The sequence below is a fragment of the Capra hircus genome, chromosome 18 (genome assembly GCF_001704415.2).
Source record: "Capra hircus breed San Clemente chromosome 18, ASM170441v1, whole genome shotgun sequence".
NCBI classification, from domain to species: domain Eukaryota; kingdom Metazoa; phylum Chordata; class Mammalia; order Artiodactyla; family Bovidae; genus Capra; species Capra hircus.
Window position 1 is genome coordinate 56,238,951 of NC_030825.1, and position 134,064 is coordinate 56,373,014.

Genomic DNA, 134,064 nt, shown 5'->3' on the forward strand with positions numbered 1-134,064 from the left:
CCATCTCTGAGCCTCCGTGTTTCTCGCTCCCCCTCGGCTTCTCCCTGTCTCTGCCTCTCTCCCTCGGTCTCTCCGTGTCTCTTCTTGCCTCTGACCCTGTCTCGGTGGCCTCTCTCTCTCTCCCTTTGGCCCTGGTTGCATCTCAGCCTGTTTCTATGCGTGCCCCTTACAAATGTCAGCCCGCGAGGGCAGTTTCTGTCTGTCTGGTTCCCAGTGATATCCCAACCCTTCCAACAGCGCCTGGCAGACAGGAGGCGCTCAATAAATATTTCTTGAATGAATAAAGGCATGAAGGAATGAATGAACTCTCTGAGATGGGGCTAGCGCCTTGATCAGATGAGCAGACTGAGGTTCCGTAGGGTCACAGGCGTGCCCTGAGCCACCAGCACAGAGGGTTCCGTGTGGCATTGTCTGTGACCCCCTGGACTCTGTCCCCAGCCACTGGCGTGGTGCCCAGGAGGTGCCCGTCACCCCTCCTCTCCACCCTCAGAGAAGGGTGGCTCCCTCCTGGCCTCTCCCCGCTGTTGGAGGCGTGGGTAGCAGCTGGGAGAACCGGCTGGATGCGGCCCCTCCCCTTGGGCGTGGAGGTAGGCACCTGGCGGTTCCCCCGGTGGCAGACGCCACCGCTGCACACACCTGGTCCCCGAGCCGTCTGCTCCCAGCGCGTCCTCCTCTCCCCAGCCTCGCCCGCCTGCCATGGGTGAGCCTGCCGAGCCCAGGAACCAGGCCAAATGGGACCCCTATGAGAAAAACATCTCGGCAATCAGGTGAGGCCCAGACCCGCAGGCAGCAGGCAGGGAGCCCCCTGGAGGAGGTGGCCTGCGGGGAAGCGCCAGGAGCCTCTGCAGAGGAGGCCCAGACCTCCCGCAGCCTCTGAACTGGCCGACTGTGGCTGGCGCAGCCGCCCTGGGGTGCAGGTCCCTCCTGCGAGGGGATTCGAGGACCCAGGTGGTGCTGAGCCACCTGTTGAGATGCTTGGGGGGTCCTGTCCCTCTCGAGGCCTCAGGTTCCCTGTGTGTCAAATGTAGGACCGGAGGAGAGCAGGGGCTTGGTGCGCCGTCGTTGCCAGGGAAACAGGAAGGCTGTTGTCCTCGCTTTCCTCACAGACACCCCCCCTCAGAAGCCCTTCTCGTGGGGGTGCTTTCCCTCCAGGGGTTTCTGTTCTGTTTGGGGGAGGATGGGACAGCAGAGGTGAGCGGGCTTGGATACAGATACAGCTGAGTCCCCGAGTCCGAGGCTGTGTCGTGAGGGACTTGGGGGCCCAGAGGAGGGGCCTCTGACTCCTCCTGAGGGTGCTTAGGTCAGAGCTCTCAGCGCTTTGGAAGCCTGACTCCCATGTTCCCAGGCATGACTCAGACACTTTTTATAGTCCCCCACTTTCCAGATGGGGAGACTGAGGCTGAGAGGGAAAGTAATGAGACCATATTATTACGCAGCCAGAAGCGAACTGAATCCCGTCCATCTAACCCTGTCCTCAAGGGCCTCGGTGATACCCCCACAGCTCCATTTCTCAGAGGAGAAAGCGGAGTCTCAGAGAGGGCAGGCAGGGAGCTGCTTAGATGATCCCAACCCTCGCTGCCTTGCACTCTGCCAGGCAGTCTCCCCTGGCCGCCCGAGCCCCTCCAGCCACCCCTGGCTGTACTGTTTCAGGTTCTTCTCCTCCCCTCCCTCACCCTTGTGCCCCCATTTCCCCCAAACTCCAGAGACTGGAGTAGTTGAGGTCCGAGCGCTGTGTGACATAGACAAGCCTCACGACATCTCGGACTGAGAGTGGCCACGGGGCGGCTTCCAGCTCTGTCTGAGGAAACCTCCAGCATCCATTTCTCCGGGTCCCCTGGGTTCTGCAATTTCTCCCTCCCGAGATAAATAGGTTCCCCTTCTGGGTTCTCATACCTGGGAGACTCTCCTCCCACCAGGCCCTGGCAGCCCCCCTCCGCTTTGCTCCCACACAGCCAGCTGATCATACGATCCCCAGCCCTTTCTTAGTGAGTGAACTTGACCCAATCACCTGTCCTCTCCCAGCCTCAGTTTCCTCATCTGTGAAATGGGGGTACATAACCCTCGTCTATGACACACTCACAGACCTGAATTCTGCAACTCCTTGGGAAGTGGCCTTAGGATTGAAAATCTTCTTTTCCACGAGCTTCTGGAATCCCCTGGACCAGAAGAATGCTTCTCACGAGGGCCCTCACCATCCTTTCTGGACCTCCTGCTGCAGACCCCCTCAGACACACGGCATCCCCAGCGTTGGATGGGAACTCAGTGGCTCCCCCACAGCTTCCCCCATCCAAGGCTGTCAGCTCAGGGTTGGCCCCCATCAGTCCCTGGGCCCGACACCACGCCCCACCATCATCCTTCTCCTTTCCTTCCTCTCCCTCCCACAGCCCGTCACTCCCCAGCCCTGCTCTCCTGTTCCCCGACCCTCTCCATTTGCATGGTCCCAGCTCTGACCTCATCTGCCCCTCGAGCCTCACCCTGGCCTCCCTGCCTCTAGTCTTTCCCAGAGCTGCCGCTCCACTCCTCCCAGTCTCAAGGCCCTCCAGAGCCCGGCACCCTGGCCTCTCCAGGTCAGTCCCCACCCTCGCTTGTACTCCGTCTACCCCAGCATTTCAGATTCCCTGCTTACACCTCACTCTTCCCTGCCCCGGTGCCTTTGCATATACGGTTTCCTCTGCAGAGATTCTCAGAGGTCTCTACACCTACCCGCTGACCATCGCCCCGGCTCAAGTGCCTTTCTTGAATCCCTAGCACCCACAGCAATGGTTTCCCTGAAGCTTTATAAGACACAGATTCCTTTGTCCAGGAGAAATCTTATGTCCAAGCCTAAATACGTGATAGAGATCAAAACCGATCTGCTACGGCTTAAAATGGGGGAGTGAGGCTGGGGTCCCGCCGCTGCCCATGCTCCCTCTGTGAGAGTGCCTCTCTGCACACACCTTTCCCTCAGCTCCATCCTCCACCTGCCTGGCTGCCTGGGCCTCACCTGACAGCTTCCACATCCTGTCTGACCCAGATCTCACACCTTCAGGCCTTTGCTCCTGAAATGACCTCGCTTCTTCACCTGGCAAAATCCTCACCCAATTTAAGACTCTTGGCCCCCATAGGTAGGTTTCCTGATCGCACTTCTGGTTTCAAACATATGCCATGGTTCTCAAAGGTGGACTCGTCCAGAGACAGGGACAGAGCTGGGACCACCTCTGCCATCCTCTGCTGAGGGCGGGTGGGGGAGGCGCCCTGGGAAGGCTCTGAGAATGATGTCAAGGAATGAATGGAGGAGAGACGAGGCAGGCTTGGAGCTGGTGCTGGCAAGATGACTCAGGGCTGGAAGACAGGTGAGGAGGGGCGGGGCACGCAGGGGAAGAGACTGGAGAAAAAGGACCGTGGCTGTTGGAAGTGACGTGAATGACTTTCAATGTTAAGGGCTAGAATGGACTCCCAGGAACTGACTACAGCCCACTCCCATTTTTAAGCTTCCCCCTCTCCCAAGCCAGGAAAGCTGTGCCATGTATCATTTTTTGAATACAAGCATAACAATGGACTGGGACTTCCCTGGTGGTTCCCTGGTTAAGGTTCCTCGCTTCTAAGTCAAGGGATGTGGGTTCGATCCCTGATTGGGGAACTAAGACTCACATGCTGCACAGTGTGACCGAAAACCCAAGCAAATGAAAACACACAGTTTTCTTTTAAAGTCCAGTTAAAAAAAAAAAATGACTGGTAAGGATTTAATTCAGGATGGCTGAAGGGGGAGGCCAATGGTACGAGGAGGAGCCCAGAGCCTTACTGTTTGGAATGTTCCAGTGGTTCAGGTGATAAAGAATCCGCCTGTAATGCAGGAGACCCAAGTTCGATCCCTGGGTCAGGAAGATCCCCCAGAGCAGGAAATGGCAACCCACTCCAGGGTTCTTGCCTGGAGAATCCCATGGACAGAGGAGCCTGGCGGGCTACAGTCCGTGGGGTCGAAAAGAGTCAGACACGACTGAGTAGCCAACACATATGCATACATACACGCGCATCACAAATCATGGTTTAGAAATGTTATACGTGTTCCATGGAGACGTGTAGGTATCCAGCGGACTAGGGAGGGCTCATTAAGTGCAAAATTAAAATTTTAAGAGGAAGAAGTTAGAAGCAAGAGGTAAGCAAAACCCAGGCAATTATGCTAAGTTTCAGGAGGCAGAGATGATGCAGGGACAAGCCCAGAGGAGGGTAATCCCTAGAGAATCTTTTTAATATCACTTTGCTGAGTATCTTCCACCAATTATCTCATTTAATCCACAACAACCAGTTGAGATTAAGCCATGTGAATGATTAACTATGATCATTCTATTTATGATGAAGGCCACTGAGGCCCAGAGAAGTTGAGTGACTTGTCCAGGGTCACAGAGTTGTCAAGCAAGGTGTAGTCAGGACGTGAACCGGGACAGGCTGACTCTATCACGCCCTGGAAGGGGTGGGCAGTTACGAAAGGAATTTGGGAATGAGCAAGGTGAGGAAGCAGGTGGATCTGTGAGGCAGCCCTGCCCAGACGGGAGGCTTAGTAGATAATATTGCTGCATTTCCTGGAAAATGCTGTGCGCTGGGCTGCACCTTGACCAGCCCTTTCCCAAGAAGGTCAAGGCCAGAAGCCTCGTGGGCATTTGGATCTGTGCTTGCTGCACCCCTCTCCTCCCCTCCTCTCTCTGATCTTGGAGAACCCCAAGCAAGGTCCTTTCAGATCTCACCCTCTGAGGGCACCAACCCAGGTTTCACAGCCCCGGCTCCTCCTTCCTTGAGGAGGGCCAAGCTACCAGGACGATTTTAGGACTTTGGGACTTTAGGACTTTGAGACTCTGTGCTTCCACTGCAGGGGGGAAGGGTTCGATCTCTGGTCTCAGGAAATAAGATCCCTCATGCTGAGCAGCACAGTTCAGTTCAGTTCAGTTCAGTTCAGTCGCTCAGTCGTGTCCGACTCTCTGTGACCTCATGGACTGCAGCACGCCAGGCCTCCCTGTCCATCACCAACTCCCGGAGTTCACTCAGACTCGCGTCCATCGAGTCAGTGATGCCATCCAGCCATCGCATCCTCGGTCGTCCCCTTCTCCTCCTGCTCCCAATCCCTCCCAGCATCAAAGTCTTTTCCAGTGAGTCAACTCTTTGCATGAGGCACAGCCCCCCGCCAAAAAAAAATTTTAAAGGCAGTAAACATGTAATCAAACCTTGAGCTTGTTGTCTGGGTGGAATTGGGGCAGGCAGAGAGGAGGTGGGGTTCTGGGCCTCCATGAATAAATCAGATACCCTGTGGAGAACTAGAGAGAGTTGCTCACAGCCCCTAGCTCCTACCTTCCCTTCTACCCACTACCCACCCCAAGCAGGCTGGGAGAGGCAAGGGAAGGAAGTCTTTCGGTCTCCACTTGCTCTCTAGAGGCCAGGGAGGGGGTGGTGGGAGGCGGGCCTGCGTCCCACCTGTGGCTGCGGTCCTTCGCAGGGATCAAGAAATGGGAGCATCCAGGCCCCCCTTGGAAAGAATGAGAGAAGCCCAGTTTGCCAAAGGTAGGCTCTAGGGGAGGCAGAGTGGGCCCTGGTGGACCATCAGTGGCATCAAATGCCAAGGCAAGAAGGGAGACCCTGAGGACTTCCCTGGTGGTCCAGTGACTGAGACTCCAGACTCCCAATACAGGGGGCCTGGGTTTGATCCCTGGTCAAGGAACTCGATCCCACATGCCGCAACTGAGTGCATGCTGCAGCTAAAGCTTCTGCGTGCCACAACTAACACCCAGCGCAGCCAAAAAAACACAGGCCCTTAGTCTCCCTGGGAGGTCTGAATCAGAGGGCCTAGCAGAGGGCCAGCTACTCGTGGGGTTACCTGGACCAGTGCCCCTGAGGACTCTGCCCTTGCAGACAGGAATGCTTGTGTCAGGAGTCACGCAGCCCGCAGGAAGGCAGGCCTGAGTTCCAATCCGGCCCCGAACACCCGCCAGATGGAGCCCACTGGGTACACAGGATCCTCCTGGGAGTTCCACATCCTTGAAACGGATGATGCCCCGGGACAGGCTAGACTCGCCGTACTCTGCTGAGTCAGGGATCACGGGGTTTTCCTTCCTCCTTCTTGGATTCCTGTGACCATTTCTGAGCCAGGAGACCGGGTGCCCAAAAGGGTGGGGACGGGGTGAAAGACGGTAATAATTATGACCTTCCTAAGCACTGGCCACGCGCCAGGCTTGTGCTCGGAGCTTTGTGTGGGTGAACCTTTCCCATTTTCACAACAGGCTTGTAAGGGTGGTGCTGTCAGGGTTCCCATTTTACAGATGGGAAAACTGAGGCCCCGGAGAGGACTCATACATCTGGGATTTGCTCCAGAGATATTATTCTTTTATCTCCATGCTAGAAAAAGAGATCAGAGGGGGGCCTTGAACTAGAAAGAGGGGCTACTCCTCTGGGGCCAGCACCTTGGGAGGGGGGCTGGTCTACCTCAAATAGGGTCAATGAGTCTGTAGTCTGACCACCCTCCAGACTAACACTGCCCATAGATACATAACCCAAGCTCCCTTGGTAAACCTTGTCTTAGTCCTACCAAAAAAAAAAAAAAAAAAAGGTAAAAGAAACAGGTGAAATTAATTTTAAGTATGTTGCTGTGAGTGTCGCTTCAGTTGTGTCCAGCTCTTTATGACCCCATGGATTGTAGCCTTCCAGGCTCCTCTGCCTGCTGCTGCTGCTGCTGCTGAGTCGCTTCAGTCGTGTCCGACTCTGTGCGACCCCATAGACAGCAGCCCACCAGGCTCCACCGCCCCTGGGATTCTCCAGGCAAGGACACTGGAGCGGGTTGCCATTTCCTTCCCCAATGCATGAAAGTGAACCGTGAAAGCGAAGTCGCTCGGTCGTGTCCGACTCTTTGCGACCCCATGGACGGCAGCCCACCAGGCTCCTCCATCCATGGGATTTTCCAGGCAAGAGTACTGGAGTGGGGTGCCATTGCCAGGCTCCTCTATCCGTGGAATTCTCCAGGCAAGAATACTGGAGTTGCCAAGCTTTCCTCCAGGGGATCTTCCCGACCCAGGGATCAAATCTGCATCTCTTATGTCTCCTGCTTTGGCAGGAGGGTTCTTTACCACTAGCACCACCCGGGAAACCCAATTTTAAGTATGTATTTTATTGAACTCAATATACCTGAAATATTATCAGCCTTTAGGCTAAAGGCACAGCACGTGCAGAGTTCCAGTGGTGTGGTGGAGCATGAAGTGTGTAGGGAACAAATTGAACTTGCTGCTGGGAGCAGAATAACCCTGGCTGTGCTGGTGTGGGGACCCAGTGGAAGGGGGGCAGCGCAGGTCAGCGAGCCCACAGAGAATCTGCTGGGCTTCGAAGGACAGAGGCAGGGATGCAGTACAGGGAACACTGAGATTTCGAAGAGAGTAATCCACAGACAGAGCCAGACTGTGCTCTATCACCATCATCAAAGTAATAATCAAAAAGTCATTGAAAAGTACGTATAGATTTTAAATGTGTGAGGAGAGCCAAGGGAAGGGAAAAAAGGAATGAGGAGGAAGAACTGACCTTATCAGATTTCAAAGTGTATAGTTACTATAATCCAAAGAGTATGATGCCCTAGCAATTCCACTGCTACTCAATAAGGGGCCCAAGAGAAATGAGAATTCGGGTTCCACACGAAGGCAAAGGATGGTCCCAGTGGGTCTGTGGGCACTAGCCGAAGCTGGAAACAGCCATGAACAGGAGAAGGGGGCAACACGCCGTAACCTAGTCCTACCGTCAGATTCTACTCAGCCATGAAAAGAAACAAACTCTAGATGTAATGTGCATTTATGTTTATACAAGGATGCACATCAAAGAGGAGTATGTTAAGCAAAGCCGGGTGCCGCTGAGCTGGCTCTTCACATCAGGCGCCCAAAGTATTACAGTTTCAGCTTCATCATGAGTCCTTCCAATCATTGGGAAAGACCCTGATGCTGGGAAAGACTGAAGGCCAAAGGAGAGGCAGGCAGCAGAGGAAGAGACGATTAGATAGCCTCACCGACCCAAAGGACCTGGATTTGAGCGAACTCCGGGAGACAGTGAAGGGCAGAGAAGCCTGGCTTGCTGCAGTCCCTGGGGTGACAAAGAGCTGGACATGACCGAGCAACTGAACAACAGCAACAAGTCAGATACCCGAGTGCTTTCTGTAAGTTGTTAGCTCTAGAAAGTCCAAGACAAGCCAAGTCGATTTACGATGGAAAAGCTCCGAACACCGGTAGCCTCGAGGAGGGGGCTAATTGGGAAGAGGAGGTTTTCTGGGGTGATGAGCTATTCTGTATCATGATGACGGGGCTTTCCTGGTGGTCTAGTGGTTAAGACTGTGCTTCCAACGCAGGGGCTGTGGGTTCAACCTCTGGTCAGGGAACTAAGATCCCACGTGCTATACTGCTCGGCATGCCCCCCCAAAACTTTTAAGTGTATTGTGATAGAGATTTAGATCACTTGGAGGTATCATGCATTTGTCAAAACTCACTTGAAATGAAGAGGTTTCAAGAAACAAAGTCATTTGTTTCCAAGTAGGGGAATTGCCTGTGACATATATTTTCTTCTCTATTATTTTTTGTATCTTCCAAATGTCCTATATGTTATTTTTCGTGAGCAGAAAAACAATGATTCCAAAACTTTAGGTGATAATAATTTCCATATATCATTAAAATAATTGAAAACATGAAAAACCAGATTAGGAGTGTCCCTCAACAGGAAAATAATGTCGAAAAGGTGGAAACGGGATGTCTGTCTTGCAGCTATGAAAAGTGTTTTTTATTGAATGAAAGATTCTTTAAATTCTGTCATTTTCAAAACTTTCACACACAACTTCATAAAATCCCATAATAACTCTTTTATCATTTTTTGACATTTATTGTTATTGAAATTCAGTTGCTTTACAGTGTTATGTTAGTTTCTACTGTACAGCAAAGCAAGTCAGCTATATGTACACAGACATCCACTCTTTCTCGGATTTCCTTCCCATTTAGGTCAGCACAGAGCGCTGGGTGGAGTTCCCTGAGCTACACAGCAGGTCCTCGTTAGTTCCCTGTTTTATACCTAACAGTGCATATATGTCAATCTCAACCAATAACCCTTAACAAATTTCCCTCCCCCTGCCCCTCCCTGCTTCCCTCTCCCCACTGCTAACCACTAGTTTGTTATCTGTGTCCATCGGTCTGCTGTTTTCTGTTTTATTCACTAGTTTGCTGTCTTTTTGAGATTCCACATATAAGTGATAGCTACAGTATTTGTCTTTCTCTGTCAGACTTATTCTACTCAACATAATGCCCTCCGGGTCCATTCATGTTGCCATTTTGGCAAAAGTTTCCTTCTTTTTTATGGCCGAGTAGTATTCCACACACACACACACACACACACACACACACACACATATATATACATATATATATGTATATCACATCGTCTGTATCCATTCATCTGTTGATGGACACTTTTTCTGCTTCTCTGCCTCAGCAATTGTAAATAATGGTCTGGCAGCTATTTTTAAAAAGGAGGTGGCTACAGATTTGAAAAAATTGCGGTAATAAAAAATCAGCAAGATGCAGAGGAAGGTGTAAGGTCTGATATCGATATTGTTTAGAAGGAGGATGAAGGGCAGCAGAGAAGAGATCTCAGTGTCCACACCGTGAACAGGATGGCACGTACTTCTGTAAGGATGGTTAGGTTTCGCATCAAGCTGGTTATACAGGGGGCCCCTGAAGCTGGCATGGCAGCGTTGGGGGAGGCCATTAACTTATTAACAGACCCAGAGGATAATAAATACATATAACTTATTAATAAACCCAGATGATCAATAGATACAGATACGATCCAACAATTTATTTTCCTAATTAGATTTTCTTTAAAAAAAAAAAAAAAAAGGAAAAAGATGCCTGTGCTATATCCAGGCAGTCTAGGGGACTTAAACTCCCCTCCCCAGCCCCCAGGCTCTCTCCCGTCCCCACCCACCCATTGAAGTTCATTTCAAGCTCATATTTCACCCCAGGTGCGCTCTCCTGATCACGTGATGCCAGGTCTGGGCTCTGCCATCCTCCACCCCTGACTCCCAAGTCTCTGGAGACATCTCGCTGATCCCACCAGCCATGGGGCGGAGGGCGAGCACCTGGCAGCCACAGCTGCCCCGATCACAATTCAGAATTCAAGACAAAGACATAAAACGGAAAATTCTAGTTCTCACAGCTCCCCCCCGACACAGCTTCCCCAGACCCATCCTCTGAGAAACCACTTTTAATACTATACTGCCAGAAGATTTCTAAGTGTGTATCTTGTCTTTACTTACTTATTTGTTATTGTTTATTATAAAATCTTTATTTATTTTTGGCTGCTGGATCCTAGTTCCCCAAAGAAGGATCAAACCCATGACCCCTGCAACGGAAGAGCAGAATCTTGACCACTGGACCACCCGGAAAGTCCCACTTACTTATTTTTTAAACATAATTAAGACACTTTCAGAGAAGGCAATGGCAACCCACTCCAGTACTCTTGCCTGGAAAATCCCATGGAAGGAGGAGCCTGGAAGGCTACAGTCCATGGGGTCGCAGAGGGTCAGACACAACTGAGCGACTTCACTTTCACTTTTCACTTTCACGCATTGGAGAAGGAAATGGCAACCCACTCCTGTGTTCTTGCCTGGAGAATCCCAGGGACGGGGGAGTCTGGTGGGCTGCCATCTATGGGGTCGCACAGAGTCGGACACGACTGAAGTGATTTAGCAGCAGCGGCAGCAAGACACTTTTATTTCTGGCTCTGCCCTTCGTCTTTTCACTCTCTGCAATATCTCAGACATCTTCCCAAATACATGCCATCTCCTTACTCCTCCGACCTTTTGTTATGAAAATTTCAAGACCTAGAAAAGCTTTGAAGGACTCATCCATGACACACCTGCTCTGTATCCACTACCCCTACAGCTTTACTATACTTGTTTTATCATAGATCTGTGCAACCTTCTACACATCCAGCAATTCTTACTGGTGATGCATTTCCAAGGAGTAAACTGCAGACTTGGGAACACTTCACCTTAAGCATTCCAGGCTGCATATTATGAAATAGACTTCAGTACTTGTTTTCGGGCTTTTTGAAAATAGATGATGTTTATATTCAGTGCACTGCACAAATCTATTAAGTGTGCCATTTTGAGAAATGCATGTGTAGTCCAAATCCCTATCAAAACATAAACGCTTCCTTTCCAGTGGCTGGATTCCAACGTTTTGCCGGCCAGTGATTTATTCACTCAGTTCTGATTTATTTAACCAGTTCTCTTGTTCAGAGAACATGTTTATACCTCTTATAAACAAGGTTGCAATTGGTACTTTGGTACCTACAACACCACCTCACTTCAAGGGCACCCATCTCATAAATTTCTGGAAATCACATTTATTTATGCCTCCAACAAATATAATGGAGTGCCGCTTGCCTGATGCTGGTTCTTGGAGGTGGGACATGGGAGACGCAGAATTTCTGTTCCCTTGTAGCTCTATTACTAGACAATGAAAATAGTAACAAAGTATTAAAAGGGCTGTGACAGAAGCAAACAGGATGCCGCCCGGGTGAAAAAGCACATCGACCAGGTCTGCTTGAGCGGGAGGTGGCTTGTATAAGACAAACGTTGCCAAATGATCTTCCCAAAGAGGTTACTCTGATCCCGTCTCCCCGGCTGCCTGCCGCAGCCCACAGCAGCAGAGGGGAAGAGCCCGCTTCTCTGAGCTCTGGCCAAGGCGTGAGTCATCCCACGGAGGTGGAGGTGGCCGCAGGAGACGCGGGCGCGTGCCCCAGATGGGCTCCAAGCGGAGGAATTTCGGGAGGGGAAAGAGAACAGTCCAGGCAAAGGAGGGCGGCTGCCACTGCACAGGGTGTCCTGGGACTGAGGACACTGAACCCAGCTCAGGCTGGAGGAGCCTTGGCACCGCTCTCCCTAGACAGACAGGCAGGCAAGTTGACCGCAGGCACCCGCTGTGAGTCAGCAGCACCGCGCTGCGGAAAGGCGGAAATACTCCCCTTGCAGCCGCATCGCGTGCTTGGAAGCGCGGGAGTCGGGGGCGGAGGGGGTGGGAGAGTTCCCCTCCCACCAGCCTCCAGAGTCGCAGTAGCCTGCCGTCTCCCGCTTCCTTTGCACCCAGTATTCCCTCTGGTGCCCACACTCGGCTCTGCCCTCGCCTCCTGCCGGGCTGCTCAAAAGTCACCTTCTCCGAGAGAGACCTCCCCTGACTCCATCCATCTCAAATTACAAACCCTGCCGACCCCAGATGCCTCCTTTCCCCCACCGGCTTCATTCCCGCCCCGCCCGCCATCACCATCCCATACACTACATTTAAAACATATTGGGTTAATTTTATTGTTCATTCGAACGTAAGCTGCGATAGGCTTTTTTTTTGTTGTCGTCAGTTGCACTCACTTTTGTAACCCCCTATGGCAATCCACTCCAGTACTATTTACCTGGAAAATCCCGTGGACAGAGGAGCCTGGTGGGCTGCCGTCTATGGGTCGCATAGAGTCGGACACGACTTAGCAGCAGCAGCAGCAGCATCAGTACATACCAGGGATTCAATAAAATACCTATGGGCTGAATGAATGAATTTGCCTCATTGCAGGCAAAAGGCCTAAAGCTCCCTACACCGGGGGCGCTCTTTGGACATCAGACTGGGAGGTAGGTCCCTGGGAAAGAGGCCTCCCGTCTCTGCCCCCATCCCTGCTCATTCTTCAAGTGAGACCAGAGAGGGTTTGAGAGTGACTTCCGGTCACACAGCAGATCCGAGGCAGGCCTATAAAGTAGGCAGGAGTTGCATTGTTGCACAATCCTGTGTCACCAAGAGGGACGCTGGCCAAGAGGGTGTCTTGTTATAATAATGGCTAGTGGGAGTTAAGTATTTATATAAAGAGTTGTTTTTTGGTTTTTTTTTTAAGTCAATCAGTAAAATTGATTTTTGTATTGGGGGGCAGTGTATAGGTCTATGAATTTTAACACATATATAGATTTGTGTAACCATCACCACAATGAGGACACAAACCCACACCATCACCCCTTTGTAGGGACCCCTCCCTGCCCCATCCCTAGCTGCCCTCTTCCCTTCCACTGCCAACCTCCCGCCCCCACAGCTACTAATCTATTCCCTGTCCAATACCTATTAACAAATATTTATTTATTTGGATTCACTGGGTCTTAGTTGCGGCACGCAGAATCTTTGATAGTCATTGCAGCTTGCAGATTTTCTTTCTTTTTTCTTCTTTTTAAGTTGCAGTATATGGAATCTTTAGTTGCAGCATGTGGGATCTAGTTCTGACCAGGGATCAAACCCAGGCCCCCTGCATTGGGAGCACGGAGTCTTAGTCACTGGACCACCGGGGAAGTCCCCATAGACTTTTGTCCAAAATGACACATTCGTTTCTTGTTGCCACAAACTGAGTGGCTTAAAGCAATAGGAATTTGTGCTCATCCATTTCTGAAGGTCAGAAGTCTGCAATCAGAGTCACTGGGCTAAAGTCACAGTGTCAGCAGGGGGCATTCCTCCCATTTCCTCCTGTGCCTTTTTCAGTTCCCAGTGGCCACCTCCATCTCTTGCTTTGCGGCCCTTTCCTCCATCTTCAAAGCCAGGTGCGTAGCCTCCTCCAATCTCCTTCCTTTCTGGACCTCTGCTTCTGTTATCACATCTTCTGTCTCTGATTCTAACCCTCCTGCCTCCCTCTTAGAAGGACGCTTGTAATTCGGGGCACACTAAATTCCCTCTCCATTTCAAAGTCCTTAACACGGGGCTTCCCTGGTGGTCCAAAGGTTAAGACTCCACAATGTCAACGTAGGGGATGCGGGTTTGATCTTTGGTTGGGGAACTAAGACCTCATGTGCCATGTGGCCCAGTCAAAAGATTTAAAACACACACACACACTTTAAAAATTCTTAACATAATCCCAGTTGCAAAATTCCTTTTGTGGAGCAATGGAACACACTTGCAAGTTCCAGAGACTGTAACATGGACCTCTTTGGGGGCCATCATTCAGCCCACTACAGGCGTATAAATGGAAATATACACATCGTGACCTCCTAGACTGGCCTCCTTCACTTAGCCCAATGCCTTTGAGACCCATCTGTGTGGTGCTGGGTATCAAAGGCTTGTTTCTTGTCATTGCTGAGTAATATCGCATGGTGTGTGTGTCCCACTGTTTATCCACTCACCCGCTGAAGGACATTTGGATTCTTCCCCATTTGGGGAGATTATGAATAGGGCAGCTATAAACACTTGAGTACTCATGTTGATGTGAACATCGTTTCTCTTGGGTGAATTCCCAGGAGAGGGAGAAACTCTGCTTTAAAATCTTTGCTTATATTAAGATATTTCATGGAAGTCTATTGATATACAATTATCATTGTTGTTTAAGTTGCTAAGTCATGTCTGACTCTTTGCGACCCCACTGACTGTAGCCTTCCAGGTTCCTCTGTCCACGGAATTCTCCAGGCAAGAATACTGGAGTGGGTTGCTATGCCCTCCTCCAGGGGATCTTCCCAACCCAGGGATCGGACCGACGTCTCCTGCAGTTCCTGCGTTGGCAGGCAGATTCTTTACCACTGAGCCACCCGGGAAACCCTGGTATACAGTAGAGTACTCATAATGGTCACATACATGAGTTAAACGGTCCTGTGACCAAGGGGAAGGAGGTGGACACTGAGACCCAGGTTATGTGCGTTGCCTGAAGCCAAATCGGTGTCTTCCTGACCCCCCTCCACTCTCGAGCCCCTACAGCCTGTGCCCAGGATGAGCTCACCTGAGCACAACTGAATGGCGAGTGGGGAGGGGCTACCCCCATGGGGAGGGGCGGCTCAGGGTGCAGACTGCAGGGCCACGCTGCCTGGGTTCAGACCCCAGCTCTGCCCTCTGCAGCTGTGTGATAGCAGCCTAGTGACGCTGCCTCTTGGAGCCTCTACTTCCTCATTTGTAACTCGGGGGTAGCAGTGTTGGGTGGCCTGCTAGGATTGTTCAGGGGATAAGCAAATTAAGGCTTATAATGGAATGAGGAGTGTCAGGCCAGGAAGCACTGTGAGTGCTATTTTTATTTCTTCAACACACATATTTACTTATTTGGCTGCACCCAGGGCTTAGAAGGCAATGGCAACCCACTCCAGTACTGTTGCCTTAAGAATCCCATGGACGGAGGAGCCTGGTGGGCTGCAGTCCATGGGGTTGAGAACAGTCGGATAGACTGAGCGACTTCACTTTCACTTTTCACTTTCATGCATTGGAGAAGGAAATGGCAACCCACTCCAGTATTCTTGCCTGGAGAATCCCAGGGATGGGGGAGCCTGGTGGGCTGCCGTCTGTGGGGTCGCACAGAGTCGGACACGACTGACGCGACTTAGCAGCAGCAGCAGCAGGGCTTAGTTGCGGCATGTGGGATCTAGTTGCCTGAAGAAGGGTCAAACTCAGGCCCCCTGCACTGAGAGCACAGCCTTAGCCGCTGGACCACCAGGGAAGTCCCTTCAACAAAAATATTGATGGATGGCACCCAAGTTCTGATACAATTCCCCTCCACCAGGCTGTGTCTGGCCTTGAGCTCTGGGCCAATCAGAGATGAACAGGAATGAGAAACTGAAGGCCAAGAGACTGGGGAGGAGGCTGGGTTGAGGATCCAGAGGGCAAGGAGGAGAGCTGAGCTGGACCGGGGTGGTGGGGACTGAGAGGAAGAGCCAGGGCCTGAGGGACTGGGAGGTCGGGGTGGCAGGAAGGAGGGTCACCAGGTTGGGCCATTCATAGTCTTGTGTCCTGGGGTCTCCCTAGCAGGGCAGGGCAGCCCTTTTTTTTTTCCTAAGTTTTTATTTATTTTATTTTATTTATTTGACTGTGCTGGGTCCTTGTTGTAGCATGTGGGATCTAGTTCCCCTAGCAGGGATCGAACCCAGGGCCTCCTGTGTTGGGAGTGTGGAGTCTTAGCCACGATCCCCAGGGAAGTCCCAGGCCAGGCCCCTTTGAGGAGGCTAATTACGACCCTGGCCCACTGCCCATCACGTGAGCTGTCTGCTGTTCCTCCTGCTGCAGGTCTCTGCCCCCAGCCCAGTTGTCATCTTCATTCCTCGGCTCCAGCCAAGTGATCGCTGCGTGCCACAGGGCCAGGAGCTGACCTGGAAACCAACTGGGCTCAGAACCCAGGGAGAAGCAAGGTCACCCCGGGGCCAGATTTAATTTCCCAGGTGGGGAGAGAAGACAGGGTGCATAGCACCTGTCTGGGGACACACAGTGAGATTCAGCCAAGCAGGACTCCAGATCCCCGCCCCTCTGTCCCCCCAACCCTAGCCAGGCCACCATGCTGAAGGGCAGGGAGAGAGCATTCCTGGTGGGAGGAATGGCAGATACAAGGCCAGAGGCTGGAATAGTGCTCGGGGCGTTGGGTGGCTTTGGCGGGAGTGGGGGGACGTGAGGAAGGAGGATCCAGAATGGAACTGTCTGCGGGGCTCAAGGTCACATCTCAGCTCTGTTTGGTGCTTGCCAAGTGGCCTTGGTCACGTGGTTCCCTCTCCCTCAACCTCCATTTTCCCACCTGTAGCCTCGTGACATACGGGGAGATCCCAGCTCGCCCCCATCACGCCTTGATTGTTGATTGAATATTGATGTTCACTGATTTATTGAGTAGCTGGTTGTTCTGGGCTCAAGGGGCGCGGTGGTGAGGTTTGGACACTGTTAACCTGGAATGAGGCTGGGCTTCGGGAGTTTCTGACGTCTCCCTGGGGGATTCTAAAAATGCTGGGGACTGAGAACCCTGGAGGAACACGAACGGATGTAACAAGTGCTCTTTAACTTTCCTTAACTTCTTTCCCAGGTGACCCCCTTCATTCATTCACGCGTTCATGCATTCATTCATTCACTCACACATTCATTCATTCACTCACACATTCATTCATTCACTCACATTCATTCATTCATTCACACATTCATTCATTCATTCACACATTCATTCATTCACTCACACATTCATTAATTCACTCACATTCATTCACTCACATTCATTCATTCACATTCATTCATTCATTTTCATTCACTCACACATTCATTCATTCACTCACACATTCATTCATTCGCACACACATTCATTCAGTCACTCACACATTCATTCACTAGCACATTCATTCATTCACTCACATTCATTCATTCACTCACATTCATTCATTCACTCACACATTCATTCATTCACTCACACATTCATTCATCCACTCACACATTCATTCATCCACTCACATTCATTCATTCACTCACATTCATTCATTCATTCACTCACACATTCATTCATTCACTCACACATTCATTCCTTCATACATTCATTCATTCATTCATTCAGTCAGTCAGTCGAATACTGGTTAGGCACCAACAATGTATTAGCACTGTGGATTCCACCCTGGCTTCCTGGGGTAGGGTCCCCTGGGGGTAGTCCCCCAATTTGGAGATTGTGCTGAAGGGGAAGGTGTGAGTAAAAGCCGCTCAGTTTTGTCCGACTCTTTGTGACCCCATGGCCTATACAGTCCATGGAATTCTCCAGGCCAGAATTCTGGAGAGGATAGCCTTTCCCTTCTCCAGGAATCTTCCCCACCCAGGGATCGAACCCAGGCCTCCCGCATTGCGGGCGGATTCTTTACCAGCTGAGCCACAAGGGAAGCCCAAGGGATGGTGGGACACCCTCATATTTATGCATGTATACATTCAGTGACTATTTCGGGGACTCCTGAAGGGCACAGGATCTTTTCCTTGTTGACAGCTCCATTTTCCTGTTCCATAAGCTGGGGAGGACATTTCTTCCTTAAGGAGCTGTTGGTGAGATCAAAGTCTAAAATAGCCCTGAACGCTAAAGGGAGCTTCAGTGTCTTGACTATCAGTCAGGAGTCAGGGACTTAGCATATATTATCCCTTTTAATCTTTAGGTAGGATTAAAACCCTGAGGTTGAGATTACCGTTATCTTCACGTGTCAGACGAGGAAACTGAGGCTCAGAGAGGTGAGATCTGCTGCCTAGGGCCCACGGAGAACACAGGGAACCCACTGGAGCCAAGACCCAGGCACTTAGCAGCTAATCTGCCTAGTGACTGATGACCTCACAGTCACGCCCACTGGGTTAAATCTGCCTGACAACTAGTGACATCACTAATTCCGCTGCCTGCGCTCAACCTCTGAAATCACCGAACAATAAAGTTAATTACAACGTGCTGAGGGCCAGCAGAGGGCCTACTGTGTGCCAAAGGTTGTGCCAAGTAACCTCTCCTTTGGGCTCACACCAACGCCTAGTGTTGCCTCTATTACTGGGTATAATAACAATAATTTTAGTCCAGATTTATTGAACGTGGACTACGAGTCAAATCCTATCTTGACTCGACTACAAGTCAAATGATACATTAAATCCCTCCACCGAAAACTAAGAAACACTTATATAATGCATACTCTTATGCCAGGCCCATTTCTAAACACTTTTTACATGCTCACAACCATCCTATGAGGTAATATTTACTTATTATCCCCATTTGATGGATGAAAGAACTGAAGCGGAGAGAGGTCAAGTGAGTTACCCACAGCCCCACAGCTGGAGGGAGGAAGAATTCAAACTCATATGCTGTTAACCAAGACACTATGTGACTTCTTCTACCCCCACTTTATAGTTGAGGAAACCAAGGCACAGAGAGATGACGCGCTGGGCCTTACCTCGGCTAGAGAGTGCCAAAGCTCAGCTCTGAACCCGAGACGCCCAGCTCCAGAACCACACTTTAAAAAAATATTTGTTTTTAAATATTTATTTATTTTGGCTGCACCAGGTCTTAGCTGTGGTATGCAGGATCTTCGCTCTTCATTGTGGGCATGTGGAATCTATAGTTGCGCCTTGAGAACTCTTTAGTTGAGTAAGGCATGTGGGATCTAATTCCCTGACCAGGGATTGAGCCCAGGCCCCCAGCATTGGAAACTCAAGAGTCTTAGCTACTGGACCACCAGGGAAGTCCCTTAGAACCACACTCTTACTCACACTTGCCCCAGTTTGGATACTAAGAAGCAGGGCTTGCAAAGCCCCTGCCACCACCCCTCTAAGGTAACCAGCCCTTCCTTCCTAGTCCCCTCACCAAGGATAAAAGAGGCCTTGGCAAGTAGACCATAGCCCACCTGCCAACTTCCTCCATAGCCTCCTCTGAGCCCCCCCACCTTGGGACTCTGCCCCTTTGGCAACCCTGGCTGGCTGGGCCAAGCCTTACCTGGGCTCCCCAGAACCCTCCTGGGATCCCACGTAGAGGAAACAATGCTCTAGCTTTTTGTCTTTCTCCTGCAAGCCTGAGCCTGATTCCAAGCCCTGGAGAAATTCCCCATCCCCCAAATCTTGGAAGCTGGTGGAGGCCTTCAGGAAGGACACAGGGAGATCCCTGGGCAAGTTGCAGACTTCAGTGGACCTCAGTTTTCTCATTTGTCAATGGGGCAGATAAGGAAGAAATAACAGAAAAGGGCTGTGCAAGTCAGCTGGGGTTTCAACCTCACTGGGTCCAACACTCACCTCACTTCCTTTTTATTAAAAGCAGTTATTTTAGGGACTTGCCTGGCAGTCCAGCAGTTAAAATCCCATGCTTCCACTGCAAAGAGGTGCAGGTTCCATGTGCCTGGTCAGGGAACTAAGATCCCACATGCCTTGTGAAGAAAGTGAAAGTGTTAGTTGCTCAGTCGAGTCTGACTCTTTGTGACCCCATGAACTGTAGCCCACCAGGCTCCTCTGTCTGTGGAATTCTCTAGTCAAGAACAGGTTGCCATCCTCTTCTCCAGGGGTTCTTCCCAACCTAAAGATCAAACCAAGGTCTCCTGCGTTGCAAGCAGATTCTTTCCTGTCTGAGCCGTCAGGGAAGCCCATACCAAAAAGTAAAAAACAAAAACCTGAGTCTCCTCCCATACTCCGTACTTTTGATGCCAAGTTCCCTTGGACATGTGATATTGTGATCTGACTCCCATGACCCCAGCCTTCCTGTCTTTATGCCCAACCAGCGCTCCCAGAAGCAATTCCTGCACCCAACCAGCTCGCCATCCCCGTAACTATACACAGACGTGCCGGCCAACCTTGTAAATATCCCACAGAAGTCCAGTGAAATGTATCCTCAGCTCAGTTTCACCTTAGCTGGGTCCCCCAAAACCTATCTCTCTCCCACGCCACAGACAGGAAACCCCAAGGGAGGCTGCCATAGCAAAGAGTCACAGAATTAAATGGATTGCTCTCAAAGCATCTCACTTTGGGAAACTGTATGTCCGTGTATGGCTCTGTGAACACACTGCAGAGTTTTGGGGAAAGTGGCTTCAGCGAGGGGCTTGAAGTTTAAGACTGTTCCGGCTTCCCGGGTGACTGCACATATGGGTTTCGCAGGTCGGCTCTGCGTCTCAGTGGCCGTGCAGGAATGGGCAGGGCACCTGACTCCTCTGGCCTGTGTTTGTAAAATGCGCGTGGTGACTGAGCATCTTCCTTGAGGGTTGGGGGAAGAGTATACATAAGGAGAGCGCTTAGTCCCATTTTGCAGAGGTGAAGTGCCGTGTGTCCTGCCAGCTGTGTGACTTTGGGTAAGTCACTTGACCTCTTTGGGCCTCGATGTCTTCATCCAGAAAATGGAGATACCAATCATTGTCATTTCATACGAACGTTATGAAGTGAAGTAAGAGTGTTAGTCACTCAGTTGTGTCTGACTCCTTGGGACCCCATGGACTGTAACCTGGCAAGTTCCTCTGTCCATGGAATTCTCCAAGCAAGAATACTGGAGTGGGGTACCATTCCCTTCTTCAGGGGGTTTTCCTGACTCAGTGATCAAACCCAGGTCTCCTGCATTGCAGGCAGATTCCTTACCCTCTGAGCCACCAGGAAAGCCCAGAATTGTTACCGGCTGTTAGTAAATCAGCCTTATTTTGCAGATGAGGAAACGAGGTGCAGAGAAAGCCCTACTAATGAACAGGGTGCCCCTCGCCCATGTCCTTGGTCGCCCTCTGTCCTCTGCTCCAAGATCCCTCCTCCACTTCTGTCGCCATCAGTTCTGGAAGCTTCTGCTGTAAAGCTGGACCCCTGGGCAGGCTCTTGGGACCTCGAAGGACGCTCAAACGCAGGCCCCTTGGGTCTTCCCTGGCAGTCCAGGGGTTAAGACTCCGAGTTTCCACTGGGAGGCGTGGGTTCAATCGCTGGTCGAGGACCTGAGATCCTGCATGAGGCAGCATGGCAAAGAAAAAATTAAAATTAAAAAAAGCAGGCTCTCCCAGGGGTGACCTCTGTCCGTGCCTCGTCTCCGGTCCTCACGGTGTCTCCCCTACCTTCCTACAGCCAGAATTTGTCCGGCGAATACTTCAGGTACAAAGGCATCCTCTTCCCCGTGGGCATCTACTCGCCTGAGAGCATCAGCCTGGTAGAGAACGCCGAAGTACAGGACGATGACATCTTCATCGTCACCTACCCCAAGTCAGGTACCTGCCGGACCGGGCTGGGAGGGGGGGGCACTAGGGAGAGTGCTGGGTGAGTGTGGGGCCGAGGGTGAGAGGGGGACACCGACGACAAAGGGGGAGAAGAACGCGGGAGGCGCGGTGGGGACGGGGACCGATTTGGTCTGTTCAGAGCCAAGGCTTTGCAATGGCCAGTCCCTCCGCCAGGGGGCACCCTTCCCCGATCCCCTGGGTGCCTCGCTCCCTCCCGGCCCCTACGCTGGCTCTTGGAGACCTTTCTGGCTAAAACAGCTTCTCCATCCTTGAACTCTCCTCACACTTGTCTTCCTTGCCAGCCACTGTACTATATTTCCATTGGTTGATTTAGTGTCCGTCTTCCTCACTAGAACCTGGCTCCATGAGGGTAGATTTTCTGGTTCCTCTTGATCGTGACCGTGTTCGCTGAGCCTAAAACAGTGAAACACGTTCAATAAATATTTGTGAAAAGAAGGGAGGAAGAGAGGGCGGGAGGAAAGATCTTAATTTTCTCCACTTGGTTACTGAAATGCTGCTTACTAACTGTCTGCCAGGTGCAGAGACGCAGCTCTGAACAAAGATATTTTTTCAAAATATTTTCGAAGAATTTTAAAATATTATATTCACCGTTTTCAACATAGAGTTCTATGAGGGGTTTTTGGGTAACACTTAAAAGAATAATTCTCATACCATACGCTTTGTATACTTCCAAATCCACCCATTGGAAAGTGTACACAGTTCTTTGGCTGTAGTACATTCACAGAGACGTGCAAACCATCACTATAGTCAGTTTTAGAACATTTCCATTACTTACAGGGCTTCCCTGGTGGCTCCGATAGTAAAGAATCCGCCTGCGATGCAGAAGACCGGAGTTCGATCCCCGGGTCAGGAAGATCCCCTGAAGAAGAGAATGGCTACCCACTCCAGTATTCTTGCCTGGAGAATTTCATGGGCAGAGGAGCCTGGTGGGCCACAGTCCATGGGGTTGCAAAGAGTCAGACATGATTGAGGCATTCACACATTCAGTTCACTTTCAACGAGAAACCCTGTACCCATTAGCCGGCACCTCCCAACCCCCACCATCCCACCACCCCCAAGGCTTAGGCACCGTTATTCTGCTTTCTTACTCTATGACTTTGCCCATTCTGGACATTTCGTGTAAATAGAATAGTACAATAGCTGGTCTTCTGTGTCTGGCTCTTTTTTCACTTAGCCTACTTTAAAAAAAAATAATTTTATTTATTTATTATTTATTTTTGGCTATGCTGAGTCTTCGTGGGTGCGTGGGCTTTCTCCGGCTGTGGCAAGCGGGGGCTGCCCTCCGGTTGCAGTGCGCTTGCAGTGCCCGGGCTTCTCATTACGGTGGCTTCTCTTGCTGTGGAGCAGGGGCTCTAGGTTGCACAGGCTCCTGTCGTTGCGGCACATGGGCTCAGGACTGTGGCTTTGCAGGCTCTGGTGCCCAGGCTCAGTAGCTGTGGTGTGTTTGGAGCTTAGTTGCTGAAGCACGTGGGATCTTCCCGGACCAGACATCGAACCTCTGTCTCCTGCACTGGCAGAGTCTACTGCTGAGCCACCGGGGAAGTTCCAGCATGTTTCTGAGGTTGACACACATCACTGTCAGTGCTTCATCCCTTTTTATAGCAGAATAATATTTCATGATATGGGTGTACTGCCTGCGTGCTCAGCCGCTTCGGTTGACTCTCCGTGACACTAGGGACTGTAGCCCGCCAGGTTTCCCTGTCCATGGGATTCTCCAGGCAAGGATACTGGAAGGGGTTGCCATTTCCTTCTCCAGCGATCTTCCCAACCCAGGGATCGAACCCTCATCTTCTGCACTGCTGGTGGATTCTTTTCTGAAGGGGTATGCTGTTGGGTATACTATGTTATGCTTATTCATTTATCAGTTGATAAGCAGTCAGTTGGGTTGTTTTCACTCTCTAACTCTTAATAAGGCTTGTAGGAACATTGATATACAAATGTGTCTATGGACATGTTTTCATTTCTCTTGGAGTTCTACGGATTTTGAAAGACATACACAGGAATCACTACAATTGAGATGTAGAGTGGTTCAGGGAACACCCTGGCGCCCTGAATGGTTCGGACTCGGTGCTTTCCCTGCCCTCAAAAACCCCTTCACACCCTTCTGTGGTCAGCTCTTTGCTCACCCCATCCCCCAGCAACCAGTCATCCGTTTGCTGCCCCTGTATTTATGCCTTTCCCAGAACGCCACACACATGGACTCATACTCCACGCAACTTTTGAGACTGATGTCTTGCACTCAGAGTAATGTATTTCATTTTTTTCTTAATTTATTTTTGATTGAAGGATAATTACAATATTGTGTTGGTTTCTGCCATATGTCAACAGGGATCAGCCATTGGTATGCATATGTCCCGTCCCTCTTGAGTCGCTCTCCCACCTCCCACCCCATCCCGCCCCTCCAGGTTGTCACAGAGCCCAGGTCTGAGTTCCCTGAGTCTGACAGCAAACTCCCATTGGCTGTCTGTGTTACATACGTTTCCACGCTACTCTCTCCATCTGTCCCTCCCTCTCCTTCCTACACCTGCCCCCAGTGGTGCATTTCAGATTCATCCAAGTTGTTGTATTTGTTATTGCTGAGGAGTACTCCAGAAAATGGATGGACCATGCGGGTTTTATACATTCATCTGCTGAAGGACACTTGGCTTGTTTCCAGGTTGGGTTGAGTATGACGAATACAACTGCCATAATTCATTTCACACAGGTATCTGCATGGAAATACTTCTCCACTTATCTTCAGTAAATACTTAGCAGTGGAATTGTTGAGTTTATGGAAGTACATATGCTTAACTTGAGAACCTGCCAAACTGGTTCCAAAGTGGAAACCATCTTGGACTTTTGGGAAAGCTGGTTTACCCTCTTGTGTTCTCACCAGCAAGATCGGTGCACTCCAGAGGCTCTGCTTCCTTGCCAACACTTGATATTGTTGAGGTTTTTTTTTTTTTTAAACCATTCTTCTCTTTTTTCTGGTCACACCACAGAGAATATGGGATCCTAGTTCCCCAACCAGGGACAGATTCCATGCTACCTGTAGTGGAAGCAGGAAGCCTTAACCTCTGGAACCAGGAAAGTCCCTGCAAAATCATTCTAGCAGATGTCCTCTAGTATTCCACTGTGGTTTGTATTTGCATGTCTCTGCTGGCTAATGAAGCTGAGCATTTTTCCAGAGGCTTGCAAACCATCATATATCTTTTTTTTTTTTTTTGCAGCTCTGGGTCTTCCTTGCTTTCTGTGCAGGCTTTCTCTAGTTGCAGCAAGTGAAGGCCACTCTTCATCATGGTGCACGGGCTTCTCACTGCAGCGGCTTCTCTTGCTGCGGAGCAGGGCTTCAGTAGTTGCAGCACTTCAGCTCAGTAGCTATGGCGTGTGGGTTCTAGGGCACTCGGGCTTCAATAGTTGTGGCGTACACGCTGAGAAACTTTGGCTCGTGGGCCCTAGAGCACGCAGGCTTCATTAGTTGAGGAACCAGGGCTGACTAATAGTGGTGAGCGGGCTTAGTTGCTCTGAGGCACGTGGGATCTTCCCAGACCAGGGATCCAACTCATGTCCCCTGCATTGGCAGGTGGATTCTTAACCACTGGCCCACCCAGGAAGTCCACCGTTATATACCTTTCTCAGCAATGTGTCTGCTCAGATTTTTTTTTTTCTTTACTCTTTTTAATTGGTTGGTTGACTTCCTAATCATTTCGTTTCGAGAGCTCTTTATGTAATCTGAGCACGCTCTCTACAGGCCTTTTCTCCGAGTCTGTGGCTTGTCTTTTTATTTTCTTTTCAGTGTCTTCTCAGAGCAAAAGTTTAAATTTTGATGAGCTCCCATTGTCAGTTTGTGCTTTAATGGATCAGACTTTGATGTCATAGCTAAGGAAACTTTTCCTAAACCAAGGTCATAAAGATGGCTTTTTTGTCTCCTAGAAATTTTAGTTTTAGATTTTACGCTAAAGTCTAAGATTCATTTTAAGATCATTTTTACACATAGTATGAGGTATAGATCAAGGTTCTTTGTTTGCATATGATGTCTAGTTATTCTAGATATTTTTAAAGTTTAAAATATGTTAATTTCTCTTAGAAAGTCATGTATTCATAGTTCAAAATTAAAGAGGTACAAAAGATTCTTCTCTTCCCAAGTCACCAACAGTCCCTGCGTATCTTTTCAGAATTTTATGTACAAGCAAAAATGTACATTTTTTGGTTACTTTTTTCCCACAGAAGTTAATAAATGATACACATCATTCTGCTTCTTTTTTTTTTTTTAATGGTTTTGCCTTCTTTTTCCTTGTATTTTGATATCATCGCATCTTAGAACTGTAAACAAAGAGCTTCCTGGGGTTCTGTTGGTTTTTACAGTTCCATAGTATTTCATAACATTGGATGTACAAGAATCCTTGTTTAACTTGTTTAACGAGCTCCTTATTGATTCACATTTCCTGGTTTCCCATCTTTCGCATTCATACACAATAGAAACTGTATACACACTGCGTCTTTCTGCGCACTGCGCTGCTGGCCTCTGTCCTCCACAAGAGCCATCTGGGGGACTTCCCTGGTAGTACAGTGGTTAGGAATCCGTCTGCCAGTGCAGGGGACGCGGGTTCGATCTCTGGCCCAGGGAGATCACACAGGCCAGGGAGCAACTAAGCCCGTGGGCCACAACTACTGAAGACCATGTGCCTAGAGACCCTGCTCTGCAACAAGAGAAGCCATCTCAGTGAGAAGCCCTCACACCACAAGAAAGACCCGGATCAACTAAAAATGAATAAATAAATATTAAAAAAAAAAAAAAAAAAAAGCCTTCTGGGAGAAGCAGAACCAGGAAGAGAAACCACATCCTTCTGCAGGGTTCCTCCAGCGCCCTCTACTGACCAAGCGTCACATTGCGCCAGGTTTCCAAGGAGATCTGATCATCCTCTCCAGCTCCAATGTCAAGAACAGGGAACCCGGAACGGGTTTGGAGCTGAGAGACAATACATTGGGAACTGGCACAAGGTAGTTGTTAGAATCCAGGACGATGTAACGCTAAGACCCAGCGACTGTTCATATTATTGTTATTTCTCATCTGACCTGCCGGCAGTCTCCTGGAACCCAGACTTGTGAACCAGGTCGTGAATGAGATCCCCTTCCTACAACGTGATGTTTGTGGCACTGTGGCTCAGTTGGTTAAGAACCCGCCTGCAATGCAGGAGGGAGACCCGAGTTCGATCCCTGGATCAGGAAGATCCCCTGGAGAAGGAAATGGCAACCCACTCCAGTATTCTTACCTACAGTTTCTTACCTACAGTATGCTTAGCTACAGTCCATGGGCTTGCAAGAGACCAACACGACTAAGTGGCTAAACCACCACCAAAGAAATCAAGGGCTTATTCCCAAGAAGGGGCGGTGAAAAGTGCTGAGATTTTAAGTCCAGCCACCTGAATTCAGTTCCAGCTTCCTCTGTGTATTAATGGAGTGCTTCAGAATCTCATTAAGCTGACCCAGTAGAAACTTATTTCTCGGGAATTCCCTGACAGCCCAGTGGTGAGGATTCCATGCTTTCATTGCCCGGGGCCTGGTCTCAATCCCTGGTCAGGTAACAAAGATCCCACAAGCCATGCGGTGAGGCAAAAAAAAAAAAATCTATTTCTCATTCCTGTAAACTCTAACTGATCTCAGGTGGCCTCGGCCTGCAATGGCTTAGAGCCGGGCTTGGGTTCCCAGCCAGAGAGTGGCTGGCTCGAGGCGGTAAGAGCGCCAGATCCCAGCCACTAGACAGTGGGCAGTGACAAGGGCCCTGGCCCTCTGGCTTTGCAGAAAAGAATTTCTACCAAAAGGAGAGTCACGATGCAAGTCAAGTCATTTATTAAGAGGAAAAGGTGCGCGGGCCGACTTGGGGAGAGTCTCTGAGTCGCACCTTCGTGCAGTTTGAATTACTGTTATGGGCATTTCTTCCGGGTTTCCTTTGGCCGATCATTTTGATTTGCCTGGTTCACAGTCCGTATCTGGTATATCTCAGGATCCTCCCAGGTGTGCACACGCATCTCTTACCCAAGATGAATTTTACTGGAAGGGGTCTGGATAGAACATCTCTTGACATCATTCGCCTTTGAACTCCAAGGATCCTTTCTGCGCAAGTGTGGCTGGGCAGGTCTCCTGATTTCAAGAAAGAAAACTATGTGGTCTGGAAGGACCCAGCCTCCTCCCTTAACTGTCCTGGAGTTTGGGTCCATAGGGAGTGAATTCTATGTACCCTGGGGGTGGAGGTGGGGGTGGGGGTATTTGCCTCCTGCACAGCCAGTGCGGGATGGATGGAGTGAAGGGGGGGGTATCCATGCAGCTTCCGGCATCCTCGCTTCTTCTGCTTTATGGCTCTGCCATCCCCGGGAGCCCCAGTTTCCACTGGCATCTCTGCATCCAGCCAGCAGACAGTGGGGGAGTGAACGTGTTAGTGGCTCAGCCGAGTCAACACTTTGCGACCCCATGGACTGTAGCCCGCCAGGCTCCTCTTTCCATGGAATTCTCCAGGCAAGAATACTGGAGTGGGTTGCCGTTTCCTCCTCCAGGGGATCTTCTTGACCCAGGGAGCAAACATGGGTCTCCTCCAGTGCAGGTGGATTCTCTACCATGTGAGCCACCGGGGAAGCCCTACCTCCGATTAACTCGCCCAGTTTTTCCCAACAGGGACCAACTGGATGATTGAGATCCTGAGCTTAATCCTGAAGGACGGGGACCCCTCCTGGATCCACTCGGTGCCCATCTGGAAGCGGTCGCCCTGGTGTGAAGCCATCATGGGCGCCTTCAGCCTCCCTAACCAGCCCAGCCCCCGCCTCATGAGTTCCCACCTCCCCATCCAGCTCTTCGCCAAGGCCTTCTTCAACTCCAAGGCCAAGGTACAGGAGGAGGGAGGGGTGTGTGTATCGGGGGGTCGAGGAGGGGTGGAGCATAACTCTCTGATGAACTCAGCATATGAAGCAGCCACTATGTGCCTGGTCCTGATCTAGAACAGCAGCAAACACATGCCCAGGAACACCTGCCTTGTGAGCCCACGCTCTAAAGGGGGCAAGCCAAGAACAGATAGAATAGATAAGGAAAATGCTGGGGCTTCCCCGGCGGTCCAGTGGTTAGGATTCCATGCTTCCGTTGCAGGAGCCATGGGTTTGATCTCTTGTTGGGGGACTAAGATCCTAGATCCCAAATAAATTTACATAAGCATCTTTCTAAAAATAAGGAAAATAGTTAATACAGCCAAGATGATATATTCACATTGAGAAGGAGGAGAAGGCGGGGGTTGGAGTTAGAGGTAAGGGTTGCAATTCTAAATAGGGGAGGGGTCAAAGGAGGTCTCAGCAGGACAATGCCATTTGAGTAAAGACTTGAGATGTGAGGGGAGGAGCCACGGGGGTGTTGGGGATGGTGGAAGAATGTTCCAGGCAGTGGCCTGAGCAAAGGCCCTGGGGTGGGTGTAGCAGGCCTGAGGTCTAATGAGGAGGACTGTGTGGTTGAATCTAAGTGAGCAAGGGGGAGCGGAGTAGAGATGAGGTCAGGGATTTAACAGGGGCCACAATGTGAAAGGGCCATACGGGCTTTGGTGGGGAGTTTGCTTGTCTCTGAGGGGGACAGGAGCCAGGGGAGGGCTCTGTGCAGAGGAGAAACGGGGACCAACTTAGGTTTTCCCGGGCGCCCTCTGGCTGCAAGGCAGGGAACAGACGCTCAGGGCGAGGGCAGAAGCAGAGTGCCGGGGAGGAGGCAACAGGCCATCATGGGCGCAAGGTGGCCGTGGAGACAAACAGGGCAGTGCCGTGGAGGTGAAGGAAAGGGGCTGGGCTTGGAGTGCATTCTGAAGCTGGAACCAGGAAGATTTGCTGGCAGGTTGGATGTGTGAGAGGAGCATCAGTCAGGGGTGACAGCAGGGGGTTTGGCACATCCAGTAAGGAGCTGGGAGGCTGGGGCTGCCATGGACTGAGAAGGGGAGGAGAGGTTCGGGGGGAAGGTGGGGGGCTCTGCTGTGACCCAAGTGGAGGATGCCGATGGACAGTGAGAGAGACGAATCTGGGCTTGACAGGAGTGATGTGTGCTGGGCATATTTGCAACCTGTTGAGATGTGTGTGTACATAAATAGAGACAGAGAGAAACAGAGATGGAAACAGACAGAGACAGACAGAGATAAAGAAATAGAGACGGAGAGAGGAATTCAAGCCAGGAGACTGGCGGGATCGCCAAGGAAGGGAGTGAGTGTGGACAGAGAAGTGGCGGGAATTGCAATCCAGGGGTCCCCAAGCCCACTTGCAGGCTCAGTGATTCACTGTAAGGACTCAGAGCTCAGCAAAGCTGTTACGATCACGGTTACAGCTTATTACCATGAAAGGGTAGGCTTCCCCAGTGGCTCAGCGGTAAAGGCTCTGCCTGCAGGGCAGGAGCCACAGGAGACTCAGGTTCAGTCCCTGGGTCGGGAGGATCCCCTGGAGGAGGGCACGGCAACCCACCCCAGTATTCTTGCCTGGAGAATCCCCACAGACAGAGAAGCCTGGCAGGCTATAGTCCATAGGGTTGCAAAAAGTCGGACATGACCAAAGCGACTTAGCACAGAGAAAGGATGGAAATTAAAGTTGGTGAAGGGAAGAGGTGCCTGGGAGCACATCCACAGGAGCCCAGGCACCAGCTTTTATGGGGTCTGTCCCGGTGGAGCTGTATGGACGGTGGTCAGTCCTCTGGGAAAGACATGTGACAACACGCATGGAGTGTCACCCACCAGGGAAGCTCACCCGAGCCTCGGCATCCAGGGTTTTTGTTGGAGGTTGGCCACGTAGCTGTGACTGACCACCTGCATGGCTAACCTTGGTCTTGAGAGAGGACATATCTGATGGGGCTGGAGTAAGGCTCGTAGCAGAACATCAAACAGATTGGAACTGGGTCATCAGGGCCTTGAATGCCAGGCCCAGGGGCTGGGACTCCGCCTTGGGGCAGAGGGCTAAGGAGGGCACAGCAGGTGTGGGTGTAGAAAGAGCCTCTGGGGCTGTGCGGAGGCTAGGAGGCTGGGGAGGAGGCTGGGGCCTCAGCCGTGGGAATAGGAAGCAGAGGTGGCTGCCTTTCTCTGTTGGTCATCGCCCCTCACCATGATCTTCATCACCTGCCCTGCATGCCTGTCTCCCTCACTCTTTATTTCTTGAAGCCAAACTGCCTCTCCACCTGGTATCAAAACAGTCCCTCTCTTTTCCCAGAGTGTGGCTGGAGGGTGCCCTCCCCTGCTGTGGACCGAGGCTAACTGATCTGAACCCCGATTATACTGGGAAGTCCCTCCAGAAGTCTACCCTGAGTCCGTCCTGCTGCAGAGATCAGAAGAGAGAGGGCTGGAGGGCAGGAAACCTCAGGGGCTGACACCCTCTCCCCTCTTCCCCCGGCCCCCACACAGGTGATCTACATGGGCCGGAACCCCCGGGACGTGGCAGTCTCGCTCTATCACTACTCCAAGATCGCCAGGCAGTTGAAGGATCCTGGCACCCCCGACCAGTTCCTGGAGAACTTCCTCAAAGGCGAAGGTGAGGACTGGGGCACGTGAGGTTGGGGGGCTGGTGAGCCCCAGGAGGCCCAGATGGGAGGAGGGACAGAGGGCCAAGAAGGAAGTGGGGAGAGACAGCGAGGCAGAGACGGGGTGGTGGGGTGGTGGGGGCTTGGAGGGAGGCCTTCAGCTCTGAGGGGCCAAGCCTGGGCCATGGGGCCTTGGTTGGGCTCCTCCAAGCCCCAGGGAGGCTGGCCCAGCTCCGCGTCCTTCACCCTCCTGTCTCTCTGCTCGCAGTGCAGTTCGGCTCCTGGTTCGACCACATTAAGGGCTGGATTCGGATGAAGGGCAAAGAGAACTTCCTGTTTATCACTTACGAGGAAATGCATCAGGTGATCCCTTCCCCCGGCTCAGCCCCGCTCCCCCCTCCCTCCTCCCACTCACCACCTCTGCTTCCCACAGAACTAAGGAGAAAAGGCAAGCAGGGAGCAGAGCATCCCTAATGCACATGGGTGTGATTTTCAGAAGGGAGGTCAGGGGAGAGCCATGGAGCTCCCTGGGGAAAATGTGTCTCAGGCAAAGGGAATAGCTGGTGCAAAGGCCCTGAGGTGAGAGTGTGCTTGAAGTGTTCCAAAGGGAGCCAAGAGGCCAGAGCTGAGAGGGGGTGGGGTGAGATAGGGCAGAGAGAGGATGGGGCCCAGAGTGAGGACTTGGGCTTTTTTCTGAGTAGGTGGGAACCACAGGTGTGCTCTAAGCAAGGGAGGCTATAGGTTAAGTGAGATGCTACAGAACCCTGACCCTCAAGAAGTGATGATGCTTCCTGATGGTTGTGACCTGAAAGGCAGAGGGAAGCAGTGGAAGAAAATGGTCTTTGGAGGCAGATAGAGAGCCTGGCTGGACCCTGCGGAACGTCCTTGGGGCAGGCACCTGGGAGAGAAAGGCCTTCTGGCTGGGGCAGTCAGGGAAGGCTGCCTGGAAGAAGGGGCCATGAAGAATGACTGCAGCTTTGCCTGACTGCAAGGAGGATGCTGGGCTTCTAGTTGGACCAGATCTACAGTGAAGGTGTCCAACGTTCCGTGTTCCTTTTTAAATTAAAAAAAAATTTTTTTGTGGCACCTCAAGGAATGTGGGCTCTTAGTTCCCTAATCAGAGATCGAACGCAAACCCCCTGCATTGGAAGCGTAGTCTTAACCACTGGACTGCCAGGGAAGTCCCCTGTTCTATGTTCTTAGCAAAGCTCTATTCTGAGAGGCTAGGAACCTAAGAGGTTTCCAGTGTTCGTTCACCCTTGGCCCCAGACACATTCTCATCCCATGTATGTGCTTCATGTATGCTTTGTGCCCTGGTTTCTGTCGACACTGTAGCAGAAAGAGTCTGGATTTCAGTGTTTGAAAAGCCGTTGAAAGCCTCTTTAAAATCCCTCAGAACCTCAGCGGTCTCATCCTTAAAAATGGGTGGAAAATGCTGGCTCAAGGGTTGCTGTGAGAACCCCAGTCCCTGGCATTGGCGTCTCGTAACCATCTGACAAGGGACAGCAAAGTGTTAATATAGTGTGCAAGGTAAGAGTGATTAGGTTCTGAGCAAGGGCGTATCTGGCTAATAATAACCATAATTGCAGAGGTTTCAGCCTTTTAAATTGCAAAGAAGTGGTATATTTTATTTTATTTTTTATTTCGGTTGCTCTGGACCCTTGCTGCTGTGTGTGGCCTCTCACTACTGGTGGCAAGTAGGGACCCTGCTTCATTGCAGGGCACAGCTTCTCTTGTTGCAGAGCTCCAGGAACGCGGGCTTCAGTGGGTGCAGCGCGCGGACTCTGTAGTTGTGACGCATGGGCTTAGTAGCTCCAAGGCACGTGGAATCTTCCCAGATCAGGGATCGAATCCGCGTCCTCTGCGTTAGCAGGTGTACTCTTAACCACTGTGCCACCAGGAAAGTCCAGAAAATGGTATATTTAAATGGCTGACCCCAATATTATTATTGCCCCCATTTTATAGAGGAGCAAACTGAGGTAGTATAGCCTCAAGAGAGCTGAGAACTTGCCCGAGGCACACAGCTCTTCACTGTGAATCCCATGGGTTTATTTTATTTTCCACTCTGGTAAATCTCTTTTGATGGAAAGATCCAGAAAAGACTTCGGCGTCATCCTTTCTCCTATCTTTTCCACCCAGCTTTATCCTCTGAATCAAAAACTGGGCCACACAGCCTGACAGAGCTTCTGGGCTGCCCCTGGGTGTGAGGAACGGCCAACATGTTAGAATTTCTGGGACACATCAGCAGTTCAAGAGGATAAATGCTTATGAAACCAAGAATAACCTGGAAAATCAGGGCCATGGGGTCGGTGGAACTGACCACAAGCACCTATGCCAGGCGCTGCATGTCAGGGAAGGCAGGGAGATAGACAGGAGTGTCGTGAACTTTGGGGACTCAAATCTGAGCTCCTTGTTGGCTGTGTGACCCTAGACAAGTGTCTTTCCCTCTCTGAGCCGCCGTTTACTAATGGGGGTAATGACACCTCTCTGCCAAGCCATTGGGAAGATTGGCACAAATATACCTGAGAGTCCTGGACTAGAGATGGGTACACAGTAGGTGCTTAATCCACAGCGATTTGAACCATCAGTCATGAGGGAGGTGATGTTTGGGTGGCATCTGGAGGGGTAAGTTTGCCAGGCAGAGAAGGGTGGTGCAGGGCACTGTGACAGCCCTGTGCCAAATCCCACAGGGAGGACCGTGCAGGGAAGGAGATGAAAGACCCAGCCACGCCTGACCTTAAAAGCCAGACCTGGTGGGAGTTGGGGGAGAGGGGGGACTTCCCTGGTGGTCCAGTGGCTAAGACTCCATGCTCCCAATGTAGGGGGCCTGAGTTCGATCCCTGGTCAGGGAACTAGATCTCATATGTCCCAACTAAGACCTGGTACAGTTAAATAAATACATAAACAAATATATATATATAAAAGCCAGGCCTGGCAACTGGGGCACTGGGAAGCCACAGGAGGGCTGGAAGTAGGGGAGGAACAGGGTCAGCTCTGAGTGTGGGGAACTGGAGGCCGGGAGAAGGCCAGGGCGGAGGCCGGGGTGAGGGTTCACAGGGAGAGAATGAGGCCGGGCCAGGGCTAGGGGCTGTGGGGGCACAGAGGAGGGGAGGCGGCAGAGAGCTGAAGCAGGAGGCTCAGGGGCTGATGACTGACAGGGGCAAGAGGGGGAGTGGGTAGGGAGGAAGGGGAGCTGAGGCCAGGCCAGGAGTTTGGCCCTGGGTGAATGGTGGGGCTCTTCTGGGACCTGGAGCGGGACAGGGTTGGGCACAGACCAATTCTGAATCTGAAGGAGTTCACTCTGCATGAGATGCTGGACTGACCCCTCCTTCTGCTGTGACCTCCAACCCAGCCCCATCTTTCCCTTGCCCCTACAAAACCCTCCAAAAGCCCACACCGCAGGAAACCCCAGAAGCCACGGCCCAACCCCTCCACCTGGAGGCGGGGAAACTGAAGCAAAGAGGCAGAATCCCAATTCCCGCCCCAGATTCCAGGGGTGGGGACTCAGGCATCCAGATTCTGGGTCTGGTGCCCCTTCCTGGCCTGGGTCCCCTCCTTCCGCTGACGCCTCCCCCCTGCCCCCAGGATCTCCACAGCTCCGTGCAGCGCATCTGCCAGTTCCTGGGCCGGCCGCTGGGCGAGGAGGCGCTGGAGTCTGTCGTGGCACACTCGTCCTTCAAAGCCATGAAGGCCAACACCATGTCCAACTTCTCTCTGCTGCCCCACAGCCTGCTGGACCAGCGCCACGGTGCCTTCCTCCGGAAAGGTGAGGGGACTCTGGGGCTCCAAGCCCCATTAGGCTACCGCCTGGCTGTGTGTCTTAGGCGAGTCGCTTAACCTCTCTGGGCCTGTTAGCACGGAGTTTGGCACACAACTGATGCTAAACGCTGGAGGGCATTGCCATAGCAGCTCTGAATGCTAGGAGGCTGTTTGGGGTCTTCTTCGTGAACCCTTCTTAGGGTTAACTTTCACCCCAGAAATAGTCAAGTGTTGGATGACGGGCTGAGGGTGGGAGTGTATTAATTTCCTATTCCTGTGGAACCAAATGGAACCAAATACCACACGCATAGTGGCTTAAAACACATGTTCAGGGAAATTCCTGGTGGTCCAGCGATCAGGACTCAGCACTTCCCAGTGCCGTGGTCCAAGGGTGGGGGAGCTAAGGTCTTCCAAATAGTGCAGTGCAGCCAAAATAATATTCATAATAAAAGAAAAAAAAACACACACATTCACTGCCTTATCGTTTTGGATGTCAGAAGTCCAAAGTCAGCCTCACTGAGCTAAAATTAAGGTGTCAGGACCGTGTTTTCTATGGAGGCTCTGGGGGGAACGAATTCCCTGCCTTCACAGCTTTCAGACCTGCCTGTTTTTCCCGGCTAGTGGTCCCTTCCTCCATCTTCAAAGCATCTTCTGCTCTCTGACTCTGACCGCCCCGCGCCCTCTTATAATGATGAGTGAGTGGGTGCTAAGTTGCTACTGTTAAATAAGTCTGAGATTCCGTGGACTGCAGCCCGCTAGGCTCCTCTGTCCATGGGAGTCTCCAGGCAACAATGCTGGACCAGGGGGTCTCCCCGACCCAGGGGCTGAACCTGCGTCTCTTACACCTCCTGCATTGGCAAGTGGGTTCTTTACTGCTAGAGCCACCTGGGAAGCCCCTCTTATAAGAATGTTTGCCATTGAACATTAACATCTTTACCTTAATCACACCTGCGAAGTCCCTTTTGCCATGTCGGGTCACAGGTACATAGGTTTGAAGGGTCAGGTCATAGACATCTTGAGGGGGGCGCCACTAGTCAGCCCATCACAGGGAGCGGCCCCCCCTCCGAAACCTCACTAGGGGTGTCATGTAACATGTGGTATATGCATTTGCGAAAATTCAAAACACTGCGACCCAAATGACTTTGGCCCCAGGATTCCAGGTAATGGCTGGTGCCCCTGAACATCCCATGAGATGAGAAACTTGAGGTGGGATTTCCCCACTGGTCCAGCGGTTAAGGGAGTCCAGGTTCGATCCCTGGCCTGAGAACTAAGATCTCACATTCTGTGTGGTAAGGCCAAACAAAACAAACAAACCCAAAAGTAAAAATAACTAATAATAATTTGCTAAGATAAATTTAAAAAAAAAAAGCAACTTGAGGGGGCCAAGTGTTTGCCTCGGGGCACGGAGCTAGCAGTCACACCCCTCACCTGCTCCGTGGCTGTGAGAGGCACGCCTTCAGCGCGATCCCTGAAAGCACCGGCTCCCAGTGTCCGAGCAGCGCTGGAGGCAGCGGACGGCGACATAGGAGCGCTGAAGCCAGGAATCCCTGTTCTAGCCAGGGAGGTGAAGGATATTGGAAGAGGAGGTGATACAAAGCCGGGGAAGGATGCTAGACGGGGAGCCGGATGCTCTGGGTAGAGATTTAAGAGCTTGGTGGGGGAAGGGGAGAGGTCTGCTGGAGGGGTGAGCAGGGCAGAGAGAGCCTGCCGGGCAGGGGCAAGAATGGTGCCCGGGGGTCTGGCCGGGCGACTGGTGGCCAGCGATAGAGTGTCAGCCGTCAGCAAAATGGAGATATGGGTGCGGGGAGGGGAAGGACAGCGCTCCGCAAAGGCCGGGAGGTGGGGGAGAGGGTGCTGGCGTCTTGCGGGAGGGGGGCGCTCCGGCTGCGCCTCAGCTCCGCCTTCGCTCCGCTCCCTCCAGGGGTCTGCGGGGACTGGAAGAGCCACTTCACGCTGGCGCAGAGCGAAGCCTTCGACCGCGTCTACCGCGAGCAGATGCGAGGGCTGCCGACCTTCCCGTGGGACGTGGACCCCGAGGACGCCAGTCCGGACTCCGACCCCGGTCCCGACCCGAGCCCCAACCCAGATCAGGCCCCCGAAGCACCCCACCCGTGACCCTGAGAATAAAAGCGTCTGTCTCCTGCGCGGGCTACCCGATGCGCCGCGGAGGGGATGTGCCGCCGGAGGCTGGGGCCCCCAAGGCCTAGGGGAGGGCGAGGTCCTCTAGCCCACTCGCACGCCTGTGGGCCCGGTGACCCAGAAGCCTCTCCCAGAGGCGAAGATGGAGGCAGGGAGGCCAGCGCGGGGCACCCGACTCCCCCCAAGCCCCCCGGCCGGGGTGCTGCGACCCCGACTCGGGATCCTGGGGAGGGAGGCTGACGGGGGCCAGGACTCCCAGGTCTGAGGGACGAAGGAGCCAGGTCTGGACTCCGGGGTCTCTCGTGAGGCTGCGGAAACGCACGTTTCTGGCATAAAGCAGCTTTATTCTGAGCAGAGGTAAAGGGCAGCCCTAACAATCAGCCACTTACCCCCGCGAAACAGACTCGGGCCCTGCTGGCTTCCCCTCTCTAGCCCGGACCTGTTCCCCAGGGCCTCGGGGTTCGGCTCGGCCACCCCCTCCGGACCTTCTCTCCTCTCCGCGGCCAGGCTCCGTTTACCCCACAGCTCCTGAGCGCAGGCGGGTTCAGGAAGCCTCCTCTCAGACCCGAGAACCCCATCTTCATCCCCGCACAATTCCAGCTCGGGGACCACTCGGCCAGGCGTCTCCTCAGAGAAGTTCTGCCCCGGCGGGAACAGCTGTGCTGTCAGGACCTCGCCTAACCTGCCCGTTTTCTAGGCTGTGACACTGAGGTCCAGAGTGGGCACTGGGCTTGCCCGCATTCTAGAACAAATGGGGGGGAAAACCCTTGGCATCTCCCAGACACCAAGGCCACAAGCTTTGTCCCAGGTAAAACAGGGAGGCGGGGGGCTCTAAGTGACCGCTGTCTGACCAGCCTGGGTCAGGGCTAGAGCCATTTGGCTTTGGCTCCGGTCAGGGCCGCCCCCTGAGTCCTGGCTGGGTGGCCCTGTCTGGCTGCCGGATGCCTCTGGGTTCCAACAGTTTGGAGGCAGCATCTTCAGCAAACCTCCTCCGGGTTGGGGACAGATAGCGGAGGCGGCGGCCAGGGGTGAGGGGCAGGGGGCCGCCCCAGGGCTGGGACCAGGCCAGCGGGCGGGCATCCGCCTCCCCGCCAGGGGCCCCTCCAGCACCCCGTTGCCTCATCAGGGCCTTGGCTGGTGTGTCCTTGGAGCCCCAGGACTTCTTGAGCTGTGGAGGGAAAGTCAGGGAGGTGAGAGGTGGTTCTTGGGGGTCCCAGAGCCTGGGGAGAAAGAGAGCAGGGCCGGGGGGGGGGCCTGGGGGAGGATGGAGAGGGTGCTTAGGGAGGAGGGAGGGGAGGAAAGAGGAGGTGGGCTGCAGGGAGATGAGTGTGGAGGGGTGGGGGGAGGTGAGAAGGCCTTCATGTCTCCAGAACCAGGAAGGAAGTGAATGGGGAGGCTGGGGACCCCCAGACCTACAGAGGAGGTGCGGAGTTGTGTCCCCATGTGCAGCTTTGCAGTGGGGAGAGGAACAGGAAGCAGCAGCCAGCTGCGTGGGGGCGGCGAATGTTTGCCAAGGGAGGTGATGCCAGGTGAGGGCGGCTCAGGACCCGGAAGAGGCGAGGACCTTGTCCTTGCCCATCCCTCTTCTCCTCTCGATCGGGACCGAGGGAGGTGATTCCGGGGACATTCATTTCTCTCTGGAGTGGCCTCAAGCTCCCACTTAAGCAGATGGGGAAACTGAGGCTCAGAGGGGGCACAGCTCAGCGGGACTGACCGCAGGTCTGCCTGCATCCAGGGACACAGAGAACGGGGGCAGGCTCTGCCAAGTGTCTAAGCAGCTGGGAAAAGGGAGGGGAGACCCCCCCTGACCTCCCCGAGCCCCCTCCCCAACATGCACAGCACACTCGAACCCAGGAAGCCAGTGAGCAGAGCATTTAAATGTTCCACATGGGAAGCAACCAGGGCTGAGATCCAGTTCCTCCCTGGTGCCTTGGTTTCCCCACCTGTGAAATGGGTGAATGGAGAGCTGTAATCACATCCACCTCAATGGCTGTGGCAGTTCAAGGTGAAAGTGTTAGTCACTCACTCGTGTCCAACTCTTTGCGACTCCACGGACTGTAGCCTGCCAGGCTCCTCTGTCCATGGAATTCTCCAGGCAAGAATACTGGAGTGGGTTGCCATGTCCTTCTCCAGGGGATCTTCCCAACCCAGGGATGGAACGCGGGTCTCCTGCATTGCAGGCAGATTCAGACCGTTTGTGGCAGAGGTTACATTTAATCAACTCTGAGGAAGCACTTGGCATGGGGCCTGGAGCGTGGCAAGGTGCCCGAAAAAAGATCGTTGCTTTGACCTTGGGCAAGTGAAACTCAACCCCTCTGTGCCTCAGCTTTTCCATCCATATACCTGAGCATTAACAGGAGTATCACCTCACTACCATGGGAGGAGGAGGTCAGGAAATCAAAATAAATTCCATCTGGGGGCTTCATTGTAACCATGGTGATTAATCTATTTCATTTGACCGCACTGACTCCTCCTCCCAAGCAAACTGAGGATGGGGACAGTAGCTCAGCCCATGTCCCCAGTGAGAACGCCGAGGGTCTGAAAAGGAGGCTCTCAGGGTCTCTGCCCTGTGTCGCCAGTGCTCCCCTGCCCAGCACACAGTAGGGATACCGGAAGTGGACCCTGCCATCAGGAATGCAGGGAAGCAGTTTTGCTTCCCCCGCCCCAGGACCAGACACCTGGCAGGGGCCCTCACAGGCCTCCATCCTCTTCCAGGCCCGCTACCCCAGTCTCACCTCATCGTTGTCTCCATCACTAGAGCCCGACAGGCGACTCAGGTCCCAGAGGGAGCGGCTGGGCCGGGCTGGGGGGCCGCTGGGGACCCGGGCGTGCTGTACGCTCCTCAGGATGTCACTCAGAGCAGGGCCTGGTGCGGCCGGGGTCTCCTGCCTGTCCCCCTCGAAGACTCGGCAGGCGGCCAGGCGTTGGGTCAGTGACCCATCAGGCGGTGCTGGCGGCGACAGGGGGGCCACGGAGCAGCGGTGGGCCACGCGGTTTGGGCTGTGGGCCAGCTGCAGCCCCCCCAGGGCTCTAACAAAGGGACCCGGGGTGGGCGCGGGTGGGAGCTGCCAGGAGGCTGCATACAGCGTCCGAAACTCTCGGCTGAAGGCATCGGCGATTTCACCAGTCAGCAGGGTCACCAGGCCACGGTGCAGGCGAGAGTCACTCCATGTGAAGCTGGGGGGCATAGAGGGTGAAGGGGAGGGTCAGGATCTCCAAGCAGCCTCAGAAGTCTGGCCTGGCCCGCATCGCCCACCCCCAGCCTGGTCTCATGGAAAGGCTGTGTGACCTCAACAAGTCCTGCAATCCCTCTGACCTCAACATGCCCCTCTGTAGAATGGGGGCAACCAGGTATCTACCCTAGAGGGCTGATGGGAAGGCATAAGCTAACATACTTAAATGATCACCTGGAATCAGACGAGTTGAAACCTGGGCTCTGCCCCATTCCCACAGTTTCCACCTCTTGAAAGAGATGGGATTCTGACACCCTCTGGGACTCTTTGAAGACTCAGTTGCTTCCTATTCTGACTGCCACTTATTAACTGCTTGCTGTGTACCAGGCTCTGGGTGTGCCTGCTCCCTGCCTCTGTTTGCTCATTTGTCACACGGAACTAAAACACAGGAAGATTAGAGTCAGAAAATATGGGTCAGGCCCCCTGCCCAGTAGGTACTCAGCATTAAAAGTCTGGGAGTCGAGACTTCCCAGTGGTCTAGTGGCTAAGACTCTGCACTCCCAATGCAGGGGACCTGGGTTCCATCCCTGGTTGGGGAACTAGATCCCACATGCCATAACTAAAAGACCCTGCATGCAACTAAGACCCAGCTCAGCCTAATAATGAAATTAAAAAGAAAAAGAAGCTCCACACTTGCAATGCACAGGACGTGGGTTCAATAAGTGGTCAGGGAACTAGATCCCACACACTGCACGGCATGGCCAAAAAAAAAAAAAAAATCCCCCCAAACTATACTTCAATTAAAATAAGTAAATAAATACTTTAGAAGAGTTAAAAAAAATTAAAGCCAATGGTGAGCTGTGCCCTTACTATCCCTGTGATCACACTGGTTGTGATTTAGAGAATCAAGCGCACGTGCTGGTACACAGCAGGTGCTCAGTAAATGCTCTCTTTGGAATTAAATGAACCTGGGCTCTCCTCCTGGCTCAGGGGAATTTGGATGTGTCATGTTCCCTCCCTAAGCTTCGGTTTGCCCATTGCAAAACCAGGCTCGCCCTGATCCACGTCATCTTGCGCCTCAGCGGGTACCATAGCAGCACCCGGCAGAGACGGCCACTTCGAGGCCGGGGTGACAAACGCCGGCCCAAGCATCCTTACCTCGTGGGGTGTCAGCATCCTCACTCCCCGGCAGGTCGGTGGGCCAGCCTGCCTGCTCAGATTGTGACACCCCTTCCCCACCTATGACCTCAGCCCCGGAGCGGCCAGTGGGAACCCTGGGGAGGGGGCGCATCTGTGAGGTCACCCCCATTCCGCTCCACAGAGACTCCTGTCGGGCAGCGGCCGCTGGCTCATCTCCGTCCCCAGGGGGGTTTCTGAGACCCGAGGATTCGAGAGCAGTGGTCACAACGGAGCTTGGGAGAAGGACGCGGAGCGTCGGGAACTGAGGCCACACCGGGTGCTGGGCCTGGGAGATCAGAAGCCCCGAGGGCGCGAGGCGTGTGGTTCAGCAGTTCCGGGAGGCCCGGGAAGCCCACGGCCTGGCTGGGGCACCGTCACCGCCGCCAGGCCACCATGGTCCTCGGCTGGCTGCTGCTTCTGGTGATGGTTCTGGCCCCCGGCACGACGGGCGTCAAGGACTGTGTCTTCTGTGAGCTGACCGACTCCACGAGCTGTCCGGGCACGAGCATGCGCTGTGGCGACGACGAGGACTGCTTCACGGGCCACGGGGTGGCCCCTGGCATCGGCCCCATCCTCAATAAAGGCTGCGTGCACGCCACCTCGTGCGGCCACGAGGAGCCCATCAACTACATGGGCGTCACCTACAGCCTCACCACCAACTGCTGCAATGGCCACATGTGTAACGGGGCCCCTGACCCCACGCGCGGCCGGTTGGCGGGGGCCGCTGCCAGCCTGGCGCTGGGTGAGCTGCTGCTGCTCCGACACGTGCCGTGACCGACCTGGAGGGCAGGGCCTGGGGCTGGTCTCCTGGCTGCATTGCTCCCCCTGCCCCCCACCTCCATCCCCTTCCCCCATTAAATGGCCAGAGGCCCTGGACAACCTCTCGTGGCCCTGGCCTCATCCATTCGAGGGCTGCCCACCGGAGGAGCCCGATGCTCTGGAAGCAGCCCCAGGCCCTCCAATTTAGTGATGGGGGAGCCATGTCCGATGGGTTGGACTGGACTACTGTGTTTCATTGGTTTTAAGACGTGTTATCTTTTCAGATTTGGATCAGGATGTTTCTTTCCTTTGGTGGCACCTTAGAGTCGATGAAATATGGTTAAAAAAAAAACAACCACACACACAAAAAATCAAATAATAATAAATGACAGCTGACGTTGGTGCAGCACATCTTATGCTCCGTGCCAGGCATGATTATCTTACGGAATCCCCAAGTGAAGCTGAGAACAAAGATTCTCTTCCAAAACCTCCCAGTCTCGGGAATTCCCTGGCGGTCCTGTGGTTAGGACTCCGCACTTTCACTGCTGAGGTCCCCCGGGTTCAATCCCCTGGTTGGGGAGCTGAGATCCAGCAAGCTGCAAGGCGCAGCCAAAAAAAAAAAAAAAAAAACCAACGTCCCAGTCTTAATGCTAGTGGTTCTCAAAGTGTGGTCCCTGGACCAGCAACATCAGCATTAACCAGGAACTTGCTAGAAATGTCAATTCTTGGGCGCCAGCCGAGGCTGGCTGAATAGGGGTGGGGCCCAGAAATCTGGGATTTATTTAACAAGTCACCCAGGTAACTCTGGGCCTGCTCAAAGTTGAAAGTCACCAGGCTAGGGCAAAGGTAATCAACCGTGCACGTCTGCCCCCGAAGGGGGGCACCTGGCAATGTCTGGAGATGGTTTGGGTTGTCATAACTGGGGAAGCTGGATGCTGCCCATATCTCCTGGGTAGGGGGCCATCCAGCCCAAGAAAGCTCCCCCGCAATACGGAATCATCCAGCCCCAAACATGAGCAGTACCTGTCTTGAGAAACTTTGCTCTAGATGCGCCAACCAGACCATCCCATTGTCTAGAGGGAGAAACTTGGGCACAGAGGGGAAGTCAGTTGCACAAAGTCACACAGCCAGTAACTTGGAGCTAGAATTTGACCCCAGGCCATTGGGCTCGGAGTCCACGTGCCCTGCGCCATGCCGTTCCCAGGAAGTAAATGCTGCTATTTTCACACTTTGCAGATGGGAAAACTGAGGTTCAGAGTAAGGGGAGGTACCAGCCAGCCCAATGTCCCAGAGCTAAGAAGTCATGGAGCCAGGTTCCAGGGTCAGTTGGCCCCCAGGGAGAGAACAGGAGGGACAGGAGATGGTCTGAGGACCAGGCCGTTTGTACACCAGCTCTGATTTTTGCATCCTTGCGTGCGTGCTAAGTTGCTTCAGTCGTGTCCGACTCTGTATGACACTATGGAGTGTAGCCTGCCAGGTTCCTTTGTCCATGGGATTCTCCAGATGAGAACACTGCCATGGGTTGCCATGCCCTCCTCCAGGGGACCACCCTGACCCAGGGATGGAACCCACGTCTCTTATAACTCCTGCATGGGCTGGCGGGTTCTTTACCCCTGCGCCACCTGGGAAGCCCTCTGATTTTTGCACAGATGCTCAAAGAGGTGGAGACAGCCACCCAGAGCAGAGCTTGGACTCCAGTCTGGGTCCCCCTGGCATGGGAGCTCCCACACACCGGGAGCCCAGTCCCCAGGCCACAACGCCGCCCGGCGGGAGGTTCAGTGCCAGCCTGTTCTGCTACAAGACCCCTCCTCTCCCGGGCAGGAGTGGGTACAGACCCATTTTATGGAGAAGGAAAGAGAGTCTGGGGAAGGGCATGCCCCACTGCCGGCTGAAGGGGAGCTGGGGACCGGAGGCCGGGCGGTGGGGGGTCGGGGGCGCCGCACCTGTAGGATCCTGAGATGACCCGCTCGCCGTCCAGCAGCACGAACTTCTCCCGCACGTTGCCGCTCACCTGCCGACGCCAGCGGCTCTGGAAACTGCATCCCCGCACGACTCGGATGTCTAGGTTCTGCAGTGGGAGGGCATGCCCTTGCTCAAGCCGACCCTCCCCTCCCCGCTGACCTCCACCCGGTGCCCTCCCTCCAGGCTGCTCCTACCTGGGTGGCCCATGGGAGGGTCTGTCCCAATTTCCCCAGGGGTCTCCTGTGGATAGTCTTAACTTTGACGGACCCCACGGGAAGGCTCACCCCAGCTGCCCCACCCCCATGCCCTGGGCATCAGATCTCAGGGGACACTCTCAGGCAGCATCCACCTTGATGACCCAGCACCCCCTGGAAGGGTCTGCCCCCCGCTGCTTCCACCGCAGTGCCAGGGAATTGGGGTGTCACCCTCCAGCCACCTGGCCCCTACCTCGGTGGCCCAGGGGTTGACCCCCAGCTGCTGGGCCAGCGTCAGAAAGGCAGGCAGCTGTTGACAGTCCAGGAGCAGGTAGACAGGCACCCAGCGGCGAGTGGCAGCCTCCACCAGGTCCAAAAGCAGGTCTGGGTCAGTGAAGACGTCCATGACCACGGCCACCAGCTGAGGGGTGGGGAGAGGGGCTGTGGGTGGAGCCTGGGGCTAGGGGGGCACATTCCGGGGGTGAGGTCCTCCAGAGCGTTTATTGGTCCAGGCTCCGTGGGACATTCAGGGAAGCTGAGGGGGGAGACCCCGAGACACATACTACTGTTCATTCAGCGCCTATATGTGAACTGACTCAAGGGACAGGAGTTTGAGCAAACCCCAGGAGACAGCGGAGGACAAAGAGCCTGGCGTGCCGCAGTCCATGGGGTCGCAGAGTCGGACACGACCGAGCGACTGAACAACAACGATGTGTGAATGAGAAGCAAACAGGCTTTCTGGAGCCCCTCCACCTCTAACTGCTGGAAAACTGTCATAAAGCACACGTCTGCAGCAGTACCCCTGGGCTTTGACACTACATGGCTGCCAGGCTCCAGGGCTCCGTGGGCTGGAGGCCCTTCACTGGGGGCAGCTGCACACCTGGTCCTTGGGTGGGATAACCTGCCAGGCCTCCAAGGTGAGCTCTGGGGACAGGGAAATGCTGAGGAGCCTGGAGCTGGCAGGCAGAAAAAGGTGGTGGTGTTGAACCCTGAGTCACTGGCCAGAGGGCCTTGGTTCAAAGCCCCACTCGGCTACTTAAAAGGCAAGGGACAACCTGCCATGCCTCACTTTCCCTGTCTCCTCAGTGGATACATGAAGCCCAACCTCATAGGACCCTCCTTGGGATTAGGTGGGTTAACCCATAAAAAAACACTTAGCGTGGCAGTAGAGACATAAAAAAGTTGTTATAGAATGGGCCATCCAAGGGGCAGCAGGGCAGACATTTTCAGTTCAGTCGCTCAGTCGTGTCCAACTCTTGGCGACCCCATGGACTGCAGCACACCAGGCTTCCCTGTCCATCACCAACTCCCCGAGCTTGCTCAAACTCATTTGGGCCCCCCTGAAGGAGGATAAGGGCTTCCCTGGTAGCTCAGCTGGTAAAGAATCTGCCTGCAGTGCAGGAGACCCTGGTTCAATTCTTGGGTGGGGAAGTTCCCCTGGAGAAGGGATGGGTTACCCACCCCAGTGTTCTTGGGTTTCCCTGGTGGCTCAGAGGGTAAAGAATCCACCTGCAGTGTGGGAGGCCTGGGTTCTATCCCTGGGTTGGGAAGATCCCCTAGAGGAATAAGTGGCAACCCACTCCAGTATTCTTGCTTGGACAAGAATGCCCACAGACAAGAGGGGCCTGGTGGGCTACAGTCCATAGGGTCACAAAGAGTTGGACACGACTGAGTGACTAAGCGAGGCACAAAGGAGGATAAAGACATCTACCCTGGCCGTGGGGGTGGGGTTGAGTAAGTGACTGAGGTGTGCGGTCATACTTAGGTCCAAGAGGCATGGATGCCTGAGGAACCCAGGTCTTAGGGAGAGAGTAGGAACCCACAGATCTAAGAGGGTAAGGGTGAGATCGGGGCTGTGTGGATGCCTGGATCCTCGGAAGTGTGGGCACGCGCGGTCCAGAATGCCGGGCTCCCAAGTGATATTTCCTCACGCCCACATCTGGGAGCTGACCCGTGAGGATGGCCAAGTCTCGGGGAGGGACCCCCTGCGGCTCCCACCTTCTGGGAGGCCCGAATCTCCTGATGCACCAGCTCCTTGAGGGATGGCTGGCCCTCGCCAGGTGGCTGGGTGTACAGCTGGGCCCGGGTGATCCCTTTCCAGGCTGAGTCTTCTGGCCAGCCCAGGCGCAGCACGGGCACCGCCTCCTCCGACTGTCCCGGCCAGTAGGTCAGGCTGCCCGAGACCCCGTGGGTGGTGTCGGCTCCCTCTGCTGCCCCGCCAAGGTCAGGCTTCGCAGCTGTCCAGTCCTCAGCCGCTGCCACCAGGCCCCGGAGCTCCTCTCTGCCCAGGAAGGGCCGCAGCCCCTCGCGCCGCAGGCAGGCCTCGAACGCCTCCACGCCCTCGCCCAGCAGAGTCTCCAGCGCCAGTCGCTGGCCCTCGGAGTACAGGAAGCCAGGGCTGGCCTCAGTCTGGGGTAGTCCCCCGGGCCCTGGCTCCAATCCTTCCAGTGCTGCCAGCTGGGAGGCTGCCATCGTGCCGTTTGGCGGGGAGGATGGTGAGGCTGGATGTCCGGAGGGCTTGGCCGTCTCTGGACACCGAGCATCTAGAGGTCTCCAGAGAGGCAGACTCCGTGTGGCCGTGCAACGCCACCCGCACAGCCCTCAGTCCCGACGGCTCGTCGTCCTGACGATCGGACTGCCCAAATGAGGGACCTCCCAGAGCGTGGCGTTGCTCAGACCAACAGCCCGCCGGCCACCTGAGCTTCCTGCCAGACTCCGATGGTCTGGCAGAGCCCACGAGTGGCCCCCTGCGGGTCGGTCAGGATGACCGCCTGACCCTGTCTGCAGCCACCCAGCTCTGCTTCCTGACACGCCAGCCCCCCTCCAGCCCCGCTGGCGACACGAGGCTCCAGGTGACCCTGCCTCTGGCTCAGGCTGACTCTCCTGCCAGGCAACAGGCTGTCCGTTTGTCTCTGAGCATCCAAACGTCCCTAGCTAAAGGCAGAGTGGGCTGCCCAGTTGCCCCTGGCAGATAGCACACCTAACTGACCCTCTCTGGCTGTCTCTTTGACGGTACGGAAGACATGGATCGCTTCCAGCTGACAATCTCAACATCTGACCGCCCAGTGGAGCAACCAGCAGGCTCCGATGGAATGGATGGAATGTTTCTCCCGACAACCAGCCGCCTGACTCACCGGTCCTCACTGGCCGACCGTCCCGGAATCCTTCTCTGTGAACCGCCCCTCTCAGCCATGGGAGGGTGCACACCAGCCCTAAGTCTTGGCATCACCTTTCCCAGCTGGGGAACTCAGTCTGTCTCCTCTGCAGGGTGAAGACCCTGCTCCCTGAGTGTTCGCACCCACTCAGGCTGCGGCGGGGGTGGGTGCCCTCTACACGGAGTTTCGTTACAATGGAATCAGCCCATTCAGACTAATGGCCGGATCAACTAACCCCGGTTCCTAAGACCACTGATCCGGCCCTCTGAGTGATCTCAGGCCCACTCCAGCCAGGATTTCTGCCTTAACCCCACTGCCTCCGGCCAGCGGACTGTCCACTTATTCCAGGATGACCACTCTGCATCCCTCCCAAGCTGCCCCTTTGACAATTCTGACTCAACCTCTGCTCAGTGGACCTCCCTGATCCCTCTCAACAAGAAGCCCCCTCTCCAGCACCCAGTCGGCTCCCCTCCGCCAGACCACAGCAAACCAGCCCTGCAAAGAGAAGAGGAATGAAGCCAGGCCAGTCCCTCTCCCTCCAGTCCTCCCCAGACCCCCATCTCTCCCAGGTCTCCATCCCCTTCCCCTCCTCTTGCCTTTCTGGAGGTCAGATCAGGGGCCTGGAGACCTCCTTTATTCCTGTGGTTCTTCCGGCCGGCCGGCCTGCCTTATTCATTAGGTTTCTTCCTGGGATCCGGGGAACCCAGCCCCTTGTGCAAATACAGGGGGAGGGCCATCACAGGCCCCTGGAAGTCTAGGGTGTGGGACCAAAGGGAAGGTCCCAGCGGCCCGCCAGACTTCGGCTTCGGGGGCGGGAGCTCACATCACCTGTTCCCACACACCCTCTCCCTGTGTCCTAACCCATTTCTATTTCCTGGTCCAAGCCCTGCCAGCCATCCCTAACGTGGAGATCCCTGAAGGGAGCACTGGTCCTTTAAGAGTAGGTGTGGCTGGTTCAAAAACGAAGCAGGTGTCATTAACACTAGACACCTGGGAAGGAGGTGGGGCTTCAGCCTTACGTGGCTGCTAGGTCCCAAAGGTGCAGCAGGGTCCGAGGGCGCCAACAGGGTTAGGGTGGGCACCGCAGACACTCAGGCCCCTGCAGACTCTGCCCCCCACAGCACGACATTAAGGGGCTCATCCCAGAGGCTGGTCTACATAGAGGGGTTGTCACTGAGTCACTATGTCCCACTTCTTGCAACCCCATGAACCTCGGTATGCCATGCTTCCCAGTCCTTCACTACCTCCCAGTTTGTTCAAATTCATGTCCATTGAGTCAGTGATGCCATCCAACCATCTCATCCTCTGTCGCCCCCTTCTCTTCCTGCCCTCAATCTTTCCCAGCATCAGGGTTTTTTCCAATCAGCCATTCACATCAGATGGCCAAAGTATTGGAGTTTCAGCTTCAGCATCAGCCCTTCCAATGAATATTCAGGGATGAGTGACTGGTTTGATATCCTTGCTATCCAAGACTCTCAAGAGTCTTCTCCAGCACAACTCAAAAGCATCAATTCTTCTCAGCACTCAGCCTTCATGGTCCAACTCTACATTCATACACGACTACTATAAAAACCATGGAAGTCGCTCAGTCATATCTGACTCTGCAACCCCATGGACTGTGGCCTGCCAGGCTCCTGTCCATGGGATTCCCCAAGCAAGAATACTGGAACGGGTAACCATTCCCTTCTCCAGGGGATTTTACCGACCCAGGAATCGAGCCCAGGTCTCCTGCTTTGTAAGCGGATTCTTTACCATCTGAGCCACGCTTCGATCAGATGGTAAAGCCACGTACAGATCTCTGTTGGCAGAGAGAGGGGCATGGTACCCACTGCCCAAAATGATGGGGTTCTCCTTGAGGGCTCCAACCCTCTCCCTACTCCGTTCCCCAATAATATACAGAAGACTGTTAGCATCCAAAACCATTTTAATAACAAGGTAGACTCTCGGGTTAGTTTTTGTAGCCACGGCTGGCTCGTCGGCCTCTGGCGCGCTCGAACTTCCGGCCCTTGGAGCGGACGTAGGGTCTGCAGGGAGAGAAGGGGCCCAAGTTAAGAGTGAGTTGGGGCTGCTGGGGCCCGCCAGCCAGCTGGGAGTTGAGAAATGTCTGCTCTAACAGAGCAGCCAGCACAGGGACACCAGCAGAGGGCCTCATCAACTGAGGCAGGGTCAGCGGGAAAGCCTGGCAGCGCAGGGGGCCAGATGGCCAGGAGTGGCTGAAGGGCCTGGGGGTGTCAACCAGGGCGCCCCAGAACTGGACAAGGTGCAGGCCCCACCCAGGGCGGGACAGGCCCCGAAGAACCCACACCAGTGATGCTGGCTGGGCAGGAAGCTCAACACCCAAACAACAGAGCTTTAGGCAGAGCCGTGAAGGAAAAGCAGAGATTCTGGGCTGACAGAAATAGCTGGAAGCATGGCGAGGCCGACGTGCAGGGCATACTCACTTGGTGTGGCTATGTGGGGTTCCTGGGGCCTTGCCGAAATGCCTGTACACCTCTCGGCCCTTGCGAGGACCTAGGGAAGGGGAGGGAGGGGTGGCTCAGGCTGTCCAGGCTGGGGTGTGGGGGGAGGGCTGTCCCTGACCTCCCAGACCCAGAAAGGGAAAGGCTGCCAGGAGCCCCACGGCTCATGACAAACCCCTTGAGCCACGAAGCACCACTCACCAGAGAGGAGGACAGTGCCACAGCCCTTGGGGGAATCCAGGGCCAGCTGGTCAAAGGTGAGGATCTTGCCCCCGGCCTTGAGGATGCGACTCCGGGCGCGGCTGCTCACTCGCAGAGCACACACCTAGGGGACAGAGGACGGGCATAGTCAGAGCCCCCTGGACGGCGACCCAGGAGCTGCTGGGACCTCTGGTCCCCTGCCCAGATCCAGCAGGAGTTCCGGCTGCTTATTCTGCCTGATGACCAACTACTGGAGGCAAAAGCCTGAGCCCTAAGAATGTAGCCATTCTTACCAGTTTACATCTAGAAACCCCCCTGACACCACAAACCTAAGCCAGCACACAGGTGAGAAAGCTGAAGCAGAGACACTGTGGAACACTGTCCAGAGATAACAAAGTGGCAGAGCGAGCACCATCAGCAGGGCCCCAGAAGGGGCGTGCCCAGGGACGCCCGCTGTCCACACCCCCCCCTGCAATTCAGGCCTGATGCCTGCCTCACCCAGAGGCGAGACGAGCCTGATGGCACCAGAGCAGGACAAGGGCCTCCGTGTGACACCCCCTGTGCTCCCGAGCCACATCTCCCCACTCACCTTCAGTTTGGGCACCTCCTGCACACGCACATCATCGGTTACAGTCCCCACGACCACAGCTGTCTTGCCCTCCCGGCCAGGAAGCTTCATCTTCCGGATCTGGGATGGGCACAGGGGAGGGGGCCGTGATATACACGTTAAACAAGTCCCTTCTGGTGCTTACATCCAGCCCCACTGATCCAGGCGTCCCAAGGGCCAACAGTTGTGCCTCATTTGGGCTAAACCCACCCAGGCCACACCTCTCTAACTACCACAAGCCTACTCTCAGGCCCAGCCTGGGGAAACCTCCAAAAAACGTGCAAACAGATCTCTCCTAAAGAAAGCTTCTGATGCCGAGGACTTGCTCTAAGACTTCAAGCCTCAGGAAGATTTCATAAAAGACACTGTAAACTGCAACCCCACAGACACGGCGAGAAAGAAAATGAGGCTAAGCCAGTCCAACGCTCCCACTATACTGCTTCCATCAGAGGGGTCAGAGTTCTGCACCCACCGCTGGATGAAGTTAAGCCAGCTAACAGCCAGGCTGCTACCAGAGAGCTCCAAGCCCACCCTTCTTCTCGAAGTCGGGCTCCAAACATGACCCAGTTGCTCCCCCAGGTTGGCTAAGCCCCAGCATCAGCCCCTCACCATCCGGGAAAGGGAGAGCGGTGGCCGGTTGGTACGGCTCATGAACAGTCTCTTGAGGACAACCTGATTGAAGGTGGAGTTGGTTCGTCTGGCCAGGAACCTGTACAGCTGGAGCGGAAGGAAAATGAAGAGTGAGAACCCAGGGTAGCCGAGCCCAGCCCCTTCCTCCCAGCTTTCTAACAAAGGGGCAAACAGATGACTGAGGGCTTTCCCCCATCCCATAGAGCCCTAGAGAGAGCTGGCCGAGTCCCACCCGGCCAGGGACCCAGAAAATCCCCCACACCACCCCCCCGGCTGTGAACAGGCCTGGAGACTGAAAAAGCTGGAATCTCCAGCAGCTCTGGGAAAGCAGCAGACTCGTGCCTGCACTCCAGGCCCCTGCAGGGAGCCTGTGAGCGAAACCACATGGAGGCTCTTAAGTTCTGTTTCTGGGGTGGCCTTGATGAGGGGTCTCTGGCCCAAACCTCACCTTGACCAACAGCCTCAGGTAAATGTCCTGGCTCTTGGGCTCCTTGCGTCGAACCTTTCGGTCCTTGTTGTGGCGGATGTCAACTCCCTGAAGGGGTGAAGGAAGGGAAGACTGTGAACCCAACTCTCGTTTGGCAGATACCACATAAACATTTTCAATTATTCCTTACGTGCGAGAAACAGCTAAAGGCGCAGTGTCTGGAGACAACCAACGCCAGACCCACACTGAGAACAATCTGGGAAAATCACTTAAAACTCTCTGGGTCTCAAGTCTTTTTTTTTTTTTTTTTTAAAAGGGAAAGAGTGCTAATTTTACACAGTAAGCTGTCAGCTCAGCACAATGACCTTAACGGCACCCCTATTAACTCAAATTTTTAGTTCTTTAGCAGCTATGTTTTTCAAAAATGTAAGTACCATTTAACCTCTCAACGCTTGTTCCCATACGTGGAGCGTTATCAGAAACAAACCAAGGACTGACTTTAAGTTATCATAAAAGCAACCAGCCTTTTTCTCAAGTACTCTGTACAGAACCAATCTTAAAACCACTTTTCAAGCATTATCTTAACTCCAAAAACCTGATCAGGCGCTTTCCCACTCTAGTGCTAAGAATGCTGAAGGAAGCCTATGGCTATGTCATGAATTGTAAAGAACTACTTGTCAATAGCTCTCATTCATCCAGCATTTAGGTATGCAAAGACCCTTGGTGAGCACCTTCTGTGAGCACTTGTTACCCAACTCACATCTTTGAAACAAAATTACTGGGTCTCCAAAGAACAGATAGATGCTTTCCAGTCACAGGGAATGCAGAGGACAGGGAATTGAATCTCGAACGGAAGCCCGCCTGGCCCCCAAACACGGGCACCAGCCGCTTGACGACTCCCCCCACCAGCACCCAACTTCCCAGGCTGGGGAGTGACAGAACACAGGGGCAGCACAGCAAGAATGGATGTGGAACCAGTTCCTGGGTCCGAATCCTGGCTCCGCCAGTTACTGGCACTGTAGCCCTGGTCATACTACTTAACGTTCTTGCCCCTCAATCTGGTCACCTACGATGGAACCTATACAAGAGAGAAGTACAGGAAGGGTGGGAGACTGAAGAAGCCCAGCCCTGGCCTTCGGGCTTCCAAACAGCTCCCCACCGCGGGAGTCGCCTCCTTCGAACACCCGTGAACCCCTGCCTCCCTTTGGAACGTCCCCAGCCCGGGGCCGCAGTGGATGGCGGCGGATGGTCGAGGCCAGGACGCCGCAAAGCTAGCTCACCATGATGGCGCCTCCTCCTTAGCCCGGTCCGGAAAGAGCGAGCAGCCCGGGATGGGCGGGGAAAGCCTTCAGCGTGTGCGCCTACCTGACATCACTTGGGCGACGCGGCGCTCTACTATGACTCACGCCTCTCTATGGTGAATCAGAAGGCCAGCTAGATGGGCGTTTCCGGAATTGAGTGGAGGAGCATCTAAAGGGGAACAAGGGCTGCGCCAAGGACGGAAGGACCCGCACGTCAGGGGCCTCTCTAGCCCTATCCACGCTGTTCTTGATAGTCTTCCGGAAGAAAAGGCTCTCGGAGCGAGAGAGATGTCGCGCGGAGCTAGTAAGAGGCGTCGCGCGGTGACGCTCTGGCCCGACGCCGACGGCCTCTCTGTGGCTCCCGGAGGACCCAGAGAGCCGAGTGTTAGAGGTGAGGAGGCGGGGCTGTCTGGCTAGTCTGGACCTCGGAAAACCTCTGACCTCAAGCTTTGGGCGTTTCCTCAGGAGGTTCTCCTCCGTCTTATTGCTTGCTGCGCCTCTCAGGTGACGTTGCAGCTCGCGAAGTCTTGAGATGTAACCCGAGATCATCTTGCTGCACTTCGTTTGTGGCATCCTGTATTACCAGTTTTTAGGTTCACCTCCTCCCTCTGGCCTCAGATGGCCCTTCCCTGAACCCTGCTTGTCCCTGCCATCAGGAGGCTGCTTTTCCCAGCGGGAAAGATTGAGGTGGTCCAGCGCGTTTCAGTTTGAGGGATGTGCACGGTACTGGAGAGTAGAGGAGGCAAGCTGAGGCCCCCCGGGCTTTGAGGATGCGGGGTAGAGAGGGGATGGGTAAAAAAAAAAAAAAAAAACTCCTGAAAGAGGGGAGGGGAGCCTTAGGTTCCAAGAGGAGGAGGAATGGAGACCGAGAAGGGAAGTGAACAGAAAGCGGAGGTGATGAATTGGTGACCCGGGAGAGTGAGAAGACCTAGAAAGGGGGAAGGTGGAGATCCAGAGAGGAGCAGCGACATAGAAAGATGGTGATATCGTTTGTAATCTAATTCAGTTCGTGGCTTTGTTCATCCTTACTAATGGCGTGACCTTGGGCAAGTCGTGTAACTTCTTGGTGCCTTACTTTTTTTATCTGGAAAAGAGGGATGATAGTAGGCCTGGCACATAGTGTTTTGGAGCATTTAGTTTAAAAATTAGTTTAAAAGCTCAGAACAATGTTTGGTTCATAATAAGTGCTTGCTAAAAATTAGTATCTATTCTTGTTATTGACTTTACTGGATGGGACCAGATGGACTGGTTGGGACAGTGATGAAACTTCTTCCTTGTGGAAGCCCTGCCTCTAGGGCCTGCAGTATTCCTATAATAGCTTGGCCTCCTTTACTTTGCCCTTCAGGCTCCTACTTACTTCTTCACAGAGCCACAGACCAAACCTGCACCATGAGCCCTGACTCCTTGCCCATACCACCAACCCATGGCCTCCGAACCAGGCCCAGCGTCTTGCTGAGGTGGTAACACAGCAGAGGACTAGCAGATGAATGGACACCTTGAAGCAGAGGAGCGGCAGGACCAGGTAAGGGTCTATGTGAAAGTCAAGATAATCAAACCATGGGACAGTTTTCTTCTCCCCCTTGTCCCTGTGCCTTGGTCTTTGAGTCTCAGCCTCTTTGATCACAGTATCTTTCTTTTTCCTGGCGCACTAAGCACACACACTGTTTCTCAGTCTCTCCATCTTACTGGGTGTCTGTCCCTCTCTCAGGGTCATTCTTTGGCACATATTAGCTGGTGCTGTTGCTATTCTCAGTTGAACGCTAGGTACGTTGTTTTGCAGGGAATGAACTTCATCCTCCATTTATTTCTTTGTAGCAAGCTTAGTCAGTCCCTGTCTCCTTCAGCATGTGTCTTTCTATCTACGGTTCTGTTTCTAGGTCACCTGATATTATTCTTGCCTTCTTTCTTTCAGTTTCCTCATGTCTTTGCCTCTCTCTGTCTCTTTGTCCATATGTTTGCTTTCTGTCTCTTGGTCTCAGTTCCTCTCAGCCTCCAACATTCTCTCCGTCCCTCACCTTTGACCGAGATACATATCTCTCTCATATACTGGCTCTCCCATTCTCTTTCCTGTGTCTCTGTCTTGCCGTTTCACTGGGCAAATATTTATGCCATGATGTCCCCAGTTTTTGCCCAAGGTAAACAGTTTGTGAATTAATGAGCCTCTCCTTCCTGGTTTCATTCCAAAAGTGTCTGTCCCCATCTCTCTATGCGTCCATAATTTTCTGGGTTTTCTTATGTCCTTACCTTGCACATTCTGAATTCTGTTGTCTTTGTTTGTTTATATCTCTTTTCTGCTCTATGTCTAAGTGTGGTACCGCCTCTGCCTCTGCTCTTAACTGTTTTTGCATCTCTCTGCTTTGTTACATGTGTTAAGATCATTCTCTCTCTGCAGTTAACGACCTCCTCCCCCACGCCCCCTTGTCTTTTATAAACTCAAAGAATGGGCCAGGCCCACGTGCTCTCAATAAAGATGGGAACAGGGGCGCTGCCATAGGACCGTGTAACCGCCTCTACTGCGCCTGTGCCCTCACCTTTAATGGCGGCTGATCTCGCGAAAGGCGATACCCCGCCCAGTGCTCCAGCGCTTCCGCGGCAAGCCCCTGCGCAAAGCCCTTGCGCGAGTCGACTGGTCACGCCCCCGCACCCTCTCATTGGTGCAATTCAGGCCGGCCGCGCAGCCATTGGCTGAGCGGATGCACACCCTCCCCTCCCCCCCAGGGTCTGGTGCGGACAGTTGATGACTAGAGGGGCTGTGTGAAGGAGGACCCGGCGTGTGAGGAGGGCCCGGGTCCGGGACATGGGCCCAAGTCAGGAAGACTCAGGGACCAAGAGGAACGTATACGCAGGCCCGAGACTGGGGTACTAGTGGTGTGGGGTGGAGATGGAGAACCAGAACCAGGACTGAGAGATCCAGGAATGAAAACTCAGGTCTGGAGCCGGGTTCTGGAAATGGGGTGGGGATGAAGGCCCGGAACCCAGGGAACCGGAGACAGAGACTTAGGCTTATTGATTGGGGGGAACCTATGGATGAAGACCAGGCCAGAAGCCTGGGGACCTAGGGACAGAATCTCAGGCCAAGGACTGGGGGAGATCTAGGGCTCCGTGCAAACTGATTTAAGGTAAGGGGACGGGGGCGCGGTCAATGCAAGTTTATGGGTGAACCTTGAAGAACCCCCCTGGGTCGGAGACAGAGGTCACTCCTAAGAGTGAGTCCACAGATGGGGGTGTGTCTGGGGCAGTTCTGGGCCTGGGCTAGGTGAGGGGCAGAACTGATAGGTGACTGGGTGGGCGGGGCAGTGGGGAACAAAGGTGAGCAGGAAGGAGGAGGCAGGAACTGGGCAGAGGGCAGGGGGAGGGGATCTCAGGCCCAGCTCCCAGTCTCTCCCTGGAGAGCAGGCGGCCAGACGCCCAGGTCAGTGCTTGAGGCTCACCTCTTGGCCTCTGTCCCTTGCAGGTTCCCACATGTGGCTCTCCCTCTCCAACCCCTTAGTCTCTCCATGTCACACCCCTTTCTCAGTCTTTCCAGATACTGGACCCTCTGACTCCTGCCTCTTCTGTGTCTTTCTCTCCACTGTTGTCTTTCTGGTCCTCCGTGTGCCTCTGGAGCCCCTACACTCTTCCTTGCTCTCTAAATACCTTTCATTGTATTAGGTTTCATCTCGCTGAGGCTGTTTGTCTCCTCTCTGTTTCTCTGGCTCTCAGACCTGTTTTCCTGTGTCTGAGTGTGTGCCTGTGTGTGCTCAGTCGTGTGTGACTCTCTGTGACCCCACGGACTGTAGCCCGCCAGGCTCCTCTGTCTGTGGAATTCTCCAGGCACGAATACTGGAGTGGGTTGCCCTTTCCTACTCCAGGGGATCTTCCCGACCCAGGAATCGAACCCACATCCCTTGCATCTCCTGCACTGACAGGCGGACCCTTTACCACTGAGCCACCAGGGAGCCCCACTGGCACATAGTATTGAATGATTATTGGGGGAATGAAGGAATGAATCTTTGCATGCCTGGGTGCGGACCATCCCGGATGCTGGCCTTCTCGTCCACCTGACCTCTGCCCTGTGTCCTCAGAGTCTTCCCACACTCTGCCCGGGCCTGTCTCCCTCTGGTGCTTCCATCTCGCCTGTTGGCACCCCTCGCCTCACTGTCCTCCTGTCCACAGGCCCTGCCCGTGCTCCCCTCTGCCCACCACGGGGCTCCTGGACTCTGACTCCTGCCCTCCTTCCTCCCCCACAGAGGCCAGAGCAGGAGCTGACCTGGAGCTGGGGCTACCGGCCTAGAAGCGCCCTGGACAGGGTCAAGGCCATGGCCCCCCCACCGCCACTGACCCCCAGCACCCCACTCCTGCATGGCGAGTTTGGCTCCTACCCAGCCCGCGGCCCACGCTTCGCCCTCACTCTCACACCACAAGCCCTGCACATACAGCGGTTGCGCCCAAAGCCCGAGGCCCGGCCCCGGGGTGGCCTGGTCCTGCTGACCGAGGTCTCAGGCTGCTGTACCCTGCGGAGCCGAAGCCCCCTGGACTCAGCAGCCTACTTCTGCGTCTACACCTACCCCAGGGGCCGGCGCGGGGGCCGGCGCAGAGCTGCACGCACCTTCCGGGCCGACGGGGCAGCCACCTACGAGGAGAACCGCGCTGAGGCCCAGCGCTGGGCCACTGCCCTCACGTGTCTGCTCCGTGGACTGCCACTGCCTGGGGACGGGGGTGAGGCACTGGGCAGCCCCTCTGCCCTAAGGCCACCTCGGTGTCTCTGCGGCTCTCCCTCTGTGGGCGTCTCTGTGTCTCCTTTTCTGTGTGTCTGTGTGATGTGTCCCTCTGGCTTCGTCCTGAAAGAGTGATACACAGGGATGGGCTACAGAAGGAAAATCACAGGCCGAGGAGGAGTCGTGTTCGCTGCTCCTGCAGGATTTCAGTCTGTCCCCTTCCCCTTCCACGGGTCCTGACCACAGATGAGTCAGAGGAGCCTGGGCTGGCGAGAGCAGCCAAGAGACGTGCTCCTAGGCCTGGAGATGGCATCGCATCCAGCTCTGGTTGGGGGGCGGGGGTGGGATCAAAGAAGGCCCTCGGGGAGAGACCCCCACCCAGGGTACTCAGATGACACGAGGAGGTAAAGGTTCCGTGGGCCCCAGGTGGTGGGTTTCCCTTGGTCCTGACTGCTTCCCACAGGGGAGTAACCTGACCTGGGGCCCAGGTGTTTGGGGGTGTGGAAGGTGGAGACAGCGCTCCTCCTCCCTCCCTCGAGTCCAAAGCGCACGGGATTAGACTCCCCAGCGCTGCCTTTGTCTCCTCACCTGGGTGTGGTGGGTGCACGGGGCTGTACACCTGGGCCTGAACTGGTGAGGCCCGGGAGGAAAAAGCTGGACTTCAGGTTTTGACGCCAGCCCTCCACCAGCTCCACTGGGGCTATTTGCAGTTACTGTTTCTGAGGTGAGGAGCCTGGGTCCCTGATCTCTGTAGACTCCTTCCCCTCTCTCTGCAGAAATCACCCCCGACCTCCTGCCGAGGCCACCCCGATTGCTCCTATTGGTCAATCCCTTTGGGGGGCGGGGCCTGGCCTGGCAGTGGTGTAAGAACCATGTGTTGCCCATGATCTCCGAAGCGGGGCTGTCCTTCAACCTGATCCAGACAGGTAAGGGCAGTGTCAGGAAGGAGGTGGGAGCTGGGGGCTAGGGCTCCGGAGTCTAGAAGCGGGGGGTGGGGGTGGGGGTGAGGGGGTGTGATGGGTGAGGGGGCATGGAAGAGCCCGCCTCACTTCTGGTCCCCCATGTTAGAACGACAGAACCATGCCCGTGAGCTGGTCCAGGGGCTGAACCTGAGTGAATGGGACGGCATTGTCACAGTCTCGGGAGATGGGCTGCTGCATGAGGTAGGGCAGGACCACCCTTCCTCAAGCCTGAGCCCGGGGGTCTGCGGGGGCCAGGACCAACACCTGGGTGTCTGGTCTCCCACCCTCCAGGTGCTGAATGGACTCCTACAACGCCCCGACTGGGAAGAGGCTGTGAAGACCCCCATGGGCATTCTCCCCTGTGGCTCGGGCAACGCGTTAGCAGGGGCCATAAACCAGCACGGGGGGTAGGTGGGAGGAGCCCTGCTGGGATGAGGGGCCTAGTCCATCTGCTTTGCAGCCCTCCCCTGCCACCCCACCCCCCCAGACATTTTTGCCTGCCTTGTTCTGAGCAGTCTCCCTAGTGCCTAGAACTGTGCCTGGCACACAAGAGGCACTCAGTGAATGCTTCTGCAGTTAAAGAACTGACAGGGAACCTGGCCCAGTAGAGCCCGCCTGGAGGTGGCCAGATGGGTGTGGGTGGGCCCAGGCCTGGTTCCCCACCCCAACCCCCTTGTCTGCTTCCCTGCCAGTCCATGTCCCGTGCACACCCCTACCCCCCTGGCCTGGGCACGGAGTGTCTCACCAGCCCTGTTTACTCTTTCCTGCTGTGTCTGTCCATGTCTGATTGTGAAGATTTGAGCCGGCCCTGGGCATTGACCTGCTACTCAACTGCTCCTTACTGCTCTGCCGGGGTGGCAGCCACCCGTTGGACCTGCTCTCCGTGACTCTGGCCTCCGGCTCCCGCTGTTTCTCTTTCCTGTCTGTGGCCTGGGGCTTCGTGTCAGACGTGGACATCCAGAGCGAGCGCTTCAGGGCCCTGGGCAGTGCTCGCTTCACACTGGGCACCGTCCTGGGCCTTGCCACGTTGCACACCTACCGCGGCCGCTTCTCCTACCTCCCTGCCACTGTGGAACCCGCCTCGCCTGCCCCTGCCCATGGCCTGCCAAGGGCCAAGTCAGAGTTGACCCTGGCCCCAGCCCCAGCCCCTCCTGTGGCCCACTCACCCCTGCATCGCTCAGTGTCAGACCTGCCCCTGCCCCTCCCTCAGCCTGCCCTGACCTCCCCTGGCTCACCTGAACCCCTGCCCATCCTGTCCCTCAACGGTGGGGGCCCAGAGCTGGCTGGGGACTGGGGTGGGGCTGGGGATGCTCCACTCTCCCCGGACCCACTGCTGCCCTCGCCCCCGGGGACCCCCAAAGCAGCTCAGCTCTCACCCATCAGCGAGGGGGCCTCAGAAATGGCAGCATCCTCTGGGCTCCCATCTCCCACCCCTGGCGCCCCAGTAGCCATCTCTGCTGGGGGACCACCTGATCACCTGCTCCCTCCTCTAGGCACTCCACTACCCCCAGGCTGGGTGACGATGGAGGGAGACTTTGTGCTTATTTTGGCCATCTTACCCAGCCACCTGGGGGCTGACCTCGTGGCAGCCCCCCACGCGCGCTTTGACGATGGTCTGGTGCACCTGTGCTGGGTGCGCAGTGGCATCTCTCGGACGGCGCTACTGCGCCTGTTTCTGGCCATGGAGCGTGGTAACCACTTCAGCCTGGGCTGTCCGCACCTGGGCTACGCCGCGGCTCGTGCCTTCCGCCTAGAGCCGCTCACGCCTCGTGGCGTGCTCACGGTGGACGGGGAGCAGGTGGAGTATGGGCCATTGCAGGCGCAGGTGCATCCTGGCCTTGGTACATTGCTCACGGGTCCTCCAGGCTGCCCTGGGCGGGAAGCCTAAACTCGACCAAGTTTGGGGCCCGCCAGGGGCGGGGCTTAACATTCCCAAAGGGGCGGAGCTCGAGCTAGGGGGCATGGTGAGGCTGCTGGAGTTGGCAGGGAAGCCGCACACCGGTCCCAGCCCCATCTCAGGATTGCGCCCTACCCTAGGGGACCAGAGGTGATGCTGGAGGGTGTCCCGAACTCCAGGGGCTTGGGGTCGGCAGGGTCACGGAGAAATGGGCTCGCCCCAAGGGTAGTGCCTGATCAGTGAGGGCGGGATATACTCCAAGTCCTCGTACCCAGCTCGTGAAAAGCCAGGTCGGCTGAGGGCGGAGCTTGTCTTAACGCGTCCAGTGACGCGACCTGGAATGTACGGGCCGGGGAGGCCTTAGCTAATTGGCCCCATTTACTCCGGTGCCTCCACCAAGCTGGCCAATCAGCCCGGGAGGGGCAGGTTCCCCCGGGCCGGCGCTCCGATTTGCACTAATGTTCCTCTACCCCCGGGTGGGGAAGTTCGTGTCCTGTCTTCTGTGCGTTCCCCCAGCCCCAATCTTCAAAGCAATTGAAAAGGTCTATGCAATAAAGGCAGTGGTTTCATTCCTCTCAGGTCCTCGCCCCTTCATCCAGCAGCCCGTGGGAGGGATCGGACTCTGGGCACTCCTGCCTTACGGACCGAAGCCCAGACCTGCCCATGGACTGCAGCCAGCGTAACCCGCTGGCCTTTAACTAGGGCCAGGGAGCTGCCTCCTCCCCCACGACAGCTGGCTCTGGGGTTCTCAAGATTTATTCAGGATTGTGTTAACGGAGGCGGTGGGAGGATGGGGGACACACTGAGGACCCTCCCCGCCCCTGTGAGGGAGCGGGGAGGCTCGCTTTTTCTTAAAAATATAAATGTATTTATCTGCATCATCACGTCCCTGGGGCACCCAGCTGGCCGGCCCGTGGGCCACAGGGCAGGGAAGGGAAGAGGGTGTCAGGGCACAAGTCTGAGCGAGGCGGAGAACTTCCCCTGGGGGTGGGGGCGGCCTCACAGGGCTCCGTGCTGGGCCTGGTATCGGGACAGCACAGCGCGGTAGTGGGACAGCTCCTGGCGCACGGCCACCACCTCCTGCCGCAGCAGGGCGTTCTCCTTCTCCAGGAAGGCCGCCCGCACCGATATCTGGTTCTCCTTGAGCCTCCGGGCGTCGCGAGACCGCTTGGCTGCCTCGTTATTCTTGTACCGTCGGCTCCAGTATTTCTCGTCCTGGGTGGGCAGGAAAGCACTAAGGTCCAGACGGGCCCAGCCCCAGCGAGAGAAGGGAGGAACAGCTTTGCTTGTGCCTTCTGGGACCAGATTACAGCTAAGAGAGCCCCCACCATCCCGGGGAGCTGCTTCTCGCCCAGCAGTGGAGCCAAAAGGATACCAGGTCTCCAGTGGATGGATGAGTGCCCAAGAGTCTGGCCTTCTAGGGCCCTTGTTGCTAAGGCAAGTGGACCCATAGCAACAGCTAAGGCAGGAGATAGCCTCCTACCTTAAGCAACTGAGCTTTATAGTCTCCACTGTGCAAAGCAGACCCAAGCTCTTCTCACTTGACAAAAGGCCTGCAGTTAGCTCCCAGGTTTGCTAAGGATACTGGTTCCCTAGCAACAAGGCCTTCAGGGCCTGAGGGCATCTCCTAGTGAAAAGCCCTACAGATCACCTTTTCAGATCCTGGTTGTTCCTAGGGATGGGGTTTCGTGTCCCATAAAAACCTCTCAGAGCTGGGCCCTTCCGACCTGGTTGCCAAGGCGGTCTTATCCCTCCTCAGCAAACAAAAGTGAGGTATAAGTGGTCCCAGTGAACACAGCCAGTTTCTGATGCACTGGCTCAATTATTGTCTTGCTTTTGGCCACACAGTGCAGCATGCAGGATCTTGGTTCCCCAACCATGAACCAAAACTGTGCCCTCTGTGTTGGGAGCTCGGTATCTTAACCACTGGACTGCCAGGGAAGTCCCTCTGAACCACTGGCTTTGCATAGAGGCCAGGGAGTTGCCTCCTCCCAACAGGCCCTGGGTGCAAAAGGGTCTGTCCCGAGACCTTCCCACACCATGTTTAGAGTTCTCCAGTCCTTGAATTTGACTGTGAGGGAGGACCACTCCTTAGTAACAAGGACCACCAAGAGCTCTGAAAGATGCCCTTCCGACCTCATTCCATTAAAGCCTAGTCCCTGCTTGCTAGGGCAAATCCAGTTCCTAACAACAGAGCCCTGTGGCAGGAGAAACCACTGGTCTAGATTTGGTTTACAGGCCAGTACTCACTGGGCTTCCTCAGTGGTGCTAGGGATAAAGAACCTGTTTGCCAATGCAGGAGACCTAAGAGACACACGGGTTCGATCCCTGGGTCGGGAAGATCCCCTGGAAGAGGGCATGGCAACCCACTCCAGTATTCTTGCCTGGAGAATTCCGTGGACAGAGGAGCCTGGCGGGCTACAGTCCATGGGGTCAGAAAGAGTTATAAACGACTGAAGTGACTTCGCACACACACACGCCCTCACTCACTGGTTCAAGTAGTTTTGTCTTACACAAGGACATGGCAAGGTCTTGTGAGACCAGGCCCAGGCACCCCTTGTTAGGGAAGACCCCAGGCCTGGCAAAGACAGAGTGCTAGAGAGATGCAGTCACTGCCCCAAATACCTCAAATTGGAATGTGGCCCTGGCTGCAAATGAGAACCTGAAGCCTAGAGGGGCTGGCAGTCTTCATCCTAGGCAGAATGCAACTGCCCTGAAAAAGTGAAAGTCGCTCACTTGTGTCTGACACTTTGAGGCCCCATGGACTGTAGCCCGCTAGGCTCCTCTGTCCATGGAATTTGCCAGGGAAGAATACTGGAATGGGTAGCCATTCCCTTCTTCAGGGGAATATTCCCAACCCAGGGATCAAACCTGGGTCTCCTGTACTGCAGGTGGGTTCTTTACTGTCTGAGTCACCAGGGAAGCCCTACTGCCCTGAAGGATGCCCCAAACCAGAGATTAAAGGACCAACCCCAGCCAAGCTGGCTGCTCAGAAGCAGCAAGCTGATACCCCATTCCAAAGGGATGCTATCCTTAGCAACTGTAGTGACTAGTAGACCCTGAAGCCTGCCACAGTGAGGGTTTTGGGTCCAACTGACAGGAGAAACTCCAATCCTGTAAAACCAGTCCCAGCAGGGCTGGCTGAGTCTGAGTCCCATAATGATTTCCTTTCCACAAATCTCAAGCCCAAACCTCTGCCGCCCCCCGCCACCCCCCCACCCCCCACCCCCCCATGCAGCTGCCCATGGTCCTTGGCTGTAGGTTTGAACAACGTGAGTGCTAATCCTGGTGAGAAACCCAGGTCTGACTGTGAAGGGAGGGCCATCCCAGGATGTGGGGCCAGCATGCACAAACCTGTGTCCCACACCCAGCAAAGCTCACCTTCTGCTCCTCTGGCACCTGGATCTTCCTCGCCTTCTTCATGATTGGCTGGGGCTTGAGTTCCTCTTCGGAGAAGCGGTGTCTCCGAGGGTCAAAGGTCTCATGGCCAGGAATGCTGGACAGGGCTAAATCGGCTGGGTCAGGCTCAAAGGTCATCAGCACCTCCACCGTATCTGGGTCCACAGGGCTGGGTGTGTCCCGAGAGGTCAGGCCTTGGGGAAACAGAATGTGCTACCTGAGGGCATATTTATTTGGGGAAGGGGGTTCCCCAGAGGCTAGCAAGGAAGATCCTTATGGGGTCAAACATAAAGCCCACCAGGGATTAACCTCCCTAATATAAGATATGAAGATTCCCTAAGCCACAAAGATGCTTAACAATCATGAAACCAACTCCCGGTTGTCACACAGGAAAACCAAGGCCCAATCCTATGTGACTTGCCCTAAGTAGCACAAGAACCTGAATCATTGCTTCTAAAAGCCTCAGGACTTTACAGTTAGCGTCTTTCCTACAGTCCTACCCTTCTTAACTGAATCCCCGGCCAAAGCCTAGATCCCAGGGAAAAGTGTCCTGATGACACTTCAAGTTAGCTTCTTATGAGTCATTAAGTCCGAAGAGTGAGAAAGCATAAGGAGGTTGGTTCAAGCGTAAAGGCTGCCTGTATCTTTAAGAAAGAGCCAGCCGGGGCCAACTGAGGACACAGGTTCAGGGCCGAGTCACGTGCTGGCGCCTGCTTCCCGCCCCCACCCCACCCCCCAGCCCCGCCGCCACGGGCGCCCTCACGTTTCTCCAGTCCCGCCCTCTCCCTCGTGATCGCGCGTGCGCGAAGCACGGAGCAGGGAGGAGGACTCACGTGGCGCGGGAATGTGCGGCTGGGAAGGGGAGGGCCTTAGTCCTGCGGGGAGGTCAGGGCCAGGGATCAGGTGTGTCCGGGAATTCCCGACCCGCTGTCCTCCGGTGGCAACCCCAGGGTGCCCACGTTTCCTCTTGCTCCCTGGGGTCTCAGCTGTCAACCTCAAGGCCCCTCTGCTCTCTAGGGAACACTCGAGGACGGCCCCCCCTCTATATTCCCAAGTCCCAGACATTCTCGCCACTGGGATAAGCACGATTCTGGGACCCCAGGGCACTCTTGCAGGAAAATAGAAAGCTCAGTCCTTGCCCCAGTCAATGAAAGACCTAGGATGACGATCCCTTCTGAAGGACTCTCGGGATCCAGGGCGCCCGCCTCTCTCCACTAGGGGGACCGAGGAAGCAGGGTCGCCAGTCCCTTTTGTCCTGGAGAAACACGTCTGTGCGTCTGTGGCCGGCCCTTGTCTTTCTCGCTCGCAGAGGGCCTAGGAGCTCCGGCCCTACCCCAGCTGCACCGATTCCGGGCCCAGATTCTAGGGCGCAGTCCAGAATAAACTCCGGTAAATAACTTCGGTGTTTTGGGATCTCGAGTATCCAGACCCTTTGTCCTCACCTCCCACATAAAAGTTCACACGACCTCACCACTGGGCAGGCTTCCTGGAACTTGGGGTCCCAAGTCCCTCATCTCCTATAGGTCTGGGAGACCCAGTTCCCTGGTCTATTAGGGAACACAAAATCTGGACACCTCCCTCGACGTCTCCCGATTAGGGGTCACGGACTTCGGGCATGCAGCCTCAGTCCCACCGTCCCAAACCCTTGCGGCACAGCCTCTGGAGCCCAAGCCCCGCCCAACCGGGGCCCTGCCTAGCCCCCGCAGTCGCACCTGCGCGGTGGCCGCCGGCGGCCCCGAGAGCGGCCCGGGCGGGGGCGTGCCCGGGCGAAGAGCGAGGGGAGGCCGAGCCGCAGGAGCCGGGCCCCGGGGAGGGTGCGGGAGTGCGCACCGGTGAGGGCGCTGGCGACGGGCCGCCCGGGGGTGGCGGGCTGGGAGGGAGCCCGTGCTCGAGCAGGAAAGCGTCCAGGTCCACGTACTCCACGTCGCCGAACGGCAGTGTCCGCTCCCACAGTAGCGGCGCCAACAAACCCGGGCCGGGCGCAGCCCCCGGGCGTCCCCTCGGGGACCCGCCGCCCACCACCGCCCCAGCTGAAGCATCCGCCGGGCCCGCCGTCTCCAGGCCCGGCCCGGGGACTGTTGCAGCTGGCGGGGGCGCCTTGCGCTCCTTTTCCTTCAGGAGACCTGCAGGCCAGGGAAAGAGAGAGCAGGGTGGGGAGGAAGAGGAAGATAGAGATGAAGAATCAACTCCGAGTGGCGAGAAACGCGAGGAACAAGGGGATAGATCCCCGCACCGCAGAGATCCAGAGAGCGGGGACACAGAAAGGAGGTGGGAGAGAGACCGGAGAACGAGAGCAAGGACCCAGAGACAGGAGGAGGTAGAGGCTCAGAAAGGGAGAGAGACACAGAAAGCAAGAACAGAGACGGGGACGGTGGACCAGGAGATGGGGGGAGACTCAGAAAGATCAGAGGACAGGGATGCAAAGAGGGATGGGGACAGAGACCCAGGAAGGGGAGCGGAAGTTCAGACAGAGGTAGGTGGAGGGTTGGGCAGGTGAGAGAAAAAAATGACAACTCTGTAATTCCTCTGTAATCTACAACCCCCTCCTCCAGCCCCCACCCCCCGACACACACCCGGCGCACAGTACCCCCTTCTCCCCGCCTCCACACTCTTTAAGGGGGCAGGAAGGGGCTCTATTCCTGGGGCACATTCCTCATCCCTAGACTCCATGTGACCCCAGGAGGCCCCGCCCAAGCCCGTGTAACAACCGTGTGAGCCTTCGACACACCCCCTCCCTTCTCCCTGGACCCCAGGGGTCCAGACGCTCGGAACCAAAAGGAAGACGGGGCTGGGGCCTAGAGTCTTGAGTCCTCGGGGTGGACTGGCATGAGGGCCGGTACCTTTGGGTCCTGTGAGCTAGGGCTCTAAACACCTAAGTATTGGGGTATTTAAAGGTTGGACTTTAAGTATTTAAAGAGGATGGACTCTTGGCACTTAGAAGGTAGCTGGGGACCCTCCCCGGACTTGAGTCCCTAAGGGAGTCCGGTGTCTGAATTGGGTGAGATGGGGGCTAGAACTCACAGCTAGTTGGCTCTTTGGGCTTGCTGGTCCCCTGTAGAAGGCTTCGCAGCCCAAGCAGCGCTCCCCCACCAGGGGGGGCTCCAGTCGGGCCGCCCAGCAGCAGGGGGGCCGGGGTCCTGTCGCTCACAGGCCGCGCCATCGCCCGGCACCTGCCCGCAGGCTCACGGATTCATGGAGAGGCGAACAGCTGGCTTGCCAGTCAGCGGCACACTCCGATGGTTCGGGCAAGTGTCTGCCCAGAGGCGGGCGAGCGTAGCTTGCAAGCCTCCAGTATCCAGAATACTGCAAATCCTAGGAGCGACGGGGATTTGCAGTCCTCGGTGCAGAAACGTGCAACTCAAGAGGGTCCCAGAAGAGCATACAGTCTGGGTGAGGGGTGATCAAATCAGGCGGCCGGCTCTTTGCAACTGAGAGTTCAGGGGGACACAAGGCGCTCCTTCTACAGGGTGGGCGAGCCTGGCTCTTGCAAAATCTGCAGCTCTTCCCAAGGAAGGAGCTTTGCAATCTGCACCGAGAGGTGTGCGCGGACCGCCGGGGGAGAGGGCAGAGGGAGGCGGCTGCCTTGAGGCGTGGCCAAAGCAAACTTCTTTCGCGGAAAAAAAAAAGCCAAACCAAAACACCCGACGCCACAGAGCGCACCCCTCCTCTCAGCCCCCACCCGATTCTGGCCTTGCACCCCAGCCGCGTGCCTCCCTCCAGCTGAAAGCGCGAGCCAATCGCGTCCTGACCCCTCGAGACGCGCAGCCAATGGGACCCCTGGATCCGTCAAGGCCCAGAAGTGCGAGAGAGGGGCTCAGAGCGTGAAGTTACCTTGCCTTTTGGAGGGAGGCGGGACCCTGACCTACATTTACCCAATGGGAGATGGCTCTGGGGGCGGGACCGTGACCCAGTTCGGGCCAATGAGGCAGACGGGAGGGGGAAGCACATGGCTCTGCGCGTGCTGCCTGCCCAGGAGGGTGGGTAATTGGGTGGGAGGGGAAAAGCGCTGCTTAAAGGAGCCACACATCCAAGAAACTCTTTCTGGAACCCGGAAGCCAAAAAACCGATTAGTGGGGTTTAGGAAAAGGCAGATGGTTTCTAGAAGAAGGCTACTATTCTTTAGTACCCAAATGTTTCCCCGCCGTGCCTAAAATGAGACCACTGAGATACAGGAAGTATTCTGTCCCTTTAATAGCTTTGTTTTGGGGGTGACTCCCCTCCCCTCGTGGGGAGGCTTGGGAAAGGCAGGCGCAGTCCTCGATGGGGAGTCTCAGAGACCATGGGGGACACCATCCACTGTAAGATGACACGGGTAGAGGACGTTAGGGCAAGATAGGATGGACCTTGCAGGGGGCGTGCAAGGGGCGGGTAGGGGGCGGATGGGTGTGGGCCAGGCGGGGCTCTACCACAGGGAGGCTGCAAAGGGGGGAGTCGGAATGTACCAGGTTGAGAAGCTGGGGGAAATGGCCAGGTTGCCTGGCACTGGGCTGAACCATAGCGGGGCAGCAGGAGGGTGGAATAGGGACATCCAGTTTCAGCATTAGGCAGAACTACGTGAAGGTATTCATGGCGAGGTCTGGGCTGTACCATGTTGTGAAGCCAGTGAGGTGGACTAGATCACGGGACTGAACCACGAGGGGGCAGCAGGGGGAGAAGGGGAGTGTACCACGTTTTTTTTTTTTTTTTCTTTTCAGTAAGGGACGTGCCAGATTATGGAACAGTATAGGGTTGTACCACATGAAAACAGGGGAAAGGATCTGGGCTGTACCATTTCGGAAAGCCCTAGTTACAAGAACCATGGACCAGTACAGGATCGTACCACAAGGAAACCAGGGGGCTCGGGTTATACACCGAGTTGCAAGTTGCAAGCAGTGAAGAATAGCAAATCACGGACCTGCAATGGTCTGTGACAGGAAGGTGGGCTGTACCACTTTGACACAAAGGGAGAAAGAGCGAGGGAGAGTTCAGGAGGCTGGGTCACACAGAAGCAGTAAGGGAGGGGTTGGACTGCATCATATTGAAACATCAAGGGGAGACACATAGGTGGGTTAGACCAAGACGTGGAAGGGGTTGCAGACTGCATCATACCATGCAGGCGGTAGTTGGGGCCTCGGCAGCGCCTCTCGGGGTGCCGGGGGTCCCTGTTGCCCCTCAAGGCCCTGTGGGCCAAGGGCTGCAGGGGCCGGCCGTTACCGCTGAGGCTCTGGAAGATCTGGGACGGAGGATTCTGGCTCAGAAGTCTCAGGGAATGCATCTGCCACGGAAGCGGGGTGGGAAACTGGGAGTGAGTAATGAATGGCTCTAGAGGCAGCGGGCAGGAAGCCCCGCCCCTGGGGGCGGGCGGGCGGAGTCATGATCAACTCCGCCCCCTACAGCCCCAGGGCGGTAGGACCCTCGAATTCCCTCCAGTTCCCTGTCAAGCGAGGGTAGAAAGGTAGGTGAGGCTAGGGGACACCCAGGCCAAGGAACGGGTTGGGGGGTGGCAGGGGGGGGAATGGGCTGACAGGGTCACCTGGAGGGAGGTGATATTGAGGGCCCTGTCAATGAGGATCCAGGTAACAGTCTCCGAGCAGGGTGGGGTGCTGAGAGAGCCCTGATAGGTGATGAAGCCAAAGGACTCGGGGAACAGGAGCTCCAGGCTCAGGTCTTGAAGAAAGTAGGCATCATCTGCAGGAATATCAGGTCAGAGTGAAGAGGGGTGCCCCTGCTGAACTCCCCTATCTGCATAAGCCATCCCCCATCCACCCCCCGCACCCTCCCGGTGCCCAAGGACTTACTCTTATAGGAGATGCGGGTGATGGTGTCACGGTTAAGGAGGCGGCTGAGGAACGGGTTTGAGCTACCAGCCACCTGTGTGGAGGTATGCAGTGAGGAGAGAGGAACCCAGAAATCCAAGCGTCCCCAAGCCCTTCCTCCCCTAGGACCCCAGAGACTGGGCTTTCTAGTTCCCTCTTCTCAGATCCCAGGTCCAGACCTTCCCTCCCTCCCTGGGCTCACATTGACAAAGAGGCTGAGAATGGCCAAGCCATTGGGGCCCCGGGTGGCGGCACTGAGGTTCCCATAGAGTTCTTGGTTGAAGTGGATGAGCTGCACCTAGGAGGGAAGCACAGAGAGTAAGAGGAGGGCAGAGTGGGCAAGGGAAGCAACTTTGGGGTTCCAAGTCAGGTTAAGGATTAGTGCTCACGAGGTGGGGGGGGGGAGGCAGGCTGTGGATTCTATGGAGAAAGATGGGATGAGGCATGAAAAGGAGGGTGACTATGGCTGATTCATGCTGATGTTCCACAGAAAACAACCAAATTCTGTAAAGCAATTATCCTTAATTAAAAAATAAATAAAATTTTAAAGGAAAAAAAAAAGAGGAGGGTGAGGTGGTTGGAGGGCTTCCCAGGTGGCGCTAGTGGTGAAGAATCCACCTGCCAATGCAGGAGATGTGGGTTTGATTCCTGAGTCGGAAGATCCCCTGGAAGAGGAAATGGCAACCCCCTCCGGTATTCTTGCAGGGAGGATCCCTTGGACAGAGGAGCCTGGTGGGCTACTGTCCATGGGGTTGCAAAGAGTCAGACATGATTGAGCATCTGAGCATGCATGCAGGAGGTGGGAGGAATTTGGTTGACTTAGAGTGAAGGCCGAGGGTCAGAGGTCAGCGGCCATCACCTCAGCAGAGAAACCCTGATGGTTGATCTGGTGTTCAGAGCCAGCTCCGTCACGTGCTCCAAATAGCAGCCGCAGTTCACTGAGTCGGTGGCTATAAAGGAGGGGCCCCCCAGACACATTAACCACAGGCCGGGGCGCAGGCAGGAAGGAGACATGTCGACCGGTGTTGTACAGAGTTCCACGGAGCTGTAGGGGAGGTAGAGGCAGTCGTGGGAATGCAGAGAAATCTTTTCCCGACTGTTTTCCATTCATACATTTCCCACAGCCAATATCCATTTAATCATTCAGCACAGTTTGAACATTGGAAAAGACCCTGATGCTGGGAAAGATTGAAGGCAGGAGGAGAAGTGGACGACAGAGGATGAGATGGTTGGGTGGCATCACCGACTCAATGGACATGAGTTTGGGTAAACTCCGGGAGTTGGTGATGGACAGGGAGGCCTGGTGTGCTGCAGTCCATGGGGTCACAAGAGTCTGACATGACTGAGCAACTGAACTGAACTGAATGGTTTGAACACTAATGTCTTTCCAGGGTCTGGGCTGATCCTTGGTAGGTGCTCAATAGTGGTGAATTTAATTAACAAGTATTTATTGAGCTGCTACTATGTGCTATGGATGCCAGGGAGAGAGCCATGAGCAAGTAGACAAAAACTCTGGGGCTCATGGAGCTTCTGTTCGAATGAAGGAGAAACAATAAATACTGAATCATATAAGTAAATGCTTAATTAATTACATCCTATGCCCACACTGAGGAGCACTGGGAGTTCTAATAAATGGAAAACCCAGGGAATTCTCTGGAAGTCCAGTGGTTAGGACTCCTGTGCTCCCACTGCAGGGGCCTGGGTGTCAATCCCACGTTGAGGAACTAAGAAGTTGCAAGCAGCACGCCAAAAAAAAAAAAAAAAAAGGAAACCCAGAGAATGGAGTAGGGGTGGAGTGTCAGGAATGGCTTCCAAGAAGAAGTGACATTTGAATGGTGACCTGAAGGATAAGGAGGGGTTATTTGCAAGGAGCAAGGAGAAGGGTATTCCAGAAGGGGGAATAGTCTGTGCAAAGGCCCTGAGGTGGCCTATTTCAGTAACAGTAAAGAAGCCTGGGACCAGAGCCCAGCAAGCAAAGGAGAGTGTGGTGAATGGAGCCGGGTGATGCAGAGCCTTGTGGGCAATGATGGGTATATTGTGTGTGTGTGTGTGTGTGTGTGTTTAAATAATTGAATAGATATAACACATTTGGCACAGTACCAGGCACATGCTAAGTGCTGTGTAAGTGTGTGCTGTCATTACTTATCCTAACAGAAAGATTTTGAGTAGGAGAGACTGGTATGATCCAGTTTGTGTTTTTAAACATCTCTCTATCTATGGGATGGAGAATGGGTTGCAGGAGACAGAGAAGCAGGCCAGCAAGGATGCTATAGCATCAATCCCAATGCAAGATGATGGTGAGGCCAGTGGAGGGACAAGAAATGAAATGCTGTTTAGCAGGAAAACTAGAAAGGGAACGGATGGAAACGGAAGTGAGGGAGGAAATGGGATGGGGAATCTCAGACTTTTGGCTGGGTGACCGGAGAGTGCCAAAGAAATAATATTGCAAAGCGGGCAAGAGGGTGGATTCTGGAACCACGCTGCCGAGGTCTGAATCCCAGCCCTGGCTGTGTGACCTCAGGTAAGTAATTTAACCCCTCTGTGCCTCAGTTTCTGCATCCATAAAATGAGGATAATAATAGCATCTATTTCACGGTGCTGTGAAGATTAGAGGATTCATCAAGTTTGAAAACAGTGCCTGGCCCAGGAGACGATCTGTTTTACCATTGCTTCTAAGAGAGGGGAAGACTAGGAGCCATGTCTGCGGAGGGAAGATTTGGTGATCATTTGCGAGTGTAAGTAGCCTCCTCTCCACGGAGTAGACTTCCTCCCCCAAGGCTAGCCTCCCAACTCAAAGCTCCACCCCCGATGCCCACTCAGGCCCCGCCCCAGTGGATTCGGTAGCCCCTCCCACCAGGCTCCCTACCTTCTCTCCCCCGGTGCTGAGTCTCAGAGGGGGCAGAAAGGGGTCATAGAGGACCCTCTTCAGCTCCACATCCACGGGGCTCTGACGCTTCCCCACGGCACAGAGACTCCAGGCTGCGTTCACCAGGCCCCAGAAGGGAGGTCCTGGGAGCCGAGGTGGGGTAGGGAGAAAAGGAAGTCAGAAATAAGGACTGGACCCCTAGACTGGGACCCGCTACGAAGGCTGTCGTCTGGATTCCTGGATCCCAGGAGAGGAAGGGCTGGGAATCTGGACTCCTGGCTCTGAAGGAGGCGGGGGCTGGGATCCAGAATCCTGGGGTCCTAGAAGAATCTTGGAGGCGTTTCTTAAGGACCCCCTCCCCCTTACCGCCCTAACACCTCTAAGTCTCTTTGATCAAACCTATCTTAAATTGTCATTGGGGGAAGAAACTACAACTCCCAGCAGGCCCCGGGACTGCCAAACAGCCCATTCACTGCCTGCCTGCCCCAGAGGTCCTGGGAGTTGTAGTTCTTTCAGTCTCCTTGTCCCACAGCCGGATAATGAATGAAGTAGGAAGGAGTTGCAAGAGAGGGCAGGAGGAGGCGGGGGAACCGGGCCACTGAACCTCTGGTTCTCAGCAAGAGCCAGGACCTACCTGCCTCTTTCCCAGGAAACACACACACACTCTTCCACCCCCACACTCTTACCTTCCAGTCACTCCCACTCACTACTTGAAATGCGCATGTATAATGTCCCATGCTGAGCCACTCGGGTTCAGAAACTGGGCCTCCTGAGGGAGGGAGGAAGGGGCTGGGACTCTCGGGTCTGGGGCGTGGGGAGGGCGGGCGGGAAGGAGAGGACTTCTGGATCTCAGGAAGAAAGCGCCCGGCAGCCCAGACTCCAGAGTCCCCGCCCCGGCTGCACCTGGCACGAAGTTTCCCTGGAGATTATCCTTGTAGCTCCACCAGTCCTCTGGGTCAGGTGCGGGTCCGATGTGAGCTGAGGAGAGAGCAGCCTGCACCCCTCTCCTTGGCGCCCCACCCCACCCCTCCCTCAGGGGCTCCTGCCCCAACCCCCAGGCCTTACCTGCCGCTCCCAGTGCGGCCCAGAGTACCAACACCCGAGGGGCGCTCAGACGAGGTGCAGCCCCCATCCCCAAGAGGCCTCGGGGTGACCCCTTCCCAATGTCCCGGCCGGCCCTCTCTCAGCTTCTCCCCCTCTTTGTGGAACCCTAACCCCTCCCAGGACTTCCAGCCTTCCGCTCCTCCCTGCAGGGAGTCCCAGTTCCCCAGTTACCGAGGCAGCCGGGATCTGGGACCCCCACCCCTCTCCTCTCTCCTCCTCTCCCTCGCTTTGCCTCCCCTTTCTTCTCCCGAACCCTCCAGGTTCGCTCTGCCTCCCGATCTTCCTACTCCTCTCTCTGCCTTCTGCTTCTCCCTCGGGTTCCCTCTGGGTTCCTGATGCACACTCCCCTTCTTCGCTCCCTTTTCATTAAAAGCTCTTCCAAGCCCCCTAACTCCATCCCTCCATCCTGCTTCCCTCACCTCCTCCTCCCTCCCTTCCTTCTCGGTCCCTGCCTCTCCCTTCTCCCTTCTCCCCTTCTTCTCCTCCTCACTCTCTCCCTCTCAGCCTCCAGCTCCTCTCTCCCTCCCCACCTCCTCCTCTCCAGCCTCTTCTGTTTCTCTGTCTCTCTCCTCCCTTCCTCCCTCCTGCCCCTCCCTCTCTTCTCTCTCTTGCAGTTATTTAATTTTTCTGTCGTTGTTTGGGGGTGGGGGTGGGGGCTCTCACAGCAGAGAACCCTCCTCTTCGGGCTGGTGTGGATGGAGTAGGGGCGCCCAAGGGGCAGGATGGAGGGGTCATTGGGGGGCTGATCCCCAGCTCCCAGATGCACTGGGGCCTTGGGGGTGGGGGTGGCCCGGACACCTGGGGCCCAAGAGCTGGCAGTTTCCATCCTCCGCAGAAGAGGGAAGGGGGGGGCGCTTAAGGTGGAGCTGGGAGAGTCCTCGAGGTCTCTGCGCCCAGAGCCGCTGGCCCCAGAGGATTAGGGGTTCCCCAAGCTCACGGGGACCCAGGTTGGAGCCTGCATCACTGCCTGCAGCCCCCTGCCCGGTGCATCACTCGGGCCTCCGCCAGGGGCTCCCTTAACTCGGCTAGGGGATCCCCTGGGAGACTTGAGTGCGGTGTGGGCGGCTGACCAGGAGAGGGAGGCAGAGACTTGGAGAGAGAGGCAGGCAGGAGGTGGAGCCGGGAAGGCAGAGAAGAGAGAGCAGAGGTGAGGGCAGGGAACTGTGGAGGCTGGGGAAGGGAAGGCGAGCCTGAGATCAGTACGGAGAGACAGGGCGGAGGGAGATGCAGGGTAGAGAAGAGAGGATAGGGTGGGGCGGCTGCGGGTTTGGGCAGGGGGAGATGGCTGCAGGAGAGACAGACAGACTTCCATACCTTGAATGAAAGGAGAAAGCAGAGAGAGAGAGATCCACCGCCCCCCCACCCACCCACCTCGCCCCGCAAATGACTGGGGGAAAAAAAATACAAAATGAGACAGATACAGATGGAGGCAGAGAAAGAGATACACAGAGAGAAAGACATAGACACACAAACTTAGAGATAGACGCAGAGACCCACAGAGAGAGAGAGAGTGCGGGCACATGCCTCAAACAGCAGGTTCGAGATGGGAGAGCAAGACACCAGGCCAGAGGTGTGCAGGGAGAGACAGAAACAGAAGACGAGATCTGAGGACAGACATAGAAACACACGCCTGGAGAAAGCAGCAGAGAGAGGCGAGGACAGAGAGAAAGAGGCAGACACCCATGCACACCTGTAAAGAGAGACCCTCATGAAGAGGAAGAGGTATCAACAGAGACAGAGACCCAGGTAAGGGGAGAGAGACCCAGAAACAGATCAACTGATAGGAAGGATAAGACTAAAGAGGGTTGAAAACGACAGAGGCATTCATAGACAGAGAATTGGAAATGGACATGCAAAGACTGTGATGGAGAAAGACAGACATGCCTGGGAGAGCTGGAAGTGAAGAGAGACACCGAGAAAACACCAGAAAGGAATGTGTATTCATGATCTGCTGTCTCATGACAAGTTACCCTGAAACTCTGTGGCCTAGAGCTACACATATTTATTGTCTCACAGTTTCTGAGGGGTGGGAACTGTGGAGCAGTTTAGTTGGGTGGATCTGGCTCTGATAACAACAGAGAATTCAGTCTCTCATGAAGGGGCAATAGGCTATGGGCCAGGGCTGCAGTCATCCGAACTCTTGACCGGGGCTGGAAGAATACCTTCAAACTCACCTACACGGCCCTTGGCAAGAGGCCTCAGCTGCTCAACGTTAGGGTTCACAAGGGTCTCATGTGGGTGAAAGTCGCTCAGTCATGTCCGACTCTTTTCGACCCCATGGACTGTAGAGCCCATGGAATTCTCCAGGCCAGAGTACTGGAGTGGATAGCTGTTCCCTTCTCCAGGGGATCTTCCCAACCCAGGGATCAAACCCAGGTTTCCCATATTGCAGGGGGATTCTTTACCCACAAGGGAAGCCCATATATATATGTATATATAGCGTATAGTTAAAATATGTCCCTTTGTAGTGACCTGACAAACAAGAGATGAAGTCACAGTGGCAATATTTTAATTATACGCTATGAGCCCCTTGTGAACCCTAACACTCACCACATGAGCCTCTCCATAGGACTGCTTGGGTCACAACACGGCTACTGGCTCCCCTTCAGAGCGAGTGACTGGAGAGACAGCAGAGTCTTACGTAACCTATGTCCAAAATCACACACCATCACTTTTCTTTGTGTATTGGCCATGTTACTTAGCCTGCAGGATCCCAGTTCCCTGACCAGGTACTGAACCCAGGCCCCAGCAGTGAAAGTGCTGAGTCCTAACCACTGGACCACCAGGGAATTCCTAGCACCATCACTTCTTTATTCTATTCATTGGAAGTGAAAGTTGCTCAGTCGTGTCTGACTCTTTGCGATCCCATGAACTGTACAGTCCATGGAATTCTCCAGGCCAGAATGCTGGAGTGGGTAGCTGTTCCCTTCTCCAGGGGATCTTCCCAACCCAGGAATCGAACTCGTCTCCTGCATTTGCAGGTGGATTCTTTACTGCCTGAGCCACTAGGGAAGCTGTGGATGTGTATTCATTGGCGGTGAGCTGCTCAGTCTAGCCCACAGTCAAAGGGAAAGGGATTGATGCTTTTTTTTTTCCTCCTAAAATGTTATTTATTTTGGCTGCGTTGGGTCCTCAACAAAGACCCAGTGCAGCCAAAATAAATAAAACCTTAGGAAAACAAAAACAAACAGAAAGAGATTGAGCTCCTCCTCTTGAACAGAGGGATATCAAAGAACGTGGGCTTCTTTCAAAACCATCACAGAGGGACTTCCCTAGCAGTCCAGTGGTTAAGACTGCGCTCCCACTGCAGGAGCTGTGGGTTTGATCCCTGATTGGGGAACTAAGATCCTGCATGCCACATGACATGGCCCCCCAAAATAAAAAATAGAGTAAAATAAACTCATCGTAAGTAGGGAGAGGAAGAGAGACAGCAAGGGAGAGAGATAGACTTTCAATGACTCTCAAGGCTTAGAGGTTGGTGAGGCACTTATTCAGAAAGGCAGGAATGTGTTGAGAGGGGGAAGACAGAGACAAGATAAAGGAAACCAAAACAGTAGTAGCAGTAATAATAATGATGATAATAATAATAATAATTACAGTGACAGCAGCCAGCAGGTAAAGCACCTGCTAAATACCAGGCAAAGTTCTGAGCACTTTCTAAGGACTCACTCATGTAATCACACAGTCTCTTTATGAAAAGGAGGAAGTTATTATCCCATATGACAGATGAGGAAACCAAGCCTCAAGGGGCATAAGTGACTTGCCCCAAATGACACAGGCAGGAAACAAAGAAGGATGGAGAAATTATGACAGAGACATATGTGCAGAGAAATGGGGAAAAGGCAGGAAGAGACTGGCAGAAGAACCCAGCTCTGATGGGAAAAATCCATCGGCAAGAAATGGCAGCCACTCTGACTGAGGGTTTCCTAGACACTGGAGCTGGACCATGCACTCTTTAGGTTTTGTTAACCCTCAAAGTTGCTCCTTCAGGTGGGAGTTGGTATTAGCCCCATTATACAGATAGAACCCCTGAGGCTCAGAGAGGAAAGTGACTCACCCAAGATGTCATGGATTGACTGGTGACCCCCATCCGCCCCAAAAGAGACACATCTCCCTGAAACCTGTAAATAGAACCTTATTTGGCAAAAGGGTCTCTGCAGTTGTAACTAAAATGGTGATCTTGAGATCAGATCATCCCATATTATCTGGGTGAACCCTAAATCCAATTACATATGTTCTTTTAAAATAAAGACATAGATAAACAACAGGGCTCTACTGTATAGGACAGGGAACTATATTCAATACATATATATTTTTTTTTCTTGGTTGGGCTGCAAGGCATGTAGGATCCCAGTTCCCGGACTAGGGACTGAACCCATGTCCTTTGCATTGGAAGTGCAGAGTCTTAACCACTGGACCACCAGGGAAGTCCCTATTCAATATCTTCTAATAAACTATAATGGAAAAGAATCGGGAAGAAGTACACACACACACACACACACACACACACACACACACACACACACATATATAGTTGTTGTTCAGTTGTTCAGTCATGTCTGACTCTTTGCCATACCATGGACTGCAGCACACCAGGCTTCCCTGTCCGTCATTATCTGCCAGAGTTTGCTTAAACTCGTGTCCTTTCCATGAGTTGATGATACCATCCAACTATCATCTCACCCTCTATCACCCCCCTTTTCCTGCCCTCAAAACAAAATCATTTTGTACACACTTGAAACCAGCACAATATTGTTAATAAACTACACTTCAATTTCAAAAGAAGGAGAAAAGAAAGGCAGAGGGGGATTTTAGACAGAGGAGATAGTATTGTGAAGACAGAAGCAGAGGGGACGTCCCTGGTGGTCCAGTGGCTGAGACTAAGACTCTGAACTCCCAACGCATGCATGTAGATCCGTAACCAAGAGTTTGCATGCCGCAACTAAGACCTGGCACAGTCAAATTAATTAATTAATTAGACAAAGGAAAGAAATAGCTAAGAGAAATTTTTTCTTGTATGGGGGTAAGAGGAAGTCTTCCCAGTGTAGGTGACATTTTTCTGACCCTCTTTCTGTCCCTAAAAGCCCAGCCCTGGCACTTTTCCCACCCGGATCCTCTCTCCAACCCCTCCCCCACCCCAGTCTCCCTGCCCCTCCAGTCTATCCTCTAGGGATCCCAGAGGAGTCTTCTATGTCCAGAGGTGACCTTGCCTCTCCTCAAGTCACAGTCATCCCGTATCTCCCCAGCACCCCTGGACAAACTCCCCGACTCTCTGCCTTTCTAGTCATGACCAATTCCTTCCTCTGTCCTTCAAAACCTACCTCTGATGTTACTTCCTCTGAGAACCCAACTTGCAGTCTGGGTTCAAGGCCTTCTCTGGGCTCACCTCTACAATTGTCCATATCATGTCTGTTGCTCATGCAGGGCTGACCCCACCCCTCCTCTGCTCATAAATCTCCCATCGCTCTCCAGTGCTCCGGGGGAAAAACTCAGGCCCTCAGTCTGGTCTTAGAGGCCCCATATGTCCTGGTTACTGCTTATTCCAGCCTCAGATCTCTTCTCTGACCATACAGGGCCCTCTGGCTTCTGGACCTTTGCACCAACTGTGACTTCCTGAAAGTGTGGAAGTGTAGCCGCTCAGTCATGTCTGATCCTTTGCAACCCCATGGACTATAGCCTGCCAGGCTCCTCTGTCCATGGAGAAAGCAAGGAATGCAGGTTCCACTGAGATTTGAACCCAGATTGCTGGATTCAGAGCCCAGAGGGCTAGCCATTACAACTGTAACTTCTAACTTGGCCTTTCTATCTCCTCTGCTGGGCAAACTCGTCCTCAGCTCACACGCATTTTAGGAGTCTGCTCTTCCAGGAAGCCAACAACGATGCTGTGGAAGGCAGGGGCCTCTTCTGAGTTCTGGAAGCCACCTGTGCTGCCCTCATTATAGCAACAAGACAGACTGGGCTCAGCGCCCAGAGGCGGGAGGGAATGGCCAGGCCGGAGGTGCGGCCCAGATGTGGATTTCACGCCTATTCGTCTTGGGTGCTGGGAACAAAGTTTGGGTCATAAGGAACATATGGGGCTCGCCCTGTTCCTCACTTTCATCTCCTACCTCCCCGGCCCCTGGGTGGAAGGCAGCCGGGACGGGACTCTGAGCCTGGGTGGTTCCCACAGCCCTTCCTGCCCCCGCTCTCAACTCCCACTCCCCAGGGGAGCCCAGCAAAAATCTTCCTGACCCGTGATCTCACCTTCTGGGTTCACCTCTCCTGGGGAATGTCTGGCCACCAGGTGTTTAAATCATGAAAACAAACTCCAAAAGCTCTAACTCTGTGCAGACACTATTTTAAGCTCATTGCATACACATCTCTTTAAAAATTAAGTATTTATTTATTTATTTGGTGGCGCCAGGTCTTAGTTGCAGCACTTGAGAGCTTCGATCTTGGTTGTGGCATGAGAGATCTTTAGTTGTGGCATGTGGGATCTAGTTCCCTGACCAGGGGTCAAACCCAGGCCACCTGCATTGGGAACTCGGAGTCTTAGCCAATGGACCACCAGGGAAGACCCTAGATGTTCACGCATGCTCAGTCACTTCATTCATGTCTGACTCTTTGTGACTCCATGGACTGTAGCCTGTCAGGCTCCTCTGTCCACAGAATTCTCCAGGCAAGAATACTGGAGTGGGTTGCCATTTCCTCCTCCAGAGGATCTTCCCAACCCAGGGATCGAACCCACATCTCCTGTGTCTCCTGTATTACAGGCAGATTCTTAACCACTGAGCCACTGGGGTAGCCCTTACAGACACATGTTAATTCATTTAATCCTCATAATATGCCCTGTGGGTTATTTCCTATCATCGTCATCATCATCACCACTCCCATTTTACAGATGGGAAAACTTAGGGGACAGAGAGGGATTTGAACCCAGGCAGTCTGGCTCCAGAGTCCATGAGTTTCATGAAAATCACCTCTAGAGCAACGCCATCTAATAGAAGTTTCTGTGATAGTGGACATGTTCCTTATCTACGCTGTTTGGTATGTTAGCCACCAACTACCCATATGGCAGTGGCTACTGATTGGGTAGCTCAGAGAACTAAGTCTGAATACTGGCTACTTGCTGTGTGATGGTTGTTAAGATTCCCAGCCTCCTCTCATTCAGTTTCTTTATAGAAGAGATGGTTAAGGATTCCAGCCAAACCCAAACACATGTGGGTTTCAATCCTTGCCCCCATTTCAAGGTGGTCTCTCTGAGAGCCTCAATTTCTTCAGAAAAGGATGGAAAGAGCAAGATCAGGCATCCAGCGATTCCTGAAACAGAGAACTCTTCTTAGAAAACCCCTTGACATGCTAAGTTGCTCAGTCACATCTGATTGTTTGCAACCCTACAGACTGCAGACTGCCAGGCTCCTCTGTCTGTGTGATTCTCCAAGCAAGAACTGGAGTGGGTGGCCATGCCTCCTCCAGGGAATCTTCCCAAACCAGGAACTGAATCCTCGTCTCTTATGTCTTCTGCATTGGTAGGTGGGATCTTTACCACTAGTGCCACCTGGGTAGCCCTATAAAACCCCTGAAAGATGCCTAACTCTTGCTTCAGATATGCCCACAGCCAGAGCCCTATTGGAGGCCAAAGGCAAGCCTCCCCATATACAGGATTGTATTGGTAGCTTGGGGGTCAAACAGTCACCTCCTGCAGGCTATTTTCTGCCTTTTTCAGCTTCCTTAGGGGCATACTCAGAACAGGGGCGGGAGAGCCTGTTCTCTCTGCCTAGCACCCAATGACATCATGGTGCAGCCAGACTCCTCATTGGCTCAGGCCTGCTTTTTCTCTCAGGGAAAGACGAGGTTGCTCTCTAGGCCCCAATGAACCTTAAGTCATATCTGTTTGTCTGAGATTCCCTCAAAGTACTCACTGTCTCTTCTACAAAGGTCACTTAAATTTGAAATTTTGCTCTTCATTGTGGGTTCAAAGGCCAAGGTGACCTGAAAAATCATAAGTCCCATGACCTTCCATTCCTTAGTACTTACTACTTCCTGCCTTTTTTAACCCCACCCCTCTGGCCTGTTGGGGCTTCCCTGGTGGCTCAGACCGGTAAAGAATCTTCCTGCAGTGCAGGAGGCCCAGGTTTCCCTGAGTGGGAAAGATCCCCTGGAGAAGGGAATGGCTACCCATTCCAGTATTCTTGCCTGGAGAATCCCGTGGACAGAGGAGCCTGGCAAGCTACAATACATAGGATCACAAAGAGCCAGCATGACTGAGCAACAAACACTCTGGTCTGTAGGTACCCAACTGCTGGGTGGAATACAATTCTGCTTAGTAGCAAATGAAATCAGACTGCTCTGTGGCTCCCAACTGGCTATTCTCTCAGGAAAGGGTTTAGCCTTTGGTTCAAGACCGGGTGGACCCAACAGAACCCTCTTCAGATAGTCACTCAAAATTCTATTATTTTCTAAGACCATCCTGGGGCCATTAGGAATCAAGTGTTTCTTAACTTGGAACTTTCTAGAAACGGAACACTGCTGTGCTTTCCTCAGGTGAGTTTCCCGCCTTTTCTAGCCATCCTCCCTTCCACTGGCTTTAGCCAATGGTTAAGCAACACAACTCTGACTAGCCTCTGTAGCCATGATTGGTTCCAAGACTTTCCTCATGGCCTTCTTCACTTGCCCCTCCTAGACTGTCCAGCACAGATCAGGGATCTGGAGCCGAGATTCCTCAAGAGTTGAGACTTTATTGAGGGGACTTGCTCCATAAGGCAAAGGTCAAGTGTCCGAGCCAGAGAGCAGGAGTTCTAACGCCTTTAGTTAGGGCCTTTCCGACTCCTGGGTGCTGGCGCATGCCAGTGACGTCTGGCGCTCCTTGGCATCTGATTGGCTCGCTGAGGGACGCCTCAGCGTTGAGGTAAAAGACTCCTCCCCTGATTGCTTCTAGCTCCTTCGATGGCATTCGAGGTCGAGGGGCTTCAGCTCTAGAGCCTGGGTTCGGGGCTCGGGGTCGAAGGCTGCAGGGTGCGGCACCCCCCGGCGCGCTCTTCCTGCTGCAGCCGCCTCAGCGGCCGGGACCAGCGTGGCCTCCAGGGCAGCGCGAGGCCGTGGCGGTCGAGGACGAGGCGTGTAGGGTCTGGGCCGCCAGCCGTGCTGCCCAGCAGCAGGTAGTGGTTGGCGAGGCGCAGGCGCAAGCATCCGCACGTCAGATCGGCACGGGGCACCCAAGCGACCTGGTTGCCACGGCGCACGGGCCTCGCTCGCTGCTTGTACACAGCCAGCACGCTCACGGCCAGCCGCTGCCATGTCGTGTCTGCGGCCTCGGATGCCAGCACCTGTGCGTGGAGCACTGCGGGAAGGGGAGAGGTCAGGCCTAGGCTGGGGGATAGCCTGAGGGCTCCGTGAGGTTAGTCTTGGTGGGGAAGGGCCTGGGACGCAAGGGTGGGCTTCCAGAATCGCATCAGGAAGAACAGAGACCTTGACGCTTTGAGGGTGAGAGGCCCTGTGCTGTGAAGAGTGAGGTCTTTCTGAGGACACGGGTCAAAGCAAGGAGGGCGGGGCGTTTGCAGTGTGAGGTTGGGTCCCAGGCTTGTGATTGTGAAGGGGAGGGGTGGGTGGGCGATCCCTCTGGAGTGGAGGTCAGGCTGGGCCAGGAACCCAGGTGCCCACCAGGAAATATGCAAGCACCACCAGGGATGCTTTTGAGATCATATTAGAAACAGCAGGTATGGGAATGACTTAAAGGTTAGAGGTCTCCCGGGACCCTGCAGTGGGTGGGGCTGGAACAAGGCAGAAAAGGCAGGTCCAGGTCTCTAATGCAAGAGAGTCAGAAAGTATTGGGAGCACACAGAGCCCTTGGAAAACAGAGAGATTGCCCTAGGAGGGATCTGCATCTAGGATGGATTTGAGGCCAGAAGGAGGTCAGTCCTTGGAAGCCCAGGGTTGAGGTCTTACTGGTGGTGATTCAGAGAAGTGTCCCCTCTAAGGGGGAGAGATGAGATCTGTTGGCAGCAGCCCTCTGGTGGGCAAGCTGAGCCTATGGGCTAGAAGATCCTGGTGGGAGTTGGGGGGAGAAGCCTCCACATTTGGAGTTCAAGGATACTAGTGACCAGATGGTGAGCCTCAGGGAGGGGAGGTCTGGGATCCTGTACCATTGAGGGGAGTAACTGGGGCTGGGCTGAACTCAAGTGTCCAAGAGAGTTGAGGTCATAGGCCCTGGATTCAGGGGGCTGGTGTAGACTGGCGGATTAGGAAACTATGGGGGAGTCTGTGGGAATGGGGCTACAGCCCTGAAGGAGGGCAGAGGACCTGAGACAGACAAGACAGCCCAAGGGTCCCCTCCATTCAACCAGTTTGCCTTTCTCCTTCCATCCTCAGGAGGCCACCACCCCACTCGGGGACGTCAGGCTGAAGGAGATTGTGAAACTCTGCAAGACCAAGAACGTGGGGAGAGAGGAGACCTAGGAAGGTAGGGAGTAACCCTCCCTACTCCCCCTTCTGCCCATTGTCTGCTGTCCCGTTAGGTTATAGATCAGGACAGGCCCTTTAGAGTTCAGCACGCCTTCCCATTTAAGATGAGGAAAGTGAAGGTCAGAGAAGAGAGTGGCTTGGAGGCAGATCAGAGCTCCTATGCGCCCGCTGGCCCTTGTTCTCCCCGGCACTCACCGTAGTCCTGCTGGCAGTACCTCCGAAGGCTCATGTGTATCCTGGTGTCCGAGGTATTGCAATAGTTTTGACACTGAGGGTCTGGGGAGGGTCAGGCTCCTGAGGCCTGGACTACAGCATTCTGCCCCTGCCCCTCCCCCACAATCCATCTTAATGGACAGCTGGGGTGCCTGAACCCTTGGGACTGCGCTCAGTGGACCACCCCTGGATCCCTGCCTGGTGGCCCAATCACCCCATCCCCGCTCCTTCTTGCTACCAGGAATTTGTAGGCCAGCCTGTCTTACCCGAGCTGTAAGCATGAGGGGTTGTAGCAAGGGTGGTTGTCGCCTCTGGGATTCCTGTGAGAGAGCAGAGGAGAGGTAGGGCCTCTTAGCACCTCCCACCAGCACCCCGCTACCCCCAAGGAAACCAGGCATCCATACCCTGTAAAGTCTGTTCCCTGAGGCCCAAGAGCGGAAGCACACTTTGCCTTTCTCCCCCAGGACCTGGAGTTCTGGTCCCTCGCCACTTTCTGGACTCAGGAATCCCGGTCTTAAGACCTCTCTCAGACCCAGGAATCCAGGCTCTTAGCCTCTTCCTCCACAGGGTGAGAGGCTGGACTTCAGTCTTCGCCTCCCCAAGGCCGCAGAGTCCGGCTTCCAGTCTCTAGCTTCCGTCTCCCAGGGACCCGGTCCTCACCCCTCTTGCCCCCTGGAGATCTGGCTATCTCCTTCCCACCCAACTTGGGACTCGGGGCCCCGCCCCCAGGACTCACGCTGGCAGGGCATCCTGGGGGAGCGGCTCTGCTGGTAGCCGGGACCACAGCGGTTGCAGGTCAGGCCAGTGACCCCTAACTTGCAGGAGCACTGCCCACTGGTCTGGTTGCAGGCACCGCCTGTCGCCCCAATAGGATGGCACTGGCAGGCTGCGTGAGGAGAGGAGCTGGGGAGGTGGGGTGCGGGCTCCCAGCCTCTTCCTCCCCAAGACTGGGGAGGCTGGAATTCCCTGCCCCCTCCGCCCTCAGGCCCCATAGATCCGGCCCTCAGCCCCTCCTCCCTCAGACCTGCCTGCCCCCTTTCCCTCTAGGCGGGGCTTCAGGCTGCACTCACGCCTGCAGGCCTTGCGGCTGTTGAGGGGCTGGCCAGGGTCCCTCCAGAACCCTGGCTGGCAGTAATGGCAGTGCCGGCCGGCTGTGTGGTGGCGGCACCGCTCACACACGCCCCCGCTCCGGCCGCCGGACAGCCTGAACAGCTCAGAGTTGAACCTGCAGCGTCGCGCGTGCTGGTTGCAGGAGCAGGCTGGGAACAAGATGGAGTGAGTGCGCCTCAGGCAGCCATTCCGTTCCCCTTTCCCAGCTTTCCCCCCACCGCCCTCAGGAGAGAGACTGCCTGGGGTTCCCCAGGTGACTGTGGTCCCCGAAGCCCTTCATTCTCATCTTTAAAACGGGCAGTGCTCTGGACTGGAGCTGGGTGAACCTGAGGGGACTGATGAACACGTAAGGTGTAGAGAGTGGCAACTCTGGGTGTGGGCTACAGAGTCAGGCCCTCGCGTGGAAGTGTCTCACTCTTTCCGTGGGCAAGTGACGCTTCCTTTCTGCAGCTTAGACTCCTTTGCTATAAGATGACATTTATAGTATCTACTTCCTTGCAGGAGGACCACCTACCATGTACATTTTGCTGGGGAGCATCGATCAGATTTCAAAGGCAGTGACTCTCAAACCTTACCACTTGTTCGAGTTACTGGGGAAACATTTAAAAAGAGCAACACAGGATCTCTGTGCTAGGTCCTGTATTGGGCTGCATCCTAAGGACTTTATGTTTATCCGTGATTTGAATTTCCACTGCAGCCTGTAGAGGAAGGCCTGTTGTTTTCCTCACTTTACAGAGGAGGAAATGGAGACACAGAGGAGTTTGGTCACTAGTTGGGGGGGGGGGGTCACACAGCCAGGAAGCTGATGAGCTGGGACTTGAACCCAAGCAGTCTGGCAGGCTCCTGAGGCCATGTGCCCATCTGCTGCCCTAGAACATCTAGTGTGAGCACGTTTGGGACAAGCTAGGACCCTTGGGATCATCCTCCTGAGCTCACGGTCCAGCCCGGCCACCTGCTGACTGCGTGTCCTTGGCGCACAGAACTCCCCAGCTCTAGCCTCAGTCTCCTCATCTGTAAAATGGGCCAGATGCAATCACTGCCCGGCACATAGTAGGTGCTGGATAAAAATGTGTCTAATGAATAAAAGCTTCCCCCACCGTGGTTGATTTGATGAGTCCAAAAACATCCAGCTGCCCTGTGTTTCCGCAGCCTCTCACTAAGTACCACCTGAGCACCTGCACCAAGCCAACCCCCGGGCGGGGGCTCAGAAAGTGTCCTCCACATCACCATCACTGTGATCAGGTGTTACCAAGAGGCTGGAGCACCCGGGTGGGCATGGAAGCAGCAGAGGTGGCAGGGGAGAGCCGGGGGAGCCAAGAGAGGTGCTGCCGGAGGACAGTGGTGTGGGGAGAAGCAAGGGGCAGGCAGCTCTGGGGTAGGAGAGAGCCTCCTGCCCTCAGGGACATGGCCCGGGCTGCTGGACCACTGGCCCAGCTCCGGGTCAGGGCAGGTCAGGGCGGGCCCAGGACTCACGCAGGCAAGGGTGAGGGTGCCGAGGCGTGGCAGGCCGCCAGGGCCAGTCGCGGTGGGATGGCCGGCAGCTCTCACAGCCTGGGCCGGTGGTGTGGTGGCGGCAGCGACAGCGGGGCGGCCGGTCGCGGGCAGCACAGCGGGCCGCGTGGCCGTGGCACTGGCAGCGGCCTCTCACGCCTGCGGCTGCCAGCCCCCCGCGGCCCCCGAGCTCTAGGCGGAGGTGACTGGCCACCACGCTGGCCTTCGGGCCCGCTGGGACCCGGAAAGTCACCCTCTCGGGCCCTCCCAACGCCCCTGGCCAGGCAGGCCTGCGCCACAGTGACCTCCAGGGCCCTCCGGTGGCCCAGGCAGCAGACAGGACCAGGGCTGGGGGTCCTGGGGTGCAAAAGCGCAGGCTGACGGACGACAGGAGGAAAGGGCCCCCGAGGCCCAGGGTCAGACTGCCATTGCAGGGGGCCCGTGGGCTGAGATCCGCGCTTGGGGAGGGGCCACAGGCCTGGGGACAGGAGGCGGCCATGCCAGCCAGCTGGGTCACGGGTGGAAGGCAGAAGCGGGGGCGGCCCCCGGGGTGGTAACACGGGTCCGCGCTGGCCTGGCTTAGGAGGAGCCAGAGGGCAAAGGTCACGGGCATGGTTCCAGCAGAGGCAAGTACCTGCGGAGGAGAGGAGTGGCCGGGCTGGGGGCCTCAGGCTGCCCCCCGAGGTCAGCCTTCACCCCGCTCTCCAGGCTCCCTGAGGAACCCTGGCATTCCACCCCCAGCCCTGCCCCAGACCTCTCCCGGCTGCTTCTGAGCGAGGAAAATAGTTCCATCTGGGGAGAATTACTGTTTACATAAGCCAAAGGGGAAAGAACGCAAGCAAAATCGAGAATTTTGCCTGAACTAATCCGTAGCTTAACACCCCGGCGCTATCAGTCAGTGTCGAGGGGCAGGGGGCCCTGGGGAGAGGGCGGGGAGGGGGGACAGATGGGGAAACTTCGAGCAAGGATAAGGGGGAAAAGAGGGGAGCAAGGCAGGGCAGACGGAGTTACAGACAGATGAACACTCGGTGACAAAGCAACAGAGACGGACAGATAGGGGCGCAGACAGATAGATGGAGGGAGAGGGGGCAAGGCAAGCGTAGGGCAAGGGCCAGGCAGGGAGAGGAACCAGGAGGGGCGAGGAGGACGCAAGGGGAGACCACGAGGCCCAGAAAGATGGCGGCTGGGAAACTGGAGTCCACAGGGTGTCGGGGGAGCGGGTGCCTGGGAGCCTGGGGGCCGGGACCTCGGAGACACCTGCAGAGCTGGAGGAGAGTGGGCAGTGCAGCAGGCCTGACCTGGGGGGAGAGCAAGGGTGCTGGGCCTGGGGATCAGAAGCAGGAGGCAGGTCAACGGGGATCGGGGATCCGAGGGGAGGCCTCTTTCCCACATGGGGCCCTAACCTCGTTCTCCACACCCAGGGCACGGAGGGGGATTACCACCAAACACCCAGGCCTCCCTGCCACCCACCTCCAGCCTCCACCCACCCTTAACCCTTTCTCACCCAGACGCAGAACCCAGAGGACCATCCGAGGGACCCTGGTGGGGATGCCTGGGGCCTGGAAGCCTGGGCTGGGAGGCTGGTGTGGAATGCCTGTGGGGCTGAGAAGGTCAAGCCCTGGTGTCCCGATTGGGATGGGAGGGACCCGTGTGCTTGCATTTCTGAGGACTTCCTGATAATCTCAGCCCACCTGGCTCCCACTGCCATCCTAGGCCTCAGGGTCCAGGAATCAGAGCCCCCACATTCCCCGCTGGCTGTAAAGTCCCCAGAGCAGAAGGGGGAACAGACGTTGGGGGTGGCGAGTGCCAAGGGAGGAGAGAGAGGGGCCGGACAGGGCAGGGCTAGAGGCCAGGGCTACCGCAGGGGCCGGAAGTCCAGGCTTGGGAAGGCACGACCGGGGAAGGACTTGGTGCTGGAATGCTCCCCTCCCTGTCCAGGGCTGGCAGCCCCCACTGGAGAGCTCCCTCAGGTCTGGGGGTCTTGCACCCCTTCTGGGCCCCACTGTCCAGGCCCCTGGGTCAGTCTGGACCTGGGTGTGGGCCCCCACTGGGAGTCTGAGGCACCAGTGGGTGCAGTGGGGTCACTTCCCTCCCCAGCCTGATTTCACTGCCCCCAGGGTCCCCACTGCAGACGCTCTGCGCGCAGACTGCCTCCCCTGCCCCAGATGACTGCCATGGCCTCCACCCCTCCCGAGGAGGAGCCTGGCGCCATTTTGAGCTCTGGCGCGGGGCATTTGCCCTGGTCCTCTGGCACCTGCCTTGTTAAGGCACTCACCCCATCTCCCACCTTTCCTCTCTCGCCTGGGTGGTTCAAGGGGCACTGCTTTCTGGCCTTAGTACACCAGGCAAACGGGTTGAGTCCCCCGGTGTTCCTGGGGGAATGAGAAGCCAGCCCCTGGTCCCTGCCCCTTGTGGGAACTGTAGCCCACCCTGACCGCCCCCACCCCCCATTCAAGGAGCAGAGACTAGCTGTGTTTCCACCAGATCCAGAGTCAGGCCCCTCGCCTGGGTAGTGTGGGGGTCCCTCTGGGACCCAGGCTCCTCTTGCCTGATTTCTTTGGCACCCACCCGACCCTTCACCCCACCGTCGTCCAAACCTGTGCCCTGGAAGAGGTTGTCCTCTGCCGCTAGCTGCTCACGTGTTCTTCTCTCCCGCAGGAGCTTGGCGGCCAGCGTGGGCTCCGGGGAGTGAGTGCGGAGTGGCTGTTCTCAGGCCCCGGGCTAGTGGGGGTTCTGGGCGGGAGCTCAAAGCAGAGCCTAAGAATCCAACACCACCCCCACCACCCCCACCCCTGCCAGTCCCCTCACTAAGGCAGCCACGCTCTCCCCACAGGGACCCCTGGCAGCCACACCACCCAGGAAGATGTGGGACGTGAGAGCCGTTGCCCCGCAGCGGCCCGCAGCTGGACATCCCCGAGTAGGCTGGCCCAGAAAGCTCAAGACAGGTAGGAGGGGACAGAGGCCAGATGGCCTTCCCGGGTCTGGGGTCCGCGCTCCACTCACACCCAGCCCCTGCCCCACCGCTCCTAAGGGCGGGCAGGCTGGGGCTCAGCCCCGCCACGTGGTGGTGGCTGCGATCAGGAAGGGGCAGACCTGATGGGGGTGGGGGGCGGTGTCAGGGCCGCTCATACCGAGGTGGGACCCCACGCCGGCCCCTCCTGCCCTCTGGAACCTTCTGCCAGCTGTGGGTTAACTGAGCATGAAGGTCAGGCACTTTCAAGTCCTAGAAGTCAGTGCCCTTTGAAGGGTCACACCAGCCACCTGGAAACCCAAAGACTTGGGCCGCTTTCTGAGTTGGTGGGGTAGGGGTGGGGGAGAAATGAATGCCGGGGACCTCGGTGGTTCTAGCGGCTGGAGGGAGAAATTGGGGACCCCCCAGGGGTTCAGAGCTCAAAGCGGCTTTCCCCAGGACCAGGTCACTATGAGGCCTCAAGACTTCGGGGGTGAGAATTCCATACAAATGTTGCCCTCAGCTGTATTACATACCTCAGTGGTTTTGACTAGAAGGGTAACATTTTTTATCACTTCCCACTGGGAAAGGCGCGGATCTCGGGACGATGGGGCACCGTATTCGCTACTGTGGCCTTGAGCACACTGACTGCGGCACAGCGTGGGCCCATGGGGTTTGGGGACCCACTGCTCGGGCAGGAGGGCACAGCTGAGGCAGTCTGTGCTTCTGGCTCTGGGTGACCCACACAGTGGCGGAGGCAGAATGGGAACATAGGATTTGAATGTAAGCTGTGAGGAGGGGTTAGCTGCCAGAAAAAGAGACACCCCCAGATCAGGGGGGACACATGGGATCTGGGGCAGGAGGCATGAGGGGCAGGCTGACTCGTGCAGAAATTAGAAGTTTCTTAAGCTAATGTTCCCTGGAGGAAAGCTTGCTTTCTCACTTTTGCTTTTAATAACCTGAACTCCCCGAGGTGATGATCATCTCTAAAGGAGCCAATGAAAAATCCGCTGCCAATGCAGGAGACGCAGGTTCGATCCCTGGGAAGATCCCCTGGAGAAGGAAATGGCAACCCACTCCAGTATTTTTGCCTGGGAAATCCCACGGACAGAGGAGCCTGGGGGGCTATAGTCCATGCGGTCACAAAGAGTCAGAAACGACTGAGCAACTCAGCAACAACTGCATTGAGAGTGTCATCTGAGTATCCCCTTCTCAGGGCAGAGTAGAAAAACTCAAGACAGTAATCAGGATCTCAGATTCCTGAACCACACTGGTTCCAAATCCAGGCTTCACCGCTTTCCTAGCTGTGTGACCCAAAGCAAGGTTCTTAACCTCTCTGTGCCATAGTTTCCTTTCCTGTTAAATCAGCATAAAAATGTACCTTCCTCATGGGAGATCATGAGGACCAAATGAGTGAAGATAAGCCTGCAGTCTAATATCTGAAACTCTGTGCACCAGACATGCTGCAGAAACTATTTTGACAGCACCATGGGCTGTGCAGATTATATATTATACACCCCTCAGTGGGGCCTGGGCAGCATCCCATCAGTTCAGTGCAGTTGCTCAGTCGTGTCCGACTCTTTGTGACCCCATGGACTGCAGCACGCCAGGCCTCCCTGTCCATCACCAACTCCTAGAGTTTACTCAAACTCATGTCCATTGAATCGGTGATGCCATCCAACCATCTCATCCTCTGTCGTCCTCTTCTCCTCCTGCCCTCAATCTTTCCCAGCATCAGGGTCTTTTCCAATGACTCAGTTCTTTGCATCAAGTGGCCAAAATATTGGAGTTTCAGCTTTAACATCAGTCCTTCCAATGAATATTCAGCACTGATTTCCTTTAGGATGGACTCGTTGGATCTCCTAGCAGTTCAAAGGACTCTCAAGAGTCTTCTCCAGCACCATAGTTCAAAATCGTCAATTCTTTGACACTCAGCTTTCTTTATAGTCCAACTCTCACATCCATACATGACTGTTAGGAAAACCATAGCCTTGATTAGATGGACCTTGGTTGACAAAGTAATGTCTCTGCTTTTTAATAGGCTGTCTAGGTTGGTCATAACTTTTCTTCCAGGGAGCAAGCGTCTTTTAATTTCATGGCTGCAGTCACCATCTGCAGTGATTTTGGGGCCCCCCCAAAATAAAGTCTGTCACTGCTTCCCCATCCATTTGCCATGAAGTGATGGGACCAGATGCCATGATCTTAGTTTTCTGAATGTTGAGCTTTAAACCAACTATTTCACTCTCCTCTTTCACTAAGAGGCTCTCTAGTTCTTTGCTTTCTGCCATAAGGGTGGTGTCATCTGCATATCTGAGGTTATTGATATTTCTCCCAGCAATCTTGATTCCAGCTTGTGCTTCATCCAGCCCAGCATTTCTCATGATGTACTCTGCATATAAATTAAATAAGCAGGGTGACAATATACAGTCTTGACGTACTCCTTTTCCTATTTGGAACCAGTCTGTTGTTCCATGTCCAGTTCTAACTGTTGCTTCCTGACCTGCATACAGATTTCTCAAGAGGCAGGTCAGGTGGTCTGGTATTCCCATCACTTTCAGAATTTTCCACAGTTTATTGTGATCCACACAGTCAAAGGCTTTGGCATAGTCAATAAAGCAGAAATAGATGTTTTTCTGGAACTCTCTTGCTTTTTTGATGATTCAGCGGATGTTGGCAATTTGATCTCTGGTTCTTCTGCCTTTTCTAAAACCAGCTTGAACATCTGGAGTTTCACAGTTCACATTTTGTTGAAGCCTGGCTTGGAGAATTTTGAGCATTACTTTGCTATTGTGTGAGATGAGTGCAATTGTGCGGTAGTTTGAGCATTCTTTAGCATTGCCTTTCCTTGGGATTGGAATGAAAACTGACCTTTTCCAGTCCTGTGGCCACTGCTGAGTTTTCCAAAATTGCTGGCATATTGAGTGCAGCACTTTCACAGCATCATCTTTCAGGATTTGAAACAGCTCAACTGGAATGCCATCACCTCCACTAGCTTTGTTTGTAGTGATACTTTCTAAGGCCCACTTGACTTCACATTCCAGGATGTCTGGCTCTAGGTGAGTGATCACACCATCATGATTATCTGGGTCCTGAAGATCTTTTTTGTACAGTTCTTCTGTGTATTCTTGCCACCTCTTCTTAATATCTTCTGCTTCTGTTAGGTCCATACCATTTCTGTCCTTTATCGAGCCCATCTTTGCATGAAATGTTCCCTTGGTATCTCTAATTTCTTGAAGAGATCTCTAGTCTTTCCCATTCTATTGTTTTCCTCTGTTTCTTTGCATTGATCACTGAGGAAGGCTTTCTTATCTCTCCTTGCTATTCTTTGGAACTCTGCATTCAGATTTATATATCTTTCCTTTTCTCCTTTGCCTTTTGCTTCTCTTCTTTGCTCAGCTATTTGTAAGGCCTCCCCAGACAGCCATTTTGCCTTTTTGCATTTCTTTTTCTTGGGGATGATCTTGATTCCTGTCGCCTGTACAATGTCACGAACCTCTGTCCATAGTTCATCAGGCACTCTGTGTATCAGATCTAGTCCCTTAAATCTATTTCTCATTTCCACTGTATAATCATTAGGGATTTGATTTAGGTCATACCTGAATGGTCTAGTGGTTTTCCCCGAGTTTCTTTAATTTCAGTCTGAATTTGGCAATAAGGAGTTCATGATCTGAGCCACAGTCAGCTCCTGGGCTTGTTTTTGCTGACTTTATAGAGGCAGCATCTTTGGCTGCAAAGAATATAATCAATCTGATTTTGGTACTGGCTATCTGGTGATGTCCATGTATAGTGTCATCTCTTGTGTTGTTGGAAGGGGGTGTTTGCACTGACCAGTGCGTTCTCTTGGCAGAACTCAATTAACTTTTGCCCTGCTTCATTCTGTACTCCAAGGCCAAATTTGCCTGTTACTCCAGGTGTTTCTTGACTTCCTATTTTTGCATTCCAGTCCTCTATAATGAAAAGGACATCTTTTTTGGGTGTTAGTTCTAGAAGATCTAGTAGGTCTTCATAGAACCGTTCAACTTCACCATGCATGCTAAGTTGCTTCAGTTGTGTCCGACTCTGTGCGACCCCATGGACAGCAGCCCGCCAGGCTCCTCTGTCCACAGGATTCTCCAGGCAAGAATACTGGAGTGGGTTGCCATGTCCTTCTCCGAATCAAATGTTATTATTTCTACAAGCAGAACAAGTGGGCATTCACTCCAAAGTAAGTCTATGAATAGCCTCACATTGGTTAAAATTTTGTCTCCAGATGAGTTCAACTCAGGTTGGGGTTCACCTCCAATCTTCATAAAAGTGGTCGATAAGGAATTGTGGACCGGAATGTAAGCAGCGAAACCAGCCCTGGGCTTCATCAGCTTTGATTCACTATTTCCTGTGGCTTTTCAGCTGTGTAGGCTGATGAGCGACCAGGAGAGGGAGCCCTTGAGACTCAAAGATGTAGTAGCCAGACTGGCCACCTGCCTGATTAGCAGTGTTAGTCGCTCAGTCCTGTCCGACCCTGTGACCCCATCGATTTTAGCCCACCAGGCTCCCCTGTGCGTGGGATTCTTCAGGCAAGAATACTGGAGTCGGTTGCCATTCCCTTCTCCAGGGGATCTTCTCGACCCAGGGATCGAATCTATGTCTCCTGCATCACAGGCAGATTCTCTACCATCTGAGTCACCTGATTGGCAGAACCGAGGGCAAAATGAAAACCGGCTGCCTTGCCCGTGGTCATGGAGAATTTCTAGATGGCTGGAGCAGAGCAGGGGCCCTGTGCAGCTGCGTGGGTCACACATGGTGGAGGTGACCCTGAGTAGGGGCTCCCTCTGTCCTGAGCTGGTTTCTCCTCCCTAGTAGTCCTGGCTCCAATCCTTGCTCAGCTTGCCTGCTGGTTTGGGACCTGCTTGGGGCTCTGACTGAGGTGGGTGAGCTGACCAGAGGCTCAAGTCCTTCCTCTGCTCCCCGCCACCACCACCCCCACCACCACCCCAAAGAATAGGACCCCAGGAAGGGTCCGAGATGGGCAGGCTGTGGTACAGATTGGGACAGAGTATAGCTCAGCTGGTAAAGAATCTGCCTGCGATTCAGGAGAGCCCAGTTCGATTCCTGGGTTGGGAAGATCCATTGGAGAAGGGATAGGTTACCCACTCGGGTATCCTGGCCTTGAGAATTCCATGGACTGTGTGGTTCATGGGGTCGCAAAGAGTCAGACACGACTGAGTGACTTTCACTTCACTTCACACCTATCACCAGCCCAGAGAGCAGAGGGGCTCAGGGACAGATTTAATTGGCTTTTTAGAAATCAAAGCAGTGAGCAAGGCATTTCCTGTACACCTCAGGAGAGGGAGCGTGACATATACTTAGTCTTCATGTGGTAAGAGCCAGCTGACCGCACTGGGAACCCATACTTAATGGGAGACCTTGGAGGAGGGCGTGAGAGTGTTCATATTTCCCAAAGGGATCAGATTAATAAAGTGAGGGACCCTGGGATATAGGAGGAAGAGGAGAGTGGAGGCGAGGCCCACAGAACCCTGACATTTAAGGGGACCGGCGGAGGGACAGATGGGGAGCCTGGAGGGGGTAGATGGGAGCCAGATGAGGAAGAGTGAGGGCCACACAATCCAGGGCTCCTGTGGGGCCTTGGGGGTCTCCTGGCCACAGGGAAGCCAGGCATGGCTGGTCAGGGAACAGAGCAGGGAGGGGACAGAGGGCCAGGACACACTGGAGACGCACTGTGAGAAGACCGCTTCCTGGAGCCCAGGGGAGAGCGAGGGGCGTGGTGGCCTGAAAAAGAAGCAGCCCCTGAAGAACGGCTCATCCACCCCACTACACGGATGGGGAAGCTGAGGCTCATGGAGCCCAGTCAGAGCCGTGGAGTCGGGGCAGGAACTGCCAGGGCCCCGGGTGAGTTCAAAAGTGGAGGCTTCACTGAGCTAGCATGGCACTCCCACTGTGGTCAGAAAGACAGACAGTGGCGAGTGTTGGCAAGGATGTGGAGAAATCAGAGCCCTCATACGCTGCTGGTGGGAATGGAAAATAAGGCAGCTGCTCGGAAAGCAGTCTGCAGTTCCCGAAACTGTTAAACACAGAGTTAGTTACCACACGACCCAGCAGTTCTACTCTCAGGTAAACCCCCGAGGGGAATGAAAGCTTAGGTCCACACAAGAATTTGCACATGCATGTCCATAGCAATGTTATTCCTGATAGCCCCAGAAGGAAAACAACCCAGGTGTCTAGGAACCGATGAACTGATAAATAAAAGGAGACAGAGCCATGGAGGGGAACATCAGAAATCAGTGACATGCTAACACATGCTGCCACGTGGATGAGCCTGGGAAACACGACACAGAGTGAAGGAAGCCAGTCCCAAAGAGGCCCTTAGTGTGTGATTCATTTACATGCAATGTGCAGAGTAGGCGAATCCGCTGAGGCAGAAAGCAGATTAGCTGGCAGGAGGTGGAGAGGAGGGGAAGATTGGGGGTGGGGATGGCTAAGGGGTTTCGTTTGGGGGTGATAAAATTTTTCTAAAAGTAATTGTGATGCTTGCCCAACTCTGCGAATATACTAAAAGCTATTTTACACTTTATATGGGGGAATTGTATGGTATTGGAATATTATCTCAGTAAAGTGGTTACCTACAGAAAAGAAGCGCTATATAAAAGCTAAACCTAGGCAGCTTGCAACCCACTCCAGTACTGTTGCCTGGAAAATCCCAGGCAAGCCTAGTAGGCTGCAGTCCATGGGGTCGCTAAGAGTCAGACATGACTGAGCGACTTCACTTTCACTTTTCACTTTCATGCACTGGAGAAGGAAATGGCAACCCACTCCAGTGTTCTTGCCTGGGGAATCCCAGGGACAGCGGAGACTGGTGGGCTGCCGTCTGTGGGGTCACACAGAGTCAGACACGACTGAAGCGACTTAGCAGCAGGCAGCAGCAGCAGCAGCAGGGAACTAAGATCCCAGAAGCTGCATGGCACGGTCAAAAAAAAAAAAGAGAAATGGTGCAACGTCAGTTCTGCCATATTTGATTGGCCAAGGCCCATCACAGGGCCTGAGTCAGGGGCAAGGGCGTCAGGGCCCCTGTAGACAGCTGGAATCCACCACGTCCACTGACAGAAGCAGGGAGCACTTACCATGCAGGGGGCCTTCCAGAAACATCCTTCATGCAGGCGCTTGGTTAACCCCATTTTATGAAGAAGACTGAGCTCCAAGAGGTAAAGAACAGGCTCCGGGCTGCCCACCAGAAGGAGGCGGAGTGTGCACGCGAACCTGGGCTGTCTGGCCTCAGAGTCTATGCTCTGAACCTCTGCGCTATGCAGCCTTAATAGACTGTGAGCTCTCAGGTTTACATACAGTAAATACGCCAGAAGTCTTTATTTTCCAAGACTTACAGAGTGCCTGCTGTGTGCTAAGCACTGTGCTAAAAGTCTTATAACTGAGGTAGTTCTGTGAGGTTGAACCATAAGAAAGGACTGTGTAGGAAAAAAACACGGCTGAATGTTGGCACTTTCAAGTGGTTGGACTTCGTCATCCCCTCTACTCTTTTTTTTTTTTTTTTGGTCCCATCACATAGCATGTGGGGTCTTAATTCCCTGACCAAGGATCAAACTCGCATCCCCTGCTTTGAAAGGCAGAGTCTTAACCACTGAGCTGCTGGGGAAGTCCCAGTCACACCTTTTAACAGGCAAGGAAACTGGGATTCAGAGAGGGGGAGTACCATGACTAAAGTCCCACAGCTTTATAAAGGCTGGAGCTGAGACTTAAACCCAGGTTGGAGGGGTTCAGGGTCTGTGCTCCGGATGGGCTGAGTGAGCACATGAGTGGCTGGTTTGGGGGGTGACGAAGGAGCTCATGCCAGCCCAGCCACCCCTGCTAAATTAAGTCATCTCTCCTCCTGCAGCCGCCAGGAGATTCTGGGCCACCTGCCCTTCCTCGTCCACCATCTGCTTCCTCTTTGTCATCTTTGCGGTGTCCACCATTTTCCACTGCCACCGGCGCCTGGCCCTGGTGCCCACTCCTTGGGCCTATGCAGGTCGCGTGGTCTTGTTCCCCAGACACCTGCCGGCGGGGGGCGTGTTCACCATCAACGCCAAAGGCCGCCTGGGGAACCAGATGGGGGAGTACGCCACCCTGTACGCCCTGGCCAAGATGAACGGGCGCGCCGCCTTCATCCCGCCCCAGATGCACAGCACGCTGGCCCCCATCTTCCGAATCACACTCCCGGTCCTGCACGACGCCACGGCCAGGAGCGTCCCCTGGGAGAACTACTACCTGAACGACTGGATGGAGGAGCAGTACCGCCACATCCCGGGGGAGTAGTGCGCCTCACCGGCTACCCCTGCTCCTGGACCTTCTACCACCACCTCCGCGCCGAGATCCTCCGGGAGTTCACCCTGCACGCCCACGTGCGTGAGGAGGCCCAGAACTTCCTGCGGGGTCTGCGAGTGAATGGCAGCCGGCCGAGCACCTACGTGGGGGTGCACGTGCGCCGAGGGGACTACGTCCGCGTCATGCCCACCGTGTGGAAGGGCGTGCTGGCCGACCGGGACTACCTGCAGCAGGCCCTGGGCTGGTTCCGCGCTCGCCACCGCAGCCCGCTCTTCGTGATCACCAGCGACGACATGGCCTGGTGCCGGAGGAACATCAACAGCTCCCACCAGGACGTGTTGTTTGCGGGCAACGGCCGCCAGGGCTCGCCGGCCAGGGACTTCGCGCTCCTCACGCAGTGTAACCACACCGTCATCACCGTGGGCACCTTCGGCATCTGGGCCGCCTACCTCACTGGGGGGAGCACCGTCTACCTGGCCAACTTCACCCTGCCTGGCTCCCGATTCCGCATGATCTTTAAGCCCCAGGCAGCCTTCCTGCCCGAGTGGGTAGGCATCGCAGCCAACCTGGGGCAGGCCAGAGAGAGCCACCCCTAGCCACGCTCGGGTCTCTGCCGCCCCATTGGGCCCAACAGGCGTGGATGCCCGAGTCTAAGTCCAGGCTGTTCAGCTTCCCAGCTGGGTGGCCACGGACAAGTGACTTAATCTCTCTGTGCCTTAGTGTTCTACCTGAGAAACGAACCTGACGCAGGCTCCTTCTGAGAACACGAGTTCATGTAGTTCCTTGGAAACAGGTGTGAGGGTTGGCCACTCACAGGTTTGTGATTGGCAGGCCTGGACCTTTGGACAGCCTTGCCGTGGACCCGTATTTTTGCCCTCTCCTTCTTTGTAGCTCTGGGAATGTGGAGCCCAAATATTTGGTACTTGCCTCCTTGGAGGGTTCTGCAATGAAACTCTTCCTGCCCTTGACTGGGGTGTTTGAGGCAGCTAAAGAATTTGGGCTTTGGGCTTGATGGGGCCTTAGATTATGAAAGAATGGGAAAGAACATAGGATTTGAGAGGGAAGATCTCGGGGAGGTAACCTTGGTGAGGAGGAGGAGTCCCCGGAAGTGAGGGGGGGATGGGAGGGCCTCTCAGAGATGGCAGGACTCAACCCCAGGCCTGGCCGGCAGTGGCAAGGACACCCCGAGTCCGCACATCATGGAAGCAGCAGGTTGGCCACGGGAAGGGGGGGGGCTGCAGAGACTGCCACGGCCATGTCCAGCGTGCGGGCAGGCGACTGACACCCTGGCCATGCCCGTGCCCGCAGGACCTCGTGCCGCTGTGAGGGGCCCTAATGTGGACTAGAGTTGGATTCAGTGATTTCAATACTGATTTCCTTGTGTTTGGTGTAAAGTATGGAGATAAGCAATATTTTTACTCCTTTTTGGATATTTAAAAAAAGTAACATACAATCATTTAGGTTCACTGAGAATTTTCTCTGAACACAGCTGCACTGGCTTTGAAAACATTTCAGTCACATCTCTTTCCTGTTTGAAAACCCTCTCCAAGTGTCTTTTTAAATTTCAGTTTCCATTTCTTGGCATCCTTGTGAGGCTGAACACCTTTCTGTTCATATATTGGTAATATTGTATCTCCCGAGAGCCATTTAGGGGCCCTGTTTACTTCCTTAGGGGCTTCCCACGTGGTGCTAGTGGTAAAGAACCCACCTGCAATGCCAGTCAAACCCGACTCAAGTTTGATCCCTGGGTCGGGAGGATTCCCTGGAGGAGGGCGTGGCAACCCACTCTCAGTATTCTTGCCTGGAGAGCTCTGTGGATAGAGGAGCCTGGCAGGCTACAGTCCGTGGGGTCGCAAAGAGTCGGGCACAACTGAAGTGACTTAGCATGCACGCACATTACTTCTTAAGGCCTTGATGGTGTCATCATGATGTGGGGTTATGGATGCAGGGATGTTAAAGCAGGAGAAGGGTCTGAAGGGGAAGGGAGTTGAGGAGGGAGGTTCTGTATTAGCTGCCTGTTGCTGTGTAACAAATTACCCCAGAGCTCGTTAGCTTAAAGTCACAACAATAATTTGTCATTACTTATAGTTTCTGTGGGCCTCCCTCGTGGTTCAGTAGTGAAGAATCTGTGCCAATGCAGGAGACCCGGGTTCAGTCTCTGGGTCGCACAGAATTCTTGCCTGGGAAATCCTAGGGTCAGAGGAGCCCAGTGGGCTACAGTCCATGGGGTCACAAAGAGTCAGACACGGCTGAGGGACTAAGCAACAATAACGACGGTTTCTGTGGGTCCAGAATCAGGGAGTGGCCTACCTGAGTGACTGTGTTTGGGATATCCAGGGAAGTTGCTGTCAGGCAGGGCCACAGTCACCTGAAGGCTTGACTGGGGTCGACTTCCATGGCTGGAAAATTGTTGCTGGCTCTTGGCTCTTGGCCGGATTCCTTTGATGGGGATCTCTGTGGGGTTGCTTGAGTGTCCTTCCAACACGGCAGCTGGAGTCCTCCAGAGAGAGAAGCCCAAGCGGCCAAGGTGGAAACCTACCACGGAGCCTTACCTCGTCACACAGCGCCGCTTCTGTCATGCCCAGAGCAGCCCGATTTAGTGTGGGAGGGACCAACCCGAGGGCGTGATACCCAGAGGTGAGGATGGTTTGGGGCCGTATCGGAGGCTGCTGTACTAGTTTGCTAGCACTACCAAACTCTAGCAGAGTGGCTTAAACCACAGACATTCATGATCTCCCAGTTCTGGAGGCTTGAAGACTGAGATTAAGGTGTCGGCAGAGCTGGTGAGGGCGCGGTCTGCTCCCAGCCCCTCCCCTTGGCTTGCAGACAGCCACTCCCCACATGACTTGGCATGGGGAGTGTAATGTGTGTGTCCAGAGTCCCTCTTCTTACAAGGGCAGCAGCCATAATGAACTAGGCCCTACCTAATGACCTCATTTTAATCACATCTGGAAACATCCTGTCTCCAAATACAATTGCATTCTGAGGCTCTGGGGGTAGGAATTTTAATTTATTAATTTTTTTTACTTCTGGTTGCACTGGCTCTTGGTTGCTGTGTGAGGCCTTTCTCAGGGGCTGCTGTCTGGTTGCAGTGGCTTCTCTTGTTGTGGAGCACAGGCTCTAGGCACACAGGCTTAGCTGGCCCACAGCAAGTGGAATCTTCTGGGGCCAGGGATTGAACCCATCTCCCCTGCATTGGCAGGTAGATTCTTGCCCACCGCGCCACCAGGGAAGTCACAATACAGGGATTTTTGTAGCGACACAGCTCAACCCATACTAGCTCCCAGCCTTCCTTCCCAGCCCTGCCCCCCAGAGTCAGATGGGTTTTTCTCCCTTTCTCTCTTTCCCTCCATTCTCTCAGGGCCAGCCCCTTCTCCTCAGGACAATTTGCCTGAGCCGGGATCTTTCCCCCACGTTAACTCTGGGAGAGATTCGGGCCAGAAGGCTAGAGGAAACCGATACCTGGCTTCTGGCTCTCTGTCAAGTGTGGCGGCGCCCAAGCACAGCAGTGGATGGCAGCCGCACGGCAGGTCTCAATGGAGTACTCACCTCTTCCTGTTGCCAGTCCAGATCTCATCTCCAGGGTTCCCCACCCTGCCCTGCACCCTGGGAGGCTGTCTGATGTCATCAGCTGTGGCCTGAATGCTTGTGTTCATCTCCCACCCCCAATTCAGATGATGAAGCCTGAATCTCCAGCGTGTTGGTATTTAGAGGTGGGCCCTTGGGAGGTATTGGAAGAATTATGTTGTAAGAAGGAGGCCTTCATAAATAGGATTGGTGCCCTTATAAGAGAAGTGAGAAACACGTCTGTCTTTGCTAACTTTTTTTTTCCTACAGTTTTTAAAATTTTTTATTTATTTTTAGGTGGGCTGGGTCTTCGTCCTTGCTGTGCGGGTTTCTCTCTAGTTGCAATGGGCGGGGGCTACTCTCTAGCTGCTGTTTGCAGGCCTCTCACTGTGGCGGCTTCTCTCGTGTGGAGCACGGGCTCCTAGGGCACACAGGCCTCAGTAGTGGAGGCCCATGGGCTCCGCAGTTGTAGCTCTTGGGCTCAGTCGTTGTGTTGCACAGGCGTGCGGGATCTTCCTGGACCGGGGCTCGATCCCCTGTCTCCAGCACTGGCAGGCAGATTCCTCACCAGTGAGCCGCCAGGGAAGCCCCCAACTTTTATTTTTATAAGGGCAACCGGCAAGTTGGCCCGCCTCCAAAATCAGTTCAGTTCGGTCGATCAGTCATGTCCGACTCTTTGGCACCCCATGGACTGCTGCACGCCGGGCCTCCCTGTCCATCCCCAACTCCCGGAGTTGACTCAAACTCTCATGTCCTTTGAGTCGGTGATGCCATCCAAGCATCTCATCCTCTGTCATCCCCTTCTGTTCTTGCCCTCAATCTTTCCCAGCATCAGGGTCCTTTCCAGTGAGTCAGTTCTTCACATCAGGTGGCCAAAGTATTGGAGTTTCAGCTTCAGCATCAGTCCTTCCAATGAATATTCAGGACTGATCTCCTTTAGGACGGACAGATTGGATCTCCTTGCAGTCCGAGGGACTCTCAAGAGTCTTCTCCAACACCATTCATCTAACAAATATATTTATTAGAGCGGACTCTCACTGGGAACACAAAAAGCAGGCCTTGGGTTTCTCAGCTCTCAGAACTGGGAGGAAGAAATTTCTGTCGTTTAAGACACACAGGCTGTGGCATGTTTGTTATGCAGCCTGGAACTGACCAACACAGGATCTGTGGGCTCCCCTGCCGTACACCTTCCTGTTGGTTTGGACCAGTGAGATCACAGTCCAGATATCAGAAGAGGAAAGAGGAAGCCGGGGTCTTTATACTCTGAGATCCATCCAGAAATCAGAAGAGGAAAGAGACTGAAGTTGGCGTATATATTCTCCCAGATGAATCCCAGCTGACCTAGAGGTGGTGGTAACAGCTCCCCGCAGGTACATTCCAGGGGAGTTGTACCATCTCAGTCAAAATCAGGTTGGTTTACAGAAAATAATGAAGAGAGGTGACATTTCTTGCAGACCTGACTTGGAGGATGGAGGTGAAGTCTGTGCGGAGCTGTCATAGCACCCATGGGTGGGAAGCAGGGTGCTGTTTTCCTGCACGTCTTTTCTTGCACATCCTGGGGACCTTTAGGTGCTGGGGGAAGACCTCCCAGGAGGTCTCCACAGAGGAAGGGTCCTGCCAGTGGACAGAACAGGCATGGGCTGGCTTCCGAGCACTGGGTGGAGTAACACCATAGACTGTTCTAAAGTGAAGTATTAGTCACCCAGTCTACTCTTTGCAACCCCGTGGACTGTTGTCCACCAGGCTCTCTGTCCATGGAATTCTCCAGGCAAGAATACTGGAATGGGTTGCCATTTCCTTCTCCAGGGGATTTTCCCAACTGAGGAATGGAATCCAGGTCTCCCACATTCCAGGCAGATTCTTTTGCTGTCTGAGCCACCAGGGAAGCCCGCATGCTGGGCTGAGCTCTGTTTAATCTGGACACTCAGGGGACCCAGTTCCTTCTCTGTGTTTGAAACGCCTTACTTGGAAGAGGAAGTTGACTTTTATTTTATCAGGGCCAAAGCAGGAACTGGCCAGCTGCTAACACTCTGAAGTTATTCTGAAAAGAAGTCTCTCAGTCGTGTCCGACTCTGCGACCTCATGAACTGTAGCCTACAAAGCTCCTCTGTCCATGGAATTTTCCAGGCAAGAGTAGTGGAGTGGGTTGCCATTTCCTTCTCCAGGCTGCTAAAAAAAAAATTACACTAATTCATTCAAGAAATATTCACTAAGCTCCTTAGTGGGTTTTTAGAGCTTCCTAGGTGGCACTAAGTGGTAAAGCACTCAACTGCCATGCAGGAGACTTATCGTGAGGGTTCAATCCCGGGGTCAGAAAGATCCCCTAGAGGAGGACATGGCAACCCTGCTGCTGCTGCTGCTGCTGCTAAGTCGCTGCAGTCGTGTCCGACTCTGTGCGACCCCATAGACGGCAGCCCGCCAGGCTCCCCTGTCCCTGGGATTCTCCAGGCAAGAACACTGGAGTGGGTTGCCATTTCCTTCTCCAATGCATGAAAGTGAAAAGTGAAAGTAAAGTCGCTCAGTCGTGTCTGACTCTTAGCGACCCCATGGACTGCAGCCTACCAAGCTCCTCCATCCATGGGATTTTCCAGACAAGAGTACTGGAGTGGGGTGCCATTGCCTTCTCCCATGGCAACCCACTCCAGTATTTTTGCCTGGAGAATCCCATGGACAGAGGAGTCTGGTCGGCTACAGTCCATGGGATCTCAAAGAGCTGGACACAACTGAAGCAACCTAGGTCCTTAGTGGGTTTGCAAACCCTTAAACACATTCCCCCTGCTCCTTGCCAGAGGGGACACAAGGATACCGGAACAGGGGGACTACTTAGGGTCTCTGAAGGCAGAGCTCTCACAGCCCAGCACTCCAGACAGCATCAGCCCATCCTATGTGTTTGTTAGGAGTTGAAATGTGAATTGTGTCCCCTTAAAAGATGGGTTGAAATCCTAACCCCCAGTACTTCAGGATATGATATTTGGGAAAAGGGTCTTTACACATGTAATGAGTTAAGATGAGGGCTTCCCTGGTGGCTCAGTGGCGAAGAATCTGCCTTCCAATGCAGGAGACATGAGTTTGATCCCTGGATTGGGAAGATCCCCTGGAGGAGAGCATGGCAACCGGCTCCAGTATTCTTGCCTGGAGAATTCCTGTCCACGGGTCACAAAGAGTCACACACAGGCACAGTGAAGTGGGGTGGTCCCTTACCCCAACATGAAAGCCGGGGTGACAGAGGCAGAGATTGGCTTGTAGTGTCCAAAGCCATGAGAGAATAATTTCCTATTGTTTTAAGCCACCTGGTTTGCAGTATGCTGTTCTAATAACCCTGTAAAGCAAATAGCAGTGATAATTGAATATTGACTGAATGGGCTGAACAAGCGCTGGCTCAGCACTGAGTTCCTGGCTTAGGACACAAGCCGATTACAGCTGGCAAGTCCCCGGATGCCCTGACCCAGGATCTAGGTTTCCTGCTCAGAGCCTGGAAGCCAGGGGCCATTAAGAGGACAGTGGGGCTGAGTCCAGCAGGGTGGGGCCTGGCTGAGCCTGGGAAGCTGCCAGAGGCTATACAGGTGTGGCCCAGGGATGACCTACAGCTTATAAATAAGTCCCCGAAACGCTCAGAGCCCATTAACATCATGTGAGCGTTATCTTAACGAAAGAGACTTGCGCTTGTCAGCTGGATGCCTGGACCGGAACCAAACCAACCCAGCTGGGGTGGGGGTGGGGGTGGGGGTCCCTTGGGTCCTCCCCACGTGTTGATTTGAGTCCAACCAGAAAGTGTCCCGGGTGGGACAACCCTCTTGGGCCTTCTTGGACTGAAAGGAGCCAGGGAGTCTGGGTCTGTTGAACAAGATTCATCTGAGGCTCCGCTGGGGCTCAGGAGATTCAGCCTTATCGCTTACAAGCTCCAGATAAGGCTCCTTCCTCGTGGCCAATGAAAGAGAAGCCACCTCACTTCCGCTTCAGCACCCTGGCCCTCGGCAACCACCAACCTGCTTTCTGTGTCTGTGGATTTGCTTTTTCTGGACATTTCCTATAATATGTAGTTCTTTGGCTAGGCATCATTTTTGTTTTTAACTTATTTTAAGAAATTATCCCTGTTTCTTTTTTTAAAAAAATAGTTGTTTCTGGGTCTTAGTTGCGGGATGTGGATTCTCTCGCTGCGACACGGGGCTGAGTTGCTCCACGGCATGTGGGATGTTAGTTCCCTGATCACGACTCCAGCCCGTGTCCCCAGCATCTTAACCACTGGACCACCTGGGAAGTCCCTGGTCAGGCACTGTTTTAACCCTCAGAGAGGGGATGTTGCTTGTCCAGGATCACACAGCAACTGAGGCTGAAATCAGCGTCCTGTGGCCAGAAGGTGTGCATTTTCCCGTGTGTCCTCTGAGTTATCCCGTGAAGTACATTCTAGGCAGGGCCGAGCGAACAGAGGCCTTCAGGTACTACTCAACGCGGTGTTATACACATATAGTGAGGATCAGCCATCAGCCATCATCACACACACAGCAAAGGGTGCTGGGAATTCCCTTGTGGTCCAGTGGTTAGGACTGTGTGCTTCCACTGCCAGGAGTGCAGAACTAAGATTAAAAATTTTTTTAAAGCACAGTGTGCCATTACAGGTGGGCTCTGGGGCAGAGACCAGGGCATTTTCACTTTTGTATGAGGATGTAGCTGGTGGTGATTCAAAGGAAAAAGACAGCTTTGAGATCATCCAGGAAATTATAATGTAGGCTGGGTATTACATGGTATTCAGAGATGACTGTTAATATTTAGATGTAGTAACAGCAAGGTGCTTGTTACATATTTTTAAATATTCTCATCAGTCTGAGGAGCACTGTGAAATGTTTACAGATGGAATGAGGAAGCCTGGGAAGGTAAGGTAAAGATGCCCAAGAATGCCAACACGTTGAAAACAGCATTTGGTCGGGTTTCAGTTCTGCAGAAGATCTCAAAGGTAATGTTATCCTTTGAAGGGGAACCAGGACCCTTCCCCAAGCCCACACTAATGTTTCTTTTATTTTTCTTAGTAATGAGAATTTTCAAAATAAATATCTATTTTTTTTGACTGCACCAGGTCTTTGATGTGGCATGTAGGATCTTTAGTTGTGTGTGTGTGTGTGTGCGCGTGTGTGTGTGCGTGCACATGCACGCACTCAGTGGTGTCCAACTGTGCGACGCCATGGACTGTAGCCCGCCAGGCCTCTCTGTCCATGGGATTCTCCAGGCAAGAATCTTCATCCTGAAGTAGGATGTCATTTCCTTCTCCAGAGGATCTTCCCGACCCAGGTATCGAACCTGTGTCTTTTGTGTCTCCTGCTTTGGCAAGCGGGCTCTTTACCTTCTGAACCATAGTAGTGGCATGCAGGCTCTTAATTGAGGCACGTGAACTCTTAGTTGCAGCATGTGGGATCTAGTTTCTAGGCCAGCGATTAACCCCGGCCCCCTGCATACATTGAGAACACAGCGTCTTAGCCCCTGGACCACTAGGGAAGTCCCAGCACCCTTTGCTGTGTGGGTGATGATGGCTGATGGCTGATCCTCACTATATGTTTCTTGACTGGCCCTCCCTTCCCGTGTTGGCAACTGTTCGAACCTGCCCTTTGGAATTCAAGGAAAGGGTCACAGAAAGGGTTTTGTGCCCTGGAGCCCCGCCACAGAGTCTGGCTTCATTTCGCTATGACAGGCTGACTACAGCAAAAATCAGTTTGCCACTTTGAAGTATACGGCACAGTGATTTTTTAGCGCACTCAGAATCTTGTACAACCATCACCCCTATCAAATTCCTGAACATTTCCACGCCCTCAGAAAGAAGTCCATTACAAGCACTCCCTGTTCCCTCCCTCCTCTCAGCCCTTGGCAACCACTTTCCATCTTTCCTGATTTGCCTGATCTGTTCATTTCAAACAGAAAATTACACCCTATGAAGCTATTAGTCATGGTGAGACTTTTTACACCATGGAAATGGATAAAATGCAGGGTTTTCTTCTCCAGGGAGCTGGTTGTTAAGCGTTTACCAGTGCACCCTAGTTCCTGAGACAGGAGAAGAGAAGAGTTAAAGTTCTCATATCAGGAGCACTGTCCCTCAGGGGCCATTTGGGGAACATACGAGGGCGTTCTGTGTTGTCACAGTTACTTTCGACAGTAGCGGACGGAGCACTGAGGGGTCAGGATTGCTAAAAGTTAACACAGTGAAGAATTATCCTGCCCACCCATGATTTCTCAACAACCTGTTGGACATTCGTACAGCTGAAAAAAATCCGCTTCTGAGTCTCACATCTATTTTGCATGTAGTATAAGCCCCCTGCTGCTTTTTTTCACGTCACTGGCTCTTTGGGGAAACAAGGTCATTCGTCCTGTAGCCAGTGATTCAGTGCCTGGACTTGGCCGACCTTATCCTCATGGTGTTGATTTACTGGCAATTTTATCCTTCTCTTTTCTGAAAACAGCTGATTACAGTGAGAGGCCTGATCGGATTCAGGTTCCTTTTTTTTTTTTCTTCTAAGCAGGGGAAGGCTGAGGAGGGACATTTGTAGATGGTGAAGGGACCTCCTGTCACCTGATGGGCAGTGGGGGCACTGCTGGTCCCTCTTTCAGTGTTTTGGGACTGCTGGGGGCTCTGGTGATGCCCGTCTCACCGCCCGCCCTCCCCCCACCAGTTAAATTCTTCATCAATCTTGTGCCTGAGTTTGGCAGCCGGAGACAAGCACCGTCTGACATACCAGTTATGGGCTTCCCTGGTGGCTCGCTGGTAAACGATGCAGGGAACATGGGTTCAATCCCTGGTCTGGGAGGATCGCACATACTGCAGAGAAACTAGGCCCGTGTGCCACAACTACTGAACCCACGTGCTGTAGCTGCTGAAACCGCGTGCCCTGTGCTCCACAGCAAGAGAAGCCACCGCAATGAGAAGCCTGCTCGCCGCAACCAGAGAAAAGCCTCACAGCAATGAAGACCCAATGAGGCCAAAACATAAATACTTTTTTTTTAAGTTAGTTACAATACAGCTCTGCTAAAATGACGCGGGAAGGGGCTTCCTGCTGTCAACTTTCAAAAGATGCACAGCGTGAGAGTTGCGAGTTACGTTTTACTTGGGCCAAAATGGAGACTGCAGTCTGGGAGACAGCACCTCAGATAGCTCTGAGAACCTGCTCCAAAGAGGTAGCGGGGGAAGGTCACTATATGTGATTTTGGTGAAGGGGGAGTTCGTGCAATGAAGCACTTATCTTACAAAAGGTCTTCTGCTAGTCACCAAGGAGCAGATATCACCGTGAAGGCATTTAGTGCTTTTCTAGATATGAGAAAATAACTAATAATATCTAATCTCAGTCACTCAGTTGCGTCCGACTCTTTGCAAGTTCATGGACTGCAGCACACCAGGCTCCCCTGTCCATCACCATCTCCTGGAGCTTGCTCAAATTCATGTCCATTGAGTCGGTGATGTCATCCAACCATCTCATCCCTGTTGCCCCCTTCTCCTTTTGCCCTCAATCTTTCCCAGCATCAGGGTCTTTTCCAATGAGTCGGCTCTTCAGGGGCTTCAGCTTCAGCATCAGTCCTTCCAATGAATATTCAGGATTGGACCCAGAATATACCAACAATCCGGAGAAGGCACTGGTAACCCACTCCGGTACTCTTGCCTGGAAAATCCCATGGACGGAGGAGCCTGGTAGGCTGTAGTCCCTGGGGTCGCTAAGAGTCAGACACGACTAAGTGACTTCACTTTCACTTTTCACTTTCATGCTTTGGAGAAGGAAATGGCAACCCACTCCGGTTTTCTTGCCTGGAGAATCCCAGGGATGGGGGAGCCTCGCAGGCTGCCATCTATGGGGTCGCACAGAGTCGGACACGACTGAAGCAACTTAGCAGCAGCAGCAGCAGCAGCAGCGCACCAACAATCGTCAGGAATCTTTTGAAACAAGGGAAACTGAGAAGAATTGCTACCTACCAGGTGTTTCCCAAGGTTCTGGCCTGCCTGGCTTCACATTCCAGCTTCTCTGACTTTCTGGCCGTGTGGCGTGGGCAAGCTACTTCACCTCTGTGACTCCAGGGTTGTTCCTCGCTGTACCTTGGGAGAGAATTGCTGTGCAGATGGGATGAGGTCGGTAGGCCAGGTAAGTGCTAATAGTTGGTTGCCAAAATAAATGAACTTAGGACGCTGAGAGGCGGGGGCCCGGGCCCAGGAGGACCTGTCCCCCTCCTCCAGGCTGCCTCCCGCCCCGTGTCCTGCCACACCCCGGGAGAAGGGAGGGGCTCCGGCCTCACCTGTCACGGCCACTCACCCGCCCCGCCGCCCCGCCTCCCAGAGCCTCCGGAAGGCAGAGTAAATCCTGGGCGGGGTTTTCGGCCACAGGTGCTGGAAGGTTCGGGGCGATTCTGTTAGAGGCGCCGACCCCGAGGGAAGGGTGTGCGCTGAGCTGCTGAGAGAGCCACCTTACGTCCAGCCACGACCAGGTAAGACATGGAGTCAGGGAGTTCTCTGCGGACACACACACACACACACACACATACTCGAGACTTGATCCCAGGGATCCAGCGGCAAGTGGAGACTCGGGCTCTCCACTCCTTGACCTCTGATCCCCTCTGGGCTGCACCCCCACCTCGGGGCCTCGGCAAACCGGGCACCCACCACCCCTGCCCCAGCACGCCGGCTGCCTGATCTTCCCGTCAGTCCCCAAGCTGGCCGCCCTCCTCAGCTCCCTTCACCTCCCTTGCTGGCAGATCTGATACTTGACCCTGTAAGGTATAGTTCTGGCGGAGGCAGAAAAGAAGGAGAGGTGACCTCAATGGAAGTGGGTTACCTTTATTCAGGCAAGGAGGGGCGACAGTCGGCCTAACGACCAGGCAGAGCACAAGAGGGATCAGGGAGGCTTCATATTTAAAGGGAGGTTTGTGGAAGCCATAAGGGAAACATTGGTCAGGTGGGATGTTTTGGGTATTCTTTAGTTGAGATGGCATTTGTAGTTGGGCAGGGGGTGATAAGTCTCTGGCAGATGTAGGGGATGGAAGGTTTCTGAACACAGGGCGATAGGCCCCAGATAGACACAACCGGCCTGGAGCATGAGGGCGGGACCTAAAGTTCAGTTTTGTTTTCTCCAATTCAGTAAGGGTCTTTGTTGTTTTCTTTTCTAGGCCCAAAGACTCCTTCAGAGCCCCCATCCCCTCCATCACCCCCGCTCTCCCTTCCCCGCTCAAGGCTACCTGCCGCTTCCCTCCCTCCCTCCTGTCACCTGTTTTCCAGAAAGCAACCTGAGAATGAACGGCCAGGACGGGCCGCAGTGACTGCCCCCCCCCACCTCCGGGAGGCACAGGGGGCAAGACTCTGGTCGGAGACCCCGGGTTGCGGCCCCGCCCCCGCCCGGGAGGTCCCCGTATCTCCGGCTCCCTAGCTCCATCCTGAGTCCGCGCTTCCATTCTAGGCTGGACCTAAGGTCGAGGATATCAAAACGGTAGCCCCACATGTTTGTCTTAAGCTCTTTCCCAGCGTTGCGATCATGGGGTGAATTTTAGGACAGGTGTGAATGCGGCGAAGCTGCCCACGCCGAGCGTAAGCGTGGAGGGCGTCCTGCGGCTGGGCGGGCACTGAGGTGGGTACCCAAGCCGACCTGGGGGAGGAGGCAGGAAGGGGCGGGGCTTTCGGAGCTGAAGGAGCCGGACATGCAAATTACAGGGTGAGCTCTGGTGTGAGGACAGATGCAGGCCAGGAGGGGAGGCTGCGGCCAGACTCCCAGAGCCGAGTGGATGAGGCCAGGCCTGGGACAGAGAGGCGTGGACGAGAACGAGAACATTTAAAAGGAGTCATGGGCAGATTTTGGCGATCTCGCTTTTCTGAGGGACTTGGAGGCTGGATTCCCCCTGCAAAGTTGGGGTTCCTTTCAGTTCCTATCCTACCGCAACCCCCAACGGGATGACCCCCCCAGGGGTCCCCCCTCTCATCCCTCCCTGAAGGGTGTGATGCAGCTGTAAGGACGGAGGGCAGATAAAGAGATGGACTTCCTGACCTCAGAGGGCTGGAGGAAAAGGCAGGCTCCTCCCACTTGCCTTGGATCATGACTTTGCCCAGGACTCCAGCTGCCAGGTTTTTCCCTGCGGAGCGCACCCCCAGGATCCACACGGGGGAGGGGTCCGGGGCGGGCCTGCTTTCCGAAGCTCCTCCCCTCCCCATGGCTTTTTCTTTTTTGGTTGCCTCTGGGTCTTCCTTGATGCTCCTAGGCTTTCTCTAGTTGCGGTAAGCAGAGGCTACTTTTCCCTGGGGTGTAAGGCTTCTCATTGCGTTAGCTTCTCTTGTTTCGGTTCCTGGGCTCTACAGCAACGTGGTGCACAAGCTGAGTTGCACGTGGCATGTGAAATCTTCCCCAACACAGGATCAAACCCGTGTCCTCTGCACTGGCAGGTGGATTCTTAACCATTGGACCCCCAGGGAAGTCCTCAACTCTTTTTTTTTTTTTTTTAATCAAACTTCAATCATGGCAAGTGAATCACAGACACACTGACTCACTCTCTGGAATAGCAGCCCCCAGAGTCAGCTCCATCCATTGTCTCTGTATCTGACCAATGCAGCTACTTTGTTGGTCTCAGAATTCCCAGCCTCTGATGAGACAGATTCCTCCCCTAGGGTTGCCCTCCTCACAGTCATGTCTGACTTCTCCCAATGCTGTGTGTGATCTGTGGTCTAAATGCTAGATTTGACCATGACTCCTGCACCCAAAGGGGCTTCCCAGGTGGCGCTAGTGGTAAAGAACCCGCCTACCAGTGCAAGAGATGCAAGAGACGTGGGTTCGATCCCTGGGTTCAGATGATCCCCTGGAGGAGGGCATGGCAACCCGCGCCAGTAGTCTTGCCTGGAGAATCCCATGGACAGAGGAACCTGGCGGGCTACAGTCCATAAGGTTGCAAAGAGTTGGACACACGACTGAAGCGACTTGCTATGCAAACACACACACAACCAATAGGAAAAGTGGAAACCCACTGGTCGCTTGCCCAGAGCCCATACGGAACAGCACTTCTTGCTTCATATGTGATCATATAAAAAGTGTACCGCATGTGTATATGTGCCAGGGACTGTTTTCATCCTCAGAGAAGTTAAGCTACTTGTCCAGAATCACAGCTAATGACTTTAGGAGCCTGAGATCAATAGCCTGCAGCTGGAGGGTGTACACCTAACCACAGAGAGATGTGGTTACCGAGTCAAGTACGTTGACTGAAGGCTTCAGGTTCAGTGGCCTTATCTGGAGCTTGTGGGCAATAAGGCTGAGACTCTCATGAGCAAAAGCTGAACTTTGAAAAGAACCTTTTAAAAAATTTATCTCATTTTTTATAGTGCTGGATACTTGTTGCTGCACACTGGCTTTCTCTAGTTGCATCAAGGGCAGAGGGAGCTACTCTTCGCTGTGGCACGTGGGCTTCTCATTGCAGTGGCTTCTCTTGTTGCAGAGCATTGCTTCTAGGGCACCAGCTCAGTGGTTGCAGTGCATGGGCTCCACATGTGGAATCTTCCCAGACCAGGAATCGAACCTGTGTTCCCTGCATTGGTAGGTGGATTCTTATCCACTGGACCACCTGGGAAGTCCTTTGAAAGGAACCTTACTCAGTAAACCCAGGCTCCCTAGCTCCTCTCTTTCAATGCAAAAGGGGCTAGAGGAGGTCGTACCACTCAGACATCTGTTTCTGGCTGCGTTCAACACCTGGGGATTCCCAAAGAGCCCACGCCCCCAGCTGAGTTGGTTCGATTCAAATCCAGGCATCTAGTTGACAAGCCTGAGTCTCTTCTGGAAAGTGAACCCTCCAGCAATCTTACTGGACTCAGAGGGTTTCAGTGACATGAATCAGAAGCAAGGCTGTGGCTTCATTAGGTCCTGTGATAACTTTTCTCCGCCATAATAAACCCAAAAGGACAAACTCTGCATGGCTTCTGGCAGCTTCCCAGCTTCAATCAGACCACACCTAACTTGATTAACCCCAACGTTCTCTTCTTAGTGGCTGTTTTTAAAATATTAATTTATTTATGGCTGCACTGAATCTTGTTGCATGCAGGCTTTCTCTAGGTGCAGCGAGCGAAGGCTACTCCCTAGTTGAGGTACGTGGGCTTCTCACCGCAGTGGCTTCACTTGTAGTGGGGCACAGGCTCTAGAGCTCAGGCGCAGTAGTTACAGCACACACGCTTAGTTGCTCCTTGGCACGTGGGATCTTCCTGAACCAGGGATCAAACCCGTGTCCCCCGCATTGGCAGCAAGATTCTTATCCACCGAGCCAGCAGGGGAAGCCCCCTTAATGGCCACTTGGTTCAGCAGCTGGCCCAGGGACACAAGCCCTAGACCAAATCAAATAGAAATTTCTATCTCTAAGCTACTGTGGTGCACAGCCTCCGGGATATGCTGTGGTTAAAGCTTGCTCAGGAGAAAGAGATGTACTTTAACCTGGGTGGGAACTCTGTGTTCACAGAGAAGGAAGAAGGAAGTCTTTGAAAGAGAACAGAAAGCCGTCATTCCCAGGACTCTTCTCAGACACTGGCATTCCCATTCACTCAGAGTCCACACCTGCTCAAACAGTGGTCAGACCAGGATTTTCCCTGGGGCAACGTGTGTTGGCCCAGCCTAGACTATGGAAGGACAAAGTCCATCAGTCTTTCTAGATGTGATCTTGGCAATGATAAGGTGTTCACTGTGAAGACATTACTTAATTACATCCTTACTGGCTTCTAGCCACAAAATGGGGAGTCAGAATCAATTCCTTTCCTTGCTCTTCTTTCCTTACAGCTGCTTTTTTAAATGTTCAGCAGCCGTACCTTCAAAGTCTCATCCTTTGGGGGAGGCATCTTTGATTTGTTTGAAATAATCTTAGCCAACAGCTTAATTAACTGCTTCTCTTTACAAACCACCGAGTCAAGGTGTATGATCCAGGATGGGGAATTCTCAGTGCCCTGGACCTCCTCGAATGAGGTTGCAGGAGCATGCGGCATGAGAGGATGGTCATGTCCCAGGTCTCCAGTGGGTCCCTGGGACTGGCCACCAGCTGAGGGTCTTCGGCTTTCCACGGGAAGGAATTCAAGAGCGAACCACAGAAAAGTGAAAGCAAGTTTATTCAGAGAGATACACAGTTCATGGGCTTCCCAGGTGGCACGAATGGTAAAGAACCCACCTGCCAATGCAGGAGACATAAGACATGGGTTCAGTCCCTGGGTTGGGAAGATCCCCTGGAGGAGGGCATGGCAACCCACTCCAGGATTCTTGCCTGGAGAATCCCTTGGACAGAGGAGCCTGGTGGGCTACAGTCCATGGGGTCACGAAGAGTTGGATACGTCTGAAGCAAGTTAGCATGCACGCACACATCCTTTAGGCAGAATAAGGACCATCTCAGAAAGTGAGAGCCACCCAGAGATATGGGGTGGTTAGTCTTTACAAGCTGGGATGTTTCACAGGCTGAGAAGTGGAAAGATTATTCCAACAATCTTGGAGAAGGGAGAGAGAGTTCCAGGAACGGGGTCACTGCCCACTTTTTGACTGTATATACTCAGTCTCAGAACTGTCTTGGCGCCCATGGGTGTGTCATTTAGCATACGCTTCCCTGGTGGCTCAGACAGTAAAGCGTCTGCCTGTAATGCGGGAGACCCAGGTTCAATCCCTGGGTCGGGAAGACTCCCTGGAGAAGGAAATGGCAACCCACTCCAGTATTCTTGCCTGGAGAATTCCATGGATTGAGGAGCCTGGTAGGCTACAGTCCACGGGGTCGCAAAGGGTCGGACACGACTGAGCGACTTCACTTCATTATTCCAATGAGCATATAATGAGGCTCAAGGTCTACTGGAAGTCGAATCTTCCGCCATCTTGGACCAAATTGGTTCTCACCAGTTCTTGTTGCATCCTGTTTTTCTCAAAGTCTGTGTCACTTTTTCAAGGGTGTGTCCTGCCCTCTTCCCTCCTATCTCAATACCAGATTGAGTCCCATGTATTTTCAGAAGGTCTGTCTGATGCAACCACCCTACTCCTGGAACTAACTTCTGTTGTAACCAGAGTTGAAAAGAACACGTTGTATAGTTGTTCAAATATTAGCAGATTTTCGAGGATTTCTTTCTTTCTTTCTTTACTTTTTAATTTTTGGCTGTGCTGGGTCTTTGTTGCTGCACGCAAGATTTCTCTCGTTGCAACAAGCAGGGACTACTCTCCAGTTGTTATGCGTGGGCTTCTCATCGTGCTGGCTTCTCTTGTTTCGGAGCATGGGCTCTGAAGCTTGGACTTCGGTAGTTGTGGGACACAGGCTTAGTTGCCCCACGGCATGTAGGATCTTCCTGAACTAGGGATCAAACCATGCCCTCTGCATTGCAAGGCAGATTCTTAACCACTGGACCACCAGGGAAGTCCTTTCTGGGACCTCTTGACCAGTAGTTGAAGTTCCTTTGAGATGCCTGCATGTCTCTTCCGCTATCCTCTGGTTACTGGCTCCTTGTGCTCCAGCCTGCATCTGATAAGTCCAGCCACACCAATCTGTACTCTCCCTTTCCAAACCGCCTGCTGTGGTTTCATAGTATGAACGTTGGGTCTTTGTTTCCATTTCCTAGCCTGGCGGGCTGCAGTCCAAGGGGTCACAAAGAGTCAGGCATGACTGAGCATGCACACACACATGCATACTCACAGTCAATAAACATCCACATTTCAACATACAGTTTGTATAGGCATAGTGTATGCATATGCTCACATACACATGTGGTATTTGTTCATAACCACCCTCACACCACATATATAATACACACTCAGTATGTACACAATACAGATATCACTCAGATATTTTGAGTTTGGTACCAGAACCACAACAATAAAGCAAATATTACAACCACATAAGTTGTTGGTGTGGTTTTGCTTTCCTGGTGCATATGAAAGTTGCATTTACCCTATACTGTAGTCTATTAGGTGCGCAATAGCTTTATGTCTTTAAAAATAAACCCAATGTATGCAACTTAATTAAAACACAGGTGATTGCTAAAAAAAAAATGCTCACCATCATCTGACAATCTGGGGTTGCTGCAAACCTTCAATTTGTAAAAAAAATACAGTAATCATGTGTGCCTCTATATATACAGCCATACAATACAACACAACATACGTTCGTATGCACACAATTTCACAGACCATAAGTACACACTGTAAAGATACCATATATACTCAGGAAATGCACACGCCATGAGTGTATATACACACAGTGCATATACATGTGTAAACATGCACATGTGAGTCCAATGGAAACACAATCATGTAACACACACTCCAGAGATGCACCTGCATACATGTACATGAGCACTCACACTTACGTCCATGCACACATAGAGCCAATCCACAAGCACATATTGCCCACAATGTCTGCAAACACAGCTGTGCCGCCAGCTTCATGTACAACCCCAGGGCCTCCCTCCCCGCAGTTAACCGGTTCCCTGCTCTCCCTCCCCAGACAGCCATGCTCAGCACGCAGACATTTTTCTTCTTCCCCACGGCCCCCTTCGTCCTCTTTGTCTTCACGGCTTCCACCATATTTCACCTTCATCAGAGGCTAGAGAAGATGCAACTCGCGTGGGAGTTAGAGGCGCTGGAGCCAGCAACTACGGAGACCCCCTCGCGTCCCCAGCCGAGGCCCCAGCTGAAGGGCATGTGGACCATCAACGCCATAGACCGCCTGGGGAACCAGATGGGGGAGTACGCCACCCTGTACGCCCTGGCCAAGATGAACGGGCGCGCCGCCTTCATCCCGCCCCAGATGCACAGCACGCTGGCCCCCATCTTCCGAATCACACTCCCGGTTCTACACGACGCCACGGCCAGGAGCGTCCCCTGGAAAAACTACCACCTGAACGACTGGATGGAGGAGCAGTACCGCCACATCCCGGGGGAGTATGTGCACCTCACCGGCTACCCCTGCTCCTGGACCTTCTACCACCACCTCCGTGCCGAGATCCTCCGGGAGTTCACCCTGCACGCCCACGTGCGTGAGGAGGCCCAGAACTTCCTGCGGGGTCTGCGAGTGAATGGCAGCCGGCCGAGCACCTACGTGGGGGTGCACGTGCGCCGAGGGGACTACGTCCACGTTATGCCCAACGTGTGGAAGGGTGTGGTGGCTGACCGGCGATACCTAGAGCAGGCCCTGGACTGGTTCCGTGCTCGCTACAGCGCCCCCATATTTGTGGTCTCCAGCAATGGCATGGCCTGGTGTCGGGAAAACATCAACGCCTCCCGTGGCGACGTGGTGTTTGCCGGCAATGGCAACGAGGGCTCGCCCGCCAAGGATTTTGCCTTGCTCACGCAGTGTAATCACACCATCATGACCATTGGGACGTTCGGGATCTGGGCCGCCTACCTCGCAGGTGGAGAGACCATCTACCTAGCCAATTACACCCTCCCAGACTCTCCCTTCCTCAAAGTCTTTAAGCCAGAGGCAGCCTTCCTGCCAGAGTGGATTGGGATCCCTGCTGACCTGTCCCCACTCCTCAAGCACTGATGTTGGCTGGTTCTTGGCACCCCATTCTCCTTTTTGGACTCCCCCAAGATCAGTTCTGGGGTGTGAGGAGCACGTTGTTACATGTTCCAGGGGGGCTTCCGTCTTGTACCATAATGCTTCAGGCTGCAAGCCTGAAGTCCCAACAGAAGTCCCAACTAACTTGTTTAAATAACATATTCATGAGTCTCACATAACATGAGCAGAGACGGCAGGTCTCCAGGGTTAATTCAGCAGCTCAACAGGTCATCAGCAACCCCAGTACTATCCATCTTGTTGAGCTTCCATAATCTCTTAAATCAGCTCCCATATGCTCCTTTTGGTCCCAAGAGGGCTGCCACATACCCAGGTGTTGTACAGATATCCTCTTTCCAAGGCAGTAAAAAGAAGTTTGTTTTTATCTTGTGTCCCCTTTGAAGAGTGTGGGAAACCTTCCAAATCTCCCTGCAACTGGTCCCAGGTCTCATTGACCAGAAGGGTGTCGCATGCCCTCTGACCCCTCCTTATAAGGCATGGTGAATTAGACCCTGGGTTGACTTAGCTTCAGATCAATAAATCATTGCTCCCTGCAGCTGTGGAATCAGTGGGCCTCCTCTGAAGGACATTGTGGCTTGCAGTAAGAAAATTGGGGTGCTCTTACCAAGGAAGAAGGAAGGAATGTCTACAGGGTGCAAAACAGGGAAGCCTTGAATAATTGTACAGCTTGGTCACTGCACAAAGGCATTTGGCCAAGGAGGCAGGTGGGGCTTGCATAGAGCCCGTGATCTGCTCTCCAAGCCATGTGTCGCTGGGACTATGTCCACCCAGCAGGCTCACTTTTTTCTAGAAGTTAGTCTCCTCAGAGTGGGGACCTTTCGTCCAATTTTCATAAGAGAGCTGTATTGGCTAGTAGTTGCAATCCAAGCCCACACGCCCCACCTCTGCAACCCTAGCTTCCAGTGCTTACCATGCCTATTGCTAAGAACTCATAGACCAGTGTGGCTCAGTGAACTTGACGAGAGTCCATTCATCCTTTTAGTAAATGCCTGTCGTGATGAACCCAACAGGATCCCTGCTCTCAAGGGCTGTGTTGACAAAACATGATGGCTTAAAGTGACAGCAGTTAATTCTTTCCCACCGGTCAGTAGGTCAGCTGGGTGAGTCTCTGTTGCATGCAGTGCTGGCTGAGGTCTCTTATGAAGCTGCATTTCTGTGGTGCTCATTCGGAGTATCCTGCAGGACAGGATAGCTCGGACTCCCTTGCAACATGGCTTTCAAGTTGTTTGCTGACACATTTGCTGTGGGAGTCCTCAGGTATCCTCATCATGTAGAAAGTAGAGCTATCTGAAGCTGCCATGCTGTGAGGAAGTCCAAACATAATGGGAGGCCCCACAGAGATGCTCCAGTTAACAGTCATAGCTGAGCCAAGCTTCATCCCAGCCCGGGCATCAGAAATGTGAGTGTAGAAGCCACCAGTTGTTCCAGTCAACCTCACATTTCTGGCAAGCCAGCTCAGTCTCCTGACAACATGTTGCAGAGTCAGGCCATATCTGAGTTCCTGATTCACAGATTCTATGAGTATAATAACATTCTGATTGTATGCCAGTGAAGTATTGGGATGATCTGTTGGGCAGTCATAAGTAACTGAGTAACAAACTAAATAGATTATTCTCTGTATTTGCAAAATCTTTTATGACTTGGCATGAAATAGGCCAACATGAACTTCTCCACCTGACTTGAGATCCCGCATGCAAAGGTCCTGTGGCAGAGGGGAGTCTAGTGAAATGAGACTGGTGTGACTAGAGTACATGGAGACAGATATAAATGGAGAAGTTAGCAGGGTGGGACTGTGAAATGCCTCATCGACATCGACAGGATAATAAGGACTCTGGTTTTATTCCAAGACCAATGGGAAGCCATCAAAGGGCTTTCATTAGAGGCATGAGATGATCTGACTTGGGGCTTCCCAGGTGCCTTAGTGGTAAAAGAATCCGCTTGCCAATCCAGCAATAGGAGATGCAGGTTCAATCCCTGGGTCAGGAAAATCCTCTAAAGGAGGAAATGGCAACCCATTCCAGTATTCTTGCCTGGAGAATCCCATGGACAGAGGAGCCTGGTAGGTTACAGCCCATAGGGTCACAAAGAGCTGGACAGGACTGAGCACACGCACTCGTGCACACATATGATCTGATTTGCTGTGCGGACATATCTGTCCTCTGTGTGGAGGTAAGAATGTAGGGGCAAGGGTGGAGAAAAAGAGACCAGTCAGAAGGTTACTGTAACAGTCCCAGCACCCTAAGATGGTGGACCAAGGAGGCAATGTGACATAGAAGTCTCATTTCAAGACTCCTAGCATCTCTCTGCCACAGTTTGACATTCCCGAAAAAAGATGATCCGATAGCTCAATCGGATTGATATTTGAGTCAGGCATCCGCCATGAGTCAATTACCGGAGGCCATGGGGAGGGGATCACCTAATACCAACATGGCCACTGTGTTCGTAAGGGGGTTGGTTCAAAAAAAGGTAATGAAAGAATACCCTAAGAACTGGGAATATGCTCCCAAAATGGATACATAGGGAAGAAAAGGTTTGCCACTCACATTTCGGTGACGAAGCAAGTTATGTAGTCATACCCAGTTTCAAAGAGGTGTTGAGAAAAGATTAATCAGTGGATCTAAGAAAGAAATGAAAAATCGTATTCAAGACAAATTTGAGGATTATCCCAGGTGGCTCTGCTGCTGCTGCTGCTGCTACGTCGCTTCAGTCGTGTCCGACTCTGTGCCACCCCATGGACTGCAGCCTACCAGGCTCCTCCTTCCATGGGATTTTCCAGGCAAGAACACTGGAGTGGGTTGCCATTGCCTTCTCCCCAGGTGGCTCTAGCGGTAAAGAACCCACCTGCTAATGCAGGAGACATAAGAGACGCACGTTCGATCCCTGGGTCAGGAAGATCCCCTGCAGGAGGTCGTGGCAGCCCACTCCAGTATTCTTGCCTGGAGAATCCCATGGACAGAGGAGCCTGGTGGGCTACAGTCTACAGAGCCAGACACGACTGAAGTGATTTAGTACTTAACCCAAGAAGAGCATCTCAGAAAAGTCTGAGAACTGTTCCATTGGTTAGAAATCAGGCATAGTTATATAAGCTGATTTTTGGTTCTTTTTTTTTTTTTTTTTTTTTTGAGTCAGTGGATTGTATACCAGATGACATGTTATTGACAGTTTACATAATCCAGATCTAAGAGTCATTCCTGAGTCATCCAGGGTCATGTGACCCCTTATAAGATCAAGAAGGAATGTTATCTTTCAAAGAGTTGTCTCGACGTTGCTGGGAGAACGTGGCCCTTCATGGTTGAGCAGGTATTCCTGCCCGTGGGGGAGGTTTGGTCGATGGGTAATAGACACATGATGCACAGTGTGGGGAGAGGGGAGGTCAAAGGGCAGAGAAGCATTTTTATGTTTAAATTTTTCTTGTCTTGCCATAAAACATGTGTTTTATGTCGCCAGAGGGTGAGCTAGAGCACCCTGCCCACATGCCTCAGGTTCATGCACGGCTCTAATGGACGACTACCTCACATCCGCTTGCAGGCCCCTGTGGTCTCTCTGGGTGGTGCTCTTGGGACCCCTTTCTTATGGCTTGGTACCCATGGAATGGAAGGCCACACTACTTTACTAAGCTGATAAGTTTCTTGGTAATTCTATTGAAGGAGTCCCCTTTCAAATTTCCAGGCTTATTTTATATAGCTTGAGAGGGTGGAGATCACTAGACCAGGGTTTGCTATTAAAAAAAATAAATTCAATGTTCATTTATTAATTTTGCATTCTCTATTTTCTTCATGGACATCTAAAAATGAATTTGGGGAGGGTCATATTTTACATGCTTCCAATTTAAAGCAACTTCACAGTGGGTCATAGTTTCCAAAAACAGCCATGACCATGTCTCCCCCTGGATTTCAGCTGCCCCCAAAGCCTTCCCCTGCCTGTCCCCACCTCAGTAAATGACACCGTCTGTTTACTTCAACCAAACACTTAAACTTACTCTTGACTTTTTTCTTTCACAGTTAATAGAACAGCAAGTTGTCAGCTTTCCCTTGAAAATGTACCCTGAATCTGATCTTCTTTTTTTTCTTAATCGTCACCATTCCATCTTGGTGGAAGTCACCACCATCTCCACCTGGACATGTGTAGAAGTCTCTCTAAAAACAAGCTAAACAGGGACTTCCCTGGTAGTCCAGTGGTTAAAACTCTGGCACTTTCAAAAAAAAAAAGAGAGAGACATTTTCATGTTTGCAATATCCACATGTCACAAGGCTCACATGCAGATTATGTAAACAGTGCCTATGAGTCAGTAAGAAAAAGACAATTACTTCATTAGAAAACATGGGCCATGGAGAAGGAAATGGCGACCCACTCCAGTATTCTTGCCCGGAGAATCCCATGGACGGAGGAGCCTGGTGGGCTACCGTCCACAGGGTTGCAAAGAGTCGGACATGACTGAGCAACTTCACTTTCACTTTTCAGTATCTCTGATAACCTGTTAAGTAAGTAAAAGTTTTGTATTAGGGTGAAGATAATGCTAGTCAAGAGATTTCTTTAGACCTGACCTGTTTGTCTTGTTGTGATAATACATAACATTAAGTTTGTCTGGGAATATCATATATGACCTAATTCATAATTTCATAGCTTAAAAAAGAGCCAAATTTTAAAAGCTTGAATGATCAGGATAGTATTTATCAAATTTTAATAATTACTGAATACATGAAAATACATTAGTTTCAATGTTATTAGAAATTAAACAGTACATGAAGAATCAGCTTATTCAGCCAGAAAGCATGCATCTGAACAGCATGTCTTCACTCATTAGAGATGTAATCGTTGATCACATGATTGTGAAATAGGATTGTTTTGTAGAATTCTGGAGATGGAGTTGAGTCTTCTGTAATCTCAAAGTACAGTAGACACTTCTCTGTTGTGGGCCCAAAGCCACAACCACTAAGAGCTTTAAACTGTCAGCAGCTGGAATCCCAACAAACAGCTGGATCAAACTTCATTAGCTAAGATCTTACATAGCCATGGGGAAGAAATGATTCCATGATTCCTGTACATAATAACTGGCCTGCCATCATTTGTGGAACACAGTCAAAAAGTAAAAAGGACTATTAAAAATCTTTGAACTTTAAAGAAAAAAAAGAAAAGAAAACATGGGCCAAAAAAAATTGAGGAGATGGTTTGAAAACAGTGATTAACAAGTGTCAGTTAGCACATGAAGATATGTGTTCAAGTTGCTTATTTCCCTTCCACCTCAGTTACTGTCCCGAGGTCTGCCCTCAACTGCTTCATTTTACAGTTCATCCTCTCCGCCCCATAGCCTGCTCCGCTCGCTTCAGATCCTGGAGGGTGACTGTATGGGGCAGGTTATTAGGACGGGAGGTATTTCTCCTGGGATGTTTCCTCACTGCTACATGTTCTATCATTACCTAGGAAATTATTCTGAATCCCCCAAATTCTACATTTCTGCTCTTTAACCCACTCAGTTTGCAGTACTTTGCTACAGCAACCCTAGGAGACTAATTCAGTGTGGTGCTGGAGAAGACTCTTGGACTGCAAGGAGATCCACCCAGTCAGTCCTAAAGGAAATCAACCCTGAACACTCAATTGGAAGGAGTGGTGCTGAAGCTCCAATATGTTGGCTACCTGATTCGAAGAACTGACTTGCTGGAAAAGACCCTGATGCTGGGAAAAATTGAGGGCAGGAGGAGAAGGGGGTGACAGAGGATGAGATGGTTGGATGGTATCAGTGACTCAATGGACATGAGTTTGAGCAAGCTCTGGGAGCTGGTGATGGACAGGGAGGCCTGGTGTGCTGCAGCCCATGGGGTGGCAAAGAATTGGACACGACTTGGCGACTGAACAACAACAAGATAGTAGGGAGGGGAGAGAGTTGTTTCTAGTGGTTTTATGGAGTTTCTTCAGTTAACCAAGCTTCAGTAAAAGGTTGGTTGTGCCCTATCTGTTCAATTTAATTAATTATGTTCATGGTTATGGGGTGTTTTTTTCTAAGAAGTAGCATTCCCTGGGGGTTCTATCCATGGCTCATTTTTCTCCCTGGGTGACTTCATAGTTTCATAGCTGTATTTTGATGACTCTCACATTTTTATTTTAGGGCCAGAAACATCCCTTTAGGCAAAAAAAAAAAAAAAAAAGTTTAATAATAGAATTACTTTAAAAATTCCAGGGAATTCCCTGGGTGTCCGATGGTTAACACTCTACACTTTCACTGCAGGGGGCATGGGTTTGATCTCTTGTCAAGGAATTAAAACCCCACATATGCCTCACAGCACAGCCAAAGGAAAAAAAAAAAAAAATAGAAAAATTCCAAAAGCAGAGAGTGCTGAGAAAAGGAGGCTCTGGTGCTGCTGCTACTGCTGCTAAGTCACTTCAGTCATGTCCGACTCTGTGTGACCCCAGAGATGGCAGCCCACCAGGCTCCCCCGTCCCTGGGATTCTCCAGGCAAGAACACTGGAGTGGGTTGCCATTTCCTTCTCCAATGCAGGGAAGTGAAAAGTGAAGTCGCTCAGTCGTGTCCGACTCCTAGCGACCCCATGGACTGCTCTACCAGATGTTAAAAACTAACGTCACGCCTCAATAAATAAAACAGTGTGATCCCAGTGCATGGAAAAAAGATGAAAGGAACCTGTTTGGAAAGGTCAGAGATGGATAGAAATCCACTGGGGATTTAATGCAGGTTGAGAATAGCATTACAAATTAATGATTGAAAAGTGGCTTCTTAACAAACAATGGCAAAACATCCAGAGGAGAAAAAGCAAGCTCATAAAAAGAAAACTTACAAAATATAGAATTTAAAAACAAAAGTATAAAATGTAAAAAGATCACGTGTCATTGTTAATTCAAATATGGAATTATACAAACTTGAGCAACTTGCTGTTCTTTATAATCTGCTATATAAAGGGGGCTTCCCTGGGGGCTCAGTGGTAAAAGAATATGCTTTGTCAGTCCAGGAGTGGAAGGAGATGTGGATTCTATCCCTGGGTTGGGAAGATCCCTTGGAGAAGGAAATGGCAACCTGCTCCAGTATTGTTGCCTGGAAAATCCCATGGACAGAGAAGCCTGGCGGGCTACAGTCCATGGGGTCGCCAAGAGTCGGGCACAACTGAGCGACTGAATGCATGTTTATCCACCGTGTGGAAGCAGCATTTTTCCAGTCCCTTTGGTACTTGCAGAAAATTCTATTGTATTCATCAACTGTGGTACATCCATACTCTTACTGATGTTTTTAAGGGTGTTTGTTATTTGCTTTTACAAATAACGCTGGGGAGAATATCCTTGTCATTTGCCATTTTTGGCTGTAGTGTGAAAAATCTTTATGCATGCGTACTAATACTTCTTTTTAAGGATATATTATTAGAATTGAAATTTCTGGGTTGTGGAGTGTGCATTTAAAATCAATTGTGCTGCATAACTTGTGGGGGAAAAGAAAGTTCTGTCCCAGCCAATCTCCCACAGTCTTACCAAAGTTGGAGATTACTATCTTTTAAATCTCTCTCTGATTTTTTTTTTTTGCCTGTGCTGAATATTTGCTTTGCAGCTTGGAGGCTTTCCCTAGTTGCTGTCCACGGGCTCTAGAGCACATGGGCTCAGAGCAAGCTTGCAAGTTGTTGCGGCTGCTTAGCTGCCCAGCAGCAGGAGGGATCCTAGTTTGTTGATCAGGGATCAAACCCACATTCTCTGTATTGGAAGGCAGATTCTTAATCACAGGACCACTAGGGGAGTCAGTTTCTTTGGCAGGGATGGGGGGCGGGGCACGGAAATGGCATCTTTTTTCAATTATATTTTTCTTTGAGTGAGATCTCTTTTAGTCTTTTTATCACTTCTCCTGAGCTTTGAAGTCAGTCTACTAAGCAAGATTCTCAGATTCTCAAACTCAATAGGTCAAGGTGAATTCAGTAATTCTTCATTTTGCTCCCCTTAAGCTATTTCTCTTTCCCATCTTTTCTCATCAGCCACCCCAAGCCCTCTGCATCAACCCAACCCTGGGTTTTAATTCTTTCCTTTTCTTTATTTGCCACCTTCTGTCAGTTACAAAGTCCTGATGGTTATTTTTTTAATTCTAACATCATACATGTGAAACATTCATAAAATGTATAGTTTAAAGAATAACAGAGCAGAAACCTCTATCCAGCTTAAGGCCAGATGTTTCCGGGGACCCCACGACCACTCTCAGCTTCAATGATTTGCTGGAATGACTCACAGGACTCAGCAAAGCCATTAGACTCACATTTGTGTTTTATTACCATGAAAAGATGGGGCTTGCCAGATGGTGCTGCTGCTGCTGCTCCTGCTAAGTCACTTCAGTCGCGTCCGACTCTGTGCAACCCCACAGACGGAAGCCCACCAGGCTCCCTCAGCCCTGAGATTCTCCAGGCAAGAATACTGGAGTGGGTTGCCATTTCCTTCTCTAATGCAGGAAAGTGAAAAGGGAAAGGGAAGTCGCGCAGTCATGTCTGACTCTTAGCGACTCCATGGAGCCTACCAGGCTCCTCCATCCATGGGATTTTCCAGGCAAGAGTACTGGAGTGGGGTGCCATTGCCTTCTCCGCCAGATGGTGCTAGTTAGTGGTGAAGAACCCTCCTGCCACTGCAGGAGACACAGGAGATGCGGGTTTGATTCCCCGGCCAGGAAGATTCCCCTGGAGAAGGGCCCAGCAACCCACTCCAGTATTCTTCCCTGAAGAATTCCATGGAGAGAGGAGTCTGGCAGGCTATAGTCTATGGGGTCTCAAAGAATTGTGCATGGCAAGTGACCTTGCACGCATGTATGCACAGTGAAAAGATACAAATTAAAATCAGCAGAGGCAAAAGGGACACAGAGCAGAGTTCAGGAGAGACCAGGTGGAAGCTTCTAGGGGTCTCTCCCAGTGGTGTCATATGAACAGCACTTAATTCTTCTGGCAACACGTGTGACAACACAGTGCTAAGTATTGCCAAACAGAGAAGCTCCTGCAAGACTTGGTGTCCAGGATACTGTGGGTCGGTCACGTAGGCATGTCTGGATGCCCGTGTGACTGACCTCAGCTACTCAGTCTCCCAGCACCACCAGAAGTCAAGCTGATACAGTGCGTCCAAGCCCCCAAGTAAACAAAGACACTCTTGTCAGGTAGGGCAAGCCAAGGGCTTTGAGGTTATGTGCCAGGAGCCAGTCATGGGTCAGTCTTCTCTTTGGAATACACAGGGTTTGAGGATCCCAAGACTGCTGAGTTCACCCTTTAATGCACAGCTGGGATGCTATCAGAAAGCCTCTCTCCCCTACTGCAGCTAATGGTGACTCTCAGTTTTGCTGGCATATTTCTATCTTTCTTTATCCTTTAACCATCTCTAGGTGGGTCTGTAAACACAATCGTTTTGTTCTACTTGGTTTGTTTGTTTGTTTTGGCCGTGCCACTTGGCATGTGAGATCTCTGTTCCCCAACCAGGGATCAATACCCCCTGAGTAGGAAGTGTGGAGTCTTAACCACTGGGACACCAGGGAAGTCCCTGGCTTGGTCTTTATTTCCCAGTTTTAGTGAAACACAGTTTATAGACAATAATAGTCACTCACTTGATAGCAGCATTATTCACTATAGCCAAAAAGTAAAAACAACTGAAATGTCCATCAACTCCTGAAGGGATAAACAAAATACAGTGGGTCCTTAAAATGGCATATTATTCGTTCATAAAAAGGAGCAAAATTCTGTAGCCAAAAGTGGGAGTCTGGCTGCTTACTGCTCAGAAGCTAAGAGGCAAAGTTTGTGGAAAGGAAAGTCAGCGTTATTTTGGATGATGGTAACTGGGCAGGGAGGGTGGACTTCTGTTCAAAGGCTGATCCCCACCACCACCCTCTCCACCACGCCTTCACAATCAGTGGGAAAGAGGTTTTATAGACCGAAGGAAGAGGCTACATGCAGAAATGTCACAGACAGCTCTGACAGTCATCTTGAAATTGGTCATGTGGTGATATGCTCAGCGTCATCCTGATTGTTTTAAATACAGTTAATCTTCAGTTCCAGGGTCAGTTTTTTCCCATTTCCTTGAGGCCAGTTCTCAGAATTGTAGCAGCTCGTGTCCTGGCTACCGTCTGGTCATCATTTAGTTAATTTCTTCAACCCAGTGGAGATTTCAATATCTACAAGACAGCTCACAAGACATGGCTCAGAATATTATCTATTGCATAGCCCTTGAAGAGGAGCTAAGGGTCCTTGACTCTGCTTACTAACTGGTTATTTTTTCATCCTGTTGGACCGTTTTTCTTTGCTTCTGCATTTTCTCCCTTCTCTGATTAAAGTAATTCTTTGATTAAAGTTTTTCCTGAAGACACAGTGGGGAAGAACCATGGGATCCTGCTCTGTTTCAATGCTGTACATGCTAAAACATGCGCCAGCCTTGGAAACATTATGCTGAATGAAAGAAGCTGAACACAGGCACCACTAATGATTCCATGCATATGAAATGTCCAGAACAGGCAAATCCAGAGACAAAAAGTAGATTAGGAGTTGCCTAGTGGGAGGAGGCTTCCCCTGTGGCTCAGACGGTAAAGAACCTGCCTGCAATGCAGAAGACCCAGGTTCGATCCCTGGGTCGGGAGGATCCCCTGGAGGAGGGCACGGCTACCCACTCCAGTGTTCTTGCCTGGAGAATTCCATGGACAGAGGAGCCTGGTGGGCTGCAGTCCATGGGATCCCAAAGAGTCAGGCGCTACTGAGTGACTAGCTTCACACACACACACACAGTGGGGGGAAGTTTGGGAGGAAATGGGCAGTGACTGCTAACGGGTATATGGTTTTCTTTGAGGTGATGACAACGTTCTGATATTGACTGTGGTGCTGGATCGGCAACTCTGCGAATATCCTAAAAAGCAACCACTGATCTGCTTCTGTTACCGATCCACACTTGGGTCTGCTTGCCCATGTGCAGTAAAGCCAGTCTGCTGACACTGGGTTGTGGTGAAGGAAAGCACAGCATTTACTGCAGGCGCCAAGCAAGCAGTCCAGGCAGCTGGTGCTTAAGAGACCCAAACTTCCCCATGGCTTTTAGGGGAAGATTTTTAAAGATTGGAGCAGAAGGGTGGTTGTGGGGTGTGTAATCAGCTCTTGGACATTCTTCTGATTGGTGGGTGGTGAGGTAATCAGAAGTCAACACCATCAGCCTTCTGGTTCCAACCAGTCTGGGGTCTGCAAACTTGTGGGCAGCATATAATTGACATCTTTCACCGGGTGGGGGTTTCAGTATCTGCAAAACGGCTCAAAGGATGACTCAGAATATTATATACAGCCCTTGAGGAGGAACTAAAGGTCTTTGACTTAAAACAAATTATTTGTTTTGTTTTTTTGGCTATGCTAGGTATTTGTTGCTGTGCGTGGGCTTTCTCTAGTTGAGAGCAGGGGCTATTCATTGCGGTGGGCAGGCTTCTTGTTGCAGAGCATGGTCTCTGGGGCTTCAGTAGTGGAAGCACGTGGGCTCAGTTGTTGTGGCGGACAGGGCTAGTTGCCCCCTGGCATGTGGGATCCTCTTGGCCCAGGGATGGAACCTGTGTCCTCTGCATTGGCAGGCGGATTCTTAACTACTGGACCACCAGGGAAGTCCAACAATCGCTGACACTTAATGAGCACTTACTATATGCCAGCATTGTTCTAAGCACTTTACACAAGTTAACTTAGTTATTCCTCACACCAACCCCACAAAGCACTATTGTCTTCGTTCCCATTATATGGATGAAGAACTGAGGCACCGAGAGTTTGAATGGCTTGCTCTAGGCCATGAAGTTAGTGATGGAGAGATAAGTCCACTCAGGTGGATTTGACCCCAGAGATGAGACTCTCAACCACTGTGGCACCTGCTGCTGTGTCAACCCACTCCTGGGTGTGTTTCCCAGAGAAATTCTCCCACGGGTCCCTAAGGGGCTGTGCTTGATGAAGACGATGAGGGAGAGGAGGATGAGTGATGGAGATGGAGAGGATGAGGGTGAGGATGATGGTCTCGGGTGGTTGCTGGAGCTGGGAGCTGGTGGGTGGCCACCACTGGTGCAACAGAAAGAAAAAATAAGGTGGAGGTAAAAGGCAGACTAGAAGTCAGCATTGGAAGCAGCCAACTAGATATGTGGTAACAGAGAGGGGAGGGAAAAAGAGACAGGGAGGAAGGGGTGGGGTGGAAAGAGAAGAGGAAGAATTCATTTTTTAAAGGAATTCCCTGGTGGTCCTGTGGTTAGGACTCTGGGCTTTCAAGGCCAAGGGAGTGGGTCTAATCTCTGATTAGGCAACTATGATCCCAAAGCTGCACCACCAGAAGAAAAGAAAGAAGAAAGAGAGAGAAATACATACCTATATATATGTATATTCTTCTCCAGTCTACCCGATGAATATGAATGTACCCTTCTGTGGAATATGTCTATAAGCTAAACTGGTAATTTGGGTAGTTTGTCAAACATTGGGCTTCCCTGGTACCTCAGACGGTAAAAAATCTTCCTGCAATGCAGGAGATCTGGGTTTGATCCCTGGGTTGAGAAGATCCCCTGGAGAAGGGAATGGCTACCCCAAGTATATTCTTGGTCTTTTTCACGCTTCCATTAAGATCATGAAAAGGCAGCATGGTGGGAGACCCCTCCCCCTAATCTGACCTCATCCTCCTCCCAGCTCCCTCATAGGTCCAGCCCTCATTTCTCCTGCCTCCTTGAGGGAGGCCTAGCACTCTCTTCAGGGGCAGGAAGAAGCAGCTGAAACTGTTGGGGGAGATACACTGACTGAAACCATCCACGCTGGGCAGGCACCATAGTAACCATCTGGTGAGTTATTTTATGACAGGCGGTCTGGTAAGGAACACGGAACTAATAAACCACCGCCAACCAGAAGAGTTCGGGAGAGGTCAAAAGGAAATCCCATGTGTACTACCGCCTGGCAGAATCCTTCTTGCTGACATCCATCTTGGCTGAGCTATGCGCGCACCACCAGGAAGGACTCTGAGTCACCACCAGGAAGGACTCTATGAGTTGGAATGATCAGCCAAAGATAACCCAGAGACTAATCCCATCACCATAAAACCCTGAGACTGCAAGTCACAGTGGCAGAGCAGTTCTCACCCTTTCCAATAAAATCTCTTGCTTTGTCAACACAAATTCTCCGTGTGTTTCCTTGGACAATTCATTTCTCAGTGTCAGACAAGAGCCCACTCTCGAGCCCTGGAAGGGGTCCCCCTTCCTGCAACAAAATTTCTGGAGAAGGGCTGGGGGACAGGCAGAGGAGAAGACAGGACCCAAGCCCGTCCCTCCGGTTCTGGATTCACACCTGTACACCCCACCCATTCTTGGGTCTGTCTGTCCCATCTCCACCTTCCAGACAGTTGCTTAGCTAGCTGCCCCTAGCCTCGGCTCTTCTCTGGGACTGCACACAGGACCCGCAGGCTCTCAGCCCAATGCTGCCCTCCTCTGGACGTAGGAGAGATGGGGACAAAGTGAAGAGGACCCAGGGGCAGGCAGAGGTGGGAACAGAGGCACAGAAGTGTCAGAAGGGAAACAGAAACAAAGGAAGACCCCTTTCCCAGGGCTGACTCTATCCCTTCCCCAGCAACATCCAGCCTGACATAAAGGATCCTGCAAGACCCAGCCGCCACCCACCTCTCTAGTCCCAGATTCTGCCATAGCACAGACATCCACTTTTTATTCCAGGAACCCTGACCTCACATGTTTCCCCAGGTAACAGCACCCTTCGCACCTTCAAGCCTTAGTGCGTTCTTCACCCTCAACAAGGATGCTGTCTTCCAAGGGATTCCTGACTATCTCCTCCTCAATCCTCTTAGTCTTAGCAAAAAATGTTTCCTCTGACCACCCTGTCTCATTCCCCTGTAAATTCTGGTACTTTCTAGGATTCATGCCCCTCCTACCCCATTGCCATGAAAATACTTATCACCCTGCATTGGGACTCTCTCTTTTCAAATGTCTGAGGTTCACCAGAGCAGAGATCGAGGCTCTTTGATTTTTCAACCCTGAGGGCACAGGCTGTGAATTTCTGAATCCAATTTCAAACCCTACTCCAACACCTCCTGTCTGTGTGATCCTGGGCAGGTCACTCCCCTTCTCTGATATTTAATTATTTCCTCTGGAAAGTGAGGTGAAAATTCCACTTGATGGGTTTGGAAGACACCAAAGACTCCCTTTCCCTCATGGTAATGAGCATTTTTTCCCTTCCATTTTTATCTTGAATCTTCAATATTCACTGGAGTTTACATACTTTGAGGCACTAGAATTGTTGATCAGCAGCTAGTAATGGTGGTTATCATTTATCAGTGCATGTCACTTGCCAGGTCTGGTTTCTGGACAGTCTCAGTGAACTCTCTCAGTCACACTGGGCTGTAGGAATGAATAAAGAAACTTACATGACAGTGACAAGGGAAGTCACGACTCTAGGCACTGTAACACACAACCAATCTGCAGCATATTCTCACTTGTAGTGGACATCGTTGTTGGCCTGCCCAGGTTCCCTCAGATTCCTCTTACCAGTTCTGTGTACCCAACACTCAGCCTCTGAGTGTTTTATGCATTAATCTTGCCTTTTTATTTTCTGTATTTCTGGAGCTTTGACATCTGGGGCTTTGCTGATGGAGGGACTGCCCTCCCAGGGCTGGCCAATCCCTAGAGGTAAGAAAGGACTTACATCTAAGCATGCTGTTCACATGCAAACCAACCAACCCAGTGCCTGTACTTCAGGCCACTATTCATTTGCCCCTCCAAACCCAAGTTCAGGTAACTGGGGACAACTCTTACACCCCAGAGCCTGCTGATGTTATTCAAACTAGACAATCCTGAGCTTACAGATCCTTGGCACATCTGTTATTTCCTAAGGAAACCACAATAAAGACTCTTGGGTCCAAGTTTCCCCTCTTCCTCTCTACCTCCTGACTGACCCTGGCGTTTCTCCATATAGCCGTGCATAGCTTGGCAATGCCCCCTGCCTTTGGGACCTATGAAAATAACAACCTGTTTCTTCACTGGCAATTGTCTCCTGATCTATTGGCCTCAGCATACCTGAATAATAATAAAACCTATATTTTAAAACAGTTTGCTGCAACTTTGTTTCCAGGACCGCTGGTATGCTCAAGGTGCCTGGGAGTTTATCTCATGTCCCCTTCTTGTGACCTGTGACCCACGATTGCCTTAGAGGCATATAGTGGCAAGTCTCCAAAGATAGCTCCCAATGACCATGCCCCTGAAATTCACACATTTGTGTAGTATTATTTCATATTAAGCCTGGCCTGCCCCGACTTACATTAAGGAGTAGAATGTGGTGGAAGGGACACTGTGCCAGTTCCAAGTTTAGTCTTTAAAAAATTGAAGTTTCTGCTTCCTTCCCCAAGGAATGCTCACTCTGGGGAGCTCTGAGCTACCAAGTAAGGGTTCCAGCTACCTGCTGGAGAAAGAAACCACGTGGAGAGGGAGAGCAGTGAGGCTACAAAGAGACTTCGAGAAGTCCAGATATCCCACGGTCCAGTAGAGTCATGCCTCCTAGCCATCCCTACCAAGGGGCCAGATGCAGCTGAGTGCGCCATCTCAGATATTATAGCCCAGCTGGGCCCTAAGATGACTGTGGCTTTAGTTGATGCTGTATGGCGCCAAAGAACCATGTCACTGAGCCCAGTCAATCCATGGAATTGTGAACAATTACAGACTAGTTCCAGGTGGCGCTGGTGGTAAAGAACCCACCTGCCCATGCAGGAGACACAAGAGAAGCAGTTTCCATCCCTGGGTCAGGAAGATCCCCTGGAGAAGGAAATGGCAGCCCACTCTAGTATTCTTGCCTAGAAAACCCCTTGGACAGAAGAACCTGGTGGGCCATAGGCCATGGACTCGCAAAGAGTTGGACAAGACTGAAGA

The 134,064-nt window shown here is 53.2% G+C and overlaps 10 protein-coding genes and 1 non-coding gene across 30 annotated transcripts; 5 read left to right on the top strand and 6 right to left on the bottom strand.

The window, feature by feature from the left end:
- Positions 597-36,860, top strand: SULT2B1 (sulfotransferase family 2B member 1). Its single transcript, XM_005692681.3, has 7 exons — positions 597-767; positions 21,297-21,436; positions 28,115-28,323; positions 30,843-30,969; positions 31,227-31,321; positions 34,544-34,724; positions 36,639-36,860. Exons 1-7 carry the CDS (start codon positions 697-699, stop codon positions 36,830-36,832), a joined length of 1,017 nt encoding a protein of 338 aa, XP_005692738.2. The 5' UTR covers positions 597-696; the 3' UTR covers positions 36,833-36,860.
- FAM83E (family with sequence similarity 83 member E) lies at positions 37,180-47,769 on the bottom strand. Its single transcript, XM_013971456.2, has 5 exons — positions 46,122-47,769; positions 44,377-44,544; positions 43,911-44,035; positions 39,592-40,033; positions 37,180-38,024 (listed from the first exon to the last, which is right to left on the bottom strand). The coding sequence occupies exons 1-5, from the start codon at positions 46,593-46,595 to the stop codon at positions 37,749-37,751; spliced, it is 1,485 nt and encodes a 494-aa protein (XP_013826910.2). The 5' UTR covers positions 46,596-47,769; the 3' UTR covers positions 37,180-37,748.
- Positions 40,805-42,383, top strand: SPACA4 (sperm acrosome associated 4). The gene has a single exon (XM_018062709.1). It carries the CDS (start codon positions 41,602-41,604, stop codon positions 41,980-41,982), a length of 381 nt encoding a protein of 126 aa, XP_017918198.1. The 5' UTR covers positions 40,805-41,601; the 3' UTR covers positions 41,983-42,383.
- RPL18 (ribosomal protein L18) lies at positions 49,185-52,990 on the bottom strand. The gene is made up of 7 exons (XM_005692683.3): positions 52,883-52,990; positions 51,624-51,710; positions 51,155-51,262; positions 50,528-50,626; positions 49,939-50,062; positions 49,720-49,789; positions 49,185-49,302 (listed from the first exon to the last, which is right to left on the bottom strand). Exons 1-7 carry the CDS (start codon positions 52,883-52,885, stop codon positions 49,227-49,229), a joined length of 567 nt encoding a protein of 188 aa, XP_005692740.1. The 5' UTR covers positions 52,886-52,990; the 3' UTR covers positions 49,185-49,226.
- Positions 53,106-61,037, top strand: SPHK2 (sphingosine kinase 2). 14 transcript variants are annotated; one of them, XM_018062714.1, is made up of 7 exons: positions 53,106-53,407; positions 54,249-54,425; positions 57,133-57,601; positions 58,377-58,526; positions 58,669-58,763; positions 58,854-58,969; positions 59,358-61,037. In XM_018062714.1, exons 2-7 carry the CDS (start codon positions 54,387-54,389, stop codon positions 60,448-60,450), a joined length of 1,962 nt encoding a protein of 653 aa, XP_017918203.1. In that variant the 5' UTR covers positions 53,106-53,407; positions 54,249-54,386; the 3' UTR covers positions 60,451-61,037. The 14 variants fall into 14 exon arrangements, with proteins under 14 accessions (XP_017918203.1, XP_017918207.1, XP_017918200.1 ...); XM_018062718.1 differs by having other exon boundaries at positions 54,271-54,425; XM_018062711.1 differs by having other exon boundaries at positions 53,106-53,294.
- On the bottom strand, positions 61,198-67,699 carry DBP (D-box binding PAR bZIP transcription factor). 3 transcript variants are annotated; one of them, XM_018062728.1, is made up of 4 exons: positions 66,880-67,699; positions 65,571-65,981; positions 63,841-64,052; positions 61,198-61,674 (listed from the first exon to the last, which is right to left on the bottom strand). In XM_018062728.1, exons 1-4 carry the CDS (start codon positions 67,016-67,018, stop codon positions 61,459-61,461), a joined length of 978 nt encoding a protein of 325 aa, XP_017918217.1. In that variant the 5' UTR covers positions 67,019-67,699; the 3' UTR covers positions 61,198-61,458. The 3 variants fall into 3 exon arrangements, with proteins under 3 accessions (XP_017918217.1, XP_017918219.1, XP_017918218.1); XM_018062730.1 differs by having other exon boundaries at positions 65,689-65,981; positions 66,432-66,996; XM_018062729.1 differs by having other exon boundaries at positions 66,432-66,996.
- On the bottom strand, positions 68,026-74,408 carry CA11 (carbonic anhydrase 11). 3 transcript variants are annotated; one of them, XM_005692684.3, is made up of 9 exons: positions 73,585-74,403; positions 73,423-73,497; positions 72,520-72,662; positions 70,513-70,698; positions 69,856-69,951; positions 69,636-69,708; positions 69,371-69,525; positions 68,947-69,112; positions 68,026-68,154 (listed from the first exon to the last, which is right to left on the bottom strand). In XM_005692684.3, the coding sequence occupies exons 1-9, from the start codon at positions 73,649-73,651 to the stop codon at positions 68,129-68,131; spliced, it is 987 nt and encodes a 328-aa protein (XP_005692741.2). In that variant the 5' UTR covers positions 73,652-74,403; the 3' UTR covers positions 68,026-68,128. The 3 variants fall into 3 exon arrangements, with proteins under 3 accessions (XP_005692741.2, XP_017918216.1, XP_017918215.1); XM_018062727.1 differs by lacking the exon at positions 70,513-70,698 and having other exon boundaries at positions 73,585-74,402; XM_018062726.1 differs by lacking the exon at positions 68,026-68,154 and having other exon boundaries at positions 68,192-69,112; positions 73,585-74,408.
- Positions 76,341-76,412, bottom strand: TRNAE-UUC. Its single transcript has one exon. It is a non-coding gene; the product is annotated as a tRNA-Glu (tRNA).
- NTN5 (netrin 5) lies at positions 82,321-87,510 on the bottom strand. The gene is made up of 6 exons (XM_018062731.1): positions 86,860-87,510; positions 85,347-85,535; positions 85,013-85,162; positions 84,543-84,596; positions 84,259-84,339; positions 82,321-82,942 (listed from the first exon to the last, which is right to left on the bottom strand). The coding sequence occupies exons 1-6, from the start codon at positions 87,488-87,490 to the stop codon at positions 82,578-82,580; spliced, it is 1,470 nt and encodes a 489-aa protein (XP_017918220.1). The 5' UTR covers positions 87,491-87,510; the 3' UTR covers positions 82,321-82,577.
- On the top strand, positions 89,741-98,733 carry LOC102178850 (galactoside 2-alpha-L-fucosyltransferase 2-like). Its single transcript, XM_018062732.1, is given in 3 exon segments — positions 89,741-89,822; positions 97,710-98,123; positions 98,126-98,733. Coding segments are annotated over 3 exon segments (1,104 nt in total).
- LOC102185028 (galactoside 2-alpha-L-fucosyltransferase 2) lies at positions 110,002-118,757 on the top strand. 3 transcript variants are annotated; one of them, XM_013971492.2, is made up of 3 exons: positions 110,002-110,152; positions 110,831-111,285; positions 117,137-118,757. In XM_013971492.2, exon 3 carries the CDS (start codon positions 117,143-117,145, stop codon positions 118,175-118,177), a length of 1,035 nt encoding a protein of 344 aa, XP_013826946.2. In that variant the 5' UTR covers positions 110,002-110,152; positions 110,831-111,285; positions 117,137-117,142; the 3' UTR covers positions 118,178-118,757. The 3 variants fall into 3 exon arrangements, with proteins under 3 accessions (XP_013826946.2, XP_013826947.2, XP_017918222.1); XM_013971493.2 differs by having other exon boundaries at positions 110,831-111,147; XM_018062733.1 differs by lacking the exon at positions 110,831-111,285.

Bases quoted from the DNA above. Each gene is read 5' to 3' on its own strand.
- SULT2B1 (XM_005692681.3), top strand. From the start codon at position 697: ATGGGTGAGCCTGCCGAGCCCAGGAACCAGGCCAAATGGGACCCCTAT. The intron at 28,324-30,842 runs GTACAGGAGGAG...GCCCCCACACAG, and splicing joins TCTTCAACTCCAAGGCCAAG to GTGATCTACATGGGCCGGAA. The intron at 31,322-34,543 runs GTGATCCCTTCC...CCCTGCCCCCAG, and splicing joins CTTACGAGGAAATGCATCAG to GATCTCCACAGCTCCGTGCA.
- SPACA4 (XM_018062709.1), top strand. From the start codon at position 41,602: ATGGTCCTCGGCTGGCTGCTGCTTCTGGTGATGGTTCTGGCCCCCGGC.
- FAM83E (XM_013971456.2), bottom strand. From the start codon at position 46,595: ATGGCAGCCTCCCAGCTGGCAGCACTGGAAGGATTGGAGCCAGGGCCC. The intron at 44,545-46,121 runs GTGGGAGCCGCA...CCCACCCCTCAG, and splicing joins AGATTCGGGCCTCCCAGAAG to CTGGTGGCCGTGGTCATGGA. The intron at 40,034-43,910 runs GTGCGGCGCCCC...TATGCCCCCCAG, and splicing joins GTCATCTCAGGATCCTACAG to CTTCACATGGAGTGACTCTC.
- RPL18 (XM_005692683.3), bottom strand. The intron at 50,627-51,154 runs GTGAGGGGCTGA...TGCCCATCCCAG, and splicing joins CGCTCTCCCTTTCCCGGATG to ATCCGGAAGATGAAGCTTCC. The intron at 49,790-49,938 runs GTGAGTGGTGCT...CCCCTTCCCTAG, and splicing joins TGGCACTGTCCTCCTCTCTG to GTCCTCGCAAGGGCCGAGAG.
- SPHK2 (XM_018062714.1), top strand. From the start codon at position 54,387: ATGAATGGACACCTTGAAGCAGAGGAGCGGCAGGACCAG. The intron at 57,602-58,376 runs GTGAGGCACTGG...CTCTCTCTGCAG, and splicing joins GCCACTGCCTGGGGACGGGG to AAATCACCCCCGACCTCCTG. The intron at 58,527-58,668 runs GTAAGGGCAGTG...CCCCCATGTTAG, and splicing joins CTTCAACCTGATCCAGACAG to AACGACAGAACCATGCCCGT.
- DBP (XM_018062728.1), bottom strand. From the start codon at position 67,018: ATGGCGCGGCCTGTGAGCGACAGGACCCCGGCCCCCCTGCTGCTGGGC. The intron at 64,053-65,570 runs GTGCGACTGCGG...TGTTTCCCCAAG, and splicing joins CGCCGGCGGCCACCGCGCAG to GCCTGACCTCTCGGGACACA. The intron at 61,675-63,840 runs GTGAGCTTTGCT...CTGCCCACCCAG, and splicing joins AGGTGCCAGAGGAGCAGAAG to GACGAGAAATACTGGAGCCG.
- CA11 (XM_018062726.1), bottom strand. From the start codon at position 73,651: ATGGGGGCTGCACCTCGTCTGAGCGCCCCTCGGGTGTTGGTACTCTGG. The intron at 69,709-69,855 runs GTGAGCCCAGGG...ACCTCCACACAG, and splicing joins TTCTCAGCCTCTTTGTCAAT to GTGGCTGGTAGCTCAAACCC. The intron at 69,113-69,370 runs GTGACCCTGTCA...CTTCCGTGGCAG, and splicing joins TCAATATCACCTCCCTCCAG to ATGCATTCCCTGAGACTTCT.
- NTN5 (XM_018062731.1), bottom strand. From the start codon at position 87,490: ATGCCCGTGACCTTTGCCCTCTGGCTCCTCCTAAGCCAGGCCAGCGCG. The intron at 85,536-86,859 runs GTGAGTCCTGGG...TCTTGTTCCCAG, and splicing joins GCACCCTCACCCTTGCCTGC to CCTGCTCCTGCAACCAGCAC. The intron at 84,340-84,542 runs GTAAGACAGGCT...GACCCTCCCCAG, and splicing joins CCCTCATGCTTACAGCTCGG to ACCCTCAGTGTCAAAACTAT.
- LOC102185028 (XM_013971492.2), top strand. From the start codon at position 117,143: ATGCTCAGCACGCAGACATTTTTCTTCTTCCCCACGGCCCCCTTCGTC.